This window comes from Oncorhynchus mykiss, chromosome 7, assembly GCF_013265735.2.
Source record: "Oncorhynchus mykiss isolate Arlee chromosome 7, USDA_OmykA_1.1, whole genome shotgun sequence".
Taxonomy (NCBI): Eukaryota; Metazoa; Chordata; class Actinopteri; order Salmoniformes; family Salmonidae; genus Oncorhynchus; species Oncorhynchus mykiss.
Genome location: NC_048571.1, coordinates 25198399 through 25342287, shown reverse-complemented (window position 1 = coordinate 25342287; position 143889 = coordinate 25198399). Strand labels below are relative to the sequence as shown.

Genomic DNA, 143889 nt, shown 5'->3' with positions numbered 1-143889 from the left:
ACTTTGCTTCCTATAGCCTCTTGTGTGCTTTGATGTTTGGGGGTTGGGAATGAAAGAAAAGATAGCCCACTGAGCCTCTGTCAGAGTACACATCCTATAACATATCCTTAATTGCTGACGCTATATATTGGCCATTGAGAGGCTTTGAAGCCAACGGTCAGCCATATTGGCACTCCCCAGTAGACACAGTCTTCCATAGAAATTAATTTTACAGTATTTAAATTAAATGTTAAGGACAAATTTACTTTTAACCGCCTAGTATTTTTAGTTGATGTGGTGGGGACAGTAACATTAGGGGGAAAATGCTGTCATTTTTTGTTATGTTTAAAAGTATGCATTAAGGTGCCTAATATAATAATTGTAAAAAACAAATTAAGTCATTTATAAATGCATTTATATAGCTTCCAAATATTTTTTTATATTGGAGGAGTAGCAAGATGGCTGCGCGGTGGCTTCAATACAGCACACAGTCAGTGATCCAGGTTTTATACACACCGTTGCTGTAACCCATGGACTATTGTCAGACAGACAGAGACTGCCGCAGAGGAAATGCACGCCATATGTTAGACCTGCAACTCACCACAGGCGTTTGCATATTTGATTCAAAAGCACTAGGAGGGTGTCAGTGTGAACAAATGGTGAGCTGGCCAGCCCAGTGCTGTGTTACAGTACTGACACGAACACTTGGCTGGTATGCATGAAGACAAGAGCATCTTGAAAACGAGACATACAACTCTGCAAACATTCCTCCCTAAAACCTTGGAGTTCCAGCCTTTGATTTTTGGATTCACACCCCACCAGTTACATAAGGCTTACAGACATGGAATCTGAGAATGGCGTGAACTATGTAAAAAATAACTTCATAGCTAAAACAATAAGTTGAAGGGGAAGGATGCAGTGGGGAAGAAGGATGCAGTGGGGAGAGGGGCAACCAGACGTCCAGTGATGATGATATTCATTGAGGTCATCACTATTTATTTAGTCATCAAATACATTCAACCTTTAATATGCAAATGAATGTATAAATACTATTTTTTATTTTTTTTGAACAAACAACTCTGACAGAAAGCGCTTCAGCAAGTCGTGTAAATTCATGCAGTGTCTTTTCTTGTCCTTGATGCAAGATCTTTCTCCTATGGATAGTGTAAACAAAATAGAAACACAAATGGAACATTACTTTGCAATAAAAGGTTCATGAAAAATCAATGAATCCAAAAGGAATGAGGGCAATGCAGTACAAATGTTTCCCCTACCATTAGTACAGATCAGGTCCCCCCCACAATTGTTTTCAATTCAAATCTTCGAGGTCCTGGAAAATAATCTAAAACACTGGCACAGAAGCATACTAAGCTATGAGACATGTGATTGCTGTGCCTGTGTCCTAGTTACGATACTCACCTCCCTGAGTTGGTCTGCAGCAATCTGCAGTTTGGCCCTCATCTCATCACCAATGATGACATCAGACAACACGGACCATCTACCATCCTGGAAGCTCACTGGCATTGAGAAGACTACACCAGCTGGGAGGTTGTACTGTCCTGCAGAGAGGCCAAGAGAAAACAGATATTAGGGCCTTTATTCATAAAGTGTCTTCGAGAAGGAGTGCTGATCTAGGATCAGTTTGACCTTTTTAGACACTCATACTAAGACACTTTATGAATATAGGCTTCATAGGCAGCACTTATTTAGTATGCTTACTTACTTTGTGTTCTTATTTTTATTTGTTTGTTTTTGTTATACCTTATCCTATTTTTACTATTACATTGTTATTGATTACTGCATTGTTGGGGTTAGAGCTTGCAAGAAAGGCATTTCACTCTACTTGTGCAGATGACATTGAAACTTTTATCCTGGAACACATTATATAAAATGCTGATACAATATATAAAAATGATTACATAGCCTGGTCCCAGATCTTTGGGTGCTTTAATAGCCAACTCCTATGGCTTTTGTCAATACTAATGTTACAGCACAGACAGATCTGGGATCAGGCTTAATGATACAGTCTTTCTATAGCCAAGTCATGTCAATGACTCTAGGAGTTGGCAAGTCTGCACAAACAGATCTGGGACCAGACTAGTATTATTCCCTCCTATCTGCAACTGTCACTATATTGACTTTTGACCCGACCTGTGCTGAGTATGCCTAAGGAGAAGACCTCCTCTGCAGAAGAGTTGCAGTTCCAGGCCTTTAGAACTGCAATGATCCCATTAGTGGCTGATATGGCTGTGGCCCTCTGGGACTTGGAGGCTACAGTGGCACGTTGGGAACTGACCAAATTCAGGAAGTCAGTCTGTAGCCATTTCCTTTGAGAAAAAAAAGTATTCAAAGTTTGGGTGTACTGTGTGTGTGTTAGAACTAGAGCACTGATGACAGGGAGGGGATATTATCAAAACATAGTGCAGTGGTATTTCATGGTTGTTGAATTTAGGTATGAAATAGCACAGGAACAGTAGCTTCGTCCCAGATCTGACTGTGCCGTCTTGCCAAATCCGAAGGACATTTTGGCATAACGATGACCATAGAAGTTGGTTACACAGCACAAACAGATCTATACTGCAGGAACAGTACAGATTCATTGATAAACATAATCTGGCCAAAATGTCTTGGCAAACAGTTAAGTTACCTGTCATATATCATCTTTAGGACTGGCTGAGAAAAATCTAATGGTCCCCAGATGGCCCCTTCGTATTGGAAAACCTTTGCCCTCTGCAGGTCAACATGGGAACTGCCGCTGATGTTACCCCAAACGATGACATCTGTCACATCTGACCGAGACGATAAAGAAGAATCACATGAAGGTTTGAGGTTTTTTTTTCAATTTAAGGTGAAAATGTTTATCCATTTTATAGATACATGTATAATGGTAATGAAAAAATTAAGGAAAAAATTATTGCGCTAAAAGTTGATTTGAGGAAAGTTTCACTTGGAATGACTGGGATATGTTGTTGTCATCTACTTTAGTTGAATGCACTGACTCAGTCGCTCTGTATAAGAGCAAAATTTATGTAAATGTAGAATTTTGATTTGTTACCTGCAGTCTTCACAGATAGCTTCTGTGCAATGTGGGCTCTGGCTTCGTACTCCAGTTGAGTTGCCATGCCGACAAAGTGTCCGCTGTCAACCGAGGGAGCGTTCTCTAGCAGAAGGGAGCACTTCAGGTTAACCAAGGTGTTCCCAGCCACAATCACCGCAACGTTCTTGTGCGCCCTTTCGTCGATAAGGCGCCCATACTGTTGGTAACGCTCCGACACCTTCCTCACCTTAAAAATAATAATATGGTCATTTAGCAGATGTTTTTATCCAAAGCAACTTACAGAACTGTCAACACTGACACATGTTCAGCGTATGTGGAGTGGATGATACAATAATCCAACCCACAACCCTGGTGTTGCTTGCACCGTGCTCTAACCCACCGAGCCATTCGAACTACACACCTTGCTTTCTTCCTCATCCTCCCCTCCACACTCAGGCCAACTGTCATCCAGGAGGATGATGAAGTGTGCTTGTTGGAAGGCCTGGTCCAGCTCTGTGTAGACAGTGACTTTATGGAGCTGTGGGAGGGCCAGGTCCTCTGTCTCCATCCTGACCCCCTGCAGGTCCTCCTCGATGGCCCCCACATCCAACAGGTGGAGGCTGATGGTTGGGGCGTCCCGGAATACCCCAGGGGCAAACAGCTGGGGGATCAGGATGTAGCAGGTCGGGTTAAGAGCACTGCAGGGTAGAAAAGGAGGGGAACAGTGGATTAAATCTGTTTGTGATGTAGGCCTAAAGCCATAGGAGTTGGCAAGACAGCACAAACTGGTCTGGTAGATTAGGATGCTTCGCTGCCTATAACTTCTGTAGAAGACAAACATATTTGAGCCAAACATTTTCAATATTTTTACTTCATATTTTGAATGGCAATAGAAATGTCTTTTTCCTTCCTGAATTGACTCATTTGAAATGGAATTGATCCCAGCCATGCCTCACATTGAGATGCAGCTAGCTACCCTACGTACCTGCTGATCCATATGTGCAGTGGCTTGATGAGGCTCTGATGGTACACCTCCTCCTTCATGCACAGCTCCCGTGTCAGCAGGTTCTCTGTTGCAATCTTCATCATCAGTTCCGTCGTCATATCTGAGGTGATGCCATAGTAAGCCTGGAAGTCAAGCAGCACTTTGACATGATTTGATCAGGATGTTTCTATTCTTGCTGAACCAGCTGATTGTGGAATTATCAACAAAGTAATAATTGATATAATGCCAGACTGATAGTTATCTTTGAATAAGGGTGATGTAGTAACATTACCTGTACATGTTCTAGGAAGTCGCTGAAGCCCCCTAGAAGCATTCCTTTACCCCCACGGTTGATCAGTTCCCTCCATATCATGGGAGAATGCTCATGCTGCCAGCCATTTTCCTTGCAAGTGGTTTCCAGCCATTGCTGGGAGGTGGAAAGAGAGGATGACACAGATTGTCTGGACAGAATATCTCTAGTTTAGGCTACACATTGACAAAGTAAAGAGACCATATGAAAATATAATTGACTGAATGTAATAAATGCATCTACCTGCCACTCATTGGGGTGCATGCAGAGCTTGTGGATGCTGAACTTTGGCAGAGATCTTTGCAGTAAATCTGCAAGAAGTTCAGCTTTGGCAAAGTACGGGCAATTTGCCTTACCTGAGAGAAAAACAAGTTGTCAAAAAAAACAAGTTGGAATGTCATTACCAGCAGGTCATAAGCGCTTCCCATTTATGTAAGTCAGACATTTATGTCTACATAGCTAATACAACCTAAACTTAAACAAGTCTTACCAGCAAGTACAAATTTTGCCATGTTTGTTGGCCGGATGTCAGTTGTTGCTAGGAAACCAGGGGTGTTATTTTAATTGTGTCCGATAGGAAACAGAGGTCGCTACGTTTAGCTGAATATTTTTAGAATTGTGTAATTAATTATGATATGAAAATTCAATACATACTCACTATCATATTCCAAACAAATTATGGCTATAAATATTTAAAATATCAAATAACTAAAACTTAACATGATGTAACGTCGTTTTGTAATGGATGACGAAGGACCCATTATGGTTGCACACACAGACAACTGGCATGTGAAAGGCATGTGAAATGGATTGGACAACATAGCTAAGGCCAGGGTAAATTCGTTTATATTCAAATATGATGACATATTGTTATGTATGTTTAATGTATGGAAATTCTAACTTGAGTGAGTGAGTTAGCTAGCTAGCGCAACCTGTCATTTAGCGAGCTGGCTGACGATACTATAGCTAGCTGGCTAATGTCTATCTAGCTAACGTTAGTGACTTAACCCCTAGCATCATGCGCTTGTTGGCCTTGTGACCGATTTACATCGCATTGCAATTTTCACAATGGGAAGTAATGATTGTCTTACAAACAACATTTTATTGTTTTCAGATAGTGGAGACACGTGTTTAGATGCAGAATTTACTAGAGTATCAGTCTATTTTGCTAAGGAAAGACTAACCACAGTGGTAAACTTATCTAAGGTTAATGACTTTGTAATGTCACATGTGCAATGCCACGCTGTGTTATTTGGCTTTCCCTTTTGTTCTAGTAACGTTAGCTGTTCAAGAGGATACGTTAATGACTCAAAGGTGTTGCTGTACGAAACACTCATTGACTGTATGTTTCGTGTTATATCATTTCAGATGATAGCTTCCATATTGCATTTTTAAACCACTACCCGGTGGACTGGTATCTGTGCAACTAAACAACACAATGACAGCCCGTACTGCAGAGGTGCTGCTCGGGTGGGCCCTGCGGATATGCAACCACCGACGTCCATGGCAACACCGTGGCCCTCAGATGTTGATGATAGAGAGCTTTGACAGAGGACTGTCTCATATCTGGAGCACAGGACCAAGTCATAGACCGTTGGCTGGACTAGCTATATATAAAGTGAGGTATTATTCTCAGGGTAAAACATATGGGCAGGACGTGGTGGAAAGAAAGCAAGGCAACTCCATACAGACTCAGAGCTCTGGAACCTGGTCTTCACCAAGTCGGACATCCCCGGACCAGCCAGCCAAAAGGGTGCCGTTTTACGACCAGCTGAGGGAGTGCGGTTCCCCCTCGGATGTGCTCGACCTGGCCGGCCAGTACACAGCCACACACCGGCGGGTGAGCAACTGCCTGACGCGCTGCTGGGAGTCCACCAAGAAGATGTCAGAGGAGCAGCGACGCTACGAACTGCGCATTATGTTCGAGCACGCTGGCTTCGAGGAGCTCCTCCAGAGGACCATGCAGGACGCGCGGCACATGCGCAGCGAGGACCTAGCCTACAGCCTGCTGGCCACAGTCAAGCTGGGCGTGTCGCAGAGCAGCCGCGTGGTCCAGACCCTCCTCCGAGTCTGCCAGGTAACCAATTGGAGACAGGTTGTTAGTGTGTTTACAGGCCAGGCCACCAATCAGATACTTAAGTCCTGTTAGCGCTGTTCAGCATGCAAGTGTTTATCTCATCTGTGTCTGGCGGAATTCATATTTTACATTTTATATTTATTTTGGACTCCTGACGTAGCCCGGTTGCCAGCCTGTCAGTGAACAGTAATCTCAGACTGGCACCCACCAAGAGTGGCGCTGTAACTCTCTCTCTCTCAATATTTTAAAATGCACGCTGGACAATATTCCTATATGATGGTGTAATGCCATGCTTTGCCCCCACAGGAGAACCTCAATGAGTTTGATGAGAAGTCCCTGTCAGTGCTGGCTTCCTGTCTGGAACACCTGGAGAGCAGCCCCAATGGGGACGCACTGAAGGAGGGAGTCAGGTGGGTTCCAGTGACATCTGTTTTAACAGCGGCAGTGATTCTTCAAAAATGACTAGAGTGCCATTTCCTATTTAACTCCAGAGTGTATTTCTCCAGTACAGTGTGTGTATTTTTTTCTAGGCTAATGATCGAGGCTCTACTGCCGAGCATCCAGAACGTCATGTCCCTTCAGACCTTGATGCGCCACATGGGCCGGGATACCCCGGTGGACATCAAGAAAAAACTGGAGGTGTGTTAGTGCTCATCCGTTGAGCCTTTGAGTTAAATCACAGTTTAGCGAGCCTTGTACCCTGTGGCAAACTATATACATCTGGGCCAGTATTCATAAAGCGTCTCAGAATAGGAGTGCTGATCTAGGATTAGGTCTTCTCTGTATCTTTTTCATTGTGATCTAAAAGGAAAAGTCCTTACAGCTGTCCCTGACACAAAAAAAGTATTTGTCGACCAAGAGTCGTCTGTTCATTTGACCAATCGACTGGTCTACATTTTTAAATTTCTATTTTTCCATACACACCCTGTGTGTTTTTAATAAAATCAGCTAGGCTTGCACATTATTTCCCTGTTGCACAGGCTACTGAACTTATCTGATGCTTTAAGCATGCTGTGATTAAATAATTAAGACACCCAAATTACTCATGAGGGAGCCAGAGATCAAGGTAGCCTAACCATCAGAAAAAAACCTGTTCCTCCCGCTGCTGCTGGCCTTCGCAGAAATCTAAAAGTAACTTCCATTGCCAACTATGTAAAAATATCCTACATAAAGCCAACAAATAAAACCATTGCAGCCTGCGGTTAGAAAATATCCTGAATCACATTGGATGCACATGGCCTGCCTGCAAGGAATTTGAAACATTGTATCAACTTGGTCCAGTGGAAGCTCTTGCAACATTGTATAAAATATTCTGGACCCTCAGTTTCCTGCGCCAGTGAACTCTGTCCAGATACAGCTGTAGGCTATTTGGGATAAGAAGTAATCAAGCAGGCCTATTTTATGTTTCCACCGAATTGGAGCATGACATTTTTTTTCCCCTTTCACCCAAATGGTTACAGAAAGGGAGAGAAATGGAAAGATTTTTCAAATAGGCTACATTGAGGCCGGTAGCCTAGGCCTCAGAGCATAAAATTAACATTGTGGTAACACCGGCCACTGTGGCTGATCTGATTCTTTTAACCAAAATATCACAAAATATCACAGCTGAGACAAACAATTTCACGATGTTACGTCGGTGGTGCGACTCCAGACGTGTTTGTGCCGGCTGTGAGATTGAGTATGAATAGTAGAAGCATTGTCTTCTCTTCCTTAGCAGTTGAAACTCAAACATGGAAAAACAACCGAGCATGTGAATAAAACAATGTATCTAGCCAAGAAACACAAGGACAAAGTCTCACTTCAGTAGACTTTTATGCCTGTGTGCAGCTCTTCTAAAAATTAATCTTTCGCTCAGTTCTTTGAGTGCGCACAGCCCAGCCAGGCAGTGTTGCAGTGAGAGGTGGAATAGGCTATATAGGATTCATAGTTCTTAGACTTGGTGCGATTAATTTACCAGCTATTAAACTAAATGGTGGAAATACTTTGAAAACAGCTACTGCAGTGTTTATTTTATAAATTATTGTGCAGCTGCCCGACAAAAAAAAAAATGTAGGTCGACGAAATGGGGTCAGCCCTAAAACTCCTAGATCAGCATTCTTACTCTGTGCGTATGGGCCCTGACCAGTAATAACAATGTTTCTCTTGCCATCCCTCCATCCAGAGAAAGGCCCTGTCATTGGCAGACCAGTTCACTCTTCCGAACTCCCAGTATATGATCACTACGCTGGCCTCTATGGGCTTCTGCTCCAAGCCACTGTTGGCCGTCTGCAGCAGGAAGATTGCAGGTGAGACACATCCTATATGCCAGACTTGACTGACCGGAAACCAGTGGACGTAAGCCGCTGTACTCTGCTCAATGTGTTTCACAGGATCAGTTATTTGATCAGTGTCAGCTCATCATTCTCAGCTACTGGTGCAACTATTTTATATGTGAAAGATGACTGTACTCTTTCCTTCTTCCCTCCTGCATCACAGAGCATGTCCACGGAGTCCCCTTCCACCGCCTGGTGAGTGTGCTGAGGGCCTATAAGGAGCTGCACTCCAGAGACGTGGCCCTGTTCACCGCCATCTCTGACTACGTGGCCTCCAGCATCACCATGTGGAACAACAAACAGGTGACCTGTACCATACTACTACTGTATACTATAATATACCATACTACTGTATACTATGCTATAACTTACCATTCTACTGTATACTATAATTTACCATACTACATTATATACACTAATACTATACTGCTTACCCCCTTAGCTACATTATTTAGAGTAATATTGCCTATATTCTTATTTGCTATAGCCTATTTCAATTCATGTTATATTTACAGAATGCACGAGGACGATGTAGACATTGCTAAGTTTCACCAAAGCAGCGCCAAATGTTCTTTCAGAAAATATGTTCTATTTTCTTTCTCGCGCCAATGAATTCTCCAGCCGCTCTATTTCATGATCAAACAATTAGCCTTCAACTCTGTTAGATTATCTCAAAGTTGTTAGTTGTTTTTGATCCCTCCTTGCCATTGTGAACCAAACTGTCAAAAGTCTAATCCTACTAATTTCAATATCATAAAAGCAATTCAAGTTATGAAAAGTATTTCCCAAATATTCTAATAAAGTGTTTGTCCTAAAGTTTCTCCTTTTAAAATGTGAACAATTATGTCGGAATCTGTGCTATTCTCAATCACAACTTTATTTTGAATGCCAAATTATATTTCAGGCAACAAGAATGAAGTTGTGCCAACAATACCAAGATTGAAAAATTGAGTTAGAAGTCTAAAGTAAGCTGAGGAAAGCTTGTGAAAGAGCAAGCTACCTTAAACTCATAGTAACCTAGGCCTAATATGAGAGGAGGATTTGGAAAAATGCGAATCAGTTTTATAATTGTGCAGGCGGTTTGCCAATAAGGGGTGATACCATCGCATAGCACAATGTTTTAGGAGTGCATAATCACGATGGGAAAAAGGTTGACATCGCCCGACCCTAATACAGTTACACAGATTTATGCAGCATGGGAGCACTGTTTCTGATAAACCGGCCTTTAAGAAGGTTCCCATAGCTTCTAGCACTTAGCATACTGTTCAGTGGTGATATTGATCGGTAAGAGCCTGTGTTTGAAATCGGAAGTTTACTCCTCTCCTCTAACGTGTTCTGTCGGTTCCAGTTGATTCTCTTCCTGTCTGCGTTTGAGGATCTAGCTTTCTGCCCCACGGCCATGTTGGACGCCTTCGCAGAGAGAGTGACTAAGAACCCGGACGCCCTGGGGCTCAAAGACGTCCTCAGCGTTCTGAAGACCTACTCGTCCCTAAACCACAACCTACAGGGCTACAGAGAGCCGTGAGTCTCCACCATAGAAATATAATGTACCATAGAAATAGAATGACATTGTTGACATTTTTATTTCTATGGTCTCTAACTCGCCATGCCCTCTCCATTTCCCTCCCCCCTCTTCTCTGCATTACCTTAATATGCAAAGCTAACTATAGGCCTAGACCCTGTTTGAATACCTTAAATGCAGGCTTCCATTCTCCCAAACCTTAAGTTACAGTATTTACTGATTTGACTAGGTTGGTGAAAGTTGAAGCAGTAGGGTCTCTCTCTTATTCAATTACTTACAGATCAGTAGTTACCGCATTACATTTTGAAGGAACCTACAGTCATCTCTGCTCCCTGCTATATAGCACTTTTGCAGTGTGCACAGCTACAGATGTATTTATAAATGGAGATGGGTTGTCAATCAATATTCAAAGCAGCCACATAACAGTCACATAATACAGATTACCACCATATCCCGCTGAATGCAAACTCTATATGTTTCTTCCTGGCCACAGGTTCCTGGAGGGCGTGACCCACGTGGTGGTGTCCTACCTTCCCAAGATGGCTGCCTCCGAGCTGCTGAAGGTGGTCTACTGCCTGTGTCTGCTGGGCCACTTTCCTGCCGCCCCACTGGAACAGCTGCTGCAGAAGGAGACACTGGAGGAGATCAGTGCCAGAGGTCAGACACTGTCAGCCTAAATAAAGATAATGATTAGATTTTCAAATCATTAGATTTTGGGAAAAAAGACACTTATACCTCATTATTAAACATTATTATAATACAGATATTCTGAATTCCAAATCGAACTGCTAGCCCCTACCCCTTAGATGCTCCTGTAGGAAGTGAAATGGGTGTAAGCAATATTACTACCCAACCAATAAGAAGGCAAGAGGAAGCGATTACCATCTTCCTTAAACCTATCCAACCAGCTGACCCCTTGTCCTCCATGTCCATACAGGTGGGCGGCTGCAGAAGGGGATGGAAAAAAAGCTGCAGATAGTGGACCTGTGTCTCAGGCTGGACCGACCTTCTCTCCCTAAGCCCCTGACTGTCCCTCCCGAGGCTCTGGGCTCTCCAGCCCCTAACGACCTTTCCATTAACCCAGGGCTGTCTATGACCCTGCAGAGCATCGCCCAGGAAGGGCTGCTACAGGAGGGTGTGATGGTTGAAGACCTATACTTCATAGGTAAGTAGGACCTCACTGTTAGCTTGGTCCCAATGTTCCCTGTAATTATTTTAGGCACTGAGAAAATGTCAGTTCTGCTGAGCGCGAACTTAAACGTTGTGAAAATTCTGTTCAACCTACGTTTACTGTGAACACGGATGCTGACCTGCTTTAAGTTAGTTTTTTAAAAGTGGCACAGTAGACTACTATGGCTATTTGATCATAATATAGGCCTATCAGTGGCCAAAAACAATCCCAAAATGTTTTAATATTGAAATAGCTGTTCTATCATTCAGCCTACAGTAGCAGCCAATGTGTGGTGTTCAATGTAGACCTACATTCCATGAGACTTTTGGGGGAAAAACATGCAGGGCTTGACATGAACCTGTTTATCCACTTGTCCTTCAGACAAGGTGACTGAATGTTGTTGTTTGATGCAAGAAACCACTTTTCAAAACAAAATGCATTATTATTCCCAAACCATTATTACAGAGAATCAGACAAATTATGCTACCCTTTGCCTATTGGCTATAACACTGCCCCTTTAAGACAAAAAAAACAACAACTCTTTACCTAATTCTCTTTTCGAGGATGGCTAGAAATGCACACATTTTGTGCTCTTTTAGGAAGCAACCACTCCCCCATTTGTTGACGAGAAATTAGCTATAACTGGGCTAATAACTCACTAACTAGCAAAGAATATGAACAAATGTATACAGGTGGCTGCATGCAACTCTCGCTTTGATCTCAAAACAAGCGCATCTACTCGCTGACGCTCATGTTGTAAACACAGTCCAGTTCCAAGTGAATGGCACAGATCCATCCATATATGACAATGGCTATTTGCGTCTACTGCAGCTCTGATTGATTATGGCGCACCGGTCTGTGTAGAGTACGGGCCTGAGTCATGACTGTCAATGAAATGAAATCCTACTCCATTGTGCTTTGCCTACAAGAAAATCTCTTGCACAGTTAGTTTTATCAAACTAAGTCTTGCATATTTGATTTTGTTCCGGTATGTTACATTGAAAGTGGCTAATTTTGCTTCTGTACACCTGGAACCACTCGGTACCCCCGTATATAGACTTGTTATTGTTATATTGTGTTACTTTTTATTTTATTTTTGACTTCATGTTATTTAGTAAATATTTTCTTAACTCTATTTCTTGAACTGCATTGTTGGTTAAGGGCTTGTAAGTAAGCATTTTACAGGAAGGTCTACATCTGTTGTATTTGGCGCATGTGACAAATAAAATTAGGTTTGATTTGAAAATATTGTGTTGATTCAAGCACAATTCCCACAGTACAGCGAAAAGTTGATAGTGTTCCTTAAGGGAAAACTCTAGAAATGTAGATCTCGTGCTTTTCTGCTTGGGCTGATATTTCTTCTGTGCGGCAGCCCGAGCTTAGAGGGAACATTGCCTGGTCCCAGATCTGTTTGTGTTGGCTAGCTCATGGTTTCCTAAACTTGGTCTTGGGACCCCCCCCCCCCCCGGGTGAATGTTTTGGTTTTTGCCCTAGCACTACACAGCTGATTCAAATAAACAACTCATCAAGCTTTGATTATCTGAATCAGCTGTGTGGTGCTAGGGCATAAACTAAAACGTGCAACCTGGGGGTGGGGGCCAGGACCGGGTTTAGGAAACCCTGGATAGTTAACTCGTATGGTTGTATGGCATTACAATGACCAAAGGAGTTGGCTATAGAGCACAAACAGATCTGGGACCTGGCTACCTCACTGCTTGGGATCATTATGTTGTGTATTTATTATGTGGGACAAGACATTCGCACAGCTTTTATGTATGTGTTGAGTTAGGTACTGTATTTGAACTTGTCAGCATAAGATGTGTCCCTTAGTTATTTCTTCACCAATGCTCAACAGTGATTGTGTTTTATTTTAGCGAGTTATTGTTTCTGTTGCTGAAAGGATGTCATATTGCGGGTTGTGTCTGGGTTGTATAACAGATGGTGTGATTACCCAACCCGGATCTCTACAAGAAGCCACAGGAGGGAGGGCACCATCTGAGAGCGAGTTTCCGCCACCTGAGCACAGTCAAAGGTTACTAACTAATGTTGTGGAAAAACAATTACTGTCTGTAAAATTTACAGGATTATATGATTCAGTTCATCTGAATTAGATCGGTGTAGTCTCTCCCATTCAAACTCATTCAATCACTGTTTCAGTCACATCAATGTTATCTAAATTAGGATCAAACTATTCTTGTATTCTCTCCCCTTGATGTAGAATTGCAGTATTCTGCGCTCCCCCGTCCTCTTTCTGTTATGGTACCTCCCGTCCCCGTGGAAACCTGGCTATCAAGTTGCGTCATCTGACGGTCCTAGGATACACCCCAGTCGTGGTGAGTTTTGCACCCTAATGTCGTAGCCTAGGCTCTTGTTTTAAGCTCTCGCTAATGTGATTGTGTCTTAACTGTCTCTTGTTTGACTTTTATTAACAAACAAATTTCCTTCTGAGATGATGATGAACTTGATATATGGTATTCTGATTAAAACTCTTTGAACCATCCTATTTTGATAAGGTGAAATGTGAGCCATGTTTATTTAGCATGGTTATTTATGAGTTTTAACTTTGTATATTTGAGAGACATTGTAATATACTAAAATAAGACAAATGTTGCAGAGCCCATCTTGAACTTGACTCAACTTCAAGGCCCCCCCACTTTTACCCATCCCTCATTTCTAAGTACATTATTTCCCGTCCCTCCTCTCCATTCCTAGGTGTTGGAGCACGAGCTGGACAATCTGTCCGAAGAGGAGAGAACAGAGCTCCTCAAAACACGGATCTTTCCAGAACAGGAGAGACCTGCTAACGTCGAACAGATGACAGACTGACGGACACAGAGAGAGCGGGGGACATGGCTCGTTCAGTCAAGAAAACCCCGACCTGGTTCTGTGGTCAGTCTGGTCACGATCCTGTTCCGGTCCTGTCATTCGTTGCACAGGAACTGCTGGTATACTGAATTGACTACATGAAGACTGTTGTCGAAAATATCTGTGTGCGAGTGTCTGGACTTAACAGTTCACTGCGTAATGTCTCACTGTTTAACTAGAAAGTAAATGGGAACAAACTCCCATCTGTCATTGCTCCTCATATTTTTGAGGGAATCTGTGTTGGAGCGTAAGTGTTCCAGTTTAAGTAAGTTCAATCCTGTTTAAGTAACTTAAAGTTAAGTAACACAACTTTAAGCATCTTAATACCTCTCATGGGTTATTCCTAAATAGTCTAAATTCATATCCTCGCCTCCTCTCCTTCATCTGCACTGAACTGAACGAACTGACCAGCCTGACCAGAGGAAGGAAAGGGGACGAGGAGAAGAAGCTACTGTAGACTATTGAGACAGAGAGCCATGTTTCTACTGGGTTTGTGTGTCTCATTTAGAATACATAATTTGAGGTGACTGGATTTGCCAAAAGTGAGGCCCAATCCTAAATGGGCCCCTAGACCCTGTGCACTTGTGGAGATCGGATATGATTTGATGGGTTTAAGCAATACGGTGAAACTTCAACCTAGCCTAACAGAGGGCCAGTTGGAATTAATTGCTTATACCCGTTAAATCCTCTTACATCTCCTGAAGTGCATAGGGTGAGTGTCTAGGGGTTGATTTGGGATTGGACCTGAAATTGTTCAGATTGATGCCATGTCATTGAAATGTGTTGAGTAGAGGTGGTTATGGGAACTGATGTTATAACAACGAAAGGGTTCATAATCACGACTGTCACTTATGCTGAAAATAAAATGACATAAACAGTCATCCGCTATATACAGTACCAGTCAAAAGTTTGTACTTTGTACACCGACTCATTTCAGCCTTCTTTTTTTTACAATTTTCTACATTGTAGAATAATAGTGAAGACATCAGAACTATGAAACAACACATGGAATCATGTAGTAACCAAAAAAATGCTGCTACAGCGCATACAGCTGTTCAAACCTACATGTCACCTCCATTACAATGTCAACTGACACGCATAATTGCTGGGCAGATATCACGCTGAGTGATAGTATCAAAAACAGATGCTAACACAGGGTGTAAGTTGTTTTCATGTCTGTGTGTATATCAGACACACACATCCCCCTGTGTTTTGAGTGGGACACATCTACTAATTCAAGGGTTTTTATTTTTACTGTTTTCTACATTGTAGACTAATAGTGAAGTCATCAAAACTATGAAATAACACATGGAATAATTTAGTAACAAAAAGTGTTAAACAAATCAAAATATATTTTATCTTCAAAGTAGTCACCCTTAGGCTTGATGACAGCTTTGAACACTCTTGGCATTCTCTCAACCAGCTTCATAAGAAATGTTTTTCCAACAGTCTTGAAGGAGTTCCCACATATGCTGAGTAATTGTTGGCTGCTTTTCCTTCACTCTGCGGCCCAACTCATCCCAAGCAATCTCAATTGGATTGTGGAGGCCAGGTCACTCTGTCACTTTCCTTCTTGGTCAAATAGCCCTTACACAGCCTGGAGGTGTGTTTTGGGTCATTGTCCTGTTGGAAAAACAAATGATAGTCCCACTAAGGGCAAACCAGATGGGATGGTGTATCGCTGCAGAATGCTGTGGTAGCCATGCAGGTTAAGTATGCCTTGAACTCTTAACTAAATCACAGACCTTGTCACCAGCAAAGCACCATCACACCCCCACCTCCATTCTTCACGGTGGGAACCATATATGTAGAGATCATCCGTTCACCTACTCTGAGTCACAAAGACACGGCGGTTGCAACCAAAAATCTAAAATTTGGACTCATCAGACCAAAGGACAGATTTCCACCAGTCCATTGCTTGAGTTTCTTGGTCCAAGTCTCTTCTTATTGGTGTCTTTTAGTAGTGGTTTCTTTGCAGCAATTCAACCACAAAGGCCTGATTAACTATTCCAAGGAGACAGCGTGAATGTTGAGATGTGTCTGTTACTTGAACTCTCTGAAGCATTTATTTGGGCTGCAATCTGATAATCTGATAATCTGTTAACTCTAATGAACATATCCTCTGCAGCATAGGTAACTCTGGGTCTTCCTTTCCTGTGGCGGTCCTCATGAGAGCCAGTTTCATCATGGCACTTGATGGTTTTTGCAACTATACTTGAAGGAACTTTCAATGTGCTTGACATGTTCTGGATTGACTGACCTTCATGTCTTCAAGTAATGATGGACTGTCATTTCTCTTTGCTTATTTGAGCTCTTCTTGCTGTAATATGGACTTGGTCTTCTACCAAATAGGGCTATCTTCTGTATACTACCCTTACCTTGTCACAACATATCTGATTGGCTCAAATGCATTAAGAAGGAAAGAAATTCCACAAATTAACTTTTAACAAGGCACACCTGTTAATTGAAATGCATTCCAGGTGACTCTCATACAGATTGTTGAAAGAATGCCAAGAGTGTGCACAGCTGTCATCAAGGCAAAGGGTGGCTACTTTGAAGAATCTAAAATGATTTGTTTAACACTTTGTTTGGTTAGTACATGATTCTACATGTGTTATTTCATAGTTTTGATGTATTCACTATTATTGCACAATGTCAAAAATATAGAAAAACCTTTGAATGAGAATATGTGCCCAAACCTTTGACTGGTGCTGTGCATATGTACATAGTGTGTATTCAGACCCCTTAACTTTTCCTCGTTTTGTTACTTTATTCCAAAATTCATTTTTGGTCTAATTTTCATTTCTGGAAAGGCTTAAAATAAAGGTTAAAATCAAAGTCATGTGACATGATTAACAGAAACAGGGCAGTAGTCATATCGCATGTTTGCACTTGAGAACAATACTGATGTGATGAATTGGTATCCTTATCTAGAAGAAAAAGAAACGCACACCTATTTAGGCGAGGTGCTGGCTAGCGGAGTAGAAAACATGAAAATAAAAGAGAGCCGCACACTCTAGGAGCTCAGATGCAAAAATGTCATTACCGACGTTTCGACAGCCAAGCTGTCTTCATCAGGGTATAATCACAAACACTGCAGGATGACTCGTTTATATAGTGTCAAAAGACACAGGTGTCTAATCATGGCCAAGAGTGGCCTAATATCATTGGTTAATTATCAAATATTAAAATGGCATACAAAGAACAGCATACAAACAACAAATGGATAGCATACGATCATAAATTCATTTGACTACACAAGCTTACAAACAATTACAAAGTCACAATAATCACAAGAATGGCTTCAGATCAAAGTCTACGTTGAGACCGAAGGGAGCAAGGGTCTTTAAGTTAAAGATCCAGGCAGCCTCTCGTTTAAAAAATAAATTATCAAGGTCACCCCCTCTCCTAGGGAGGGTGACATGTTCGATGCCAATATAACGCAGAGACGAAATCGAGTGGCTTGCCTCCAAGATGTGGGCCGCAACTGGGTAAGTAAAGTTTTTGCACCTAATAGTGCTACGATGCTCTGAGATACGTACTTTTAATTCGCGCTTTGTTTTACCCACAAGGACAAGTTATAAGATAAATAACTGCCTTAGTGGAGCACGTAATAACATCTTTGATTGGGATCGATTTCCCTGTTTATGGGTGTTTGAAGGATCTACATTTATAAGTGCCATTGCATTGAGCACAGCCATTACATTTGTAATTTCCATCCAGTAGGGGCGCAAATAGACGTTGTTCAGGAATATCTTGGAGTGGTAAATCAGAGTGTACCAATTGGTCTCTGAGATTTCTACCCGCTATTCAAAGCGTTCTGAACAAATTAAGGGAATTGTTCACAAACATTGGCACATTCTAAAATCCGATGATAGTCTCAGTAATGTGTTTTCGGACCTTCCCTTGGGCAGAAATCTCAACTGGGTCCTGGACTTCCTGATGGGCCGCGCCCAGGTGGTGAAGGCAGGACAAATCACCTCCACTTTGCTGATTCTCAACACTGGGGTCTCACAAGGATGTGTGCTCAGCCCCCTCCTGTACTCCCTGTTCACCCATGACTGCGTGGCCACGCACATCTACTTAATCATCCAGTTTGCAAACGACACAAACAGTAGTAGGCCTGATAACCAACAATAACGAGACAGCCTAACAGGGAGGAGGTGAGGCCTTGGGAGTGTGGTGCCAGGAAAATAATCTCTCATCCAACGTCAACAAAAGAAAGGAGCTGATTGTGGACTTCAGGAAACAGCAGAGGGAGAACCCCCCTATCCACATCAACAGGACTGCAGTGGAGAAGGTGGAAAGCTTCAAGTTCTCGTCATACACATCACTGACAAACTGAAATGGTACACCCACACAGACTGTGTGGTGAAGAAGGCGCAACAGCGCCTCTTCAACCTTAGAAGGCTGAAGAAATTTGACTTGGCACCTAAAACCCTCACAAACTTTTAAAAATCCACAATTGAGAGCATCTTGTCAAGCTGTATCACCGGCTGGTAGGGCAACTGCACCACCCACAACCGCAGGGCTCTCAAGAGGGTGGTGCGGTCTGCCCAAGCATCACCGGGCACCCCGCTATCATCCAGAAGGCGAAGTCAGTACAAGGTGGTACCGAGAGACTGAAAAACAGCTTCTCTCTCAAGGCCATCAGACAGTTAAATACTGTTAGAATACTGTTAGCCATCACTAGCACTTTAGAGGCTGCTGCCCTATATACATAGACATGGAATCACTGGCCACTTTAATAATGGAACACGAGTCACTTTAATAATGTTTAAATATTTTGCATTACTCATCTCACATGTATATATTGTATTCTATCCTATTCTATTGTATCTTAGTCTATGCCGCTCTGACATTGCTCACCCAAATATTTATATATTCTTAATTCCATTCCTTTACTTTAGATTTGTGTGTATTGTTGTGAAATTGTTAGATATTACTGCACTGTTAGCTAGAAACACAAGCATTTCGCTACACTCGCAATAACATCTGCAAAACACATGTATGTGACAAATACAAGTGGATTTGATTTGATTTTCAGTTTATTTTTTTATACATTTGCAAAAATGTCTCAACTCAGGTACAAGGTATTGTGTGTAGATTGATGAGGAGAAAAACAATTTAATACATTTTAGAAAAAAGCTGTAACGTAACAACATTTGGAAAAAGTCAAGGGGTCTGAATCCTTCACGAATGCAGGAATGCATACAAGTATGTGTAATACATAATGTAAAAGTAGTGCACTATAAAGAGAAAAGGGTACCATTTGGGATGTAGCTACTGTTTCATTGTGACATGAAACCTGTGCAGCCCTCATAGTCTGCTGGTTTAATGCGTTTGCCCTAACTACATAGAAACTGCAGGGTGAGCAACATCAAGGTGCCGTCCCTCTTATGCATACTCTAGTGCATAATGGCACAAAACATAAGCCTCCAAGGACACAGTAGACAGGAAATTATGCTAGGTATGTTTTTTTCGTTTTAGTCATTACAGCAGTTTTTTGTATTTCAACATTTCCTTGTGGCTGAGTTACTTAAGTTAACCTTCAAAGGACGAGTTGTAAGATGTTCTATAAAAATCTGTAAACAATGGTCCAAACTAAAATATTGCAATACACTGAAACAGTTGAGAGAGGCCTGTAGCTTGGGAATGCTCGATTTGAAGCACCAGCTTGATTTGATTTTTTTAAAAACTACTTAACTACAGTAACAAAATATTCCCATTACAAGGACAAGCAGGGATTTGTAATTCAGTGTGCCAGTTTCAATGGAACATACATGACAATCAGTGCCTCTCAGAGAGAGTGTGTGAAAATGTGGTTCAGTCCCCTCAAATTCGGAAACCACTGTTTCCTGTATGACCCATTCACCACAGAGCTAGGGTCTTCCTCTTCACTACATACCCACTACAAATCAGATATGATATCCCTGTGGCTGTACGCTTAACCCCATTGTGTGTGTGGGCGTGTGTGTTCGTTCTGTATGCAAGGGGATATTGTTTTATATAGTATACTGCCCACAACTTCAAGAGTCCATTCTCCATAGTTTCCCAGAACATCATATTACATCAGGCTATAATTATTTGATAAACATTTATAAGATAACTAAAATCTTTATTTACACGCAATCAGATGTACAATTAGATGTGCACCTCATCATTTGAAGAGCTAGCTTTCATGTTTACATCAAGAACTTGGTCTGTTTCTCCAGTCAGCTCTCAAGGGCCAATAAAGGCTCAACTCGTGTTACTTTTGTATGAGGATGTCTGATCTGAGGATGACAGTGATCAGTATCGTCCCATTCGGATTGGATGCTGGACCCCCTGCTTCTTCCTGTGCCCCCTGAGTGGAGCTTTGGGTTTGATGTTCATGTAGTCACTCTGGGAACACTCCACTCTCCTCAGTCTGAGCTGAGGATCAAATTCACAGAAAGAGGTGGAGAGTGAGTAGGGTGAGCTGTGTATATGTATGTAGTTGTGTACAACTGTCTCCATGCATCATTTATGTTTTCATTAAATAAAGTACCAGTCAAAAGTTTGGACACACCTACTCATTCAATTGTTTTTCTTTATCTTCTACATTGATGTCTTCACTATTATTGTACAAACTATGAAATAACACATGGAATCATGCACTAACCAAAGTAGCCACCCTTTGTCTTGATGACAGCTTTGCACATGCTTGGCATTCTCCCAACCAGATTCATGCAGTAGTCACCTGGAATGCATTTCAATTAACAGGTGTGCCTTGTTAAAAGTTATTTTGTGGAATTTCTTTCCTGCGTTTGAGCCACTCAGTTGTGTTGTGACAAGGTAGGGGTGGTATACAGAAAATAGCCCTATTTGTAAAAAGACCAAGTCCATAGAATGGCAAGAACAGCTCAAATAAGCAAAGCGAAATGACAGTCCATCATTACTTTAAGACAAGAAGGTCAGTCAATACGGAAAATGTCAAGTACTTTGAAAGTTTCTTCAAGTGCAGTCGCAAAAAACATCCAGCGCTATGATGAAACTGGCTCTCATGAGGACCGCTACAGGAAAGGAAGACCCGGAGTTACCTCTGCTGCAGAGAGTAAGTTCATTAGAGTTAACTGCACCTCAGATTGCAGCCCAAATAAATGCTTCATAGTTCAAGTAACAGACACATCTCAACATCTGTTCAGACTGTGTGAATCAGGCCTTCATGGTCGAATTGCTGCAAAGAAACCACTACTAAAGGACACCAATAATAAGAAGAGACTTGTTTGGGCCAAGAAACATGAGCAATGGACATTAGACCTTGGTCTGATTAGTCCAAATTTGACATTTTTAGTTCCAACCGCTGTGTATTTGTGAGATATAGAGTAGGTAAACGGATGATTTCCGCATGTGTGGTTCCAACTGTGAAGCACAGAGGGTGCTTTGCTGGTGACACTGTCAGTGATTTATTTAGAATTCAAGGCACACTTAACTAGCATGACTACCACAGCATTCTGCAGCGATACGCCATCCCATCTGGTTTGCACTTAGTCCCACTATCATTTGTTTTTCAACAGGACAATGACCCAAAACACACCTCCAGGCTGTGTAAGGGCTATTTGACCAAGGAGAGTAATGGAGTGCTGCATCAGATGACCTGGCCTCCACAATCACCCAACCTTATCCTAACATAGATGGTTTGGGATGAGTTGGACCGCAGAGTGAAGGAAAAGCAGCTAACAAGTGCTCAGCCTGTGTGGGGACTCCTTCAAGACTGGTGGAAAAGCATTCCAGGTGAAGCTGGTTGAGAGAATGCCAAGAGTGTGTAAAGCTGTCATCAAGGCAAAATATATTTTGATTTGTTTAAAACTTATTTTAGTTACTTTATGATTCTTATTATTTCACAATTTTGATGTTTTCACTATTATTCTACAATGTTGAAAATAGTTTTAAAAAACTTGAATTGGTAGATCTCAACTTTTGACTGGTACTGTACACTATATTGCATTGTTGGACCAAATAGTTAATTGTGCATTGAATTTATGCCAAGGCTTGAGAGATTACTTATGTGTTTTCATCACAGCACCTCATGGATGTCAGGCAAGTTACCCTCTCTTTGAGTAAAGGAAGCAAGATGTCACTCACCCAGATGACAAAGGCGAAGACCGTGACAAGCAGGCCATAGATGGTGGTGACCCAGAACCCCAGCATCCATGCCCAAACAGGGACACCATGCACTCTAGGGCCTACACATCCCCCTGCCTGGCACTGAAATGCTGACCAACCAATCAGAGAGAGAGAGAGATGTGAGTTTTAAACTTCAAGGAGTAGTTTTACAGATCCAGATTAAGCCTACTCCTGGGGTACTTTAGTTTTTCCACTGAAAGTGCATTTTAAGTAAAATAAATAGGCTTTTCTAGGTCCAGTAAACTGGCCAGTTTGGTCTTTAAGCATAAGTACATCATTAGAAAATACACTGAGTGCACAAAACATTAGGATCGCCTTCCTAATATTGAGTTGCAAACCCTTTCGCCCTCAGAACAGCCTTCCCACAGTTGTGTCAAGTTAATTGAATGACATTTGGGTGGTGGACCATTCTTCATACACGCAGGAAACTGTTGAGCATGAAAAACGCAGCAGTGTTGTAGTTCTTGACACACTCAAACCGGTGGCACCAGCTACCATACTCCATTCAAAGGCACTTAAATCTTTGTGTTGCCCATTCACCCTCTGAATGGCAAATATGCACAATCTATATCTCAATTCCTTCTTTAACCTGGCTCCTCCTCTTCATCTACACTGATTGAAGTGGATTTAACAGGTGACATCAATAAGGGATCATACCATTCACCTGGTCAGTCTATGTCATGGAAGAGCAGGTGTTCCTAATGTTTTGTAGACTCAGTGTATAGTCCTATAAATCAAGATATAGCATTTTGAACTACTGTGCATGCATGCATGCGTATTTGTGTGTGCTTGTATAGATCAGTTCCTTTTGAAGTAAACATACCTTCAACCAGGACCAAGGTCTGAGGCTCGTCTGGTACTTTCTCAATGGGAGGTGGGTACATGGGGTACCCCTCACAGGTATAGACTCCAGCGCGCTCCGTGGTCATTCCAGAGAGGACAAAACTGACCGTATGGTCCTGTTCGTTCACCCTCAGCCCCAGACCCTCCCCAACAGGACTCACTGTCTCTGTGGAGTTGTGGTTGTGAGCACTGTCGTGAGTGTGGTTGCCAACCTCGACCAAGCCCAGGTAAAGGTGGAATCTCATCTCCTCCTGGTCCTTGCCTGTCAGGTTGGGGCATCTGACCGATGCAATGCCGTTGACAGACACACGGACCACATAGAACGTTCTGAGCTTATCTGGTGAGGGAAGGTCAAAAGTCAAATAGAGGCAGTCAGTTGTGCGCGTCATATCAGAGGGAAGTAGACAAGGACCCTGTTTTAATATTTCCCTCCTTTCCTTGAAGGAATCACTGATCTGACACAGCAAGATTTGGTGAGTGCAATGAGGTGTAAACCTAGCCTTGGTGCCAGTCTATTTCAGCTCTCTTGCCAAGTCCTTATGGAATTGTCATGCCAAACAGATTACTGTGAGACCAGACTTTTCAGCTTGACAATGACAGCATCTGAGTCATTGTCAACAGATCTGGGACCAGGCTAGTAGAAACCTACTCTGGTTACAAGTCTTTTTAGCTAGCGTTCCACTCCTGTCCTTTGCCAAATTGCTTGTCTCTTTGATCTTGAACACACACACATAAACCGCTATGTACAGTGCCTTGCAAAAGTATTCATCCCCCTTGGTGTTTTTCCTATTTTATTGCATTACAATCTGTAATTTAAATAGATTTTTATTTGGATTTCATGCAATGGACATACACAAAATAGTCCAAATTGGTGAAGTGAAATTTAAAAAAGGACTTGTTTCAAAAAATTCAAAACGGAAAAGTGGTGTGTGCATATGTATTTACCCCTTTTGCTATGAAGCCCCTAAATAAGATCTGGTGCAACCAATTACCTTCAGAAGTCACATAATTAGTTAAATAAAGTACACCTGTTTGCAATCTAAGTGTCACATGATCTGAGTGTGTATATATACACCTCTTCTGAAAGGACCCAGTGTTTGCAACACCACTAAGCAAGGGGCACCACCAAGCAAGCGGCAGCAAGAAGACCAATGAGCTCTCCAAACAGGTCAGGGACAAAGTTGCGGAGAAGTACAGATCAGGGTTGGGTTATAAAAAAATATCCAAAACTTTGAACATCCCACAGAGCAACATTAAATCCATTATTAAAAAATGGAAAGAATATGGCACCACAGCAAACCTGCCAAGAGAGGGCCGCCCACCAAAACTCATGGACCAGGCAAGGAGGGCATTAATTAGAGAGGCAACAAAGAGACCAAAGATCACACTGAAGGAGCTGCAAAGCTCCACAGCGGAGACTGGAGTATCTGTCCATAGGATCACTTTAAGCCGTACACTCCACAGAGCTGGGCTTTACAGTAGAGTGGCCAAAAAAAAGCCATTGCTTATAGACAAAATAAGCAAACACGTATGGTGTTTGCCAAAAGGCATGTGGGAGACTCTCCAAACATATGGTAGAAGGTACTCTGGTCAGATGAGACTGATGACACTATCTTTTTGGCCATCAAGGAAAATGCTATGCCTGCCGCAAACCCAACACCTCTCATCACCCCGAGACACCATCCCCATAGTGAAGCATGGTGGTGGCAGCATCATGCTGTGGGGATGTTTTTCATCGGCGGGGACTGGGAAACTGGTCAGAATTGAAGGAATGATTGAGGGTGCAAAATACAGGGAAATTATTGAGGGAAACCTGTTTCAGTCTTCCAGCAGGACAATGAACCTAAGTATACTGCTAAAGCAACACTTAAGTGGTTTAAGGGGAAGCATTTAAATGTCTTGAAATGGCCTAGTCAAAGCCCAGACCTCAATCCAATTGAGAATCTGTGGTATGACTTAAAGATTGCTATACACCAGTAAAAGCCATCCAACTTGAAGGAGCTGGATGGAGTAGTTTCGCCTTGGAGAATGGGCAAAAATCCCAGTGGCTAGATGTGCAAAGCCTATAAAGACATACCCCACGAGACTTGCAGCTGTAATTGCTGCAAAATGTGGCTCTACAAAGTATTGCCTTTGGAGGGGTGAGTAGTTATGCACACTCAAGTTTTCAGGTTTTTTGTCTTATTTCTTGTTTGTTTCACAATAAAAAATATTTTGCATCTTCAAAGTGGTAGGCGTGTTGTGCAAATCAAATGAGGCAACAAAATAGGAAAAATGCCAAGGGGGTGACTGTATTGCTATACTTGTGAGGACTTTTGGGGGACTAACAATTGATTCCCATTCAAAATCCTATTTTCCATAACCTTAACCCCTAACTCCAAACCCTAACCCCAATTCTAAACCTAACCTTAATTCTAACCCAAACCCTGAACCTAACCTCTAAGCCTAAAATAGCTTTTTAACAAGTGAGGACTTGTAAAAAATTATCAGAATTTTTGAGGACTTTTGGTACTCACAAGTATAGTAAAACGCGTGCACACACACTAGGGTTGCAGAGGGTCGGAAGCTTTCCGGTAAATTTCTGGTATTTTTCTGGAAATTGTCCATGGGAAGTTAAGCCCTGGCATTTTGCTTAAATTCTTCTAAAAAGTTAGCTTATAACAATTAACCTTTTTTGTGGGATACACATAAGGCAATTCTAGGTCTTGTGGCATATTTTGGTTAAACTATCCCCAATTCAGTGGAATTGCAACCCTCTGCACGCACAGTGCATTCTTCCATCACATGTGCAGTGCACTCTTTCACTCACACACACACACAGGAAATGGCTTCTGAGGCTTACCTAGCCTTTTTACCCTCTCAAATTTGAACTATTCGTATGCATCATTTCACAGTATTTTAACCCACACATTGAACATGCTCCAAAACAAGTGTTGTGGCCTGAGATTCCAAAAAGAGAAGCAGTCCCGTAACTGTGTGGACTAGAACATGTGAGTCACTTAGTTGAATCCTTATCACCCCCACCCCTGCCATTTCCTTTCTGCAAGTCCTATCACAATGAGGAAACAACAACTTCAATGCATTATATAAACCTGCTTATTCTATTCATAATATAGCTGCAGTCTAGATGTTGAAGCATATCCACATTTGTAATTGGGGTTTAACTGCACTCCTTTGAGTAATGTGCTGGAGGAATTCAAACCACTGCAACTAGCATCCCCACCTGATAAAACCAAGCTTGGTGAGCATTGAAATCTTGAATGATCTGGCAACCCTTTGATTGGGCAACCTTTGGCTTTTGTTCTTGTTATCAGAATGTTCTGGTCGTGCTATGGATCATACCTGAGGTGACATTTGGTGATACTGAGAATATAGATGAACGTTAATGACAAAGTCCAATGGTGAAACATTCAGACAAATGTCTTAATTTTGAGCTGAAACGATTCCCTTTTCTACATACGTTACACCATCCTGGACTTACCCAGATCTTTTTTCAATTTTTGTCCCAAATCTCCCCCCAGCTTTTTGTTTTGTTGTTACATATACATTCTACACACATTTTAAATACATGGCACTTTTTTCACAATAGTTAAATAGGAATAATAAAGTAATTTGTTATACATTACATCTGGATAGATGGTACTTATACATTATACATTGTGTTTTCAGTCATGACTATTGTAGAGCGTGAGCTTTTAAACGGGCTCAGATCTTACCTTTACAGTTGTTTGAGCTTATCATGTTGGCAGCACTGGAGAGGGAGAGGAGGATCGTGGGTATCCAGTAAACGTTCATCTTGAAAGTTCTCAGTTTTGTCGTGAAACTGAAGCTCCCCTGGTATCTTTTTACAGTGCACAACAATCAGGGTAAATGCAATGATACGCTGTATGCCAAACAGAACGAGACAGTGACTGCTCTGCTCTACCTAAACATACCTAAACATACAACACATGCTCGTCACACGATGACAGCGTGCATCTCATAACATCCTTCCCTGTCACCTGTCACCTGTCACTGTGAACAACAATCTGTCCCTCGTCGACTGTAAGCAACTCTGTAAGCAACTCTCTCTGCTGCACATCTAACAGGGTGACTGACTGCACAGACTCTTCAGTAAAAAAACATCCGCACTCTGTGGCAGTGCACTCTGAACTTCAAAGTTTCTGCCCTCAACCGGTGTGTGACTTTTGATGCCCTTCGAATTTGATACTTCCCTGTGTGTTAGGGCTCGGAACCTCGTTTCGCATTAGTCATATGTTTGATTTCCCCCTCTTATCTGGGGACTGTCATATAGACTCGCTCCATATCATATTTCACTGCTTCTGGTAGAACTCGCAGAGACCCACCTGGGCCACGGCACCAATGTGAGTGACCGGGGTTCGAACCTGGGTCTTGCCCACAAGACTGTGTTAGCCTGCTGAGCTAGAGCATAATGCAAGTGTTCAAGTCTCAGGCAGAGTTACTCATCACGCGGTTGTTACATAGGCCTACCTAGCACCTGTCAGTGACAACCATCGCACAAACGGGGGTTTGGTCTGTGGTTGTGACTGTCTCCTGCAACAGTCAGTCAGGTAAACTAACAATGTTGCACTTATATTATCACAGACGTGTAATGCGCCAAATCGTATAACCATACACCACGTTGTGGCGAATGTGAAGGCCAACATTTCCTGTTTTTTATTAGATTTTTGAGTAAACTTTCCAGTGAGTGTCATTATCCAGAGTCACTTCACATCATACAGATATATACCTTAATTAGAAATTGAGAGGCCTATAGTTTGTTTGGGGAGAGCAGAGAGATTTACTGGTCTCCTTTTAAATCTCACTGCAGCGATAGGCAAACATACACAAGTCAAATTTGATTTGTCACATGCGCCGAATACAACAGGTGTAGACTTTACCCACACACACACCTACTGTAGCTCACCCCAGCCACTCTCTACATTTACATCTTTATAAAATAATAATCAAGTATGTGCCATTTAGCAGACACTTTTATCCAAAGAGAGCATCATGCTCTCCCGACTGGGCCCCACAGGACATGATTCATTTATTACATTTGTCTGCAAAATATAGTCAACTCGGACTAAAGAGAGGAGTTTTCTCAGTGTGACAACATGAACACCAAACCCAGAATTTCCCCCAGAATAAACACACACTCGCACGTGACTGTCGGTCATATCAAGGCTGAAGAGCTGCGGATGAGTCTTTCATGATCATTCTAACGGCTCTGCTACACTATAGCAATTGGGCGTCCGGCATTGAAAGCAATATTAATGGTGGGGGTTTTTTTAAAGTTTTTTTGTAGGCACAAAAAAACTTTCATGGTTCGTTGGACAAAGCCTATAGGAAAATGTATGGAGTTTTTGGGTAAATGCCGAAAAATAAGGTCTGTGGTAAACACGGGCTTCGGAGATCTTATACGTTTTGTTCTATGAGATAATCTGGGCCTTTTGAAGCATTTATGTGATACATTTTTAAAAAGCACATGCAGCACAAGGCTTTGTAATTCATGATAACTGACTGACATTATCTCGTAGAACAAAACATATAAAAAAATCTCCTAAGCTTGTGTTAACCTCAGACCTTTTATGCGGAATACGTTCCAATTGGCACCCTATCCCCTACAGTGCACACCCTGGGCGAAAGTAGTGCACTATAAAGAGAAAAGGTTTCCATTTGGAACATAGTCACTATTACGTTGTGACACGAAACCTGTACAGCCCTCGTAGTCTGCTGCAGTGTTTGCCCTAACTACATAGAAACTGCAAGGTGTGCAACATTAAGGAGCAGTGCCTCTTGTACATACAAAAGTGCACAATTGCACACAAAAAACAACCTCCAAGGGAAACTTAAACAGGAAATGATGCTAGGTGTTTTTTTGTGTTTTTTTTTGTCATTGCAGCAGTTTTTTTCCACTGTCGTTTCCTTATCCGCCGAGTTACACAAGTTAACACCGTGTGCTCCTTAGTTAAAAATAGAGATGTACCTTGCATCAAGGTCATGTCCTAAAGCACAAGCAGGGATTTGTAATTCAGTTTCAATGTAGGACAGTCACTTATTTTGACCCATACATGACAATCACAGTGGCTCTCAGCGAGAGAATGGGATGTAAGTCCCCTCGTATTTGGAAACCACTTTCACGTGAGACCCATTCACCAGGGTCTTCCTCTAGCTACGCCACACGCGCACTACATATCACTGAGGGTGTCCCTGTGTAACGGTTCTCTTCTTCCTCTGAAGAAGAGGTGTAAGCAGGGATCGGACCAAGACGCAGCATAGTTATAATTCATGGTTCTTTTAATAACAAAACTATACATGAAATCGACTACAAAACAAGAAACATGAAAACCCGAAACAGTCCCGTGTGGTGCAAACACTGACACAGGAGACAACCACCCACAAAACCCAACACAAAACAGGCTACCTAAATATGGTTCCCAATCAGAGAGAATGACTAACACCTGCCTCTGATTGAGAACCATATCAGGCCAAACATAGAAATAGACAAACCAGATACACAACATAGAATGCCCACCCAGCTCACGTCCTGACCAACACTAAAACAAGGAAAAGACACAAGAACGATGGTCAGAACGTGACACCCTGTGTCTATAAGCTTAACCTGTGTGTGTGTGCGCGTTGACTACAGTATGCATGAGGATATGAGAGATGAACATTCATTTCGTATTATTTGTTGTTGTTTGGGGGGTATGCTGCCCACAACTTCAAGAGTCCATTCTCAATAGATTCCCGGAAGATCATATTACATCAATTATTTGATTTACATTTATAAGATAACTCAAAACTTTATTTACACGCAATCAGTTGTACAATTAGATGTATACCATGTGACTTGACGAACTGGCTTACACAGAGAACTTGGTGTGTTTCAGAAGTCAGCTCTCAAAGGCAAATTGTGGCTCAACTCTGATCTGAGGATGACAGTGATCAGTATCGTCCCATTCGGATTGGATGCTGGACCCCCTGCTTCTTCCTGGGCCACCTGAGTGGAGCTTTGGGTTTGATGTTCATGTCGTCGCTCTGGGAACACTCCACTCTCCTCAGTCTGAGCTGAGGATCAAATTCACAGAAAGAGGTGGAGAGTGAGTAGGGTGAGCTGTGTATATGTATGTAGTTGTGTACAACTGTCTCCATGCATCATTTATGTTTTAAATACATATACTATATTGCATTATTAGACTTTTTTTTGTGTCATTTAAACTGGTATTTTTTGCTTATTTTGACTTTTCTCTTTGATCGTCATCCCAGCAACTTCTCTCCCACTTGTCTCCAGTTCCACATCCCAACCCTCAATTTCCCCCAGCTCATCCCGTCTGTCTCAGCTGGCCACCCTCTTCGTATTTCTTCGCAAGATGTCTTTCAACTATGCTGTGATGTTTAACATACGATTTTGAATCTATCAAATAGAATCCATAGATTGCGAGTTGAAGATAAATACTTTTACTAAGAGTGTTAGTAAATGACTGACCCGGTCTCTCCAGATCTCCCAACAGTACTATTTCTAGGGTCAATTTTAAACTGAGACCAGAAACCGTCCACTTGAGGGCAACACCAGCACAAATGGTCTATTGATTCTGTATCCTCACATCAAAATCTGCAGAGCTGCAATGGTTGTATGCCCCAAATATTCAACATTTTGTTGTTGGCAAGAATTCTGTACAATAATTTAACTGAAGCACACGAAATGTTGAATCTTGCGTCATTTTATTTATCAGCCCGTCGTTTTTTATACAGAACCAGTCAAAAGTTTGGACACTTACTCAAGGGTTTTTCTTCATTTTTACTATTTTCTACATTGTACAATAATAGTGAAGACATCAAAACTATGAAATAACACATAACCCCCAAAAATTCAACATATCAAAATATATTTTATATTCTCCAAAGTAGCCACCCTTTGACTTTATGACAGCTTTGCACACTCTTGGCATTCTCTCAACCAGCTTCATGAGGAATGCTTTTCCAACAGTCTTGAAGGAGTTCCCATATATGCTGAGTACTTGTTCGCTGCTTTTCCTTCACTCTGCGGTCCAACTCATCCCAAACCATCTCAATTGGCTTGAGGCCGGGTGATTGTGAAGGCCAGGTCATCTGATGCAGCACTCCATCACTTTCCTTCTTGGTCAAATAGCCCTTACACAGCCTGGAAGTGTGTTTTGGGTCATTGTCCTGTTGAAAAACAAATGATAGTCCCACTAAGCGCAAACCAGCTTGGATGGTGTATCGCTGCAGAATGCTGTGGTAGCCATGCTGGTTAAGTTATGCCTTGAATTCTAAATAAATCAGACAGTGTCACCAGCAAAGAACCATCACACCTCCTCCATGCTTCAAGGTGAGAACCATACATGCGGAGATCATCCATTCACCTACTCTGTGTCTCACAAAGACACGGAGGTTGAAACCAAAAATGTCAAATTTGGACTCATCAGACCAAAGGACAGATTTCCACCAGTCTAATGTCCATTAATTGATTGTTTATTGGCCCAAGCAAGTCTTTGCCCAAGCAAGTCTTCTTATTGGTGTCTTTTAGTAGTTTTTTCTTAACAGCAATTCGACCATGAAGGCCTGATTCACACAGTCTGAACAGTTGATGTTGAGATGTGTCTGTTACTTGAACTATGAAGCATTTATTTGGGCTGCGTAAGGCGATGTATGTGTGTGTGTGTGTCCTGTGCCATGGAATCGGTACATCAAAAATCTCTTCCCAGCTAAATATTTTTTGCTCATACGGTATGATTTGAAATACAAGCCATCAGGAGTAGGCAGCTATGACTAAGGAGTTAATCAAGGTGATTTTTTCTTAAATAGACAGGTATTTATTTACCTCTCAGTGGACTAAATAGTTAATTGTGCATTGAATTTATGCCAAGGCGTGCTTATATTTTTTCATCACAGGAGGCACCACCTCACAAGACGTAAGACAAGTTACCCTCTCTCTGAGTAAAGGAAACGAGATGTCACTCACCCGGATGGCAAAGGCGATGACAGTGACAGCCAGGCCATAGATGATGGTGACCCAGAACCCCAGTACCCATGTCCAAGCAGAGCCTGCACATACCCCAATCTTCATTTCCTGGCACTGGAGAGCTGACCAACCAATCAAAGAGAGAGATAGATATGAGTTTTAAGCTTTAAGGGGCAGTTTTCCGGATCCAGATTAAGCCTACTCCTAGAGTAACTTCGTTTTTCCATTGAAAATACATTTCAAGTCCAGAAGTAGGCTTGTATAGGTTCAGGAAACTGGCCAGTTTAGCCTTTTAAGTGTAAATAGATCATTAGAATATACTGTGTGTGTACAAAACATTAGGAACACCTTCCTAATATAGAGTTACACCGCTTTTTCCCGCAGAACAGCCTCAATTCGTCACCGCATGTACTCTACAAGGTGTCAAACGTGCTACAGGGATGCTGGCCCATGTTGACTCCAATGCTTCCCACAGTTGTATCAAGTTGGCTGTATGTCCTTTGGGTGGTGGACCATTCTTGATACACATAGGAAACTGTTGAACGTGGAAAACCCCAGAAGCATTGAAGTTCTTGACACACTCAAACCGGTGCACCTGGAACCTACTACCATACTTAAATATTTTTGCCTTGCCCATTTACCCTCTGAATGGCACACATACAACAATCCATGTTTCAAATTTCTCAAACCTCAGATATCCTTTAACCTGTCTCCTCCCACTCATCTACACTGATTGAATTGGTTTTAACAGGTGACATCAATAAGGGATCATACCTTTCACCTGGTTAGTCTATGTCATGGAAGAGCAGGTGTTCCTAATGTTTTGTACACTCAAGTGTATATATTTCTGTAAATCAATATATAGCATTTTGTGCATGCCTGTGTGTATTTGTGTGTGCTTGTGCTTGCATAGATCAGTTCCTTTTGAAGTAAACATACCTTCAACCAGGACCAAGGTCTGAGTCTCGTCTGGTAATTTCTCAATGGGAGGTGGGCACATGGGTTGCCCCTCACATGTATAGACTCCAGCGCGCTCCGTGGTCATTCCAGAGAGGACAAAACTGACCGTATGGTCCTGTTCGTTCACCCTCAGCCCCAGACCCTCCCCAACAGGACTCACTGTCTCTGTGGAGTTGTGGTTGTGACCATTGTCGTGAGTGTGGTTGCCAACCTCGACCAAGCCCAGGTAAAGGTGGAATCTCATCTCCTCCTGGTCCTTGCCTGTCAGGTTGGGGCAGCTGACAGATGCAGTGCCGTTGACAGACACACGGACCACATTGAACATTCTGAGCTTGTCTGGTGAGGGAAGGTCAAAAGTCAAATAGAGGCAGTCAGTTGTGCGCGTTATATCAGAGGGAAGTAGACAAGGACCCTGTTTTAATATTTCTCTCCTTCTTTCCTTGAAGAAATCACTGATCTGACACAGCAAGATGAGTAAACCTAGCCTGGGTGCCAGTCTGTTTCTGCTCACTTGCCATTATAGCCATTCAGAGCACCGTCTGGCACTTACAGAGCTTGCTTAAAGACGCATCCCCACTGGGCAGAAATTGGTTGAATCATTGTTTCCACTATCAAGTAAAAATAACTTCTAACAAGCCAAAACCTGCAGAAGAAACACAGCGGAACCTGGAAATACCATCTAACACAAAACTGAGTGAGTAATGTTAAGTCTGAACTTATTTTCTGAAGTCAAAAAGTAATAGACAAACTCTAGGTAATTTTGTTATGTAAGGCCACCAAACTGCTAGGAAAGACTGAAATTAGCAATGTAGTGTGACGTGAAAGGTATGAAAACTCTTGAGCCTAACAACGGCAGGTGAGTTTCACAGCCCCTTCCCACCCAAATGCAGAGGCCTTTGAAGCCCCCTTCATCTGTGCAGAGAAAATATCCTCGTCAGAATCCCCAAAATACAACAGCCACAGGACAACTTTGTTTGGACGTTGTGACCACTCGCCGATACTGAAAAGATACACTGTAGCTAGCTAACGACCTCCTTTTCCACATGGAAAAGACAGAGACTTTCTAGCTACATTAGCTGGGATTTTCTACAAGGAATCTGCCTCCCGAAAAAAGTTTCTCACAAGTGGGTGTGACACCTACTCCCGTTGCCTGCTGCACTGCTTCTTGGATTCCACCTGGCAATCTGTTCACCGTCTGCCCTAGCCTGTCTCCCCCTGTCTGCTATAGGTACCCCGGGCCACACTCCCTCCTCTCTTCCAAGCTTCCGTCACCTCCAGCACACATGCACTGTTGAGGCGAGTGACTGAACTTACAATGGCAAGCCACAAGTTGTTATATTTTTCACTTGCACTTTATGCTATTTACCTCATGACTCCTGCGTGCTTTGTTGACTACGAACTTGCTTGTTTACCCAACTGTGACACAGTCTGTTTGTTCCCACACTCGGGACTCTGACTCTCTATTGGTTACATGGACTCTTGGCCTCCCATCCTATTCTAATCACCTCTCGCCGGCTTTGTATTCATGTTACCTAAGGAAATTGCTGTACAATATGATCGTGTTGCCACCTAATGCACATTCAAATGTTATAAAAACTGCAGAGCTCTCCCTGTCCTCTGCCGTGACCTGATTGTATTACTGCTGATTATATGTGCATGTACACCTTGGCCCATCTTCTGTTGCTAGCCTCAATTCTGATTTGTGCTCGATCTGCTTCACTGATTTCTGCTCTCGTCAAAGCCTGGGCTTTCTGCACGTTAACACTAGAAGCGTATTACCTAAAATGGATAAATTGAAAGTATGGGTTCACAGCTCCAATCCAGATGTATAGGTCATTACTGAGACGTGGTTAAGAAAGAGTGTTTGGAACACTGTTAACCTTTATAGAAGACAAATCTTCTATAAGACAGATCATCCAAAGGTGGTGGAGTGGCAATCTTTACCAAGGATCAACAACGGTGCTTGATTGTCTCCACCAAGTCTGTCCCCAAACAATTTGATTTCCTGGTTTTACACATTACACTTTAATAACTCTTTGTTGACTTGTTGCTGGGTGTTATCGGCCACCATCAGCACCGGCCTGTACCCTAAATGCCCTAAAGCTCTCTCCTGGCACCTTACACTAAGTCTGAATTTGTCTTGCTGGGTGATCTAAACTGGGACATGCTTAAACCACCTGACCAAGTCCTAAAGCAAGGGGACTCCCTAAATCTTTCTCAGATTATCACCAATCCCACAAGGTATGACTCCAAACATCCAGAAAAGGCTACTCTCCTTGATGTTATCCTTACAAATAATCCTGATAGGTATCAATCTGGTGTTTTCTGTAATGACCTTAGTGATCACTGTTTTACAGTCTGTGTTTGTAATGGCTGTTCAGTGAAACGACTTGTCCTGACTTGTCATAGACACTTACTAAAAAACTTTAATGAGCAAGCCTTCCATCATGATCTTGCCTCTGTAAAATGGTATAGAATCAGCTTGATCCCCTCTGTCGAAGAAACTTTGACCTTTTTGTTGTTGATATTTTCAGTGGTATTGTTAACATACACACCCATAAATAAAATGAGAATTAAAAACCGGTTCCGCCCCTGGTTGGACTGTGATATGGCAGAGTTACTCCACCTCAAGAATTCCATTTGGCAAATCGCTTGGCACACGCATATTCAGGCTGACTGGCTCTCGTTCAGGCAAATGAAAAATAAGTGTACTCAGTCCATCCGGAAGGCCAAAATGAGTTACTTTAAGGAGTAGTTCTCTCTCTGTGGGTCTATCCCCAAGAAGTTTGGGAAACGATTAAATGATGTCCCATAATGTTGATGATGTGGTTGTTACTGAAAAGGAGCACATGGATGAGCTCTTTGATCACCACTTCATTAAGTCAGGATTCCTATTTGACTCTGCCATGCCTCCTTGCTCATCCAACATTTCCTCATCTCCCACCCCTTCTAATGTGATTATCCCCGAAGCTCCTCCCTCTTTCCCCCCTGCCCCGCTACAAAGTTTCTCCCTGCAGGCGGTCACTGAGTCTGAGATGCTAAAGCGGCTCCTTAAACTTGACCCTAAAAATCTGGTTCAGATGGTTTAGACCCTTTATTCTTTAAGGTTGCTGCCCCTATCATCGCCAAGCCTATCTTTTACCTTTTTAACCTCTCTCTCGGCTAAGGAGTATTGGTGTCTCTGAGGGGTCTTTGGCCTGGTTTGCTAACTACCTCTCTCAAAGAGTGCAGTGTATAAAGTCAGAACATCTGCTGTCTCAGCCACTGCCTGTCACCAAGGGAGTACCCGGAGGCTCGATCCTAAGCGCCACGCTCTTCTCAATTTACATCAACAACATAGCTCAAGTAGTAGGAAGTTCTCTCATCCATTTATATGCAGATGATACAGTCTTATACTCAGCTGGCCCCTCTCTGGATTTTGTGTTAAACGCTCTTCAACAAAGCTTTCTTAGTGTCCAACAAGCTTTCTCCGCCCTAAACCTTGTTCTGAACAAAACACAGGTCATGTGGTTTGGTAAGAAGAATGCCCCTCTCCCCACAGGTGTGATTACTACCTCTGAGGGTTTAGAGCTTGAGGTAGTCAACTCATCCCTGTACTTGGGAGTTTGGCGAGACGGTACACTGTCCTTCTCTCAGCAGATATCAAAGCTGCAAGCTAAGGTTAAATCTAGACTTGGTTTCCTCTATCGTAATCCCTCCTCTTTCACCACAGCTGTCAAACTAACCCTGATTCAGATGACTATCCTACCCATGCTAGATTACGGAGACGTAATTTATAGATCGATCGGCAGTTGAGGGTGCTCTCGAGCAGCTAGATGTTCTTTACCATTCGGTCATCAGATTAGCCACCAATGCTCCTTATAGGACACATCACTGCACTCTATACTCCTCTGTAAATGGGTTATCTCTGTAAACCTGTCGCAAGACACACGGGTTGATGCTTATTTATAAAACCCTCTTAGGCCTCACTCCCGCCTATCTGAGATATCTACTGCAGCTCTCATCCTCCACATACAACACCCGTTCTGCCAGTCACATTCTGTTAAAGGTCCCGAAAGCACACACATCCCTGGGTCGGTCCTCTTTTCAGTTCGCTGCAGCTAGCGACTGGAACGAGCTGCAAAAAACACTCAAACTGGACCTTGTTATCTCCATCTCTTCATTCAAAGACTCTTACTGACAGTTGTGGCTACTTCGCGTGACATATTGTTGTCTTTACCTTCTTGCCCTTTGTGCTGTTGTCTTTGCCCAATAATGTTTGTACTGTGCCATGTTTTGTGCTGCTGCCATGTTGTTCTGCTGCTATGTTGGGTTGCTGCCATGCTGTGTTGTTTTCTTATAGGTCTCTCTTTATGTGTAGGTGTCTCTTGTCGTGATGTGTCTTTTGTCCTATACTTTAATTTCATTTTGTATTTTTAATCCCAGCTCCTGTCCCCCCCGGAGGCCTTTTGCCTTCTGAAAGGCTGTCATTGTAAATAAGAACTTGTTCTTAACTGACTTGCCTAGTTAAATGAAAGGTAAAATAAATAAAAAACTGTGACTTTGAATGTGTTGCTGAATATTTAGTATTTATCTCAACCAAACTTTTTTGGGGGTGGGGACATCTCTAGCAAACAATGAAGCGACAGGCAGCAATTTCAAGGGGATTCAAACGATTCAGATTGCTTTTCACTTTGATCTTGTGCACACACACAGCTTTTTTTAATGTGACATTTCTGGACTTTTTGGGGAGGAAAAATGTATTCCCATTCAAAATCCTATTTACCCTAACCCCTAACCATAACCTAAGCCTAAAATAGAATTTTAACAAATTTAGGACATTATCAGGTTTTCCTATCTTGTCAGGACATTCTGGTGACTTGTGTGGGAAATATAAAACACACACACAGAGGAAATAGCTTCTGAGGCTGAATCCTGTAGTACACTATATTTTACCTAGCCCCAAATCTGGATTATTCATATTTCATTATTTGTTTATTTCATTGTATTTTTAACCCACACATTGAACATGTTCCATGCAGGAGAGATTTCATAAAGTGGTGGAGAGAGGCAGTTACAGAACTGTGTGGAATAGAAAACGTTAGTCACTTAGTTTCATCCTTGTCACCCCTGCCTATTCATTTCTGCAAAATCCTATCAACATTAGGAAACAGCCAATTCAATGCATCACATACAGTTGAAGTCGGAAGTTTACATACACCTTAGCCGAAAACATTTAAACTCAGTTTTTCACAATTCCTGACATTTAATCCTAGTAAAAATTCCCTGTCTTAGGTCAGTTAGGATCACCCCTTTATTTTAAGAAAGTGAAATGTCAGAATAATAGTAGCAAGCCTCCCCCTTTTTCCTCCAAACATAACGATGGTCATTATGGCCAAACAGTTCTATTTTTGTTTCATCAGACCAGAGGACATCTCTCCAAAAAGTACAATCGTTGTCCCCATGTGCAGTTGCAAACTGTAGTCTGGCTTTTTTTATGGAGGTTTTGGAGCAATGGCTTCTTCCTTGCTCAGCGGCCTTTCAGGTTTTGTTGATCTAGGACTCGTTTTTAATGTGGATATAGATACTTTTATACCTGTTTCCTCCAGCATCTTCACAAGGTCCTTTGCTGTTTTGGGATTGATTAGCACTTTTCGCACCACCTTACGTCCATCTCTAGGAGACAGAACGCATCTCCTTCCTATGTGGTATGACGGCTGTGTGGTCCCATGGTGTTTATACTTGTGTACTATTATTTGTATAGATGAACGTGGTACCTTCAGGTGTTTGGAAATTGCTCCCAAGGATGAACCAGACTTGTGGAGGTCTACAACTGTTTTCTGAGGTCTTGGGGCTGATTTCTTTTGATTATCCCATGATGTCAAGCAACGAGGCACTGAGTTTGAAGGTAGGCCTTGAAATACATCCACAAGTACACCTCCAATTGACTCAAATGATGTCAATTAACCCATCAGAAGCTTCTAAATCCATGACACAATTTTCTGGATTTTTCCAAGCTGTTTGAAGGCACAGTCAATTTAGGGATATGTAAACTTCTGACCACTGGAAAAGTGATACAGTGAAATAATCTGTCCTGTAAACAATTGTTGAAAAAATTACTTGTGTCATGCACAAAGTAGATGCCCTAACCGACTTGCCAAAACTATAGTTTGGTAACAATAAATTTGTGGAGTGGTTGATAAACGAGTTTTAATGAATCCAACATAAGTGTATGTAAACTTCCGACTTGAACTGTACATAGACCTGCTTATTCTATTCATAATATAGCTGCAGTCTAGATGTTGAAGCATATCCACATTTGTAATTGGGGTTTAACTGCACTCATTTGAGTAATGTGCTGGAGGAATTCAAACCACTGCAACTAGCATCCCCACCTGATAAAACCAAGCTTGGTGAGCATTGCAATCTTGAATGATCTGCAAACCTTTGATTGGGCAATCTTTGGCTTTTGTTCTTGTTATCAGAATGTTCTGGTCGTGCTATGGATCATACCTGAGGTGACATTTGTTGATACTGAGAATATAGATGAACGTTAATGACAAAGTCCAATGGTGAAACATTCAGACAAATGTAATAATTTAGAGCTGAAACGATTTCTTATTCTACCTGACTGACATTTATATCTATTCTACACAATACTCTATGAACATTCTATAACATTGCACCCTATTAAACAGGCTCAGATCTTACCTTTACAGTTGTTTGAGCTTATCATGTTGGCAGCACTGGAGAGGGAGAGGAGGATCGTGGGTATCCAGTAAACGTTCATCTTGAAAGTTCTCAGTTTTGTTGTGAAACTGAAGCTCCCCTGATCTCCCTTTACAGTGCACAACAATCAGGGTAAATGTGACAAGACACTGTATGTCAAACAGAACGAGACAGTGACTGCTCTGCTCTACCTAAACATACAACACATGCTCGTCACACGATGACAGCGTGCATCTCATAACATCCTTCCCTGTCACCTGTCACTGTGAACAACAATCTGGCCCTCGTCGACTGTAAGCAACTCTCTCTGCTGCACATCTAACAGGGTGACTGACTGCACGGACTCTTCAGTAAAAAAAACATCCGCACTCTGAACTTCATAAGTTTCCACCCTCTACCGGTGTGTGACCTTTGATGGGCTTGGAACCTCGTATCGTATTACTCATCTTTTGATTTTCTCCTCCATATCATATTTCACTGCTTCTGGTAAAACTCGCAGAGACTCACCCAGGTTTCTCTGTTGCTATGTGACTGTCTCCTGCGACAGACTGTCAGGAAAACTCTGATATTATCACAGAGACAGGGGAGTATTACATCGAATCGTATCACCATACATCTCGTTGTGGTCACAGTGTAGGCCAACATTTCCTGTTTGTCATGATTTTTCTGTGCAAGAATTTTCCAGAGACACTTCATATCATACAGGTATCTTCATAGGAAATGTTGTGTGCTATAGTTTGTTTGGGGGGGGAGTTGAGAGATTTACTGATCTCCTGCACACTACAGCTATACACACACACACAGTCATGTCATGCATACATACATTTTTGGTGTTGGTGGCCCCTTCGAGGATAGAACCCACAGTCCTGGGGTTGCAAGCATCATGCTCTACCAACTGAGACCTAAAGAGAGTGGAGTCTTCCTAGAGTGCCTACATGAACACCAAACGCAGAGCTTCTCCCAGCACGAACACACACACGGGAGCGGACTGGGACAAGAATTCGGCCTAGCATTTTATCCACACCAGCCAACTCACAACCCCCCCCCCCCACCTCCAGGTGGGCCGCAAGCCATACACACACACACCCCATCCACACACACCTTACACAGTCACAGGCAGAGGTGTTGACAAATAACATTGGCAGTACAGTTCAGCATTTATCAACCATTTCGATTCTAGTGACCGGCACGACATGTCCCTCCTATTTTAACCGGCTCATGTTTAAAACAAATACAGTATGTAAGAACACCACTGGGGATACAACTAACTCATCACTATAACTGTGCTTCTGCTCTAGTCATTTCATTTGCTTCCCTCTTGTGCTGTCTATCTGTCTCGGTATCTTCTCTGCGGTCACACTGTGCTTCTTCTTGTTCTCCATCATTCTGTCTGACTGCTTCAACCTTATGTTATAAAAGTGACGCTAACGACACAGGCTATATTGCAAATTAGTGCCTGTCATATACTGAGTATACAAAAGATCACAAACATCTGCTCTTTCCATGACACAGACTGACAAGGTGAACGTTATGATCCCTTACTTATGTCACTTGTTAAATCCACTTTAATCAGTGTAGATGAAGGGGAGGAGACGGGTTATATAAGGACTTTTAAACCTTTACACAATTGAGACATGGATTGTGTATGTGTGCCATTCAGAGGCTGAATGAGCAAGACGAAAGATGTATGTGCCTTTGAACAGGGTATGGTAGTAGGTCCCAGGCGCCTCGGTTGGTGTCAAGAACTGCAACGCTGCTGTTTTTTTTAACGCTCAACAGTTTCCCATGTGTATCAAAAATGGTCCACCACCCAAAGGACATCCAGCCACTTGACAACTGTGGGAATCATTAGAGTGAACATGCTCCAGCATCCCTGTGGAACGCATTCGACACCTTCACATTGTCTGTGAATGTCCATGCCCAAATGAATTGAGGCTGTTCTGAGGGCAAAAGGGGGTGCAACTCAATATTAAGAAGGTGTTCCTAATGTTTGGTATACTCAGTGTATGTGTTACCTGAATATACACATACCTTTAAGACATGCTCCAGAAGTTTGGTGAATAATAAGTTGTTTTTCAAACCTCCCACTTTGGGCTGGATGTGTCAATGTGTAGTTTATTCATGCACAATCAATGAGCAGAATTACTGTCTCACCTCAATTAGCCATGAAATCTTTAGTTTGAGAGTGACTGTTTTCTGGAAGCTGTGCCACTTTCCCCAACGTGGATGTAGTAGCTCTAAAAATGCTTAGTCATGACTGGTTCCACCCCTCCCATGCAGATCGGGACATCTTTAGCCACCTTAGGTCCATCTTGTGGTTATGTGCACCAGGTGTTGGTTTACCCCCAACCTGGCTTAGTTTCCCAGATGCAAGGATGATTAGAAACAACGAGGGGTTTGTTCTACTCCTCCGGGCTATCTTGGGTCACACACACCAACTCAGTCTATAGAATGGAGTGGGCCACAGTGTCTCCTGACCCCTCCTGTCTCAGCCTCCAGTATTTATGCTGCAGTAGTTTGTGCCGGGGGGCTAGGGTCAGTTTGTTATATCTGGAGTACTTCTCCTGTCCTATTCGGTGTCCTGTGTGAATCTAAGTGTGCGTTCTCAAATTCTCTCCTCTCTTTCTCTCTCTTGGAGGACCTGAGCCCTAGGACCATGCCCCAGGACTACCTGACATGATGACTCCTTGCTGTCCCCAGTCCACCTGGCTGTGCTGCTGCTCCAGTTTCAACTGTTCTGCCTTATTATTATTCGACCATGCTGGTCATTTATGAACATTTGAACATCTTGGCCATGTTCTGTTATAATCTCCACCCGGCACAGCCAGAAGAGGACTGGCCATCCCACATATGCTCTCTCTAATTCTCTCTTTCTTTCTCTCTCTCGGAGGACCTGAGCCCTAGGACCATGCCCCAGGAATACCTGACATGATGACTCCTTGCTGTCCCCAGTCCACCTGACTGTGCTGCTGCTCCAGTTTCAACTATTCTGCCTTATTATTATTCGACCATGCTGGTCATTTATGAACATTTGAACATCTTGACCATGTTTTGTTATAATCTCCACCCGGCACAGCCAGAAGAGGACTGGCCACCCCACATAGCCTGGTTCCTCTCTAGGTTTCTTCCTAGGTTTTGGCCTTTCTAGGGAGTTTTTCCTAGCCACCGTGCTTCTACACCTGCATTGCTTGCTGTTTGGGGTTTTAGGCTGGGTTTCTGTACAACACTTTGAGATATCAGCTGATGTACGAAGGGCTATATAAATAGATTTGATTTGATTTGATTTTGATTTGAATGCAGGCTGTAGGTTTTTATCACCAAGTCATCATAAAGCTCAAGCCCCAGAGGCCCAAATCAGATGTTTCTACAACGTGATTGGAGTCCACCTGTGGTAAATTCAATTGATTGGACATGATTTGACAAGGCACACACCTGTCTATATAAGGTCCCACAGTTGACAGTGCATGTCAGAGCAAAATCCAAGCCACGAGGTTGAAAGATTTGTCCGTGAGCCCCGAGACAGGATTGTGTCGAGGCACAGATCTGGGGAAGGGTACCAAAACATTTCTGCAGCAATGAAGGTCCCCCAAAACACAGTGACCTCCATCATTCTTAAATGGAAGAAGTTTGGAACCACCAAGATTCTTCTTAGAGCCAGTCGCCCAGCCAAACTGAGATATCGGGGGAGAAGGGCCATGTTCAGGGAGGTGACCAAGAACCTGATGGTCACTCAGACAGAGTTCCCCTGTGGAGATGGGAGAACCTTACAGAAGGACAACCATCTCTGCAGCACTCCACCAATCAGGCCTTCATGGTAGAGTGACCCGTTGGAAGCCACTCCTCAGTAAAAGGCACATGACAGACCGCTTGGAGTTTGCCAAAAGCCATGAGAAACAAGATTATTTAGTCTGATGAAACCAAGATTGAACTCCTTGGCCTGAATGCCAAGCGTCAAGTCTGTAGGAAACCAGGCACCATCCCTTCAGTGAAGGGAGCATCAAGCATCGTGCTGTGGGAATTTTCTCAGTGGCCGGAGACTTGTCAGGATCGAGGGAAAGATGAACGGAGCAAAGTACAGAGAGATCCTTGATAAAAAAACCTGCTCCAGAGCGATCAAGACCTCAGACTGGAGCAAAGGTTCACCTTCCAACAGGACAATGACAGTAAGCACAGCCAAGACAGCACAGAACTGGCTTTGTCTGTGAATGTCCTTGAGTGGCCAAGCCAGAGCCCAGACTTGAACCCATCTTTGGAGAGGTACTTTTTGATACTCACTCCCATTTAATAGAAGTATAACCTTTATTGTGATTATACTAATACTAATACTAATTGGATTATACAACCCAGCATGAAGGGTTTGAAATTATGAAGGGTCTGGGGGTTTTTTCTGGGTTGATTCCCCTTACTTTAACCTTTTTTCACACGTACCAACAAACGGGTGTGATCTTCTACAGTAGTCCCTGCAGCGTACGCTCAAACCGGTGTGATTAGAACGCTTTTAGAACGTCCAATTTCGATTGACGTAAACAATCAGCATTCGAGCTAGCCACACTGTTTTTTTTTTCACAGAAACATTTTGCACAAACACAGTCCTTACAAAGTTATGTCCAGAATGTGACCAGTTTATTTTTGTACGTAATGTTCAGACATTCACAGAAGTAGCTACAGCATAACACAATCATCCAAACCGGAAAAATGTAGGCTACATTTGTTCTAGCGCTAACTGAGGAAAGATTGACATGACACAAGTGGTCATATTTTTTACAACTCTCGGCTGACAGAAACTACAATATGAATTAGCTAATTAGCAATTACTATTTATAATTAATCACATCATGGGTGAGCTCACCATTGATCTAAATAATTGAGTGAAACACTTTCTAGAAATCGAAAGTAATCCAACGACAGGTAGTTTGTGCCACCTCCATGTTTTTTTTCGTTGCATCAACCAAAGATAAGAGGAGACGATGAGTTTGGTCTGTTTATAGTATGCATGTTGAAGGGGGTGTGTCCTCTACGATCATTCACTTCCCTTCATTCCCTTCTGAAAGTTTACCCGAAAGATGAGTGAACCATTCCTTCACCACATAACATCTTTGGTCTGACAGACGTTTACGTGACACCCAGAATGCATTGTATAATGTCAACAAACACAGCCTAGCAAATAGCTTAGCATTAGCTCATTATAATCAGTACAACCTTCAAAAAAGTATTTTACACACATCATGGGTGTCCATTACAATCTATTCAATAATCAGAATGCATTATTTGTCACCAGTACACATTGTGTGCAAAAGGTATGAGGAGGTAGGCAATAAATGGGCCACAGGAGTGAATAATTACAATTTAGCAGATTAACACTGGAGTGATAAATGATCAGATGAACATGTGCAGGTAGAGATACTGGTGTGCAAAAGAGCAGAAAAGTAAATAAAATAAAAACAGTATGGGGATGAGGTAGGTAAATTGGGTGGGCTATATACCGATGGACTATGTACAGCTGCAGCGATTGGTTAGCTGCTCAGATAGCAGATGTTTAAAGTTGGTGAGGGAGATAAAAGTCCCCACACCACTAGAATTAAATGAATACACCTAAATTGAAACTGTTTTTAGAAAATACAACTTGTTAGAAAATAATTAGAAATTGACAAGTTGAAACACAGCCTATAGATAATTAGCAGGCAGTGCGTGTTAACTGTCCTGTTGCATAGTAATCACATTTTGGAACAGTGAGTGCATGCAGACATCACGTGCATAAAACAACTCACGCTGGGGCGACAGTTAGAGATATTAGGAACTCACTTATGAAAAGGTTAATAGAAGTATAGAATATTATGATATAGAAGCTAAAATCAAAATGGTTGCATTAAAATGTAATGATTACTATCACACAAGTGATGAAAGTATGGAACGTGATGGAAATGTTATACTTGTGCTTTTCTATTTACCAATTTCGATGTTCTATGATTGTGCTTAATGATGAATTAATTATGCAAAATCCTGCAAGTATAACTTGTCTGTGTATAGCTGTATATAAGACAACTGCTGGGACTGCCCCAGCAGAGCTTCTGACAGACGTTCACTATGGTGCATTAAGTTTGATGGAACCTCTCCAGCACGCTGACAATCGACAATGATTCATTTAAGATTGACCTTGACTGTCCCTGCGTAAGAATCTCCACAACAACATCAATAAGGAATCATAGTTTTCACCTGAATTCACCTGCAGTCTATGTCATGGAAAGAGCAGGTGTTCCTAATGTTTTGTACACTGTGTACATTCAACCAAATGCCAGATGGCCAATCCGTCCCCACACACACACACACGACTGTCAAAGCTATCAAAGCTGAAGCGCTGCAGGCATAGAGTTAGAAGAGAGGAGCAATTTTTGCCCATCTCTAACACACCTGATTCAAATAATCATGGTCTTCTCTATAGACCAAATCAAATGTATTTATACAGCCCTTCTTACATCAGCTGCTATCTCAAAGTGCTGTACAGAAACCCAGCCTAAAACCCCAAACAGCAAGCAATGCAGGTGTAGAAGCACGGTGGCTAGGAAAAACTCCCTAGAAAGGCCAAAACCTAAGGAGAAACCTTGAGAGGAACCAGGCTATGAGGAGTGGCCAGTCCTCTTCTGGCTGTGCCGGGTGGAGATTATAACAGAACATGGCCAATATGTTCAAATGTTCATAAATGACCAGCATGGTCAAATAATAATAATCACAGTGGTTGTCGAGGGTGCAGCAAGTCAGCACCTCAGGAGTAAATGTCAGTTGGTTTTTCATAGTCGATCATTAAGAGTATCTCTACCGCTCCTGCTGTCTCTACAGAGTTGAAAACAGCAGGTCTGGGACAGGTAGCACGTCCGGTGAACAGTTCAGGGTTCCATAGCCGCAGGCAGAACAGTTGAAACTGGAGCAGCAGCACGGCCAGGTGTACTGGGTACAGCAAGGAGTCATCCTGCCAGGTAGTCCTGAGGCATGGTCCTAGGGCTCAGGTCCTCCGAGAGAGAGAAAGAAAAAGAGAAAGAGAGAGCATACTTAAATTCACACAGGACACCGGGAGAAGTACTCCAGATATAACAAACTGACCCTAGCCCCCCAACATATAAACTACTGCAGCATAAATACTGGAAGCTGAGACAGGAGGGGTCAGGAGACACTGTGGCCCCATCCGACGATACCCCCGGACAGGGCCAAACAGGCAGGATATAACCCCACCCACTTTGCCAAAGCACAGCCCCCACACCACTAGAGGGATATCTTCAACCACCAACTTACCATCCTGAGACAAGGCTGAGTACAGCCCACAAAGATCTCCGCCACGGCACAACCCAAGGGGGGCGCCAACCCAGACAGGAAGATCACATCAGTGACTCAACCCACTCAAGTGACGCACCCCTCCTAGGGACGGCATGAAAGAGCACCAGTAAGCCAGTGACTCGGCCCCTGTAATAGGGTTAGAGGCAGAGAATCCCAGTGGAAAGAGGGGAACCGGCCAGGCAGAAACAGCAAGGACAGTTCGTTGCTCCAGAGCCTTTCCGTTCACCTTCACACTCCTGGGCCAGACTACACTCAATCATATGACCCACATTCAGTAAAGACTTAAAGGTTGAAACCGAGTCTGCGTCTCTCACATGGGTAGGCAGACCATTCCATAAAAATGGAGCTCTATAGGAGAAAGCCCTGCCTCCAGCTGTTTGCTTAGAAATTCTAGGGACAATTGGGAGGCCTGCGTCTTGTGACCGTAGCGTACGTGTAGGTATGTACGGCAGGACCAAATCAGAGAGATAGTTAGGAGCAAGCCCATGTAATGCTTTGTAGGATAGCAGTGAAACCTTAAAACCAGTCCCTGGTGAGCTACAGTTCTGTAGGTTTTCACTCCAACCCTAATCTAGCACACCTGATTCTAATAATTAGACGGTTATTAAGCTGAATCAGGACAAAAACCTACAGCGGGGTAGCACTCAAGGAACAGACTTGGAGAGCCCTGCTCTTGACCCCTCAAACGCAACTATGGACCATGAAGCCAGTTTTCATAACTCCCCTCTAATCAGGGACTGATTTAGACCAGAGACACCAAGTGGGTGCAATTAATTATCAGGGCAAACCGATAACCAGCAGGCTCCGGACCTTGTAGGGAAAGAGTTGAATACCCCTGGTCTAGACCATAGCTGTGTTAGAATACTCATACTAACTGCACTATTTGTGATGTAAATTGAGTATGTAGTATGCTTATTGGTCATAGTATGGATATAGTTAATATGCCAAACGTTCCCAGATGTCGTACTACATTTGGCAAAATACGAAGTATACAATAAGTGGACACTATTTCTGTTCTTTTGGGGCCCATTATGCGATTCTTCAGAAATGGGCGTGACTTCACATCATTTTCAGATTTGAATAAAATTGTGGAAAATATGCAGCCGAAGTCCATTGACAGCAGATACAAATTCATTGCTTTAACTACTTATGACATGTTAAGAAAATGTTGTGCAATATGATAAAGTAATGGCTTTTCAAATAAGTTATGCTATGTTGTCTGACAATTTGTTAGCTTCGCTAGCCTTACGAACAGCATATCATATCATTACTGCAGTTGCTTGTATGTACCAGTATGTTAGCTAGCTACAGTCCAGTTGTACAACTGACTAGGTTTCCCCCTTTCCACTAACGTTAGTTGGCTACTAATACATTGAATTTGCCAGTATATTAACTATATACTAACTAACTACCCAACGTTTATTGACTTGATAATTCATATCATTCTTAGCTTAGCTAAGTGGTTTTGCCATTTTGAGTTCTCAATGGACATTGTTAATTAATGAAGTCGTAGGATGTCAAGCTAGTATTTTTTTGGCTATGCTAACTAGCTAGCAAGAAGTTGCATAGCAACAGCATCAACTTCCGGTACACAGCTGAAGAGAGAGTACACTTATCTGAAAGGATACTGTTTGTTTACAGTATACTAACATTAACTTATAGTATGTAGTATATACTCATTAAGTATGTAGTATACAGTACGATAGTACAGCACACGTCCTAACTTCTGCTTTTCATAGCCTTCTTTGACAGCATGGATGGTTCCAATCAGAACAGCTAGTAGAATGTTCCGTTTTGTGAAAAAATACATTTAACAAACCCCTAGCCATAGATCTGCTTTTGCCCAGGTATCTTATGCCTCGATGTTTCAATACTGGGGACCCCATGATGTTGATCCTAATATCCACTCATCACTTTCTCTGAAGCACTGGGGGCCTTACATGTCAGAGAGGAGAGAGCAGTGGTAAAGGTCACCGATGGGTCAAAACAGCACAGATCGAAAATGCTGATCGAGTCAAAACCAGAGCCAACTGGTGCTTGCCCATCACTGTCAGGCTGTGTTTAGAGAGGCAGCCCAATTCTGACATTTTTTCCAATAATTGATCTTTTGACCAATTGTGTTTTCACATCAGATATTTTTCAGATCTGATTTGTCAAAAGACCAATAAGTAAAAACAATCTGAAATGGGCTGCCAATCTAAATGCTGCCTGACACCCAGATTCAAGTATTCAGCTAATCAAATGTTTCTCTCTGGCCTAGAGCCAGGGAGAAGGAATAAAAAATGTAATGATGTCATGGCAATTTTGTCCACTAGATGTCATAATTCGTTTAGATGTTGATAATTATATTTGTAATATACATTTAAACACACTTTCACAAACGATTTATCAAGCACTTATATTTTATATTTATTATCACATTATAAGTCCTTTGTACACCATTGCCATTGGTTCCTCACTTTATTAGGCTACCACTTTCAGATATAGCCTAATGAGGTAAAGGTCAAAGGTTATACTAAACTTGCAGTATCCTACAACAGGGGATGGCACCGAAAGATATGGTAGCTCTGCTTCTAGCTCCTAAGCAACTTTGCATCATTTTTTTCTTACATTATTATCCCAGACATTTATTTGGGTTATTACATATAGCTGGAAATAACTTTTTGTGACCAATAAAATGTGATTTGAACTGTGCAACGGTCTGGGGTTGGTAGAATAGGAACACCAACAAATGGTAAATAATTTGTGTGGAATTAATGTAAGAGATTAGAAAGAATTTGCAAAAAAGTTTATTTTAATTCTAACTTGACAGGATAATGTATGAGGTTTGACAAACATGAATCAGTCCATATGAATTTGCATAACAATCCCATGAATTTGTACATGGAATTGGCTCCTTCAAGTCTGGTTAAGATGGGTCGAGAACTGCACCCCGCAATTCAGGGCGTTCCTGCCCCTCTTTATACAGTACTTTTACATTTTTAAGCTATGATTCAAGTACATAGGCAGGAGGCGAATGGGAACTCCAATACAGTAGATGGCGGTAATGCACCATAACGTCGAATGCCAAACGCTGATACCCCCAACAGAAGAAGAGGTGAGGCAGATAACCGTAGCTGTTAGTTTAGGGATCGAAACTTTGATGGGGGCACAAAAATGTTTGCCATAAAGTGGAGACAAATGCAGTTTAATGATACCTGAGTGAGTCTGACTAACAAAATCAATGGGAGTATTTCGACCATTATAACACGTTTTGATAGCTGGCTGCAAAACTAACTTAGCAATAATAATTTAAATGTTAGCTGACATAAGAACTGCTGATGCACAACCAAATTATACCTTGTATTCTACTATTCTAACTCGCAAAAGTAAGTTGAGACCCCGACTGAGTTCCAAAAAAAATGTTTCGGAGGGCCTTCAAAATGGGGGCCGCGGATGGAGTGTCCTTCGCCCTCGCTTGTCGGGCACTGTTTTCCAGAAGTTCTGTTAATGACGGAGAGGACAGGTGTTCGGCAGGCGAGAGCGAAGGACAAGTGTGTGCTTGCTTAGTCTTAATAAGGAGTCCGGTACACGGGAACACACGGTGTTGCCTCCCAGAGTAGCTAGCGGTAGCGACACCGGTAGACGTATCCTTCGCCCTCGGTTTTCTCGTGTACACAGCAGGTGGGTGTGACGTCGTGTGTTAGCTAACTAGTAAGCAAGCAACTTAGCTAACACACGGTGTCGCCCCAGCCTCCTCCTGTGCTATTAACAGTGTCCTTGGCCCCCGCCTGTCAGTTTTCTCCGGTACACAGCAGGCGTTTGGCACAATCACCCCCTTTACAAGCCACGGAGTCGCTCACGCCTGCAGGGGTGACGTGTAGACAGTATCCTTGCCCCCGCCTGTCAGGCATGATTTTGTTGGGTACACAGCAGGCGGGAGAAAGCTAACACACGGTGTCGCACCTAACTAGCCAGTTAGCTGTACGGTTTCCTGCAGTTCTGTTAACGACTGGGAGGGAAGGACACTGTCCAGCTGGAAAAGAGGACTCCGGTACACAGGAGGCGTGGTTGAAAATATTTCCCTTTTGACCCACATTCGAAAGTGCCGCAAGACATACCCAAGCATGGACGGGGGCCTTCATTCAGGAACCAATGGGTACTCGAGGGGGGTGGGGAGGGCGTTAATGCAGAAACCAATGGGATGCTCGAGGGAGGGTGTTCATGAAGGAACCAATGGGATGCTCGAGAGGGGGGAGTGTTCGTGAAGTAACCAATGGGATACTCGAGGGGGGGTGTTCATGAAGGAACCAATGGGATGCTCGAGAGGTGTGTTCCTGCAAACGCAGGAATGCCCACAAGCAGGAACGCCCCGATTTGCGTGCTGCAATTGCATACTAGTACACTAGGTTGGAGAGGCGCTTGTTCACTCCCAGGATAGATGATTCGAGCCTAATTCTGGGCTGGACAGGAAACAGGAGACGCATAGCGTGCCTCACGCAACAATCCTGAGAAAGAGAACGAGGATGGGAGTATGTATGTGTTTGCATGCCGAGCTGTTAGTTTAAAAAAATGAGGACAACGGGCACTACAATTCTCTCAATTGATTCACAGAAGCGTGTTATTTCGACCATTACTGCCTTTGGTTTTCATCATCCATTGGGGTGAACACAAGAGGAGCCGCTGTTAAATCCCAATTTGACTGTAAGTGGATTTTGAAATCAGCTTTTCTCACCTCCAGATGTGATTAGGATGTATTTATTTATTGATAAAACCCAACAATCTACTTAATAACAAAAAATACCTTAAACGAGTTACGGTGTACCAGCCTAGGTGATCCTTATTGTAGCGTCCCCACGAAGAAAGGGCCGGGAGACAGGGAATGATAGCCTGCTGGGTGTGAATTGTTTGTTGAGGAAGGGTAGTTGGTTGTATAGGACCTAACATTTAAAATATGTCTGTGTTTTTAGATCAACATCTACCTTTTTATAAACCCTATGATGTCAAAGCTAGTGGTCTGTTTGAAAGAGTTCTATGCTTTTGCGGTGTTCTTATGCGGCCATTGAATACTCCTTGGATAAAGGGTGTGTGTGGCTGGCCAGACTAGGGAACACCACAGACTGACCATGACCTATTGAAAAAGATAACTGGACAACTGCTGTTAGGTCATTATACTACTGACTGTTTAAAAAAAACAGGCCGGGATAGCACTGTAGCACTGTTTGTGTGAATTGCTTATATGAATGTCAGTTGATGATGGTCAAGGATGGGTAAAACGCTTTCATGCAAATTTTATGACTTCATCGTCTCTCATCCAAATCGATTTGTGTAACGGAGAATAGCCTACTGCGCAATGTCATTTTCAGCGACACGATAGGCCTATTGCCTCGTTGAACAACGATATTGATGCCAGTGTCCCCACCCAGTTCAGACGGGTCTCGGACTAGACATAATAGTAAACGTAAATCTGGGACACCAAATGTGTATGTATAGCGTGGATACGCGAGGTTGAATTGCATTGAATTCTGTGTCTGGCATAAATTTGCGTTTGAATCAGGAAAGTTTGCTCTCACGATTTCTACACGCCATAATGTTGAATACAATTATATATTAACATACTTTTACCGGTTCTTGTGTCTGGTCCTTCCGGTGGTAGGAATGTGAGATGATACATCCACAGGAAAGTATAATTGCTTGAACTGTTCAAAGCATTGCTAGTGCATTCGTATTTATATCACCTGAAGCATGCTCAGTAGATACAAATGAATGCACACTTGCTGAGTTCGTGCACGTGCTTACATGGTTCTTCTGCACATGCTTCAGCTGATAGAAATCTGAATGCACTACCATCACTTTGAAAAATTGATGTAATTATATGTTCCCTGTGGATATATTGTCTCCCAATCCTGGACATATAACGCAAACGTCTAGCAACCCACATGTTGTCTGTACAGCTCTCATCATGGACAATTAGCAACTACTTACTTTTGAGCTACTTTGCCACTACTTAGCATGTTAGCTAACCCTAAACCTTTTAGCTAAACCTTTTTAGCTAATACTAAACCTTTTAGCTAACTCCTAAACGTAACCCCTTGAGCTAACATTATCCAGCTACCTAGCAAAAATCTATTTAGTCAATTTTAGCATAAGGCTGTAACATAACAAAATGTAGAAAAAGTCAAGGGGTCTGAATACTTTCCTAAGGCCTGAATGCCAAGCGTCACGTCTGGAGGAAACCTGGCACCATCCCTACTGTGAAGCATGGTGGTGTCAGCACTCAGGACCTCAGACTGGGGTGAAGGTTCACCTTCCAACAGGACAAAGACCCTAAGCACACAGCCAAGTGTGTCCTTCAATCAGACTTGAACCCGATCGAACATCTCTGGAGAGACTTGAAAATAGCTGTGCAGCAACGCTCCCCATCCAACCTGACAGAGCCTGAGAGGATCTACAGAGAAGACTGGGAGAAACTCTCCAAATACAGGTGTGCCAAGCTTGTAGCATCAAACCCCAGAACACTCAAGGTTGTAATCGCTGCCAAAAGTGCTTCAACAAAGTACTGAGTAAAGGGTCTGAATACTTATGTAAATGTGATATTTCAGTTTTTTAAACCTGTTTTTGCTTTGTCATTATGGGGTGTTCTGTGTAGATTGATGAGGGAAAAAATCCATTTTTAGCCTAAGGCTGTAACAAAATATGGGAGAAGTCAAGGGGTCTGAATACATTACAAATGCACTATATTTACAGTACTAACATTTTTTTTTACTGGTACCGAGCTACCTTCAGGCAGGTCTTGTGAGGATTGTGGCCATCAGAACCGACGTGTTTGTGAGTCTCACCTTTTCCAATGAGGGGTCATAAGTGTGTAACCCAAACTGATTGAGGGGGAAAAAAGCTATTTAATCAATTTTAGAATAAGGCTGTAAGATAACAAAATGTGGGAAAAAATCAAGTGGTCTGAATACTTTCCTAAAGCGATGTGTGTACAATACCAGTCAAAAGTTTGGACATACCTACTCATTCAAGGGTTGTTCTTTATTTTACTACTCTACATTTTTAGAATATTTGTGAAGACATCAAAACTATGAAATAACACAGGGAATCATTATTCTACAAAGTAGAAAATAGTACAAATAAATAACCTTGGAGTGAGTAGGTGTGTCAACTTTTGACTGTTAATGCATGTATATGAGTGTTTCTTGGCTAAATAGAGCCTGTGGTTCAAAGACAAACACAGAATTGAGAGTATGACTGGGTTTCTCCGCTCTTAGCTTCAGACAGACATTCACACTGTTAAGTTAATGACCCTTCAATGAACGTAGAGTTCATTGCTCCTCTTTGTAAAGAGGAGCAGAGTGCAAGGCCTCTCACGGGATGCCATATGTACCCAGGTTGCCAATGCCTGCTAAAATATCAGAACAAACATTTGTTGGGTGGGCATTTTTTACTCTGTTTTCCCAGCCCCACTAGAGGTTTCTTATTGATGAGCTCTTTCTTCTTGCGAGGAGGCACAGGCTCTGCTGGAACGCGGTAAGATTGCTAGCGAAATGAGGCCTCTGTGTTGTTGGGAGACAGAGCAGTAACCTTTCTATAGGCAGTGCCAGCAGCATACCACCCTGCATCCCACTGCTGGCTTGCTTCTAAAGCTAAGCAGGGTTTGTCCTGGTCAGTCCCTAGATGGGAGACCAGATGCTGCTGGCAGTGGTGTTGGAGGGCCCGTAGCAGGCACGCTTTCCTCAGGTCTAAAAAAAAAAAAATATCCCAATGCCCCTGGGTAGTGATTGGGGACATTGCCCTGTGTAGGTTGCCGTCTTTTGGATGGGATGTTAAACGGGTGTCCTGACTCTCTGTAGTCACTAAAGATCCCATGGCACTTATAGATCCCATGGCACTTATGTAGGGGTGTTAACCCCGGTGTCCTGGCTAAATTCTCAAGCTGTCCCTCATACCATCACGGTCACCTAATCATCCCCAGCTTACAATTGGCTCATTCGTCCCCCTCCTCTCCCCTGTAACTATTCCCCAGGTCGTTGCTGTAAATGAGAATGCGTTCTCAGTTAACTTACCTGGTAAAATAAAGACCTATCACCAAAGTAAATTTACCAACAGAACATGGGTGTATTCATTAGTGCAGAATGTTTTGCAATGAAAAACAAAAACAATAATTTATTGGACACATTCTGGTAGGTCCCTCTCCATTTGGGCCTGTATGCTTTAGTTTGGTCCTTGGTGAATACACCCCAGTTGTGGGCCAGATGATGATGACAACCAACTATCCAGTAGGTGGTTTCATAGTTTCCTAGTGAACACTGTTTACATTTACAAAGGACAGCAAGTAGCAGGAGTTGTGGTTTCACTTTTGGCATGACAGCGATTTCACTGTCATGCCAAAAGAAAAGAGGGAAAATAATGGAAGGAATTGCATAAGTGAGGTGTTGTGCATATCACAGCAAAGACGTATCCATTCGAAAGTTGAGCCCTACTTCCCGTTCACGTTTGGAGTTCTGAAAGTAGCTCCACCTTGCCTTTCAATAGGCTAGATTGAATTTGTGTAATTATTGCTTATGCCTATCCAGTCCTCACATATCTCAAGTGTCTAGGGCAGTGTTACTCACTGTTCTTTGTAAGGGGGCAACTTTGTCAGAGGGCTGCACATATCTTTAATTTTTTGTACTTTTTCTTCAAATATTACCGATTGAGAGCAATGGAACACACGCAATTGTTTTGATGTACATCACAAATATATATATACACACACACACACACACACATATAAGACCTATATCTTATTTATTCGTTTTTTTATTTAACCTTTAACTAGGCAAGTCAGTTTGGAACAAATTCTTATTTACAATGGCAGCCTAGGAACAGTGGGTTAACTGCCTTGTTCAGTGGCAGAATGACAGAGTTTTACCTTGTCAGCTCGGGGATTTGATATAGCAACCTTTCGGGTTACTGGCCCAACTCTCTAACCACTAGGCTACCTGCCGCCCCATTACCTTCATTTACTAAGGTTTAGTTCAGTAGCTGGATGAGTGAAAATATGCCTTCTGCTCCTTGACCGAATTAATTCAAAAGGTATAGTCTTTTGCTATCCTTGTGAGGCAATCCAGGTGTGCATTGGTCAGTCTGTTTCTCTGTTTTTTGTTTCACAATGTTCATTGTTGAGTCCCTTCTCCTTCCCTCGCATGTTTGGGGCGCCGTCAGTGAGCCAAGGTGCCAGATTTGATCAGTCAATATTATCAGCAAAAAAATTTTAACAAGGGCTTTCAGAATATCCTCTCGTGTTTGTCCCTGAAGGGGCAGTAAACAAAGAAGTTCCTCTCTGATCGACCTGTTTTGAGGGAAAAGGACCCAAACACATAATTGGGGCAATGTCAGTCACATCAGCGCTTTCGTCAAGCGCAATACCTAAAACACGGCGACGGATATGTCAGTAATCAGTTGCTTGCTGATGTCTTCTATGTGTCTTGTTATGGTTGAGTCTGAGAGTTGCAGTCCCTTAATTTTCTTTAAAATAGCTTCCTTGTTTGTGAAATCGGCATACAATATTTTGGCTATCTCCGTGTCTGTGAAGGCCTTCTTGTTTCTCGCCTTCTTGTTGCCTCTGTCGTTTTCTCTGCAACAGTGCTAGATCTGTCCATTTGTTGTTCTTTGAGCAGTCCTTTGATTTGCACTATTTTGTTGTTCCTGAGGTTGCTTTGTGGCGGATATGTTTTGTCAAAGTGGGCACGGTGTGACTGGAAATTTGCTCGTTTAAAATGATTGACTGCCTTCTGGAAAATAAGACCGTGAGCTAGTCCCATTATGCAGTACAAAAATACTTGTCTGTCCATTTTCTCTTGGAACTTTCTGTGTTCTTCTTGAATCGACCGTATCCTTCTCTTAGCCACCGGAGCTACGTTAGCTAGCTGCGTTTCCCCGCCGCCATCCTCCTGATTTTTATTTTTTCCTGGTTCCCCGGGGGTTGTTCGTTCACAGCTGTCACGTTGTTCTCCAGCTCTTTCCCCCTCATTTTCATTGTCAATAGATTTCCGTTTCTTTTTTTTGGTACACAATAAATCGATCCATGTCTACCAGACTGCAAAATTAACTATGGGTCAGTCGCTGTAAGAACGCAACTGCACAAGCATTTGAGCAAACGTTCTATTTCGGCCTTTCTGTTCAACAGCTGCGCTGTACTGCCACCTATCTGCCGTCCAGGGAACAATAGATGTATTCAATGAAATGATTCAGGCCTGCATTAAACACATTGAATTGAAATTGTATCATTGTTATGTGTTATGAATGGAAAATAGGATAGTCACTGTGCGCTGCAAATGAAGGGTACCACTGGTCTAGGGGTAGTGGCTGATTGACTTGAGATGGTGGCTTGATTGTCAGGATCTTCAGCCAGTCTCACCAATAGATGTTGTGTGGTTTTGTTTCTGAAGAATTGAATGAAGGATCGCATTGCAACTTGCAGCGGTGTGGCCACATTTATTTTGAATGGCCAAAGCACTGTGTGTTAGCTGTGTTCTTTGGGGCTGATGTAGCCTGGGTTGTGTTCATTAGTTCAAAACGTTGTGCAACAAATGTAAATGCACTTATTTGAAAAATCCAGGTAGTCCATTCCCGTTTTACTCCATTCCCATTAAATTTAGTACCTACTGAACACAACACAGGCTTTGTGCACGTAAACAGCACAGTCATGGTTTGTTTTCCATTGATTCGAGGGGGGGGGGACCATCTGCCAGGAGGAGCTAGTTAGTGTCCCAAATGGCACCCTATTCCCCATGTAGTGCACTACCTTTGACCAGGACCAATAGTGCTTTGATCAAAAGTAATTAAATATATGGGGAATAGGGTACCATTTGGGATGCCAGCCAGGTGTTATTTTAGTTCCCTTTTCTTTTTCTTTTTTTATTTTTAAGGGCAGACGTAAGGGAGTTCAGTGTTCCACTGTTTCCTGAGGCCAGGGAGGGAGAAGAGTGGGAGGTAAAATGAGACTGCATGTCTGAGAGAACTGCAGACCACAACAAAATCCACACAGTTTACAGCATGGTTTTCCAATTCGCTACTTTTGTTTAAAAAAAACATGTTATTTTCCTTGTCTGCTCCCATATTTATCTCACCCTCTTCCATTTCATGTCCCAGTGAAAGTAGTTTTTAGTGGTATAAAGGTACCACCTGTTTAATTTTTATTTTTAATTTTTAATCCCACCTACCCCTTTTCAAATATACAAAAATAATGGAAAGGCCTCTGTGTACAAGGTGCTATACAGTAGGGACAAGGAAGCCACATATAACTAACTCCCTCTTGCCTTTTCATATCCCCAGTGTTCCAGTGAAAGTAGTGAAGCTGCTGATCAGATGACAAAAGCAGTCCCAGCATGGTTAATGATCCCTAGGGACAGGGACGGAGGAGGGGAGGGGGTAAAGGCTGTTTCCTTAGGGGTGGAGTGGGGTGTTGCACGTGTAGAAGGCCCAATGCCCTGCCACCCACCACAGGTCCTTGGGCACAAAAGGTAGCCGACGAGCTAAACCACAAAGAGCAGCAATGGCATTGAGATGACGGGTGTAGGTTTAACCAGGATCTGTTACACCCAGAGGGGGTGTAGGGTGGCGGGGGCACTTCAAAGATACTCATAACTTACTGATAAAGAGCTAGAGGGGGGGGGGCAGGGAAACCTCTGATGGTGCCTGCTGATAAAGGAGGTATCCCTGCTGCAAGTGCCTTGGGCAGGGTTCTGGGTTTGGGAGAGGGCGTGGTAGGAGCCTGAGAAGGGCAGCTGGCGCCATGGTGCCCGACCGAGTGCCACCCTCATATACCAACCAGGGCCCACCCTGCCATTTCTAGGCGTGAGTTTCCCCTATTATAGTCTGTCCTGGTCCTGTCCTCTGTCTCCATAGGTCCCTTAGTGTTCATAGAGCATTTTCTTGACCTTTGACGACAGCTGCAACTGCCATTTTGGAACAAAGGCAGCCAGCCAGCCAGCCACCTGCCTGCCTGCCCCGGGTCGTCTCCTATGGACCAAGATGGAGAAGGAGATTTTCACTGACCGATTGTTCACAGAAATGTACAAAATCCAAATCTAGATGACTCCGTGAAATGAACAAGAAAGTCAATGTATTTTTTTCATTTGCATCATGTTATTTGATTGATACAGTAAAGTCACATGTGCGTCGTTTGATTTCCTTGCAATAAGAAATGAACAGGGGTTCTTATCTGAGTGTTTTAAATGGATCACGAGCACACATCTGTGGGTCCATGTCTAGATCATGTTTTCAGACTGTTAGATGGCTGGCGTTCAGACTCTGTTCTGTTTGATTGGAACGGGCAGAAAGAGGGCACCCTTGCCTGTGTTGAGGGGAATACATCTGGGTCCTCATTTAACAGGAGATTTCAGGTGATGCTATGCAGGCCTCATAGGAGCGATGAACAAAGTGATGCAAAGTCTAGAAGCAGTTAGAAGCATGAGCACCATGGTGGCAGGTTAAGGCTTCTGCATGCTTCGGTTCAGCTGGTCCAATGTTTTATGAGCTGAAATAAAGGATCCCAGATATTTTCCATATGCACAAAAAGCTTATTTCTCAACTTTTGTGCACAAATTTGTTTACATCCCTGTTAGTGAGCATTTCTCCTTTGCCAAGATAATCCTGACAGGTGTGGCATATCACGAAACTGATTGTGCTGGGGACAATAAAAGGCCACAAAAATGTGATGTTTTGTCACACAACACAATGTCACAGATGTCTCATGGTTTGAGGGAGCGTGCAATTGGCATTCTGACTGCAGGAATGTCCACCAGAGTGTTTGCCAGATAATTAAATGTTAATTTCTCTACCATAAAGCCCCCTTCAACCTCGTTTTAGAGAATTTGTCCAACCGGCCTCACAACTGCAGACCACGTGTAACCAGCCCAGGACCTCAGCATCCGGCTTCTGATGAAATTGTGGGTTTGCACAAACTATGAATTTCTGCAGAAACCGTCTCGGGAAACTCATCTGTGTGCTCGCCGTCCTCACCAGGGTCTTGACCTGACTGCAGTTCGGCGTCGTAACGGACATCAGTGTGCAAAGGCTCACCTTCAATGGCCACTGGCATGCTGGAGAAGTGTGCTTTCCACAGATTTCAACTGTACTGTGCCGATGGCAGACTGTGTGGGCGAGCAGTTCGCTGATGTCAACGTTGTGAACTGAGTGCTCCGTGGTGGGGTTATGGTATGGGCAGGTATAAGCTATGGACGATGAACACTATTGCATTTTATCGTTGGCAATTGTAATGCACAGAGATACTGTGAAGAGATCCTGAGGCCCGTTGTCGTGCCATTCATCCGCAGCCATCGCCTCGTGTTTCAGCATGATAATGCACTGCCTCGTGTCGCAAGGATCTGTACACAATTCCTGGAAGCTGAAAATGTACCAGTTCTTCCATGGCCTGCATTCTCAGCAGACATGTCACCCATCGAGCATGTTTGGGATGCTCTGGACCGACGTGTACGACAGCGGGTTTCATTTCCCGCCAACATCCAGCAACTTTGCACAGACATTGAAGAGGAGTGGGACAATGTTCCACAGGCCACAATCAGCCTGATCAACTATGAAGGAGACTTTGAGCTGCATGAGGCAAAATGTGGTCACACCAGATACTGACTGGTTTTCTGATCCACACCCCTACTTTCTGTATTTTATTTGTAAGTTATCTGTGATCAACCGATTCATATCTGTATTCCCAGTCATGTGAAATCCATAGATTAGGGCCTAATTTATTTCAAATAACTGATTATGAACTGTAACTCTGTAAAATCTTTGAAATGATTGCATTTATATTTTTGTTCAGTGTAAGAACACAAACCGGTCATTAATTTAGACGTTTTTGCGGGAGAGATCTTAGTCGCTCAATTTTACGTCTAACTAAGATGTTTGGTGCAGTATTTCTCAACAGAAGAAAATGTGCTTGAAAACGAGTCGTCTCATTGAATGACAACAGAACACTTAGTTGAAGAATCCCTACTGTTGACCAACGACCAACGAGGGGGAGTAGACTTCGTCTCTGAACTTCAGCTTGCCTCAAGCAAAAAATGTGTGTACAACCACCCGAAAAAACCCTTACCCAAGACCAAAATGTCGTCATCATATATGAACAAACTGCTTCGGATAGGAAGCATGCAGACGCCTTTAGCCTGTGTCCTCAAAGCCTCTGTTAGCTACAGGCAGATGCACTCTGCCCGCTCCTGCTGTGGTCCAGTCAGTGTTGGCATTAGTGTCATGTGACAGGATGTTGTGGAAATTTGACCGGAACCATTTAATTATTGGACGAGTTCAGGTTTTCTTTGCAAAACGTTTTGCTACGGTTTGCACTAACGAGTACGATCCAGGTCTGAAGTACAGAATGGCTGCATTCCAAAACTGTAAAGGTCTCTCCTATGGCCCATCTCTTTTACCTCACTGATTCTTCAAGGCACGGTAGCTCAAGAAGCAATGAAGCTGAGTAATGAAGTCCGAGTAAGCATTATGGCTGCTTTCCCACCATAGCATAGGCCTAATAACCTAAAGGTTGCGCTCTTCCGTATTGCTTTCACCTAACCAGTACGGGGAACGAATGACAAAGTTCTATTTTTAGCCTAGCCAGTGTTCTATTGATTTCCATTGGCAGTTATGTGAAATGGCGTGGATGTAGTTTTTGATGGCCTTAGATTGTGCTCTGCCTGGAACCACTGATTTGGTCCATTGGGTCTAGTTGAAGTGTTCGAGCCCAGCCTGTGCTGGATTCTCCGATCTGGTTGTGTCCCAAATGAGCTCTATGGGGCCGGTGAAAAAGTAATGCACTATGTAGGGAATAGGGTGCCATTTGGGATGCAGAATGTCCTGTTTCCCTCCAGTGAAAAGTTCTGTTCTGAGTGACCTCACATGACCTCTGTGATGTTTTCTTCGTTGCCACGGAAACGGGCTGTCTCCCATCAACCAGGTGGGATTGACATCATTATCCTTCCCATCCTGTGTGCTCGTTGCTCTCCCCTCCCAAAGTTCAGCTGGTTCTCATGGAACACTGACAGCAGCACTGACGTGCGTCTTTATGTGTGGGGTGGTAGAGAGAAGCCAAGATTTGACGTGAGAAGGAGAGGGAGACGAGGAGAAAGAACATGCACAGGGTGTGTGTGACTGTGTTGTGTTGATATGGAGTGGTAGAGAGAAGCCAGGTTTTGACGTGAGAGGGAGACGAGGAGAAAGAACATGCACAGGGTGTGTGTGTTGTGTTGATATGGAGTGGTAGAGAGAAGCCAGGATTTGACATGAGAAGGAGAGGGAGACGAGGAGAAACAACATGCACAGGGTGTGTGTGTTGTGTTGATATGGAGTGGTAGAGAGAAGCCAGGATTTGACATGAGAAGGAGAGGGAGACGAGGAGAAACAACATGCACAGGGTGTGTGTGTTGTGTTGATATGGAGTGGTAGAGAGAAGCCAGGTTTTGCGTTTGACTGTGTGCGCGGACTCTGTGAACTCTCGTATCAGGTCATTGGTGGTGCAGATTAAGCTAGCTCTTCCACTCACCCCTCTGCGGAAGTCCTCCGCTATTTTTCCTACCCATAGCTGTGTTTGCTCTGTTCCCCCTGAGTGTTCTCTCGGTCACATTCCTTTTAAATCCTCAGGGAACTGTTTTTGTACTGTGGACACATGCATTTTTGTCGACGTGTGTTTGTGTTTCAAGGAAAAATGAGAGCGCAATTGTCTTTCTTTGGGACCCTTTGCTCTATTCTATTGGTGTTTCGCGTGTGTGATTATGCGGAGTATGTATGGGCGACTCTCTCTCTTACCATAGCACCTAGACATTAGCAATATGGGTGATCTCCAGTGAAGGTACACTTTAACAAAACGTTTTGCAACGGAAATTGAACAGAATGGAAATTTCCGTTAAAAAAAATTTTTTCACCAGATTCACAGCAGCAGCTCCACACTACTTGCCTTAGAACCAGAACTCATACTGGTTGTAAGGGTGTGGATGGTATGTGGGTGGTTAGTGATCATTTTATTGGATTCCTCATTACTCAGTCTTACTCATTGTTGGGAAGAATGATGGTCCAAATCGGATGTTAGGTACTCGTATTTATTTTTGGATTAAATTAATCCTATACGTTTTTAAAATGGCCACTTTTTTGGGGTGCAATCAATCAGCTTAATTTCTCCGATCAAATTATATTTAAACAAAATAATGTTTCAGGAATGATCTCATCCGTTTCCAACTACAGAAACGAGTTCAGAATCTTAGATGGTGGGTGACAAAATCCTCTCGTCTGTTCAAAGATTTAGTTTTGTCCACTGATTCTCTTATAGTATAGCCTGTATATTATGAGCTGAGACTGGGCTCGGACAGTATAGAATAGAAAACCTGCATTATCCATTAAAGATATACAACTTGCCTTCACGTTCTTTGCTTTCCAGGCCCAGGTAAATATGACCTATTTTAAAAGATGCATTACACACATTACTCTCTTCACATCTGTTGTAGAAAAGCTTTCACTTCCCAGATATTGCAAAGGTGCATACGGATGGGAGTGGTTTTTATTTTATTAGGATCCCCGTTTATTAGGATCCCCGTTTATTAGGATCCCCATTTCTTAGGATCCCCGACAGCTAGTCCAGCTGGGGTCCGACACGAAAACGACATAACAGACAAAAGACTTCACAATTGACATGCATTTCAAATCATGAACATGTGTTGTGCGTTTGCATCTGTCAGTTACACATACATGTCAGTAAATACACACCACAAGTGGATCACGTGGGGTAGAGGCCTTGTGCCGTGAGGTGTTGCTTTATTCGTAAAAAAACAAAAAAAAAACAGGTTTGCTGTGCTACTTGCGCTAAATGAGAAGGATGGGAGTTCCATGGAATCATGGCTCTGTATAATACTGTAAGTTTCCTTGGATTTTTTCTGGACCTGTGAGACGAGTAAAAAAGGGAGAAAATGCGGCTTTGTCCCAATATTCCACCCCTTCAGCCATAGTGTGCACTTGCACACTCCCCGTCATTGGGTTGGTGTACGCATTGGCCGGAGGGAGTTTCCACCGTTTGTTAAATCCATGACGGGAAGTGTACTAGTGCACAGTTTAGGAAAAGGGTTGTCGAATCGGGATGTAGCCAGCATCTCCCTGTCACACTGCCCATTTTACAGCGAGCCAAGGGCGGCGGGTCGACGCACATCATCGAGCCCCTAGTGAGGTTATTGGCTAACCTTTCCTCAACCTTCAGCTGCCAAGCTGCCAACACAATCGTTACAAGACTGAAGGCAGTGGTTGGGGAAACTGGGTCATTTCCAGTAGGGCGCACCGTCGCAAAACGTTTTAAAGCATTTTGAAAAGGAGAAGGAAAATGAGCGTTTCCTAGTGGACATGTCCAAATGGTCCCTCCCTGTTTCAATCTGTTTTCTTCAGTTTGGTGCCTAATGAAAATTACCCTAGTGATCGGATGGAGAGCAGAGCGAAATAAATGAATGAAAGAGACGACTGTGCTGCTCTTAGTGTCAATGATGTCATCCGGAAATGCGTGCTTGGAAACACTGAGCTCATTCTCGTCATTTTTCCTCTTCGTTTGACCAGTTTCCCACAGTCAACATCTGGAGCACTTGGCTGTGTAGCAGTTTCACTTTGTAATGCTTTGCTGCTTTAACACCTGTGTTCATTAGGGGAACTCTGTGCAAATAGCTTTTCAACCTGAAAACGAGGGTTTCTTATTGAACAAGTCTTGTTTTCTCACATTTATGGCCGTGGAATACTACTGTAGTCCTAACTTCAGACGGAGTTGTACTGGCCAACGTCTGTTGTGTTAAATGTTATGCAGCCGTGTGCTGTTCCCTTGCAGAAAACATGTCCCCGGGGCTTTGAATATAGGTGGACCAGGCCAATAATATAATTGGAGAAGTTTGCAACTGCTTTGGCTAGCCTACTGTAGATATCTCACTTCAACTTATGCACCTGTCTACCCCCCCACCCCATAAAATAGATGGTGACTCGTATCAAACTGACACCTGCAGCTTTGGTCACTCATACTGGAGGCACGTGTGAGTGTTTTACCACTCTCACGCAGTCCGCCCGCGTTAGTTTCTATGACCTATTGGCACGTTTGCGTATGAACACCAGCTCATGTTAAGTGTGTGTATGTGAGTTTCTCTCCGACTCCTAACTCCCTGACTGACCCACTGGGCTAATCTTCTTGGCTGGGGCCCGGTTTGTTGTGTCGTGAACCTGATTACACACTGCCGTGCCAAATGTAGTAGAGCGGCCTGGTTCCAGATCAGCTGCCGAGCTTGGCATCCCTATTGGTTATATGAGCCATCAGAGGGCTACTCGCATGTCCAGGGTCAGCCAACATGAACCTGTTGCAACAAAAGTGAAGTTTACAGCGAGGGAGAGGGTCAAGGCCCATATTCATGAATCTTCTAAGTAGGGGTGCTGACCTTGGATCAGTTTAGCCTTTTCTGTCATAATGAATGGTGGACGGGGAGGGCTTGACGCTTGCACTCCTAGTCTGACGGGTCTTTCACACCAAATTGTTTTGGTGCAGGTTTTCTGAACTCTGAGTTTACCCAGAGTTGAAGAGGAGTGGGACAACATTCCACTGGCCGCAATCAACAGCCTGATCAACTCTATGTGAATGAGATGTCGCGCTGCATGAGGCAAATAGTGGTCACATTTTTGAAACTGGTGCATGATAATGGTCCGTTCGAAATCAAAACAATTTCACACATATATTATTTAGTATATGTAAAGACAAGATTATATCAAAAATATTCACAAGCGATGGGCAAATATTTTCACCCATCAGACTGATGCCCAGCATAAGAAACATACTTTTATTTTTTTGTGTGACTTTTTCTAATCATAGTAGCACACCTCATGTAACCAGGCCATAGGCCTGTATATTGTAATAAGGTTAGTATCACAACTAAAGTGGACAAAAAAAACCCATATATTTTAAAACGAAGCACATCAATCCGCTTTACAAGGGGTATGGAGCCTAACGGGCATATATATATATATATATATATACATCTCTCGAAGCAGTGCGTGAGTTTCAGGCGTGGGGAAGATAATTTTCATCATACAAATTGGTATATTTGGTAGATTTGCAGTGGTCTGATACTCCTTCCATTTCAATATTATCGCTTGCACAGTGCTCCTTGGGATGTTTAAAGCTTGGGAAATCTTTTTGTATCCAAATCCGGCTTTAAACTTCTTCACAACAGTATCTCGGACCTGCCTGGTGTGTTCCTTGTTCTTCATGATGCTCTCTGCGCTTTTAACGGACCTCTGAGACTATCACAGTGCAGGTGCATTTATACGGAGACTTGATTACACACAGGTGGATTGTATTTATTATCATTAGTCATTTAGGTCAACATTGGATCATTCAGAGATCCTCACTGAACTTCTGGAGAGAGTTTGCTGCACTGAAAGTAAAGGGGCTGAATAATTTTGCACGCCCAATTTTTCAGTTTTTGATTTGTTAAAAAAGTTTGAAATATCCAATAAATGTCGTTCCACTTCATGATTGTGTCCCACTTGTTGGTGATTCTTCACAAAAAAATACAGTTTTATATCTTTATGTTTGAAGTCTGAAATGTGGCAAAAGGTCGCAAAGTTCAAGGGGGCCGAATACTTTCGCAAGGCACTGTAAATAGCTCTAAATTAAGCCCATAGGAGTACTTGTTTCTTTAACTGCTCAACACAGAATAGCCACATGTGCGTACTCACTCAAATCGTTTGGAGAAAATATCCTTTCTATTTTATTCAGCTATGTTCAATTGTATTCTTCATAGTATAAAATAATGCCATGGAATTCTAACCAAATCTTGTCTGCTAAAGGAACTAGTGTAGCCCACAGCCATTTGGCATAGCCACATTAAGACCTAACATAAGGACCACTTATGCTACTCTGTTCTTCTGAAATAGAATACATTTTCTTCATATCATGTTTCTTTAGACCTGTCTAAAATAAATAATGGATATATTCTGAAGGTGTAAGCCAAATTACATGGAGTTAATAGCCTTTTTAAAATGTAGATGTTCCAAAGGCCTGCATCAGTGTGGGCTGTGTGTGGAAGCCAGACGCTAAATGTGTTTATGTTAATTAGGGTCAATTACAAAGAGACCGACAGTTATTTGCCGGACGGCGAAACTTCATGACTGCCAGCGTCTGGACTGTAACTCAGTAAAATCTTTGCAATTGTCGCATGTTGCGTTTTTATTGTGCCGGGCGTATTTATCCTGTCTTGATTGAAAAGGTCACATTTTGCAATCTTCCAAGATAAATGTGATCTCTGACGAGAGACGGGCTCTCCTCCAGCTTGCGTTAAGCGGTACAGTTGTCCGTTCACAATCCGGGGCAAGACTCTGTAATGAAATACGGCACGATGTAGACGGAGCATTAGTTATAGAATGCATGAGGCAGTGTGACGGATGTCCTAACTACTGTGTATGCAATGTGATCTGTGTGGCTGAGGTCACCGGTTTGGATGTGTCGCACTCATGCTCACATGCACACGCGCTCCCAAATGTTTTTGCCTCAAATCAAAGTTTATTTGTCATGTTTGCCGAACACAACAGGTGTAGGTAGACCTTACAGTGAAATGCTTACTTACAGGCTCTAACCAATAGTGCGAAAAAGGTGTTAGGTGAACAATAGGTAAGTAAAGAAGTAAAAACAACAGTAAAAAGACAGGCTATATACAGTAGCGACGCTATAAAAGTAGCGAGGCTACCGGTTAGTCAGGCTGATTGAGGTAGTATGTACACGTAGCAATGATTAAAGTGACTATGCATATATGATGAACAGAGAGTAGCAGCAGCGTAAAAAGAGGGGTTGGGGAGGGGGCACACAATGCAAATAGTCCAGGTAGGCCATTTGATGGCCCATTCAGGAGGCTTATGGCTTGGGGGTGCGTTAGTTGTGGATAATGTCCATTACTGTACACAGTCTGTTTTTATCTCTGTTTCCTCACTGTAGCAATACTCGTTTTTATTATCCTCTGACATCACCTCTGCCAAGTGCCCTCTTTCCCACTTCCTGCTCAGACAGGAAATGTGGGATTAGGCCAGAGCAGGAAGTATGGGTGGGAGAAGGACACCTGTATCCTAGGGAGATTTGAATATACAGTACAGGAAGCAGTGTTTCCTCTACATTTTGTTGTTTTTTTCTGCAGAGCGCGGAAGCCTACACCAACACTCGTCTCAATAGAAACCAACAGAGACAAAAGGTGCAGCCTTATTGGCTGTAGGGGATCATTACTGGTAGTGTGATATCTTTTTCATTCGTTTTTAAACCCTCTCCCAAATTAGAGGACTTGATTCTCTAACCTTGGCTTTGGCCCTTGAAACGCAACTCCTGCACTTAGAATCCACCCAGTGTAAGAGATTGACAGTGAAGGTCCTGCTGTTGTGGATCCTGGGAGAAATGTCCACCCCCCCCCCCCCCCCCCCCCCCCCCTCCTATGCACACATCCTCCCTCTCTCGCACCTGGGGTAATGATGTCACACTTGTTTACTTCCTGTGTGCTGAGAGAGAAGTGGCGCCCACTTTGGGCATCACTGCTGCTACAGCAGCACATACAGCTGTTCAAACCCACATGTCACCTCCATTACAATGTCTGTGTTGACTGACAGGCATAATTGCTGGGCAGATATCATGCAGGGAAGGCTTGATCACTCACTGTAAGTCAAGCTGAGTGGTAATATTAGAAACAGATGGTGTGTGTGTCAGTCAGACACACACACACACACACACACACACCATGAAAGAACTCCCCGTGTTTTGAGTAGAGCCACATACTTTGTGTGGACAGTCTGTCTGCATAGTTCTACAAAGGGACAGCTGTGGCCAACTGGGATAACGAAGGCTGGAGTGTGTGTGTGTACTCGGAGGCAAACAAACACCAACTGTGTGGCCATGTTCACCACACAACGAGTCAGCATTTTTCACACCAGAGATATAGAGATATATAGTACCAGTGAAAAGTTTGGACAAACCTACAAATTCAAGGGTGTTTCTTTATTACTATTTCCTACATTGTAGAATAATAGTGAAGACATCAAACTTATGAAATAACACATATGGAATCATGTAGTAACCAAAAAAAGTGTTAAACAAATCAAAATATATTTGAGATTCTTCAAAGTAGCCACCCTTTGCCTTGACAGCTTTGCACACTCTTGGCATTCTCTCAACCAGCTTCACCTGGAATGCTTTTCCAACAGTCTTGAATGAGTTCCCACATAGGCTGAGTACTTGTTGTCTGTTTTTCCTTCACTCTGCGGTCCAACTCATCCCAAACCATTTCAATTGGGTTGAGGTCGGGATATTGTGGAAGCCAGGTCATCTGATGCAGCACTTCATCATTCTCCTTCTTGGTAAAATAGCCCTTACACAGCCGGGAGGTGTGTTGGGTCATTGTCCTGTTGAAATACAAATGGCAGTCCCACTAAGCGCGAACCAGATGGGATGGCGTATCTCTGCAGAATGCTGTGGTAGCTATGTTGGTTAAGTGTGCCTTGATTTCTAAATATATCAGACTGTGTCACCAGCAAAGCACCATCACGCCTCCACGCTTCACGGTGGGAACCACACATGCAGAGATCATCCGTTCACCTACTCTGCGTTTCACAAAGACACAGCGGTTGGAACCAAAAATCTCAAATTTGGACTCCTCAGCATTTATTTAGGCTGCAATCTGAGGTGCAGTTACCTCTAATGAACTTATCTTCTGCAGCAGAGGTAACTCTGGGTCTTCCTTTCCTGTGGCGGTCCTCATGAGAGCCACTTTCATCATAGCGCTTGATGGGTATTGCGACTGCACTTGAAGAAACTTTAGAAGTTCTTGACATTTTCCACATCGACTGACCTTCATGTCTTGAAGTAATGGACTGTCATTTCTGTTTTGGTTATTTGCCATAATATGGACTTGGTCTTCTACCAAATAGGGCTATCTTCTGTATACCACCCCTACCTTGTCACAACACAACTGATTGGCTAAAACGCATTAGGAAGGAAATTCCACAAATTAACTTTCAACAAGGCACACCTGTTAATAGAAATGCATTCCATGTGACTACCTCATTAAAGCTGGTTGAGAGAATGCCAAGCGTGTGCAAAAATTGTCATGAAGGCAAAGAGTGGCTACAAATATATTTTGATTCACTATTATACTGGAATGTAGAGAATAGTAAAAAGAAACGTTGAATGAGTAGGTGTGTCCCAACTTTTCACTGGTACGGTTTATATTTTTTGGGGCACTTTACTGAACAGATAGAGGAAGACTGTGGGGAAAGATTGTGTCAAAGGGCAGAAGGCTAAATTCAAACCTATCCCAACACTGTAGACGTGTGCCAGAGGTTGACCAGCCGGGCCACGAGTCAGCTTTTTTTTTTTTTACGTGAGCCTAATCTTCCATCCTATATGGTTGATTTGAATCATGTTTAACATGAGAGTCAGCGTTCTTTCTGGACATGAGACATACTCGGTTGTGATTTGTCTGAATCGGCATATGGGACTAGCCTGGTGATTTGGTGAATCGTAACGCGAGTCGGGATTTTGATTTAGCTTTGGTCTGTGACTCGACCTGTGGAAGTGCGTTGCTCCTCATTTTACGTGCGTACGTTTGTCACAAGCTACTTGCGTTAGCTTCTTAGCTTGATTCAATTTGCTCAGCCCAGTGTGTCTAAGAGTTCTCCACACCCAGGCTCTGAAACCACTCCCTGTGACGGTGAGATTGATCTCGCTCTGTCTGTGTACAGCGACGCAGTCCATGTGATTTCCCTACAGCGCTATGAGAACAAGCATCATCAATCCATAGGTCCCATTTGGCCCTTGCTGAGCTGAATTTCAGCCATCTTCTTTTTGTCTCCACTTTAAAACAAAAAAATAGATGGCGAATCAAATCTGATTATTATTTTCTTCTTCTCCTATTCTCTCCTCTCCAGGACATAAAAGCTCGGTCCTGACTGTTGCGTTGGCTTCATTTGACCTCCTTTGACCTGAGTGGGACGAAGGGAGAGACACACCAGAGGTAAGAGACACTTTTAACCCCTTCCTTCCTTCAGTCTGCTGTTTTAGTCAGTTACCTGCCACCACTACATAGCTAGGTGGTCGTAGATGTTAGTTGATGGCGATAGGATTTGGCAAGACGGCACAAACCAATCTGGAACGACCAGGCTAGCCAGTACATGGGAGCCAACCTGACCCCTGTAGACCCCTGTAGTTGTATAACAATATGGACATTTTTAGAAGATGGAACCCACTACCCTGGTGTTGCCAGCACCATGCTCTAACTCAGTGAGCTGTTGAACCGGTCATGGATGTACCATGACTCTTCTGACAGAATCTCCACAGTGAAAGAGAGGCTCTTGCTCATTGAAATAGAATGACTAGAATGGCCATTCCTATTCAAAATGTTGTGCTATTAGGCCTCCCGGGTGGCTCAGTGATCTAAGGCTGTGCCACCAGAGACTCTGGGTTCGAGCCCAGGCTCTGTCGCAGCCAGGCCGCGACCGGGAGGTCCGTGGGGCGACGCACCAATTGGCCTAGCGTCGTCCGGGTGAGGGAGGGTTTGGCGGGTAGGGATATCCTTGTCTCATCGCGCACTAGCGACTCCTGTGGCGGGCCGGGCGCAGTGCCCGCTAACCAAGGTTGCCAGGTGCACGGTGTTTCCTCCGACACATTGGTGCGGCTGGCTTCCGGGTTGGATGCGCGCTGTGTTAAGAAGCAGTGCGGCTTGGTTGGGTTGTTTTTCAGGGGGACGCATGGCTCTTGACCTTCGTCTCTCCCGAGCGATGAGACAAGATAGTAACTACTAACAATTGGATACCATGAAAAATGGGGGAAAATTAAAACAAATACAATGATGTTATTCTATTTCAATGCTCTTGCTCTGTGCCTGTTTTTTCTTCTTCTTCTGTAAGTTGAAGAGGAGACGCAGGAAAGACAGAGGACAGACAGGGGAGGGAGTTCGGGGGAGAGAAAGGGGCTGCGTGTCCCTGATGTCACCCCATTCCCGACATAGCCCTGGTCAAAATGTAGTGCACTGTGTTGGGAATCGGGTGACATTTGGGACATAGTCTATGTGTGGCTGCCTGAGGGGTGTAGGGAACAAGTCCCCCCCCCTCCGCACCGGCCTGTTCCCGGGAAGTGGAGGAGTAGCGTTGAAGTGATTTTTGTCACGCGTCCTCTGAGAGTCTGTGTCCTGCGCCGAATCAGGTGTCTTCGCGCTGGACTAGACCAAAACCGTGCACCCCTCTGGGTCCCCAAGAACCGAGACATATCAGAGGAGGTAGGAAAGCGGTGTGGCTCAGCGGTAGTGCTGCAGTCTACCAAGCACATGTTGTCCAGGAGCAACGTGGAATCCTACCCCAAACACTTTCTTCCTTCTACAACCTTTAGCCTACATCTACATTCCTAACTAAATAAAGAGACGAATACAGCAGTGAGGAGGGGGGGGGGGGGGAATAGTAGGTTGGAAACCGTGACAAATCGGGGTTGAGGGGGGCAGGCTAGTCATGTGCCATGTCAGTGTATTTCGAGACTTCTACTCATTTCTTGAGGATGAGATGCTTTCACTGTGGGAATGAGGGTCGACTCGCAGAGCGTCTCACACACACACACACACGCGCAAGCAGCCATCTGAAGTGGACCTTTTTATAGTAAACCAAACCTACATTACCAGCCCCACTCTGCCCTGTCACTGTGTGTGTGTGTGTGTGTGTGTGCTTCAGTGCATGTGACCGCACACACTCAATCTACACAGCAGCTGTTTTGTTTGGGAAGAAGCACTTGTGATCGTTGTGTGTTTTGGTCTAGGCCGGTTAATTAGTTGGCGTGTGTCTTGGTGTTTATAAGTGGGACGGTGGCCTGTAATTTACACCAACCAACCCATACTCCAGCTTCCTCTAAGGGTATATAGGAGGCAGGGTGAAGTTGCATCTAGATGCTTATCTTGGGTCAGTTTTGCATTTCCCCCACTAATGGATAAGGTTAGGATTGGGGAGGGGAAGGTGATCCTAGATCTGTACCTACGGGGAAAAAAACTCTTAACTAGGGGAGGTTTGGGGTGAAGTGTGTCACTATAGACCATGTACTACTGACTGGCAGGATGCTATTGTTGCTACGGTCTCCATGGAGATGTGTGTGTGTGTGTGTGTGTGACTGACTGTGTGTGTGTCTGCGTCTGTCCTTTAAAAGCTAACCATCCCCTTTGGTGGTGAGGGAATCTGACTCTTGAAGATAGAGAGTCAGCCCTCGGGAGATGAAAATGAACTAGCGGGGAACAGTATAGTTGTTTGCGTGTGTATACGGGTACGTCCCAAATTCCCTGTGAATGTTGTGTGGGGGGGGGGGGGGGGGGAGATGTTGCACACCCTTCAGGGGCAGGCTGGCATTCCTGAATATTATGCCAGAGAATGGTCGGAAGGCCGGAGGTGACACGGCGGACGTGAAGGTGGCACGGCTGACAGACAGACATACTACCGATAGTTGCTAGAGTCAGGAGGCCTAACAAAACAAGACTGTGTGTTTGGTGTGTGGACGTGCCCGTGGATGTGTGCGCAATGTGCCAGTTACCAGTAACCAATTCCCAGCCAGCTGTCAGAGGTCAAGAGGTCAGAGGCTGGCTGGAGCAGCTGGCAGGAGCTGGGGCTGCTGGGATGAATGGTGACATTCCCAGCTGTTCTGGGGTCTGTGCTGTGGTGCCAGTCTGTGCTGTCTGTCGGCCTATAGGGAGACGGTGAGGTGTGGATTGGACAGCACTATACCCACTGTGCTCTATGTTCCCTAACAGGTGTGTGTGTGTTACGCACTACGGACACACCACGGTTAGACGCTGACCCTGAAATACTAGGATAGCTAGTTAAAGAGAGACCGACCTAGTACGAATATAAACGTACAGCATCGTTCTTATTGAGCCGATATGCTAGCTGCCAAGCCAGTGTTACTCTGCAAGGAGATTTGAGGACTTTTAACACATTAGTGGGTTATTTCTGTGCTGGGTGACTGCACTTCCATTGTGTGTGTGTGTGTGTGTGTGTGTGTGTGATTGTGTTTTTTTTTTTTTTACCCTCGTGAATAGTCTCTTTCTCTGTCTAATTGGCTTGACGATGATTGCCCCGATATGAAAATCAAACCCAGCAGTGATATTTGCCAGCGATGAACTGATGGTTGTTGCGAGCCTGGAAACGATATGTTACTCATTACCCGAGGATATTAGTGATAAACATTCTGATATCAGAACGTTTATGGTTGCAGAGCTACTGGTTATCACCATACGTAAATGCCTATTTGTTCCTGCGTCATACTTTTCCGTTGAAGTTAGCTTTTTCCAAGGACCATGCCCAACAGAAATGAATGCTATCATATGCCATTTAGCAGAGCTATGTAATGGCTGTGGCACAGCGTTTACTGTAAACCATCAAATCAAAGGGTGCGGCTGCGTAGCCTAGTGGTTAGAGCGTTGGACTAGTAACTGAAGGTTGCAAGTTCGAATCCCCGAGCTGACAAGGTTCAAATCTGTCGTTCTGCCCCTGAACAAGGTAGTTAACCCACTGTTCCTAGGCCGTCATTGTAAATAATATTTTTTTTCTTAGCTGACTTGCCTAGTTAAATAAAGGTAACATTTAAAAAAAAATCGATCAAGATCACAAGATGGATCAAATCAAATGTTATTGGTCGCATGCACATGGTTAGCAGATGTTAATGCGAGTGTATCAAAATGCTTGTGCTTCTAGATCCCACCCTGCAGTAATATCTAACAAGTAATCTAACAATTTCACAACAACTACCTGGTACACACAAGTGTAAAGGAATGATTAAGAATATGTACATATAAATATATGGATGAGCGATGGCCGAACGGCATAAGCAAGTTGCAGTAGATGGTATAGAGTACAGTATATACTGTATATGAGATGAGTAATGTAGGGTATGTAAACATTATATAAAGTGACATTGTTTAAAGTGACTAGTGATACATTTATTACATCCAATTTTTAATTATTAAAGTGGCTAGAGAGATGAGTCAGTATGTTGGCAGAAGCCACCCAGTGTTAGTGATGTCTGTTTAACAGTCTGATGGCCTTGAGATAGAAGCTATTTTTCAGTCTCTCGGTCCCAGCTTTGATGCACCTGTACTGACCTCACCTTCTGGATGATAGCGGGGTGAACCGGCAGTGGCTCAGGTGGTTGTTGTCCTTGATGATTTTTTGGGGCCTTCCTGTGACATCGGGTGGTGTAGGTGTCCTGGAGGGCAGGTAGTTTGCCCCCGGTGATGCGTTGTGCAGACCTCTCTACCCTCTGGAGAGCCTTACGGTTGTGGGCGGAGCAGTTGCCGTACCAGGCGGTGATACAGCCCGACAGGATGCTCTCGATTATGCATCTGTGTTGTATGTGTCGAACTGCTTTGCTTTATCTTGGCCAGGTCGCAGTTGCAAAATGAGAACTTATTCTCAACTGGCCTACCTGGTTAAATAAATAAATTGACTCTATAAATGTTTATTATTCATGTGTAAACATGTCTAAAAACATAATTACACGTTGACATTATTGGGTGTTTTGTAAAGATTAGTGACACACTCTTTCATTGAATCCATTTTTAAATTCGGGCTGTAACGCAGCAAAATGTGGGAAAGGTCCAGGGGTGTGAATACTTTCTGAAGGCACTGTATTTGCATAGTTACGTGGCTGCTATGGGGGTAGGGCTGTTGGTAGGGCTGTTGCTGTTGCTATGGAGCAACCTGCTGACTGCTGCCAACACCAGCTGACTTCTAGCTGCTGCTGCCTCTGGGTGTGGGAACGTATCATCTGGTCAGCTCCTTTCTCCTTTTCTCTGTCGTTCGTTCTTTTCCCGTCGCCCCCTGTCTTTGTCTTGCTCTCTCTCTCTCTCTCTCTCTCTTTCTCTCCTCTTTTTCTCTGTTTTCTCTCTCTCTCCCCCCTCCTGTTTTTAATTGTCCATGTATGCCAGAGTCACTCTGTGTGATCTTCTACTCGCTCTGCTCTCCTCTTTTCCTTCGCTGCCTGCTGGCTGTCAGTCGTGCTTGACCGGTGCCGTTTTGTCAGTCTGGCCCTCCCCCCTACTCATATCCTAATGGTCTATTCCCTCCCCCAATCATCTCTCCGTCTCTGTCCTCCTCTCTCTCCCACTTCCCCCGTCCTTCCCATTATCTGCCTATTGTAGGAAGTGTTTTTGTTCTAACTTTCTTTTTAAAGGAACAAAAAGTGGCAAAATGTCTCTGGATTGGATCTCTGTTTCGTTGTATGCATTGTGTTGATTTTAAATTTAGGCTGTATGTCATTTGTGCGTTTTTTTTCCCCATTGAGGATGTCACCAAGTGATGTTGATGTATTGTTTGGTGTTAAATCAGGGCATGGTCATGTTCGTTAGGCACTAAACCTTTGGGTACCATCAGAACATGTTTACAGTGTGCCCTAATGAACACAACCTTGGCCTGGAGTAAGTTCCTCTCGATTTACTCTCCCGAACACAAAGGGTCCAGGGCCTGTATATTTATAAAGCGTCTCAGACTAGGAGTTCTGATCTAGGATCAGGTCCTCCCTGTCCATGTAATCTTAGTCATTATCATCTAAAAAGGGAACAACTGATCCTAGATCAGCACTCCTACTCCAAGAGGCTTTTTGAATACGGGGCCTCCTCACCCGAATGTACTTTAGACTGTTGCAGTGGCCTTGTCGGTGGATCTCCTTCAGAGCCCGTGTGGAGACGATGTTCTCCTTTTTGCACGCTGTGCGGGGTTGTAGCCTGCTAGGCCATATACAGTAGTCTTACAGTGTTGAACTGATGACGTTCTCAGCCCACGTTTTAATGATCTCTTTGCCCCACCCTCACTGTGCCAATGGCCCCTTCCATTGACTGACTGAGCATGGTGGATGAGGCCTGTTTGCCTAGAGGGGATAGCGAGGGGTGAAATGAAATGAGCGCTGCCATGTGCTCTGAAATAGCCACCATTCATCCATCCACACTCACCTGCCTGCTTTGTCGCACAGGCAGTCAAAGCACTTGAGAGCAGTAATACCAACTGTGTTTGGCCCACTCGTATAACCCCACCCCCGTCCTACCATTTGGAAGAGTCCGGCCACACCCTTATCCATGTTCCAGAACTGGACCCAAGGCCAGGGTTGACTCCTCCACAGGAACAGTGGGGGTATTGTGACATGGGGGGGGGGTGGGGTCGATAGCTGTTGAAGCAGACTTTCTAAATTTAGTCAGTGTTAAATGTTATAGACTAGATTAATGTATTCATGGTAAGGAAAAACAAACCACTGTCATCTATAGCAGCCTTTAGTTTGAGACGCACACTTCCCAGGGGACAATTAAGCGGTGCTGGGAATATGGGACCCACTCTGTAATGTGCCATTAACACACACACACACACACACACACACACACACACTGGAGTGCTATTCTTAACCCAGCAGGCCTCCCTAAATGTTTTATTTGTTCTTGGTGTTCATTTTTGGTCCACCCCCCTCGAGAGACTACAGTTGAGAGCCCTACCAAACGCACAGGAACGCCCCTCTCCTTTTCACCTACTTCTACAGGATGGCATAGTGGGGTTAAAGGTGAAAATGCAGCATTTGACCTCTTAATGTAAGACAACTTAATTCTAGACGGTTACTCATCCTGTATGGCTTCGTTGGCGGAGCACAACACTTTCAACGCCAGGATTGTGGGTTTGATTCCGGGGGAATGTTTACACGCAGGACTAAGTCTTTTTGGATAAAAGCGTCTTCGAATTGGCATTTATTGCTATTAACTTCCCCCTGTTGCTGATTTTCATGAAATGTTACCATTGTAATAAGAGTAGTTTTCTCCTTTTGGAGAATTCATCGTGATGTTGAGGCGTTTTTGGACTTGAAAAGGGCTCTCGTCGACATTTGGGGTGCGGATGGAGTTTTAAGTTTGAGAGACGGGGGAAATGAGTTGCGGAGTGAGACGCGGGTATTATGGGTTGTTGTGTGTCTGGCTGGCTGTCATGTTTTTCTACGGAGGAAGCCGTTGAGACGACAAGTCACTGCTGCCTCTGTTTTATTAGCCCCTCAGTCCTCCACACACACACACACACACACACACACGCACAAGGGTGGTGTGTGTGAGAGCATTGTGTGGGTGGGTGGGGTACGACGCCAAAATTAGACTGCACCCACACCCATTTTTAGAAGTTTGGTTTATGGAAACATCTATTCAGACATTACTCATGATGGCACAATGGTGTTTTCATACAGCTTACGTCATAGTCGCTGACTCTACTGCTTCCTCTTTTTGAACCACAAAAGGGTTATCAATTCTCTGTGTTGGAGAGGGTGAAGGTACTATAGAAACACACTTGCATTCCCGCTTACCATGGTCTTTGTCCAGTGGGCACGAAACGTCAGAGAACGTTCCAAAACTAAGCGATGCAGTATCTGAACTTGTTCAGTAAGAAACGAGCGCTCCTCTTCCGTTGCAAAAACGTTCTGCTCCGGTAAGCTCTGATGAACAGGACCCAGGACAAGGCTAAGAACAAACCAAATAAACAATGTTCTGGTTCCCGACTCGTACGCAAAGTGAGTTCACGAGGAGACTGCAGAGTACCGCCTAGTCTCCTCTATGATGTAATGGGCAATTCCACAGTAACAAAATGATGACGCAAACGGCACAAAACGTCATTCTGTTACCAAACTTTGCGTCTGTTCTGTTCTTCAAGTAAATGTGGTTTTTTTTGTGACGTTCTCTGTGGAAATTGGAACTCTGCCGTCTCTCCACTTTAATTCACGTTCAGTGCATACATTTTTAAAGTGGGAAAATCTGAGTTTCATTATCGTTCTGTTAAGCGTGGAATTGTCCTAATGCCTCCCTCCCTCCCTCCCTCCCTCCCTCCCAGTCTCTTCCTAATTTTCTCTCTCGTTTCCCTCCCTATTTATCTCTCCCTCATGCTCACTCCCTCCCTCCCTCCCTCCCTCCCTCCCTCCCTCCCTCCCTCCCTCCCTCCCTCCCTCCCTCCCTCCCTCCCAGTCTCTTCCTAATTTTCTCTCTCGTTTCCCTCCCTATTTATCTCTCCCTCATGCTCACTCCTTCCCTCCTCTCTCTGCCGAACTCTCCTTACATTCTTTCGCCCTCCCTACGCTCTGCTCTATCAATCCTCACCTCTCCTTGCACCCTGTCTCTCGCCATCCGTTTGGGAAGGGGGATAACTAGTCAGTTGCACAACTGAACGCATTCAACAGAAATGTCTTCTGCATTGAACCCTCTGAATCAGATTGTTGCGGGGAGGACTGCCTTAATCAACGTCCACGGCACCCGGGGAGCAGTTGTTGTTGTTGTTGGGGGTTAACTGCCTTGCTCAAGGGCAGAACGACAGATTTGAACCACCTCAGACATTCAAACCAGCGACTTTTGGGTTACTGGCCCAGCGCTCTTAACCGCTCGGCTACCTGCCACTTATCTCTCTCCGTGCCTCCCCCAACCAAACAGCCTGTTTAAACACTGTTCAACTTGTTCTACTAGGCTACGTAACTTTGGCCTGCATTTATCTCTGTCATTACGAAATATGTAGTTTTTCTAATTCACATTTTATACGGCTTGTGGGGGGGTGTGTGGTTCTATACAGATGCATTGGCTACAGGTTAGGGTTCTACACCTGACTTGACTGTCAGTGAGCATCCCGTGTATGACGTTTGACGCTGACTCTTGACCCCCCCCCCCCCCCCGTAGGCAAATATCATATCCCGTTCCCTTCTCTATATGAAACGCTCTTCGCCTTTGCCCACCTTGAGCACTCGAGAGTACATTGACAGCTTGTTCTGTTCTCTATTCCCAGTCTCATGGTTAAGCATTGGGAGTCAGCCATTGCCTTTAATTTAGAGTGCTTTTCCAGAACAGTCCCCCTTTCTCTTTCCTCTCTCTGCCCCCCTTTCTCTTTCCTCTCTCTGCCCCCCTTTCTCTTTCCTCCACTCTGTCCCTCTTTTCTCTCCCTCGGAGGCACAGGCCGACCCAAACTGGTGGCCTAGTGTGGGGCAGACGTACGTGTGTGTTTCCTGTGTACCCCTCCCACTGTGGCAGAGGCTTAACACCACAACAGCCCCAGTGGGGCGACCTCTGAACCCTGAGGTGGCCCCAGTGGTGATGGGAGACTGTCATGCTCAGGCTTCTCATAGACACACTGGCCTGGAGAGAGAGTGATGGAGAGAAAGAGGGAGAAGGAGAGACAGAGGGAGAAGGAGAGACGGGATGGAGAAGGAGAGAGAGAGAGGGAGGGAGGGAGAAGAGGGAGGGAGGGAGAAGGCGGGAGGGAGAGGGAGGGAGAAGGAGAGGGAGGGAGAAGGAGAGGGAGGGAGAAGGAGAGGGAGGGAGAAGGAGGGAGGAGGGAGAGGGAGGGAGAGGGAGGGAGAAGGAGAGGGAGGGAGGGGGGGAGAAGGAGAAAGGGAGAGACGGAGAGAAGGAGGGAGATAGGGAGAGACGGAGAGAGAGGGAGAGACGGGGAGAGAGAGGGAGGGAGAGAGAGGGAGATTCGGGGAGCAAAAGAGGGAGATTTGGGGAGCGAAGGAGAGAAAGGGAGGAGAAAGAGGGAGGAGAGAGAGGGGTGGAGGGAGAGAAAGAGGGAGATTCGGGGAGCGAAAGAGGGAGACTGGGGGAGAGACGGGGGGGAGAAGGAGAGAAAGAGGGAGAAGGAGAGACGGAGAGAAAGAGGGAGAAGGAGAGACAGGGAGAGAGGGGGGAGAAGGAGAGAGAGGGAGGGAGAAGGAGAGGGAGGGAGAGAGAGGGAGATTCGGGGAGCAAAAGAGGGAGATTCGGGGAGCGAAGGAGAGAAAGGGAGGAGAAAGAGAGAGAGGTAGAGAGGGAGAAGGAGAGAGAGGGAGGGAGAGAAAGAGGGAGATTCGGGGAGCGAAAGAGGGAGATTCGGGGAGCGAAAGAGGGAGACTGAGGGAGAAGGAGAGACAGAGAAGGAGAGACTGAGAGAAAGAGGGAGAAGGAGAGACAGGGAGAGAGGGGGGAGAAGGAGAGAGAGGGAGAAGGAGAGGGAGGGAGAGAGAGGGAGCTTCGAGGAGCAAAAGAGGGAGATTCGGGGAGCGAAAGAGGAAGGAGAGACGGAGAGAAAGGGGGAGGAGAGAGGGGGGGAGAGAGGGAGAAGGAGAGACGGGGAGAGAGGGAGGGAGGGAGATTCGGGGAGCGAAAGAGGGAGATTCGGGGAGCGAAATAGGGAGATTCGGGGAGAGACTGGGGGGGAGAGGGAGAGGGAGGGAGAGACAGGGAGAGAGGGAGAAGGAGAGACGGGGAGAAGGAGAGGGAGGGAGAAGGAGATTCGGGGAGTGAAAGAGGGAGATGCGGGGAGAGGGAGACGCGGGAGAGAGAGACGCAGGGAGAGGGAGAGTGGAGAGAAAGGGAGAAGCGGGGAGAGAGAGAGGGACACGCGGGGGGGGGGGGGGCGCGGGGTGAGAGGGACACGGGGTGGAGAGAGGGAGAGAAAGGGACATGAGAGAGAGTGAGAGAGAGACACGGGGAGAGAGAGACTGGGGAGAGAGAGACGGGGGGAGAGAAAGAGGGAGAGAGAGGGAGACGCAGGGAGAGAAAGAGGGAGACGCAGGGAGAGAAAGAGGGAGACGCAGGGAGAGAAAGAGGGAGACGCAGGGAGAGAAAGAGGGAGACGCAGGGAGAGAAAGAGGGAGACGCATGGAGAGGAAGAGGGAGACGCATGGAGAGGAAGAGGGAGACGCATGGAGAGGAAGAGGGAGACGCAGGGAGAGGAAGAGGGAGACGCAGGGAGAGGAAGAGGGAGACGCAGGGAGAGAAAGAGGGAGACGCAGGGAGAGAAAGAGGGAGACGCAGGGAGAGAAAGAGGGAGACGCAGGGAGAGAAAGAGGGAGACGCAGGGAGAGAAAGAGAGAAAGGGAGACACGGGGGGAGAGGGAGACACGGGGGGAGAGGGAGACACGGGGGAGAGAAAGAGGGACACACAGGGAGAGAAAGAGGGAGACACAGGGAGAGAAAGAGGGAGACGCAGGGAGAGAGAGGGAGACGCGGGGAGGGGAAAAAGTGTTGGAGATTGAGGGAAGGCAAGAGCGAGGGAGGGAGGGAGGGAGGGAAGGAAGGAAAGGAAAGGGGTCGAGGGAGGGAAGGAAAGGGGGTGATGGGGAGAGAGAGGGAAGGAGAAAAGAGTCCTCCTCTGATACCATTGAAAAGCAAAAGGCCATGGGTGATGGTTTTGTGATGACTCACATAGAACACAGTCTGTTTCAGGTAGTGGTGATGCCCCCGGTTGTAAATCAATCATGCCCTTAGTAGCAGGTGTTCTAACAGCTTTAAGTGAATTGATTAGCACCTGGGACCCTGATTTAAAAGCGTAGGGCGTGAGACATGCATTTGACTTATTGAAAAAAAGTACTGCTTTTATTTTCTAATTAATCCAATTCGGTGTGTTAATGAACTATCATGGTCCAAACTAGAGGTCGACCGATTATGATTTTTCAACGCCGATACCGATTAATCGGACGATTTTTATTTATTTATTTGTAATAATGACAATTACAACAATACTGAATGAACACTTATTATAACTTAATATAATACATCAATTAAATCAATTTAGCCTCAAATAATGAATTTGGTTTAAATAATGCAAATAATGTTGGAGAAGAAAGTAAAAGTGCAATATGTGCTATGTAAGAAAGCTAACGTTTAAGTTCCTTGCTCAGAACATGAGAACATGTGAAAGCTGGTGGTTCCTTTTAACATGAGTCTTCAATATTCCCAGGTAAGAAGTTTTAGGTTGTAGTTATTATAGGAATTATAGGACTATTTCCCTCTATACCATTTGTTTTTCATTAACCTTTGACTATTGGATGTTCTTATAGGCACTTTAGTTTTGCCAGTGTGACAGTATAGCTTCCCTCTTGTTAGTGCGCGCTAACTAGCCAGCCATTTCACTTCGGTTACACCAGCCTCATCTCGGGAGTTGATAGGCTTGAAGTCATAAACAGCTCAATACTTGATGCACAACGAAGAGCTGCTGGCAAAACACATGAAAGTGCTGTTTGAATGAATGTTTACAAGTCTGCTTCTGCCTACCACCGCTCAGTCAGATACTTAGATACTTGTCTGCTTGTATGCTCAGTCAGATTATATGCAACGCAGGACACGCTAGATAATATCTAGTAATATCATCAACCATGTGTAGTTAACTAGTGATTATGATTGATTGTTTTTTATAAGATAAGTTTAATGCTAGCTAGCAACTTACCTTGGCTTACTGCATTTGCGTAACAGGCAGTCTCCTTGTGGAGTGCAACGAGAGCGAGGCAGGTCGTTATTGCATTGCACTAGTTACCTGTAAGGTTGCAAGAAGGTGAAAATCTGTCATTCTGCCCCTGAACAAGGCAAGTTAACCCACCATTCCTAGGCCATCATCAAAAATAAGAATGTGTTCTTAACTGACTTGCCTAGTTAAATAAAGGTATAAAAAATAAATAATAATAATAAAAAATATATTAAAAAAATCGGCGCCCAAAAAACCCGATTTCCGATTGTTATGAAAACTTGAAATCGGCCCTAATTAATCGGCCATTCCGATTAATCGGTCGACCTCTAGTCCAAACACACCAAGACGGTGGTGAAGAGGGCACAACAACACCTTTTCCCCCACAGGAGACTGAAAAGATTTGGCATGGGTCCCCAGATCCTCAAAAAGTTCTACAGCTGCACCACCGAGAGCATCCTGACTGGTTGCATCACCGCCTGGTATGGCAACTGCTCGGCATCTGACTGTAAGGCGCTACAGAGGGTAGTGGGTACGGCCCAGTACATCACTGGGGCCAAGATTCCTGACATCCAAGGACCTATATAATAGGAGGTGTCAGAGGAAAGGTTAAAAAAAAAAGTGTCAGACTCCAGTCTCCCAAGCCATAGACTGTTTTCTCTGCCAGCGCACGGCTAGTGGTGCCCGGAGCGCCAAGTCTAGGACCGAAAGGCTCCTTGACAGCTTCTACCCCCAAGTCTTAAGACTGCTGAACAATTAATCAAATGGCCACCGGACTTTTTACAAGTTTGATTTGTAACCGTGGCAGCTTCACCTGGGAGATCCATCATTTTCCTGCCACCGCGACAGATTGAAGCTTGTAATTGGTTTAGTAAGGGTCTGGGGCCAAGGCGATTGGATGTGCATTTTTATAAAGAAACGCCCCTCGATGCTGTGGCTGGAATGTGATACAGGCAGTTAAATGAACTCAATTGCCAAAAGAGCAGCACAGCAACTTGTACCACTGTTTTGCACACCATTTTCAACAAACTCATTTGCTGTCATTACTTTCCCTGTCGCAGAATGCGTCCCTATTACAGCACGTGATATTATAGCCTAATTAGTTGTTGCAGTGGTTATTTAATCCACCACTTGCGTTAACCACGGTTACGATGCTCGTGATGTCGAAAGGCAAACGCGTATGATCTGATTTTTCAAAATGATTTTCAGGTACAGTTGATAAGATTTAGGTTACGTCTTTCAGGATATTTTTTATTACCCTGTTTTAATATATTTGGTATTTCTCAATAGCCGATGTTGTCGTTACAACAATTCCCATCCCCTACAATGGGCTACGATAAAGACGAAATAGTGTGCTTATCCCAGTGTTTATCCCAGCCGGAACACTACCGTTATTCCACATACTTTTTATTATTTTCACTTACCAATTCTGCTGGTGTAATTAGGCTATTTGAAATCGAATATGCCAGCTTGAGTCTTTTGCCCTCAGAACAGCCTCAATTCGTCTGGGGCATATGGATTCGACAAGGTGTCAAGCGTTCCACAGGGATGCTGGCCCATGTTTACTCCAATGCTTCCCGCAGTTGTTAAGTTGGCTGGATGTCCTTTGGGGGGTTGGACCATTCTGAAAACCCAGCAGTGTTGCAGTTCTTGACACACACCTCCTCTCCTTCATCTACAGTCCACATATGTCAGAGTCAAGGCCCGCGGGCCACATCCGGCCCGCAAGAAGGTTTTTTACGGCCCCTGGGATGATCTTGATTTATTATTAGAACCGGCCCGCAGCAAGCCGGCAGCCCGCAGATCTTTTACACGCACCAATACTACATTTCCCACAATGCAAAGGTGACGCACCGAGCAGTAGGCTGCTTCATTTCAATATTTATTGGCACAGCAGTCGTCAGCATCACAGTAAAATTAACTTTCAGATACCCATCAAAAATGGCAAAACGGAAGGTGGATACTGAGAACCGGGGGTTTCAAACAAGGTGGGAGTCGGAGTATATGTTCACGAAGGTAGCTGGAAAACCTGTGTGTCTTCTGTGTGGAGAAAGTGTGGCGGTACTGAAAGAGTATAATCTGAGACGACATTATGAAACGAAACACGCGGACAAAAACAAGAATATGGACATGGAACAAAGGCTACAAAAGGCAGAGGAATTAAAACGAGGCCTCAAATCTTGACAGGCTCTGTTCAAAAAAGCCAAATCACAAGGCCAGGCTGCTGTCAAGGCCAGTTTTATTTTGGCAGAAGAGATCGCTAAATCAGCCCGGCCATTTACGGAGGGGGATTTCATCAAAAACTGCATGATTAAAGTTTGTGACGAAGTTTGCCCAGAAAAAAGGCAACTCTTTTTAAATGTGAGTCTGAGCAGAAACACCATTGCCGAGAGAGTAGACCAGTTGTCCATCAATCTAAAAGAGCAGCTTGTGAAAAAGGGAAAAGATTTTATTGCATATTCCTTGGCTGTGGATGAGAGCACCGACATTTCTGACATTGCCCAGTTGTCAATTTTCATCCGCGGAGTGGACTCCAACCTAAGCGTGACAGAGGAGTTTTTGGCTTTACGTCCTATGCATGGCACAACTACGGGGCATGGTTTGTATGAAGAGGTGTCAAGATGTGTAAATGAGATGGAGCTGCCTTGGGAAAAACTTGTGGGTTTGACAACCGACGGAGCACCTGCGATGTGTGGACACAGGAGCGGACTGGTGGCGAAGATACGGGAAAAGATGCAAGAGGAAAACGCGACAGGTGAGCTGACAGCTTATCATTGTATCATACACCAGGAAGCGTTGTGCGGTAAAGCCTTGAAAATGGAGCATGTAATGAGCATCATCACGCGCACAGTTAACTTTATCAGAGCCAAAGGTTTGAATCACCGCCAGTTCAAGGCATTTCTGACGGAGTTAGAAACGGAGCATGGTGATTTGCCTTATCACACAGAGGTGCGATGGCTAAGCCAGGGAAAGGTGCTTCAAAGATGTTTCGAGCTTCGTGAGGAGATTTGTCTGTTCTTGGACAGCAAAGGGAAAGACACAACACAACTCCGAGACGAAATGTTTCTGTGTGAAATGGCTTTTCTGTGTGACATTACGAGTCATCTGAATGCAATAAACTTGCAGCTGCAGGGTCGGGATCGTGTCATCTCTGATATGTACAGTACAGTGAAGGCATTTAAAACCAAACTGACTCTGTGGGAGACGCAGATGCGGAAAGAAAATTTGAGCCACTTTCCCAGCTGCCAGACCATGAAAGAGAAGCTCTCTACCAGTGCGTTCCCGAGCACACAGTTGGCTGATAAAATAGGTATGCTTGCCGCTGACTTTCGACGCCGATTTGCTGACTTTGAAGCACAAAAAAGCAGGTTGGAACTGCTCGGTAACCCATTTGCTGTTGACGTGGAAAGCTCACCACCAAACCTCCAAATGGAGTTGATTGACCTCCAATGCAATGATGCACTGAGGGCAAAATATGCGGCAGTGGGTGCTGCGGAGTTCGCCCGTTTCCTCCCCGGCACAATGCCCCAGCTGCGCATCCAGGCTGCTCAAACGTTGTCTATGTTTGGCAGCACATACCTGTGTGAACAACTGTTTTCTTTGATGAACCTGAACAAAACATCACACAGAAGTCGACTTACTGCTGAACACCTCCACTCAATTCTGAGGATTTCTTCAGCTCAGAGCCTTACCCCGAACATTGATGAACTTGTGGAAAAGATGGGACACCACCAAGTATCACCCTCAACCTCAAACAAGTGAACATTACTGTGCAATCACATATTTAGAGTTTTTACTCAGTTCAAGTTTAAAAGTTAAAATGTAATATTTGTTTTCACTGCATGTTACTTCTCCTTAAACAAAGTGTTGTTTTTGATTAATAGATTTTTGCACTTTATTTTTTTGTATTTCAATCCAATTATATTTTAAAAATATTTCAGTTGAGTGGATGATAGAAAATTGCTATTATTGTTTTTTCTTTGAAGTAAATTTAGCCCACTTTTGCTAAAATAGAAAATATAGTCTACTGATGGTGCCTTGAATACCGGTTTCTTTCATTTAATGTTCATGTTATGGGGATATTTATATAAAGGAAATTTGTCTTTTGTGTCTGTTGAAAATTAAAGATTACTGACAGAGCCATAAGAAAATATTGCTTTATTTATCTGATCATATTGTAATATATTTGTTAGGTTTTCAGTAGGTTCAATTAGGTTCACTAGACTATATGCGTCATTTAAAAAATTTTCAATGAACATTCGAACAGTCCGGCCCTCGTCTTGTAGCTGATTTTTTTATTTGGCCCTCCGTCCATTTGACTTTGACACCCCTGATCTACACTGATTTTGAAGTGGATTTAACAAGTGACGTCAGTAAGGGATCATAGCGTTCACCTGGTCAGTCTGTCACGGAAAGAGGTCTTCATCATGTTTTTTTGTACACTCAGTACAAAACATAGCTTTAACCCGGATCATAGTTTATTAGGTACACCCATCTAGTACCGGGCCGGACCCTTTTTGCCTCCTAGAACAGCCTGATTTCTTGCTGCAGATTGGACGGCAATACACCACCAGCTTGTACCTTTGACACCAGGCAGGACGGGTTCATGGACTCATACCGCTTACGCCAAATCCGGACTCTGCCATTAGCATGACACACCAGGAAGCGTGATTCGTCGAACCCGGGTGACGTTTTCCCTCCGTCGTCCAGTGTTGGTGATTGCGCGCCCTACTGGAGCCGCTTCTTCTTGTTTTTAAGCTCATAGCCGTGGGACTAGGCGCGGTCATCTGCTGCAATAGCCAATCCGTGACAAGGATCGAAGAGTTGTGATGCGTTCCGAGATGCCGCAGGACTGCCGCTGACTGGATGTTTTTTTGTTTGTTTGTCGCACCGTTCTCGTGAAAGCCTAGACACACTGTCATACGCGGAAAAGGCCCAGGATGACGGCTGTTTCTGAGATTCTGGATCCGGCGCGCCTGGCACCGACGATCATACCATGCTCATTAGTCGCTTAGGTCGCTCGTTTTGCTCATTCTGTTCATTCGAACAGTAACTGAATGCCTCAATGCCTGTCTGCCTGCTTTATGTAGCAAGCCACGGCCACGTGACTCACTGCCTGTAGGAGCGATCCATTTTTGTGAACGGGGTGGTGTACCTAATAAACTGGCCAGGCAGTGTAGGCGAAGTCATGAGAATGGGCCATATTGAAGTGCCCCTTGCCTCAAATATCCTCTGTCATTCTAGCATTGTGCACAAGCTGCTAGGCAGAAACAGTATGCATAAATGCAACAAAAAAAATATCTTGCCTATGTAGAGTAAAAATGGTGGCGAGGTTTTGTGAATCATCCTCAACCACCTGAAGATTGATATTACTTTGGTTTTTCTTGAATGTGGGGTAATTTTGTAGGAATCAAATGTCACATGAACATGTTCGAACCCCCCAAAGTCGTTGGGAAACGCAGATCAACCAGCCCTCTTGGAGAGCTGCCTCTAGCCAGTATTGAAGGTCCTATTGCAAAGGGATCGTACGCCCAGTGACTTACATATTTACAAGGAAAGACTGAAATCCATCCCATGGCTTGCATCCCAAATGGCACCCTATTACCTATATAGTGTGCTACTTTTAACCAGGGCCATTTCAGACACTGTGCGCTATATGATGGCACCGGCCAGCGTGGTTGCAAACAGAAAGGAGGCTTGTTTCATTCTGTCCCTTTCCTCTTCCTGTCCTCCTCGGTTCGCCATGATGTCATGCTGTAAAGAAGCCCTGTCCCTGGCACTGTAACCATGGCGATGCTGGTTTTTGATAGACAGCTGGGCTTGGACGTTGTTATGGAACAGCCCGTGGGGGGAAATTAGGCCATTTCCTGTTCTGACCCATCGTCCCCATCCCCGTCCCCCCACTCCGCACGCACAGCTGCTACATCCACGCGCACGGGTGTGTGCCCTGTTCACTGTGTATCACATAAATGGCGGCCATGCCAACTAAAGGGTTAACTGGGATTGCCAGGGGGTCTTAGGGGGGCGATGGTTGGGCAGCTGTAGAGACCGTGTGGAAAGACTGTGCGTGTAACTGTGCATACCTGTAAATCTGCACAGTCACACACACAACAGTGGTTCTGTGTAAGCTAGCTGTCTTGAATGTGTCTGCGCATGATACGAACCAGACTCCTTTCCAGATGGTGTGTGTGCGTGCGTGCGTGCGTATTTTGCACGCATTAACTTTTGAGTGTTTATGGCCTGTGCCAGTGCCCACTCACACACACACACACACACACTTAGCCAAACTAGGCCCAAGTCACAGGCTGGTTAACCACAAGATGCTAACTGCAACTCAGCGTTTTTTCTTTCTCCTTATCCCTTTTCTCCCTCCCTGTTCTCTCTTCTTTCCCTCACTCTCCTCCCTCCCTGCTCGCTCCCTATTTCCTTCCTCCCTGCTCCCTTTTTCTCTCTCTCTTCTTCCTATCACTTTTTCTTTGAGCTGTTAACACCGAAGAAAATAACTATTTGGAGGTAGAGATGCAGGGAAGCATGTCATCTCTTCTCTCTCTCCTCTCTCATCTCTCCTCTCTCCTCTCTCTCTCTCTCTCTCTCTCTCTCTCTCTCTCTCTCTCGGGAATAAGAGAGTGGCTTTTCAAAGCAAGCCCTTCCTCTCCACTGCTCTCTCCACACTTTAACACAGTGCTCCTCTCTTTCAGACATATTACATTACACTACCACACACACACACACTCTCCAACATGATGCTGCAGATAACGATACTGTACAGATACAATCTCAATTGAGCTCGAAATGCTGATATTGGATCAGTTTGCGGGTCACACACACACACACACAGCTTTTATTTTCGTGACATGTCAGGAATTTTTGGTGACTAAAAATGTTTGACTATTAAAAATCATATTTTCTTCAACACTAACCCCAAAACCATAAACCTAACCCTTAAGCTTAAAATAGCATTTGAACAAATTCAGGACATGAAAAAAGTCCGGCCTTTTAAACAAAAAAAAAGAACATGTTTTCCTACCCTGTCAAGACATTTGGGTGAATTGTTAGGGCGTTGGGGTCCTGATAAGGCAGGAAAACAAGTACGCACACCGTATCAAAAGCAGGGGTCATCTATGTACCCATGGAGGGTCCTGCTGTCTGGTACAGTCCCCCATCAAGGGGCTCACAGCACGTTTAGGGGGAAACACTATACCCCCTGGAACACCAATGAGATGACGTTAGGCCTGAGCTTCTAACTCTTCCATCTGACTGGGCTGCTATCAGACCTGGCTTCAAATACTATTTGAAAATCATTTCAAATACTTGATCTGTGCTTGATTGAGCTCTCCTGGTGCAATGGAACCCATAGAATAGGCCCCAGACTGCCAACCCTGCCTGCCTGGCACTCTAGGCAGGCTAGAGCAAACGCTCAAAGTATTTGAACAATTTCAAATATTATTTGAACCCAGGTCTGGCTGTTGTAGGGGTTAATGTACTGTAGGAACACAGGGTAATATTGTGGGTATAAGACTGGGCCTTTTTGTGTCTTTAGGTGACTTTGTCACACACTGCTGCCATGCCACTGAGCCTGGGATCCTGTGTCGCCGTGTGTGTGCTTGTTTCTGTCTCACCCCTCACTAGTTGTGCTCTCAGAGAATTGTGTGTGTGCGCGCGCAGAAAGATGACGGCGGGGGGCGTAGACATTGAAATTTGTGGTTACGGTTTAGTGGTGGAGGGTGTGCGTCCGTGCTCGTGGATGTGACCATGTGTGAGGGAGTGTTTCCTTGTGTCCCACTGTGCGCGGCCCTTCCTCCCCATGTCCTCGTGTAGCCTGTCAGTAGATTAAGATAAGACTGGATTCCTCTGACGAGATCCTATGCCGCTTCCCCCCCCCCCCCCACTAAGCTGTCTCCCTATCCAACCAGGAAGTGATGCAATAGGAACAGGATGTGATGGGGTCACTGGTCATACTTTTAATGGTATCAGAAGAGGATGTGAAGGGGTCAGCTGTTAGTCAGATATGCTTCTGTCTGTCCGAGGTTGGAGTGGATCAGAAAGGAGTGGGGTTCGAGATTGGTTTAGCCACAGATTGCGGGTGGTGGTTAGGGAAGGGGCTTCAAGTTCGGGCTTCTGTGACGCATGTACGTGCGCACGCACACCCCTAGGGGCTTTAAAGGCTTGTAGTGTCACTGGCTCAAGTTCTACCGGTGTGGCTTTGAGTCACGACACTGCACATGATTTAAACACTTAAGTCATTATCCCAGCAGTGGAAAAGGTGGGAAATCTATACAAACGTCACCTGTTTTCTGATCTGTCCACAAGAGGGCGCTCTGTCATTATCATTAGACGGCACGATGAGGCTCTGTGAAACAGAATACCATGGCTGCGTCCCACGTGGCACACCATTCCCTTCATAGTGCATTACTTTTGACCAAAGCCCAAGTACACTATAAAGGGAATAGGGTCATTTCAGTGCTCATTACCGTACGAAACAGCCAAAGCAGTATAGGTAGCCACTCGTGGGGAATAGGCCTTGGCTCAACTCAGTAGGCCTTCCAACGGCAACCAGCCAACAGGGAATAGCCTACTGCCGCTGCGCGGCCGTATCCCTCCACGTTGTAGAGCTCTTTTGGCGGTTGCCACGGTAACATATTTTAGAAGGTTGCCGTGGTGAAGGTGTGGCTTCATCGCTGCCACTGTGCGATTTTAGAATTCTCTCTCGGTAAATGTGTGCACGTATGCATGCGTGCTCTTGAATTGAACTATTTCATTGGTTTTGATTGTAGTGTGATTTTTCTATAGTCAAATGATGTTGTGTTTGTGTGTGTGTGTGTGTGTGTGTGTCCAGATGGCAGATATGTCTGACGACGAGCTGGACCACGGGGGAGTGGAGGAGGACAGTGATAAGGAAGACCAGGACCTGGACAAAATGTTTGGAGCCTGGTTGGGAGAACTGGACAAACTCACACAGGTATTGCAGTAGGGGAGGATGGGCATATCCTGGCAACCATATCCTGGCAGCCATGTCATGGATACCATATCTTGGCAATGGTGTCCTAGCAAACCCTATCCAAGTAATCATATTCTAGCAACAATATCATAGTAACAGTACCCATGCAACCATGTCCTAGTAACTGTAACCGTATCCTGGTAACCGTATCCCGGCAACCATATTATCCTAGTCACCACCCCTCCCACCCTTTCGCTAAGTCATGTTAGCTTTCTTCCACTTCCTTCAAGCCTGTTAAAGTCTGGTTTTGTATTGTTATGGATCAAAGACAATGTGCTGGTACTTTGGCAACTAGTAAGCATTTTTTTAAACCTCCTGCTTTGGGCTGGATTGTTTCATGTGTAGTTCATACATGCGCAATCTATGAGCAGCCATTAAATCCTTAGTTTGAAAACGACTGTTTCCTGGAATCTGTTGTGGCCTTTTTCCCTACATTTACCCCCACGTGCGGCCAGTCCCCCAGCAATTTGAGTTTCAGCCAACGAGCTTCAGCCCCTCGCCATTTGAGTGACAGCTAGCAAGACACACAGACAGTAGAGCGAGAGGGCAATGATTTTGTGACGTAGTACGCAATTTTTTTTTGGACCACTTTTGGCTAGTGTGCACTACATTCAGCACTAGTGGCCGGAAAAAGTATACAAAAGTATCAGACAAATATCTTTTAAGATGGTGGTGATTTTGATGGCGTGATTTATCCTCTACAGAGCCTGGATGACGGGAAGCCACAGAAGCCAGTCCAGAAGGCTCCCCTCAGACAAGAAACCAACATGGCTAACTTTTCTTACCGCTTCTCAATGTACAACATCAATGGTAAGACGCACACGCTCAGACCTATATGCCCTACCTACTTCCTGCAGAGCAATGGTGTCTGTGACATGCCTGTGTGACCCACAACACCACGGCTATACTGCTGTGCAGAAGTACCTTTTCAACGGGCACGCTTTCATGAAATCAATCTTCTTAGCGTGTGTATACAACAGAAGGTGGATTCACACTCCCCTTTCCCCCCCTCCTTACAGAGGCTCTGAACCAGACGACAGAGACCGTAGACCTGGATGCCCTGATGGCTGACCTGTGCTCCATCGAACAGGAGCTCAGCACCATCGGCAAGCCCAACACCGGCACCGCCCGCCAGGCTAAATGTCAGCAGCGAGGCCTGGGGGGTCGTGGCGCCAGTGCCAAGCAGACTGCCAGCGGTGGAGGGGGTAGCAGCGGGGGCAGCACCAGCAGTAGTACCCGGGCGTCACCGGCCTCCACCGTCCGAGGGGGCAGCTCCAACTCCCACGGGCGCCCGTCGGCATCGAACTTCTCGCTGGACGACATCACGGCCCAGCTGGAGCAGGCGTCGCTCAGCATGGACGAGGCGGCGCACCAGACTTCGTCCTCCTACTCCTCTGCCACCCTCCGGCGCCCCTCGGCGGGTTCCTCGCCCTCGCAGCACCGGAGGACGGGCTCGGTGGGTGCGGTCAGTGAACACGAGGCGGGGGGCCACTCCTCGAGGTCCAGCGTTAATTCTGCGTCCGCGTCCAGCATGGACTCTCTGGACATCGACAAGGTGCTGTCTCGGACAGCAGGAGGGGCCGAGCATGACGGGGAGTCCCAAGGGAGTCCCCAGCCACCACAGGTCCCAGCCAGCACCGAGGTAAGTCACACCGCACTCATACCGACACTCCAATCTTCACAACCCTGTCTTCCCAATTATTTCATGAACAGAAGGATCTCTTAGTGAAACATTACCGCTGACAGGTTGTTCATTTCTATCCTCTCTGTCGTCGTCTGTATGAGAGTCAAGCCTGCAAACAAGGCCCAGTTATCTCAGCCTATCAGAGGCCCTTTTTCATGTACAGGCTTTTAGTTTGGGCAGGGTAATGATGGCCGTTAATGGGGCATTGTGGGACTTCCTTTATGCAGACTAAATGGGTGGGTAGCCTATTTGGATTATGACAGGTTAGGGGGGACGTTTGGTTAGGGGGGACGATACACTGCTGCAGTGGTTTGTTTGTTCCAACATGATGAATGGTATGATGTGTGTGTGTGTGTGTGCGCCCTCTGGAAACCACCCTCTCTAGTTCCCTGCATGGTGAACTTACACTGCATGCTGTTTTCAAGTCCTGCTGCATGCCAAATGTGCACCGTACAACTCCTTGTATTACATTAGTTTGCTATCCGCGTAACACACGTTGTTGTGCGCGTGTGTGTGTGTGTATACACCACCCATTGGAAAGTGTGGTATTTCTAGTACAGTGAGGGAATGCATTGTAAATCCCTGAAGTCTGCATGTGTGATGTGGATTACAATGTATCTACTGAACCTGTCTGGCTGTCAACTCAACCTGCTTGACTTAGGTACGGGAACTTAGTTTAGGTTTACAAGATGGATAGGAGAAAATATATATATATATATAGATATATATATGCCACTTAGCAGAGGCTTTTATCCAAAGTGACTAACCGTACAGTGCGTGCTTACATCCAGTATGGAGTACGTTGTCACTAATTGAACCCACAGCCGGGCATTGCTAGTGCCACTCATATAGACTCGGTATGCGATGGGGAGACTGAAGAAGTGGAAAGTAAAGCCCCCCGTCCCCATGCATGTTAACTGTGTGTGTTTGCATCCTCTCTGCACCCATAATGCACCTCCCCGTTTCCCAGCATGCCTCACTACTGCGACGGGCCAATGGTAAGCCGGCCAGACGGCAGCTTGACTTCACCTCACGGGAGGGTGAACTGGATCTGGACACTGTAAGTGTGTGTGTGTGTGTGTGTGTGTGTGTGTACAGGTGAGGGTCAGCGAGCACCTTCAGTGATCACAGCAGTATCCTCTTTAGAAAGTGTGCCTTTGATAAATTCTCTCTCTTCCCCCGTCCACAGCTATCTAGTATGACCACCACGATCAGTGCTCCAACTATTGGACCTCACCTGCTTCCACCCTTTAACCCCCCCCCCCACACCACCCTTCAAAAGCATTCTTTTAATGAGCCATTGAGAATCATTGCCCTGACTGTCTTACCTGTTTCTCTCCTCACCTCTGCGCCACCAAGCACTCCTATCTGGACAGAGAAACGTCCCTCATTCTGAAAAGCATTGCAGGGAAGCCTTCTCACCTGCTGACCAAGGTGACGCCTCATTCGCTTGCCTGTGCTTGAACCACGCCTCTTTTTACCATCTCCCTAAGCTCCTCCCACGGTGCCAACACCCACCCACAATGCTCGATTGACCTGATTGGCTTGTTTCACTTGTATCTCATCCTCCCGGAGCTTTCTTCTCTCGCCTTTCTCCTGCATGCAGCCCCCTGTTTATATCTCTTCCGTTATCCATGTTTTTGTCTTGTTCCTCCCTGTGCTGTGTCCATTTGATTCCCTGCACTCCTTTTGTCTAGTAGGGGGAAGAAATGCAGGACAGGTAACTGGCGCTGCGGCTCAGTACAGTTTTGCACTCTATCTAACTTCACGGTCATGACAGTCTTGCGGACAGACCTGGGTCATGTACACTTATGTGAAATACTTTCAAAATGTTCTTGACTTGATTTGCCCGGGACAGTAGTACCGGCATGATCCCGAAAGTGCTAAATCAAGCACGGCTTTTCTTGAGTTAGAATTTGAATGTACTTGGCATGTGTTTAACCCGAATCTGGAGTGTTGGTTATAATAACCCCTTTACATCTGGGCTGCGTTCAGTTGCCATGTGCCCGAGCTTAGAGAAATGGAGCTGGATGTGTGTGTAACTGTGAACGCTCCCTTTTCTATTATGTTTTTGATGTGCGAGCCGCTAATAATGCTATGGTATAAACCGGTGTTCCTCAACCTGCGGTCCACGGGCCGGGTCTGGTCCTTGGGTTGTTGGTTAGTTGTCTGACACTGATTCTGTCAACTTTCCAGTGCTCGTTTCAATGGAAGTGGTCAACCAGGGAAGAATGGTCGTTTTACGTATTAAAGTAGCTTGCAGCCGCCCGGTCCAAAAAAGGTTGAGAAACACTGGTTTCGAGGTTGGTGTCGATTCCACTTCAATTAGATCATAACAGGAAGTTAACAGAGATTCCGATGTTCTTCATTGTTTCTTACAGAATTGCAATAATGTTAGTGGAATTGACCCCAACCCTGTCTGGTATGGTAAGCATTGTTCTGAAACTAACAGGAGCCAAGGCGTTTACGTGTTTTCCTCCTCATGGTTGACAAAAGGCTACTAAGCTGAAAACGTCAATGATTTTGACCTGACCCGACCCTCCCCTCCAAAGCTAAAGAGAAATAACAAGCCGAGTCATAGGTTTACTGACTGGTCTGGTGCAGTGAAGTGACACTGAGGGAGATTTCCATGAAGAAAATAAAGAGCAGTATGTTGTTGAAGATATTTGTCCCCCAAAAAATTGCTGGCCTGTTTTATTTGAATCGCCTAATCCTCTTTTAGGGTTGGAAAAGGTTGCTCTCTCCCCCTCTCTGTGCTCCACGATTCTCTTCTCTCTCTGTCTCTCTCTCTGTCTCTCTGTCTCTCTCTCTCTCTGTCTCTCTCTCTCTCTCTCTCTCTCTCTCTCTCTCGTTTTATTTATCTGTCATCTTTAGTCTAGAACCCTCCCTCCCACAGCTTTTCACAGTAAAGTACATTCTTGGCATTTGTTTGCTGGTTGATTTCGTCCTAGGATACACGGAGAGCAGTTGGCGATAGATACTGTCTTTGAGGGTGAAGTATGGCGATGTACTGTATATCTGTCAATGCTGCAAATTACCACAGTTTTTGACCAAAATCTATCTCCGTTGTGATGCTTCGACGTTGTTTTAGATGCACAGACCCAGGAGCGTTTGTTTTCGGCGTTCCTTCATTTAGCGCGAACGCTAGCCAAGGCTCTACTCAAATGAAGACCCAAAACAAATTCGTCAAGCACTTTTTAATTTATGCGGAAGGCCTAAATTATCCTAATGTGTATGGGAACGGAATTATGCAGTCATTCTCAGGGGGAGTTTCCTGTATCGCTGCTCATTTGAATATTATGGATGCCAACACTGGAGGATTGCGGGTAGGAGGAGGCGCGCACCTCTGTATGTCTTCTGACATAGTATCTCAAATTCTTAAACACACGTACAAACACAAAATTCGTCTGCCCCCGAATTTCATGGCCAGGACCTTGGGGCCATATGATTTAATTGACTAATTATGAAGTTGTACTAGTCCAATGTAGCACGCGGCTATTTGTTTCTGAGCAGTTTTTAAGCCAACCGTCTGTGTCTGCGTTCAGAATGCCATCCAAATGGGTTTAGAGGGAGAGCGAGAGAGTGCCTGAGGTGTGGCAATGGGAGGTTTTGTATGTCAGTGTTACACAGCTCTTTTACTCTCTCACACACACACACACACACACACACACACACACACACACAGAGACGGATAGATGTTTCACCACACTATCCCTTCTCCCCTGCTTCATGAGCCAGAATAGAACTACCAAGAACAGAGAACTGTAGATGGGAAGAGGGATGGGGAACAAGGGAGAGGGATGGGGAACAAGGGAGAGGGATGGGGAACAAGGGAGAGGGATGGGGAACAAGGGAGAGGGATGGGGAACAAGGGAGAGGGATGGGGAACAAGGGAGAGGGATGGGGAACAAGGGAGAGGGATGGGGAACAAGGGAGAGGGATGGGGAACAAGGGAGAGGGATGGGGAACAAGGGAGAGGGATGGGGAACAAGAGACGGGGAGAGGGAGGGGAACAAGAGACGGGGAGAGGGATGGGAACAAGAGACGGGGAGAGGGATGGGAACAAGGGAGAGGGATGGGGAACAAGAGACGGGGAGAGGGAGGGGAACAAGAGACGGGGAGAGGGATGGGGAACAAGGGAGAGGGATGGGGAACAAGGGAGAGGGATGGGGAACAAGAGAGAGGGAGGGGAACAAGGGAGAGGGATGGGGAACAAGAGACGGGGAGAAGGAGGGGAACAAGGGAGAGAGATGGGGAACAAGAGACGGGGAGAGGGAGGGGAACAAGGGAGAGGGATGGGGAACAAGAGACTGGGAGAGGGAGGGGAACAAGGGAGAGGGATGGGGAACAAGAGACGGGGAGAGGGAGGGGAACAAGGGAGAGGGATGGGGAACAAGAGACGGGGAGGGGAACAAGGGAGAGGCAGGGGAACAAGAGACGGGGAGAGGGAGGAGAACAAGAGACGGGGAGAGGAAGGGGAACAAGGGAGAGGGATGGGGAACAATAGACGGGGAGAGGGAGGGGAACAAGAGACGGGGAGAGGGAGGAGAACAAGAGACGGGGAGAGGGAGGGGAACAAGAGACGGGCAGAGGCAGGGGAACATGTGAGAGGGATGGGGAACAAGAGACGGGGAGAGGGAGGGGAACATGTGAGAGGGATGGGGAACAAGAGACGGGGAGAGGGAGGGGGAACAAGGGAGAGGGATGGGGAACAAGAGACGGGGAGAGGCAGGGGAACAAGAGACGGGGAGAGGCAGGGGAACAAGAGACGGGCAGAGGCAGGGGAACAAGAGACGGGCAGAGGCAGGGGAACAAGAGACGGGCAGAGGCAGGGGAACAAGAGACGGGCAGAGGCAGGGGAACAAGAGACGGCCAGAGGCAGGGGAACAAGAGACGGGCAGAGGCAGGGGAACAAGAGACGGGGAGAGGCAGGGGAACAAGAGACGGGGAGAGGCAGGGGAACAAGAGACGGGGAGAGGCAGGGGAACAAGAGACGGGCAGAGGCAGGGGAACATGTGAGAGGGATGGGGAACAAGAGACGGGGAGAGGGAGGGGAACATGTGAGAGGGATGGGGAACAAGAGACGGGGAGAGGGAGGGGGAACAAGGGAGAGGGATGGGGAACAAGAGACGGGGAGAGGCAGGGGAACAAGAGACGGGGAGAGGCAGGGGAACAAGAGACGGGCAGAGGCAGGGGAACAAGAGACGGGCAGAGGCAGGGGAACAAGAGACGGGCAGAGGCAGGGGAACAAGAGACGGGCAGAGGCAGGGGAACAAGAGACGGGCAGAGGCAGGGGAACAAGAGACGGGCAGAGGCAGGGGAACAAGAGACGGGCAGAGGCAGGGGAACAAGAGACGGGCAGAGGCAGGGGAACAAGAGACGGGCAGAGGCAGGGGAACAAGAGACGGGCAGAGGCAGGGGAACAAGAGACGGGCAGAGGCAGGGGAACAAGAGACGGGCAGAGGCAGGGGAACAAGAGACGGGCAGAGGCAGGGGAACAAGAGACGGGCAGAGGCAGGGGAACAAGAGACGGGCAGAGGCAGGGGAACAAGAGACGGGCAGAGGCAGGGGAACAAGAGACGGGCAGAGGCAGGGGAACAAGAGACGGGCAGAGGCAGGGGAACAAGAGACGGGCAGAGGCAGGGGAACAAGAGACGGGGAGAGGCAGGGGAACAAGAGACGGGGAGAGGCAGGGGAACAAGAGACGGGGAGAGGGCAAGACCGGCTTTTTATAGGTGCAGCAGAAATTCCTTTTTCAGCCTCCATGGAATCCTGTTAAAATGCAGTTGGAGAGTGCCAGCAGTAGAGAAGGTGAGATATCTATTTACTGAGGAGGATGCAGGAAGCAAAGTGCTGTGGAGGAGGACACGGAGAAGGGGGTTCGCAGTCCAAAAGCTAAATTAAGCGTGACTGGGATTGACTCCATATTTTAATCCTCCATTGGTCCTTTGAACCCTTACACACACACACACACAGATACATACACACGCCACACTGAAAGCCTGTCTCTGCGTGTTGCCTTTCTTGCATTACACCGCCACTCATGCAGAAAGGTAGTCTGGGTCATGGAGGGGGTGCCCAGATAAGAGGCTTGGATCTTAATACCCCAACCCCTCACTACCCTAATACCGCTCCCTGTTTACTGTTGTCGGGGGGGGGGGCAAAGCTGCTCACAGCTACCCCTGCACTGATTGGATAAGGCGGAAGAGGGTCTGGTGAACGGGTCCCCCTGGTTGGCGAGAGGAGAGCGGGTACACATTGTGATTGGGTGACGGGACAGAGGGGTCCTCTCTGTCGCCAGCCGGTGAAGGGGTTCTCCTGTTTGTGTGGGGATTATGGCTTCGGCGATTGGGCACGCTCCCAGGACTCTGCAGCTGTTCGCGAGAGCGAGGATGGAAGGGGGAGGGGCGTCTCGTCTCTGAGTTAGAGGGGGTTAGTCGTGCTCATCTTGTGCGTGCATGCCGGTGTGTGCGTGTGTCAAGGAGCCTGTACTCTCTCACACACTCCACTCCGGTCTTGCTTTCCTGGCTGTAGCATGTCAGAGGAGGGGTGAGTGGAAGCAGGTTGAAGTCTCTGCGTTGGTCTCATTCATTGGTCTCATGGTCCCATTCATCTAGACTCAATTAGGGTCTTGGAAGGAGAAGATCGGGATTTTTGGAATGGTGACGTTCCGACATCGGGGGAAACTATCTATTTTTTTGTGTGGTATCTAGGCTTTCTCTATGTACTATGTTAAGCGTCTTTGTTGTTGTGGTTGTTGTTTTGTAGTGGAGGGAACTGACTCTTTTAGGACCGGCTTCATATCTTCCGCAGATTCTTGCCATTTGGGGGATCCTCCACTATTGTGTCCCATCCCCCGTGTGGCGAGACCAAGGGGATTTCCCGCATCTCGGCTTCTGCTCTAGTCGAGAGAAAGAGCGAGAGGGCGATTTAATGGGGAGAGAAGGATGAAAGAGCGGCCATCTTTGAGAGCTTTTTTTTTTTTTTTTTTACCAATGGAGCATTGGAGCACTGGTGATTTAGGGCTACCTACTGTTGGGTTGGAGTCGGACGTGTTGGGCTGATCTGTGTGTGGGAGGACACGCGCGTTCTGTGTTGTGGTGGCTATACCAGAGATGGAGGTGATGTCGTCTTGCTGGAGAGGCCAGGTAAACGATTACAGAGCCATTGATGGAATGCACAGTATGTATACGCTTAAGCATCATTTGTCAATGACTGAGTGGTACTGACTGGTGAGGTGTGAGCGATATTGGTCTCAATCTGGCAAAGGGAGTTCAGAGGGCATCAACTGTCTGCCCTGCGATGAGGAGAGAGGTATGGAAAGAGTAGGAGAAGGTGCTTGAGGAGGAGGTTGGCTCAGTATTGAAGGCTCCTGTTGGTTTTTGTGCGTGTATCTGTTTGGCCATTTTGTGTGTGTGTGTGTGTGTGTGTGTGTGTGTGTGTGTGTGTGTGTGTATTAACTGTTGCTCTGTGTCTAGGAGGAGCAGGGGGCCAAAGTGAAGGCAGAGAAGATCCGAGTGGCCCTGGAGAAGATCAAGGAGGCGCAAGTCAAAAAGGTAAGGTTCTGACCTACACCCACGTGCAACCGGATACCGTGTTGTTCTACAGTACGTCCTGTCCGTTCCCACTGTGATGCATAGTTCCGGAAGATCCTCTCCATATCTGCTTCAGATTCACTGTGTGAACTAACTTCATTAAGAGAGATGCTAAGAAAAATAGGTCATTGCAGTGTTTGAGTGCATGTGCCTGTTTGTTTGTGCGTGGTGTGCATTCATGCCCGTGTCTGAGAGGGCGAGCGAGAGACAATCAGACATTTTGCACTGGCATCTGTAAGACTCCTTGTCCTTTTGGGTTGATATAAACAAGTCTTGTTTTCGTGAACAACTGGAGTCCTTTTGCACTCTGTTCCAGTCAGTGAATTGGTTCTGTGAGCCACACCAGGCACCGGTTTCAGGCCATCGGGCCATTTCACCAGTGTGGGTGAGCTTGAATGAAGTGCAACTGCTCTGAATGAAACGGCTCTGTTGAACACAGTGATGTGCTCTTATTCTCCCAGTACATTATGGAGAGAGTAGACCCACCATTTCGGTCCACACTGACTGATGTACGCCAGCTTCTAGATTAAATTGATCCATTTCAGGAGAAAATTACACAAGATATTAGCATGCAAAGATTGTGCCCTCTTCAAATATGTTGGTGTGTAACGTCACTGTAGAAACACGCTGAATCAAAGATGGCCGCTCTTTCATCCGTTTCTCCCCTTTTATCGTCCTCTCGCTCTCTCTCTCACTGTGTGTTAAATGTGTAGGACACAGAAAAATATGACATTTTTGTGAATGTTGTTTCGGAATGGTGTGTGTTGTTGAATTTGCTTTATATTACCGTGTTGCAATATAAAATGCAGCAAAGATTGACCGTTGCATTGAAACTGATTTCACCTCCACTTTGCTGGAGGCTAGGATTGTTTTTAGGAGGGCAGGATTTGGACTCGTATGATTTTAGAATGGGAGGATTTGTTTTTTTTGGGGGGGGGGGGGGGGGTCTATTGAAGCGGCCCTAATCGAACCCTATTGACTATATAGTGCACTACGTTTGACCAAAAGTAGTACACACTGTATAGGGAATAGGGTGCCGTTTGGGACTCAACCCACGACTGTGGATGTAGGTCAAACTCAATGGATGCCCAAGTCTCGGACACAGCCGCTTCCTGGCTACAGTTTGGTTTAGAGATCTATTTGATTGGCTCTGCTAACTTAGTGATTTGATGTTGCAGTCCCTGTGGGAGAGAATTACTGAGCACTCCCATGGGCGCTGGCTGTGTGTTTCTCCCGACCATGTCACACACGCTCACAAGCACGTACACACACAACAAATGTTTTATTGTCCCGTACACCGGATAGGGTTGTTTTACAGCGTCAGCCAAAGAATTACGGCGCCCCTGGAGCAAATTAGGATTAACTGCCTTGCTCAAAGGCACATTGTCGGCTCTGGTATTTGAACCAGCAACCTTTTGGTTACTGGCCCACCACTCCAACCGCCTACACTCACACTGCTGGGGCTAGGGGAGCCCGGTTGTGACACAAGGGGGATTTTGTCGCAGTGGTATTAAGTCTCTCTGGGGTGCATTCAAACCAGCGCTGGAGACCAGGACTGCAGCAGAACAGGGGCCTGAATTTGTTGAACATTGTATACGTTAGACATGTTTTCTAGATGGCAGCATGGAGACAGGACTAAGTTCAACTGAAGACCGTTTCAATCTTTGGAGCCGTGCCATTTTTAGATCCACTTGGTAAATACACTGGTGGCTGTGTCCAAAACGGCACCCTATTCTCTATACACAGTAGTTGCACTACCTCTGAAAGGCGCTGGTCAAAAGTAGTGCACTATATAGGGAATAGGGTGCCATTTCAGATGCAGCCTGTATTTAACCAGCATGTTGTGACACTATACTACACACTGTGGCATAAGGTGCATATCACAGGTTCATATCACATCCTCAATAGTTGTCCTTGGGGCACTGAAACATCCCTCTGAAATTGGTTTCATATCAACAATTATGTTATGAAGTAGCCTGGTCCCAGATCTGTTTATGCTCTCGTCCCCAGGCTCCAGTATCTGGTGCATAGAGCCTGGTAACACTGTGCCACAAAGTGGGACTTGACAGCGAGCCTGTTACGGCTGTATTAGATGGCACTTGAAAGGGGTGTGATTTAAAGTCGAGGTAGCCTGATACGGCTGTATTAGATGGGACTTGAAAGGGGTGTGATTTAAAGTCGAGGTAGCCTGATACGGCTGTATTAGATGGGACTTGAAAGGGGTGTGATTTAAAGTCGAGGTAGCCTGATACGGCTGTATTAGATGGGACTTGAAAGGGGTGTGATTTAAAGTCGAGGTAGCCTGATACGGCTGTATTAGATGGGACTTGAAAGGGGTGTGATTTAAAGTCGAGGTAGCCTGCTACGGCTGTATTAGATGGGACTTGAAAGGGGTGTGATTTAAAGTCGAGGTAGCCTGCTACGGCTGTATTAGATGGGACTTGAAAGGGGTGTGATTTAAAGTCGAGGTAGCCTGATACGGCTGTATTAGATGGGACTTGAAAGGGGTGTGATTTAAAGTCGAGGTAGCCTGATACGGCTGTATTAGATGGGACTTGAAAGGGGTGTGATTTAAAGTCGAGGTAGCCTGCTACGGCTGTATTAGATGGGACTTGAAAGGGGTGTGATTTAAAGTCGAGGTAGCCTGCTACGGCTGTATTAGATGGGACTTGAAAGGGGTGTGATTTAAAGTCGAGGTAGCCTGATACGGCTGTATTAGATGGGACTTGAAAGGGGTGTGATTTAAAGTCGAGGTAGCCTGATACGGCTGTATTAGATGGGACTTGAAAGGGGTGTGATTTAAAGTCGAGGTAGCCTGCTACGGCTGTATTAGATGGGACTTGAAAGGGGTGTGATTTAAAGTCGAGGTAGCCTGCTACGGCTGTATTAGATGGGACTTGAAAGGGGTGTGATTTAAAGTCGAGGTAGCCTGATACGGCTGTATTAGATGGGACTTGAAAGGGGTGTGATTTAAAGTCGAGGTAGCCTGATACGGCTGTATTAGATGGGACTTGAAAGGGGTGTGATTTAAAGTCGAGGTAGCCTGCTACGGCTGTATTAGATGGGACTTGAAAGGGGTGTGATTTAAAGTCGAGGTAGCCTGATACGGCTGTATTAGATGGGACTTGAAAGGGGTGTGATTTAAAGTCGAGGTAGCCTGCTACGGCTGTATTAGATGGGACTTGAAAGGGGTGTGATTTAAAGTCGAGGTAGCCTGATACGGCTGTATTAGATGGGACTTGAAAGGGGTGTGATTTAAAGTCGAGGTAGCCTGATACGGCTGTATTAGATGGGACTTGAAAGGGGTGTGATTTAAAGTCGAGGTAGCCTGCTACGGCTGTATTAGATGGGACTTGAAAGGGGTGTGATTTAAAGTCGAGGTAGCCTGCTACGGCTGTATTAGATGGGACTTGAAAGGGGTGTGATTTAAAGTCGAGGTAGCCTGATACGGCTGTATTAGATGGGACTTGAAAGGGGTGTGATTTAAAGTCGAGGTAGCCTGATACGGCTGTATTAGATGGGACTTGAAAGGGGTGTGATTTAAAGTCGAGGTAGCCTGCTACGGCTGTATTAGATGGGACTTGAAAGGGGTGTGATTTAAAGTCGAGGTAGCCTGATACGGCTGTATTAGATGGGACTTGAAAGGGGTGTGATTTAAAGTCGAGGTAGCCTGCTACGGCTGTATTAGATGGGACTTGAAAGGGGTGTGATTTAAAGTCGAGGTAGCCTGATACGGCTGTATTAGATGGGACTTGAAAGGGGTGTGATTTAAAGTCGAGGTAGCCTGATACGGCTGTATTAGATGGGACTTGAAAGGGGTGTGATTTAAAGTCGAGGTAGCCTGCTACGGCTGTATTAGATGGGACTTGAAAGGGGTGTGATTTAAAGTCGAGGTAGCCTGCTACGGCTGTATTAGATGGGACTTGAAAGGGGTGTGATTTAAAGTCGAGGTAGCCTGATACGGCTGTATTAGATGGGACTTGAAAGGGGTGTGATTTAAAGTCGAGGTAGCCTGATACGGCTGTATTAGATGGGACTTGAAAGGGGTGTGATTTAAAGTCGAGGTAGCCTGATACGGCTGTATTAGATGGGACTTGAAAGGGGTGTGATTTAACCTGTCTGCGCACCGAACCCGTTAGTTAGCGGGCTGAAATTCGACAACATACGGTGATCGCTACATAAATAGTCATATTAAACATTCATGAAAATACAAGTGTCTCACATGTATCGAAAGCCTAGAATCTTGCTAATCCAACTGCGTTGTCAGATTTAAAAAAGGATTTACTGCGAAAGAATACGATGCGATTATCTGAGGATAGAGCCCGATAAAAAAACAACTATTTCAACCAGCACAGGCGTAACAAAATCACAAACTGCAATAAAATAAATAGTTTACCTTTGACGATCTTCCTCTATTTGCAATCCCAATGCTCATTGTTACACAATGTATTGTCTTTTGTTTGATAAAATCCATTTTTGTAGCCTAACACAAAACATTTTGTGAACCGCTTGTGTCGTGAATTCCGTCTCATTCCATTTTCGACGACACATTCAAGGTAAATACACACACAGAACGTGATTTTTCCAGTCGTGTTTGGTTTCATTGCAATCAACTGGTTTGTTTGTAACACAATCAGTTGATTGCAATGAAACCAAACACGACTGGAAAAATCACGTTCTGTGTGTGTATTTACCTTGAATGTGTTGTCGAAAATGTAATGATGGGTCATTTCGCGGGACGTATTGACTGAAAGAAACCGATTTGAAGACCACAAGTAATGACATCATTGTGCACCAATGATATGACCGCTGTTTTGTTGATTGTGACTGTATTTTAAAGTCGAGGGAGCCTGCTACGGCTGTATTAGATGGGACTTGAAAGAGGTGTGATTTGAAGTCGAGGCAGGAGAGGGAGCGAGCCTGTTACGGTTGTATTAGATGGGACTTTGATAAATGGCAAATCACCAATTAAAATAAACATATCACATTGACCATATTATTTTGGGGAAGCCCAATTTGAGTTGGTGCATATAACGTTTTTGTGTGAACTATTTGTAAGATATGTACTTTCAGATTTTCCAAACTCACGTCCTTGTTTAAATCACTTCTGCTCCGTGCGCTCTGAAGTCCACAATGTAGGGGGGAGGTTTTAAGGGTTATGCTAGATGGTGATAGACAAATAGATCAGCCAATTAAAACCAGCGGTTGTTTAGTCCGCTCCTGCCATAGACTTCCAGTCAAGTCCCGTTTTGAGGCGCTGTAAAAACCTGACAGTTCAACCGAGAGGGAGGCAGCTGGTAGACGAGGTTAAGTTCTTGCTCACTTCATTGCCGTCATTCTCAAAGCCAAACGTTCGTTATGACAAAGATTTGGCATGATGGCACAAGCAGACTGGCACTCAGGCTAGTGAGAGAACTGTTCTATACGAAGTGCCTGACCGTTCTGCACCTCTTCTTCCTCCTCATCCCTCTTCGTCGTCGTCCTCCAGCTGGTGATCCGGGTGCACATGTCGGACGAGAGCTCCAAGACCATGATGGTGGATGAGAGACAGACTGTCAGACAGGTGCTGGACAGCCTGCTGGACAAGTCTCACTGTGGCTACAGCCCCGACTGGTCACTGGTGGAGACCATCAACGAGCTGCAAATGGGTATGTATATACTGGCAACGATGCTGGGAATATACTGGGGGAGAGTGAGATATTGAGGAGGGAGAGAGAGATATTGAGGAGGGAGAGGGAGATACAGGGTTATACTGGGGGAGAGGGAGATATTGAGGAGATACAGGGTTATACTGGGGTAGAGAGAGATATTGAGGAGGGAGAGAGAGATATTGAGGAGGGAGAGAGAGATATTGAGGAGGGAGAGGGAGATACAGGGTTATACTGGGGGAGAGGGAGATATTGAGGAGATACAGGGTTATACTGGGGGAGAGAGATATTGAGGAGGGAGAGAGAGATATTGAGGAGGGAGAGAGAGATATTGAGGAGGGAGAGAGAGATATTGAGGAGGGAGAGAGAGATATTGAGGAGGGAGAGAGAGATATTGAGGAGGGAGAGGGAGATACAGGATTATACTGGGGGAGAGTGAGATATTGGGGATGATACTGGGGAGTGAGATATTGAGGAGATACTGGGGGAGAGTGATATTGGGGAGTGAGATATTGAGGAGATACAGGGTTATACTGTGGGTGAGTGAGATACAGGGTTATACTGGGGGAGAGTGAGATATTGAGGATGATACTGGGGTTGAGGGAGATGTTGAGGAGATACAGGGTTATACTGGGGGAGATGGAGATATTGAGGAGATACAGGGTTATACTGGGGGAGAGTGAGATATTGAGGATGATACTGGGAATATACTGGGGTTGAGGGAGATATTGAGGATGATACTGGGAATATATACTGGGGTTGAGGGAGATATTGAGGAGATGCAGGGTTATACTGGGGTTGAGGGAGATATTGAGGAGATACAGGGTTATACTGGGGGAGAGTGAGATATTGATGATACTGGGAATATACTGGGGTTGAGGGAGATATTGAGGAGACACAGGGTTATACTGGGGGAGAGGGAGATATTGAGGATGATACTGGGAATATACTGGGGGAGAGGGAGATATTGAGGATGATACTGGGGGGGAGGGAGATATTGAGGATGATACTGGGGGAGAGGGAGATATTGAGGATTATACTGGGAATATACTGGGCGTGAGCGAGATATTGAGGATGACACTGGGAATATACTGGGGGAGAGTGAAATAATGAGGATGATACTGGGAATATACTGGGGGAGAGTGAAATACTGGTGGATATACTGGTGGAAACTTGGGGGGAGATATTGGGAGAGAGTGCGGCGTACTGAGCCAATGTGGACACTCGGACAGTGTCAACTTGTAGTGTTGTCTAGGTAGTAGCTGGTATTGTAACCGTTTGTGTTTTCAAGACTGTCCGTGAATGTCTCTGCAGCTGTTCATCTGTCTGTGATTGAGTGAGTCAGGGACGGGCGCCCAGCCTTTCTAATGATAGAGGAAGCACTCGTGGTAGGTGCAGGCTACATGGTTATTTAGGCTGCTAGAGGAAGCACTCGTGGTAGGTGCAGGCTACATGGTTATTTAGGCTGCTAGAGGAAGCACTCATGGTAGGTGCAGGCTACATGGCTATTTAGGCTGCTTAGAGGAAGCACTCGTGGTAGGTGCAGGCTACATGGTTATTTAGGCTGCTAGAGGAAACACTCGTGGTAGGTGCAGGCAGCATGGTTATTTAGGCTGCTAGAGGAGGCATTCGTGGTAGGTGCAGGCAGCATGGTTATTTAGGCTGCTTAGAGGAAACACTTGTGGTAGGTGCAGGCTACATGGTTATTTAGGCTGCTAGAGGAGGCACTCGTGGTAGGTGCAGGCAGCATGGTTATTTAGGCTGCTAGAGGAAGCACTCGTGGTAGGTGCAGGCTACATGGTTATTTAGGCTGCTTAGAGGAAGCACTCGTGGTAGGTGCAGGCTACATGGCTATTTAGGCTGCTTGAGGAAACACTCGTGGTAGGTGCAGGCTACATGGTTATTTAGGCTGCTTGAGGAAACACTCGTGGTAGGTGCAGGCTACATGGTTATTTAGGCTGCTAGAAGAAACACTCGTGGTAGGTGCAGGCTACATGGTTATTTAGGCTGCTAGAGGAAACACTCGTGGTAGGTGCAGGCAGCATGGTTATTTAAGCTGCTAGAGGAGGCACTCGTGGTAGGTGCAGGCTACATGGTTATTTAGGCTGCTAGAGGAAGCACTCGTGGTAGGTGCAGGCTACATGGTTATTTAGGCTGCTAGAGGAAGCACTCGTGGTAGGTGCAGGTTACATGGTTATTTAGGCTGCTAGAGGAAGCACTCGTGGTAGGTGCAGGCTACATGGTTATTTAGGCTGCTAGAGGAAGCACTCGTGGTAGGTGCAGGCTACATGGTTATTTAGGCTGCTAGAGGAAGCACTCGTGGTAGGTGCAGGCAGCATGGTTATTTAGGCTGCTAGAGGAAACACTTGTGGTAGGTGCAGGCTACATGGTTATTTAGGCTGCTAGAGGAAGCACTCGTGGTAGGTGCAGGCTACATGGTTATTTAGGCTGCTAGAGGAGGCACTTGTGGTAGGTGCAGGCAGCATGGTTATTTAGGCTGCTTAGAGGAAGCACTCGTGGTAGGTGCAGGTTACATGGTTATTTAGGCTGCTAGAGGAAACACTTGTGGTAGGTGCAGGCTACATGGTTATTTAGGCTGCTAGAGGAGGCACTTGTGGTAGGTGCAGGCAGCATGGTTATTTAGGCTGCTAGAGGAAGCACTCGTGGTAGGTGCAGGCTACATGGTTATTTAGGCTGCTAGAGGAAACACTCGTGGTAGGTGCAGGCAGCATGGTTATTTAGGCTGCTTAGAGGAAGCACTCGTGGTAGGTGCAGGTTACATGGTTATTTAGGCTGCTAGAGGAAACACTCGTGGTAGGTGCAGGCTACAGGCTACATGGTTATTTAGGCTGCTTGAGGAAACACTCGTGGTAGGTGCAGGCTACATGGTTATTTAGGCTGCTTAGAGGAAACACTCGTGGTAGGTGCAGGCTACATGGTTATTTAGGCTGCTTAGAGGAAACACTCGTGGTAGGTGCAGGCTACATGGTTATTTAGGCTGCTAGAGGAAGCACTCGTGGTAGGTGCAGGCTACATGGTTATTTAGGCTGCTAGAGGAAACTCTCATGGTAGGTGCAGGCTACATGGTTATTTAGGCTGCTAGAGGAAACACTCGTGGTAGGTGCAGGCAGCATGGTTATTTAGGCTGCTAGAGGAAAAACTCGTGGTAGGTGCAGGCTACATGGTTATTTAGGCTGCTTAGAGGAAACACTTGTGGTAGGTGCAGGCAGCATGGTTATTTAGGCTGCGTCACACATGGCACCCTTTCCCTTCTATAGTGCACTACCTTTGACCAGGGATTGAACCATGTTTCACACACACTCCCTCTCTCTCTCTCTGTCCTCAGAGCGGATCTTTGAGGACCATGAGAACTTGGTGGAGAACCTACTGAATTGGACCAGAGACAGCCATAACAAACTGATGTTCATCGAGCGCATCGAGAAATATGCCCTCTTCAAGAACCCCCAGGTAAGACCTTGGAACTAGGAAATCCCCTTCCAATGTGTTGTGTGTACACTACTCACACAGCTTTAGTGTAGAGTACACACACACACATTTCTTATGCATGCTAAGAGCCCTTGAGAGTGCGTATGTTTAAGAAGTAGGTTGTGACTGAATAATGCATTGGACATGAGAAGGCTAGGCGAGAAGGCTAGGCGAGCCAGCTCGCCTGGAGGAGTGTGTGATCTGCTGTTTTCAACTGGTGTCTATTTCTCCTTTGCTTTCCTCTGTTTCTCTTTCTCCTTCTCTCTATTTTCCCCGCTTACTTACAGAACTACTTGTTGGGGAGGAAGGAGACCTCTGAAATGGCCGATAGGAATAAAGAGGCCCTACTAGAGGTGAGACGCACGCATACATGCGCGCACACACACGGTCTCTCCCACACTACCACACACATCTCTCTCGCGCTCTTTAGATTACACTAATAACGACGATGTGTTTGTGCAGGAGTGTTTCTGTGGCAGCTCAGTGTCAGTACCAGAAATCGAGGGAATCCTCTGGCTAAAGGATGATGGGAAGAAGTCGTGGAAGAAGCGATACTTCCTGCTGCGCGCATCAGGAATCTACTACGTGCCGAAAGGCAAAGCTAAGGTTAGCCACCCACTGAATACGCCAATCGACTGCTGATGTAAAAAGGGCTTTATAAAATACATTTGATTGATTGGATTGTGTGTGTCTGTGTGTGTGTGTGTGTGTCCCTGATTGTGTGTATTGGGTTCACATGTTCATGAGAAACAGATCCACCCCATCGCTCTGGTATTTCCTGTTTCTGGATATGATGACACAGGACTCCACAGGGATCGACCGAGCATGTGCCTCTTCTCCTATTGCATCATGGGTCATTGGTTACTCCCAGAGACCAATATTTCTCAACCGCAAATCAAATCACAGTTTTTATTTGTCACGTGCGCCGAATACAACAGGTGTAGGTAGACCTTACAGTCAAATGCTTACTTACAGGCTCTAACCAATGGTGCGAGGGAAAAAAAAGGTGTGTAAGTAAAGAAATAAAACAACAGTAAAAAAACATTTAGAAAAAAGAGTAGCAAGGCTATATACAGACACCGGTTAGTCAGGCTTATTGAGGTAGTATGTACATGTGGGTATGGTTAAAGTGACTGCATATATGATGAGCAGAGAGTAGCAGTAGCGTAAAAGAGGGGTTGGGGGGTGGTGGGACACAATGCAGATAGCCCGGTTAGCCAATGTGCGGGAGCACTGGTTGGTTGGGCCAATTAAGGTACTATGTACATGAATGTATAGTTAAAGTGACTATGCAAATAAGATAAACAGAGAGTAGCAACAGTGTAAAATAGGGGTGGGGGAAGAACACAATGCAAATAGTCCGTGTAACCATTTGGTTACCTGTTCAGGAGTCTTATGGCTTGGAGGTAAAATCTGTTGAGAAGCCTTTTTGTCCTAGACTTGGCACTCCGGTACCGCTTGCCATGCGGTAGTAGAGAGAACAGTCTATGACTGGGGTGGCTGGGGTCTTTAACAATTTTTAGGGCCTTCCTCTGACACCGCCTGGTGTAGAGGTCCTGGATGGCAGGCAGCTTTGCCTCAGTGATGTACTGGGCCTTAGGAACTACCCTCTGAAGTGCCTTGCGGTTGGAGGCCGAGCAATTGCCGTACCAGTCAGGATGCTCTTGATGTTGCAGCTGTAGAACCTTTTGAGGATCTCAGGACCCATGCCAAATCTTTTTAGTTTCCTGAGGAGGAATAGGCTTTGTCGTACCCTCTTTACGAGTGTGTTTGGACCATTCTAGTTTGTTGTTGATGTGGACACCAAGGAATTTGAAGCTATCAACCTGCTCCACTACAGCCCAGTCGACGAGAATGGGGACGTGCTCTGTGCTCCTTTTCCTGTAGTCCACAATCATCTCCTTAGTTTTGGTTACGTTGAGGGATAGGTTGTTATTCTGGCACCACCCGGCCAGGTCTCTGGCCTCCTCCCTATAGGCTGTCTCATCGTTGTCGGTGATCAGGCCTACTGTTGTGTCGTCAGCAAACTTAATGATGATGTTGGAGTCGTGCCTGGCCATGCAGTCGTGGGTGAACAGGGAGTACAGGAGGGGACTGAGCACGCACCCCTGGGGAGCTCCAGTGTTGAGGATCAGCGTGGCAGATGTTACTACCTACCCTCACCACCTGGGGGCAGCCCGTCAGGAAGTCCAGGATTCAGTTGCAGAGGGGGGTGTTTAGTCCCAGGTTCCTTAGCTTAGTGATGAGCTTTGAGGGTGCTATGGTGTTGAACGCTGAGCTGTAGTCAATGAACAGCATTCTCACTTAGGTTTTCCTTTTTGTCCAGGTGGGAATGGGCAGTGTGGAGTGCAATAGAGATTGCATCATCTGTGGATCTGTTTGGTCGGAATGCAAATTGGAGTGGGTCTAGGGTTTCTGGGATAATGGTGTTGATGTGAGCCATTACCAGCCTTTTAAAGCACTTCATGGCTACAGATGTGAGTGCTATGGGTCTGTAGTCATTTAGGCAGGTTGCCTTTGTGTTCTTGGGCACAGGGACTAGGGTGGTCTGCTTGAAGCATGTTGGTATTACAAACTCAATCAGGGACATGTTGAAAATGTCAGTGAAGACACCTGCCAGTTGGTCAGGATATGCCCGGAGCACACGTCCTGGTAATCAGTCTGGCTTGTGTATGTTGACCTGTTTAAAGGTCTTACTCACGTCGGCTATGGAGAGCTTGATCACACAGTCGTCCGGAACAGCTGATGCTCTCATGCATGCCTCAGTGTTGCTTGCCTCAAAGCGAGCATAGAAGTGATTTAGCTCGTCTGGTAGGCTCGTGTCACTGGGCAGCTCGCGGCTGTGCTTCCCTTTTGTAATCTGTAATGGTTTGCAAGCCCTGCCATATCCGACGAACGTCGGAGCCGATGCAGTATGATTCAATCTTAGCCCTGTATTGACACTTTGCCTGTTTGATGGTTCGTCGCAGGGCATATCGGGATTTCTTGTAAGCTTCCAGGTTAGAGTCCCGCACCTTGAAAGTGGCAGCTCAACCCTTTAGCTCAGTGCGAATGTTGCCTGTAATCCATGGCTTCTGGTTGGGGTATGTACGTACAGTCACTGTGGGGACGACGTCCTCCATGTACTTATTGATAATGCCAGTGACTGATGTGGTGTATTCCTCAATGTCATCGGAAGAATCCCGGAACATGTTCCAGTCTGTGATAGCAAAGCAGTCCTGTAGTTTAGCATCTGCTTCATCTGACCATTTTTTTATAGACTGAGTCACTTCCTGCTTGAATTTTTGCTTGTAAGCAGGAATCAGGAGGATAGAGTTGTGGTCGGATTTAACAAATGGAGGGCGAGGGAGAGCTTTGTACGCGTTTTTGTGTGTGGAGTACAGGTGATCTAGAATTTGTTTCCCTCTCGTTGCACATTTAACATGTTGATAGAGATTTGGTAGAACTGATTTAGCCCCATGTGGAGTGTGTATATGCTTTAGCTTTTAGCCCAGGGTCGTGTTCAGAAGGCATGAAACGGAAGTAAACCTTGGACTTGTTTTTTTTCAAAATGTTTCCCCATTTTGAGGTTAGGTTAGAACCCCCTGTGATGTTAATTCTGCAATGAGTGAACCAGTAATCTGATAAGATTTGTCACGTTGTTGGCCAAACAGTGAGTATTTCAACCTCTGCTTGAATGAATACCTTATCAAACCAGTTTGGCCTCTAGGCATGGGCCTCGGCCAGTCTGTAACCAGTATCATATTATCAATTATATGTCAATATGTCTCTACTCACTCTCCTCTCTCTCCCTATAGACTTCTCTAGTCTAAAGCCTCAGACAATTTATTTAACGTTTTGCAAAAATTGGCCGAGCTTTTATCTTACTGCTGTTGAGTTGCAATAGTAGAAGGCACAAGGAGTATTTAGATATTTGGTAGTGCATGGGCAGTTTTCCTCCTGTCATTCACTGACAGACCTACAGAGCTGTTTAACCTGTCAAGAAATGTCCAGTTATTCAACTGTCCCGTTAATCAACTGTCCCATGTTCGCTAGGTAGGTAAGTTAGGCTAACCAGCTGTCTGGAACAGCTGTCTAAATCTTGTAGTTTTCATGACCAGATTACATGCCCAGGGGCCTCGACCCCAAGAGGGCCCCCATTTTTTATTTTGTTTAGACACTCCGGTATCATATCAACACACAAGACATGGCTAAATGTGTTGAATTGCAAGAAATTAGCTTTGAAACTATGAAATGTTCTCTGCCCAATGGCAAAATGTGTAGAATTTCAGAAAATGACCTTTAAAACTGCAAAAGATTGGTGACAGTTTGGGGTTGTAAGGTTGACGTTTGTTACAATGCAGATAAACAACAATATCCATCCGGACCTTCTGTCACCTAGGAAATTATGTGACCGGACCTTCTCAGAGTATTTGATTACCTGTGCAATATATGATATAATCAATCATATATGAATCCTGTCTCTCCCTCCATTTAGGCCTCCAGGGACCTGGTATGCTTTCTACAGCTGGACCACGTTAATGTGTACTACGGCCAGGACTACCGCAGCAAGTACAAGGCCCCCACAGACTACTGCCTGGCCCTTAAGGTAAGATAACAACCCCCCCCCCCCCCGTTCGTGGAGAATCGATTAGGAACATGGGCTAACTCATTTTTAGACAAGGGGTGGCACATTTTTAGAGTAGAGATGTTGCGGTGAGCCTGGACAAGCCCATTAAGATGGATCTGTTGTGTGAGTGGATGTGGTCCCGGGGGGGTCTGGGTAATGATATCCTTTGAGGCCACTCCTTTCTAAAAGCACAGACCCTGAAAAACACCAAAAATAAAAATAAGTGTTAATGCGCCACTCTCCTATATTATTAATGTTGACCCACCTATCTTTAGCTGTAGTCAAACTAACAGGCACAAAGGCAATTATCAAGGGTGGTTTTGGAATCGATGTCTTTACTGGAACGGAACGATCAGGGCCGGTCCTGGCCGCTCTGCCGCCCAAGGCGAGACAGAAAATGTGCTGCTCTCAGTAAGACTCATAGTACTAGTAAGGAAATGACTTTGAAAAGACGTCTAAAATAAGTGTTTTCCAGACGTTGAAGTGCTGAATGAACGTTGAAAATATATGTATTTTCCGGACGTTGAAATCCGTTCTGAATGAAAGTTGAAAAGACGGAATTTATAGCTGCCTATGTTTAGGACAAATCAAGGCTGGTCTAGACCGGACAAAGTCTGAACATGGACATCTATGATTGGTTTGATTCGGTCCGGACCGAACCAAAAACCTGCGTAGGTGGAAATCCAGGCCGGTCCAGACTGCACAAAAAAGGCGCCTGGACAGGGCCAAAAAAACGAATCCAAAAGGCGTCGGTGTTGGTCCGTGCTTATTGAGGTATCGCCCGAAAGTGTCACCTGGAATGGAACTTTAGGAATGTCCATCTGTGGTGGGCCTACCGTTTGTAAATAAGACGGCCGGTCCGGACAGATCTGAAAAATACATTGGTGTCGGTCAAGGCTTACAGGGGTGCAGCCGACCATGTGGCCCGCAATGGAATTTTAGGAATGCCCGTTCGTGTGGAAGGCCCAATGTTTGTTAAAAATAAAACGCCCGTTGCATTGGCTTTATTAGTCCCGATTCCTGTGAGTAATCAATTTGGCTGTTTAAGCTCTGAATATCAGCTACCCGACTTTATCCGGAGGCGTTATCCTGAACCCATTTGCAATGTGTTTACACAGCGGGAAATGCAGAATTATTTCCTTTTTTGCTATGATCAGCCCATAAAAAAGGTTCGGATATAAACTTGAAACCATTGATTGGCCATTCCTCCTCCTAGGAACAAAGTGAAACTACATGTGTTGTGTTGTCATGGTAACACGTCATGTGCATGTCTCTGTGTGTTCAGCACCCCCAGATCCAGAAGAAGTCCCAGTACATCAAGTATCTGTGCTGTGACGACGTCAGGACCCTCCACCAATGGTTCAACGGCATTCGCATCGCCAAGGTAAACCTTAACATCCACGTCACTCTTAAACATGACTATTAGAGGCTATATAACTTTTTCTCTCAAGCCAAAAGGGGTCTCCTAAACTAAAAGCTGACTTAAAAATAAAAAATACAAAAAGTTTGTTTCCCTTAACTTAAGATTGTGTTTTACAAGATACGACATTGGTCAATATTAAATTATATATGAACCATGCGACCAAAATACAACATTCAATGTGAACAATTATCAACTGCGCTTCTCTTTTAATAAACAACCGTGACCTCTCTCTTTCCCCCACGGTGGCGGTGATGTAGTACGGGAAACAGCTGTATGTGAACTACCAGGAGGCCATGAAGCGCACGGAGGCGGCCCACGACTGGTCCTCCCTCTCCACCTCCAGCATCCGCTCTGGCTCCAGCTCCGGCTCCGGCTCAGCCAGTCTGCCCGGTGAGTCAGCCTTCCAGGGCTTACAACTGGTCTGGGATCAGCTGCTCAAGTCCACGGTGGTCCACTGAGGCTTAATGGTAATGGCTGGGGGACTGTGATCCGGGATCAGCTTGGTAACCAAATCGAATTGACCTCGATTTGAGGTGATGTTGATTCAGTAGAGATTGATATGCTATTAATTAATTGATTGGCCATTATTTTCAATGACGACTTCGATTCAATTTATCAGATGGAGTTGACCACAACCCCTGTCTAGCAGTAGGTAAATGTATTCTAGTTCTGATCTTGAATCAGTTGTTGTGGCTTTGAGGGTACACGATAAAGCTCTAGTCTATCTACAGAGATGTGGATTCACCCTTTTTTACACATCCACTCCCATTAATCAAATTTGCAAAAGAGGGAACTATGGCAGTTCGGTGGCTTCAGAGACTCTTGTTAGCCAATGTGTAGGTCAGAAATCTAGTGTTTATATGCTCCGGGGTGAAGTTTCCCCCAAGGTACCAATCTAGGATCAGCTTCCCTTTGCCCAATCCTAACCTTAACCATTAGTGGGGAAATGCAACACTGACCCAAGATCAGCATCTAGCGGCTCTCTTCCGTGTGTGTGTGTGTGTGTGTGGTGTGTGCCCCCCAGAGTCCCAGTCGAACCACTCGGGCCAGTCAGACAGTGGAGTGGACACGGCCTCCTGCCACGGGCGCTCCCAGAGCGTGGTCAGCTCCATTTTCTCTGAGGCCTGGAAGAGAGGAACGCAGATGGAGGAGAACACCAGGGTTAGTCCTTCTCCCCTTTGACCTCTCCTCTTCACGCCAATATATCCCTCCTTTGTATTTCCTCTCATCTCTCTATATGTCTCTCCATTATCTCTCCTTTCTCCTCTTCTCTTTGTCTCCCATCAGATTGTTTTACTGTGATGATTGATTTTGTCTCAGTGGCACTGTAGATGCTCTACAGACTATCAGTAACAATTCAACCAGGGCCGGCGCCAGAACAAATCAGTTGGACTCTTTTTGATTTCCATATGGGGCGTTTTTTTTTTTGTTGTTGGTTGCAGGACCTCCTTCCGTGGCAAAACTAGAACCGCCATTCAAGCTAATGAGCAGTCATTCGGACTGCAACATTCTAACAGTTTAATTAATACATTTCATATATGCTTTTGCAAAAAAAAAAAAAATTTGGTTGTGTTTATGAAGGTCACATTAGACTATGAAAAATATAAATTTCAAATCACACAAACACTTTTTCATTAGTGTTACTTTTCATTAGTTTATGGTGCTGTTTATGTAAAAACACAATTTTATTTGTTGCGTTGCCTTTGTTACAACTACGAAACAGAAAGCATATGTTGGGACTTGGTAACAGCTTTCTACGATGGCAAAAAAAGATGATACCAAGACGCACAGTCAAATGATGAAACATTTGTTGCCTTAACATTATTTTAAGCTCCAAGTGTGCTTGATAAATAGTGAAAATCGCCACAGAAGCATATAAATGGCATCCTAATGAATATATGGCCGCAGTCAAAAATGGTCAATTACTGTCTGCTCGTGCTTACCATGGTGTGTGTCTTCACGCAATGGCATAAGTTGGAGCATGTCACATAAACAACGAAAAGCTAGTGTGGTGCGTTGCTGATGTTGTTTTTTTGCTTGAGATGTAGGGGCCTGCTCTCTGTGATGACGTTTTGTGCTGATAATCAGACAGTTGAATTGTCTCCGTCTTTTTCTATCCAAACGGGTTGTGTGAAATTAGTTTTGGTGTATGTTCAGTATCGAGGCAACTTCAAAAAGTAGGTTACCTTTTGCACGTTCGTCCAAAAATAATTCCAGCATCAAAACAGTGCACTGTGCACCCGCCAACCTTCCTTCAATGTGCAAGTGGCTGAAACCACTATCTCACCAGAGAAAGCATCAGAGTGATGCTTGGCCCCGGTCTTACAAAGTCAACAAAACGAAATGTGGCTTGGCCCCTAAGACCACCACAAATGCACCATTTGAGATCATCCTGTCGGGCTGTATCACCGCCTGGCGCCTACATCACCTGATGTCACAAGAAGGCCTAAAGGATCATCAAGTATGTCAACCCACCTGAGCCACGGCCTGTTCGGCCCGCTATCATCCAGAAGGCGAGGTCAGTACAGGCGCATCAAAGCTGGGACCGAGAGACTGAAAAACAGCTTCTATCTCAAGGCCATCAGACTGTTATATAGCCATCACTAGGCGGCTACCACCTTGTTACTCAACCCTGCACCTTCGAGGCTGCTGCCCTATGCACATAGACATGGCTTCACTAGTCACTTTCACTGGAACACTGGTCACTTCAATAATGTTTACATACTGTATTCTAGTCAATATGCCATCCTATTCAACTATTGCTGTATATATATACAATATTCTATCCTACGTACTCTACAAATATACTAAATATTCTATCCACATACTGTCCATAATGTCTATACATCTCATCACATATATATTTATACTCCGGACTCTGACATTGCTCGTCCTAATATTTATATATTTCTTAATTCCATTTTTTTACTTTTAGACTTGTGTGTATTGTTGTGAATTGTTCGATATTACTGCGCTGTTGGAGCTAAGAACACAAGCATTTTGCTACACCCACAATAACATCTGGCTAAAATATGTGTATGTGACCAATACAATTTGATATATTTTGCCCATGTACAGTATGTGATGCTGTCTGGCCAAAAAGAGTATGACATGCTGTTAGAGGAATTAAATTCCTATATGTTTAATACCCAATTAAATTAATACACTCAGTCCATTTCTAAGGATTTGTAAGAAACGTATTTACATAAAATAGGCGGAGACCAGTCTCAAAATCAGGCACTAGCGTTTGTTCTCGAGAGTACTGAACATGATACAATTTACCACAGGTTATAAACTGAAAATGACGTCATTAGGTTTCAAACTGTCCCGTCCCTCCTCCACTCCGGTACAATAGCAGTATAGTTCTCAAGCCTTCCTACATCGTCTCCCACCAATTTAGATCATTTAGGACCAAGCCAAGGTCTTCCTGTGTAGATAAGCATTCTAGCCTGTCTGACGATAAGTTCATTCATTTCTACCAAGGAACAGACAGTCTGTTCTAATTCTTGATTATATTTACACACATTATATTCAGTACTAGGATTAAAATAAAATTCATACATCTATACTGTAGCATAATAGTATTCTGATTAGTCCGTCCTGATTGAAATGTATACATAATTAGTCATTATTGATAAAAAAATCCCTTAACACATGCCACACTATTTTTGTCCAGACAACATCACATACATGGGCTACACATACTCAGACAGGGGAGCGCTGTTTCGCTCGCTCTGATGATTTATCTGAGATTGGTGAGTCTTTCTGTCTCCGCTCATCTCGGTCAAATAAATTATCAATAATTAAATACTTTATTTGGACGGGAGGAGGTACTGTAGGGCGGTCCAGGCCACCTAATGCCCACTCATAACACTTAACCCTAGCCTTAACCTTATGCTAACCCTTACCCAAATCCTTATTCTAACCGTACCCAAATTGTTAGCAATTTATGTTATTCTTCAATAACACAAACTCCAAAGCAAATCAGGGGGAGAAAAATAGGTTTATTTAAAGAGGACAAATCATAATGTTATGCTGGGAGGTTGATCTTCATTCTCCCCTGTCCTCAGCTTTTCTCCACAGAACAAAGGAAAAGGATGCCATTTATAACCCCCACCCTAGCCTGGGGTTGACCAATCAGAAGTCCTTGCAGTACAACTGGGCCAATGGCCAAATAACAAGTATCCTGCTCCAGACTCAATGTACAGAACATAGCACACTGAGTTCAGGAGTGACATACCACAGATTCTAAACAGCTGTTGAACTGAAACCCAACTCCTATTTACATTGACAATTCCCTATTGATCGTTAATTCTAGTACTCTTGTCCTCTTATCCTCTGCGTTGTGTATTTATCTTCAAAATACTCTTATACTCAAGCTGTCGCTTATCAACAGATTGTCCATGGTGATCCTGTACTCATTGTGTGTATTTCTCGGTCCCCGCACAGATGAGGGAGTCCACCCGAGGCGCCACCCTCCCCCACCCTGCCCACACGCACCGCCAGACCCCACAACTGGAGCCCCCTGCGTTGGCTGCGCCACAACAGCAGCTGCCTCCCCAGACTCACAGCAGCTACACCCACGCTCTACCCCCCAAGCCACAGGGGGGTACCTCCCCCCCACTTCAACAGCAACTGCCCCCCCAGATCCGCAGCAGTTACACCCAGGTCTTGCCTACCCTGCCCCAACAGCCCTCCCCTCCACCGCCCCAACAGCCCTCCCCTCCACCGCCCCAACAGCCCTCCCCTCCACCGCCCCAACAGCCCTCCCCTCCACCGCCACAACAGCCCTCCCCTCCACAACAGCCCTCCCCTCCACAACAGCCCTCCCCTCCACAACAGCCCTCCCCTCCACAACAGCCCTCCCCTCCACCGCTCCAACAGCTACCCCCCCACATCCGCAGCAGTTACACCCAGGTCTTGCCTACCCTGCACCAACAGCCCTTCCCTCCACCGCCCCAACAGCCCTTCCCTCCACCGCCCCAACAGCCCTTCCCTCCACCGCCCCAACAGCCCTTTCCTCCACCGCCCCAACAGCTGCCCCCCCAGATCTGCAGCAGTTACACCCAGGTCTTGCCTTCCTTGCACCCCCAGCCCTCCCCTCCACCACCCCAACAGCTGCCCCCCCAGATCCGCAGCAGTTACACCCCTGCCTTGCCCTCCCTGCCCTTCCCTCCACCGCCCCAACAGCCCTTCCCTCCACCGCCCCAACAGCCCTTCCCTCCACCGCCCCAACAGCCCTTCCCTCCACCGCCCCAACAGCCCTTCCCTCCACCGCCCCAACAGCCCTTCCCTCCACCGCCCCAACAGCCCTTCCCTCCACCGCCCCAACAGCCCTTCCCTCCACCGCCCCAACAGCCCTTCCCTCCACCGCCCCAACAGCCCTTCCCTCCACCGCCCCAACAGCCCTTCCCTCCACCGCCCCAACAGCCCTTCCCTCCACCGCCCCAACAGCCCTTCCCTCCACCGCCCCAACAGCCCTTCCCTCCACCGCCCCAACAGCCCTTCCCTCCACCGCCCCAACAGCCCTTCCCTCCACCGCCCCAACAGCCCTTCCCTCCACCGCCCCAACAGCCCTCTCCTCCACCACCCCAGCTCTCTCCTCCACCGCCCCAACAGCCCTTCCCTCCACCGCCCCAGCTCTCTCCTCCACCGCCCCAACAGCTGCCTCCCCAGATCTGCAGTAGTTACACCCAGGTCTTGCCCTCCCTGCCGCCCCAGCTCTCTCCACCACCCCCCCAGCTCTCTCCTCCACCACCTCAACAGCTGTCCCCACAGCCCTACAGCAGCTACAACCAAGCTGTGCCCCCGCCACCCCCTCCCCCGCCACCACCCCCTCCCCCGCCTCCCCTGCCTGCCAGCAGCACCCCTCACCACTCGGGCCCCACAGTGTTCGCCAAGTACAGCACCATCACCCGGCTGCAGAACCAGAACGCTGCCCACCAGGCCGCCAATCACCACAGGGCGCAAAACAACCACCAGAGCCCACCCAGGGCGTCAGCTCAAGCCCCGTCTCCTCCCCATCAGACGGCTGTCAAACCGCTGGTCAACAACATCAACGTCCCACCTCCCCCGCCGCCCCCTCCCCCGCCCTCCATGCCTGCTCTGGGGTCGGCCATGGCCGCACTCCGGCTCGGTTCCCACAGCCCGGCCGCCCTGCCCCAGTTCATCCCACCACCGCCGGAGAGCAACGACATCCCCCCTCCCCCTCCTCCTCCACCGCCCCCAGACCTGATGCCAGGTCTGTGCCCATTGCCCTACGGCGCCAACGCACTCCAGCAGGCACTGGCCCAGAAGTTCCCCAACGGTCCCCCCCAGGGCCTCTTTCCCCCCGCTGCCAGACTGGTAGAGTCGCCCCCGGCACCGCCTCCTCCCCCCCCACCTCCCCCTCCTACCCCACCGCCTCCCCAGAATCTCTATGTGCCTCCCCCACCACCTCCTCCCCCACCTCCTCCTCCCCCAACTTCTCAGCAGCAGTACTCGCCCGCAGCTGCTCCCCCCCCTGCCCTACCCAAAACCTTCTCCCCAGGCTTTCTGCTCCACCACGGTGCCCGGAAGCCTCTCTACCCTGTTTCCCCTCTCCCCCCCGCCCCACCTGCTGCCCCTACTCCTCCCCCACCCCCGCCCCCGCCCCCTCCTCCTCCGGTGTCAATGAAGAAGCAGCACAGCCTCCAGGTAGTCCACACTCCCAACCAGCCCCCTCCCACATTTCCCAAGCAGCACAGCCTCTCCAAGCCGCCACCCATGTCATTCACGGCTCCGCCCACCACTACCTCCCTGGTCAAACAGATGGCAAGCCAGTTCCCAGGGTCCACACTGTCAACCAATCAACTTGAGAGCCCCAAAGCCCCCCTTTCCCCTCCTGCGGTGAAGGCCAAACCAAGATGGCAGCCAGGCTGTGGACAGGCCCAGCAACAGGCCTCTGAGTTCCCTCCACCCGCTTCTGAGAGCAGCCTGTCTTTCCCTCCTCCTCCCCCTCCTCCTCCGCCCCCACCTGCTCCAGTCACCGGCCTTGCCCCTCTTGCTCCACCTCCCCCTCCCATCACTGGCCCCACCCCTCCGCCTCCCCCTCTCCCCCCCGGCAACCTATGCTCGCCCCTGAAGAGATCTCCATCGGGCTCCTCCACACCCTTCACAGGCTCCTCTGGCTGGGGGGGCAGGAAGCCCCCGCCCGCCACCCCCCAGAAGGCCTCCAGCATCAAGTCTAACTCCTCGGCTGAATACCAGGAGTCCCGCAGGAACCTTCTCAGCAAGTTCGCCCCCCAGTCCTCCTCTTCCCCCTCCACCTTCCCATCCTTCCCTGCCGTGTCCTTGGGTAGTTCTCCCTCTAAGGACCCCTCCTCCTCCCCGGCCGGCCCCCCGGCGCCCCCCAAGCCAGGCAAGTTGAACCTGGCCAACCTGGCCCTTCAGGCCAAAGTGGGTCAAGTGGGCCAGCAGCGCCAGTCCACCGCCGACTTCCCCTCCCTTCCAGCGGAGTGCGCCGTGGCCTACTTCCCCCCTCCTCCACTGCCCAGTGACGGCCACGTCGGGGCACCTAAGGTAGCAGTGGTCAACCCTCAGCCAAAAGTACCGCCTGCCCCTCCCGGTCCCCCTCCCCCCGCCACCATCAACTCCTCCTGGGGCAAGGGCTCCCTGAAGAAGGCCCCTCCCCCCATGCTGCAGAGGAACCAGCCGTCCCCGCCTCCCAAGCTGCCCCTGCCTACCTCGCCCCCCAAGGGGAACGGTAACAACGGCGCCCCCCAGCCGGGCAACTTCATGGACGACCTGAACCGGACTCTGAAGCGCAAGTCGGTGAGCCGGCAGGGCTCGCTCTCCTCGTCCCGCCTGTCCGGCCCCAAGCTGGAGCCCGCCGCGGGCACCATGGACGACATGGAGTTGGCACTGCCCCCTCCACCGCCCGAGTTGCTGTCGGGGGGGAACATCTCAGGCTATGCAACGCTACGGCGGGGGCCCCCACCGGCCCCACCCAAGAGGGGGGGCAACACAAAACTGACACACTGACCAGGGGAGTGGTAGAAAAGGAGACTGTTGGATGATGTCTACTTTACCTCTCTTGGGGAGGAGTTTCTATCTATCATATCTATCACACAGGACCGTCAGTGGACATTGACAAACTGTACTCCTCGTGTTCCATGATTTATGATGGTGAATACTTAACCATGTAAATAAGGAAACGCCAAACCACGTATCAGCTTTTTCGCCGTATGTTTGTGCCACGTAGTCAGAAAAACCAATAATAACGACGTTAGGATTCATTCTGCATCGGTACTGCATGGACATGCTGTAAACCATGGCGCTGTGTGTGTGTGTGTGTGTGTGTGTGTGTGTGTGTGTGTGTGTATACCCGTTTTGTGTGCGTACCCGTGTGTTTTCACATGCATCCATGTGTGTGAGAGCGAGAGATAAAGGGGAAATGGGGGACAGCCCATAAAGGAAGGCCTCTGTAATAGGGATTGTTATTTTGCCTCTGGTTTTATATGAAGTTATTTAATACGTGAAAGGATTTTCTTTATAGTTACGTTTTTAAAAGCTGCAAGTATGTTGGAGAGAGGCGGATAAGATCGAAAAACTTGAATCAGTGAGATAAGAATTCTCAGAGAGTTTTGACATTTCCTAAGTATTCCCTGAATGTTTTGCAAGTGTCTCACTCGGTGGCACGCAAATCGGAAGGACGCCTTTTTTCACAGACGATTGCACTCTCTCGAAGGAATCTCCAAATGGGGGGGAAAAAAAGGAGATTCTCTCCTCCCAAAGGCACGAAATAATGACTGTGCAACTGGAAACATTTGTGACTGGGAATAATTTTTTTGTTAATTTTTTATTTAATGCATACAATTGTTTTTGCTTAACTGAAGACTGGAACGGCACGTCGTGTGTGTGTGTATGTCTTTCGAATGCCCTGTGGGTTGTGTGCTGTGTTTGTTTGACCTTTGACCTGACCGGCATCTGAGTCGGGTTCATTAGGCACCAAGCAGAAGAAACGGTCTGTGAAACAGGGAGGGACTCACTGGATTTGTCCAATTAGAAACACACATTTTAGATTTTCATTGGGTACATGCTTTAAAACGTTTGGTGCCTAATGAACATCTGCTTCTGTTTATCTGTACAGTAACAGCTTCTGCTCCCCTCCCATCGGCCCCTGCCACCTTTAGATTGTCACATGACATGGCCTAAAATCAAAGAAATAGAATGTACAGAGTGGGGGCAGCTTTGCTCCAGGTGCTGTTTACCATATACTCAGTTATTCTCAACATGGTGGCTAAAATTGAAGCGACACGTTGTTGCTTTAAGGTACTGATCATTGACTTATGTTGTCAGTAGCATTAGACTAGACCTGACTGGCTAAATTAATTCACAAATTCCCATCTGGCTCGCATTAAAATTGAATGTTGCTTTCTATATCCTGTTTTTATGGCCTAAACATCCCAGTGTGGTGCAGTTTCCTGCTTCTCCTGCCGAAGTGCAGTGCAGAGGGAGGGGGGGGGGGGGGGGGGGGGGGGTTCTCGCAGCAATGCCTTCATTTCAAGGGTGCCAGTACTTATTGTCCTAATAAGCCTTGATATCAAGGTGCTGACATCTTAAAAGTTGAATCTAGGGTTTGTCCCCAATCCTCCACTCTTCTCCCAAAGTGTGACCATCCTGGATTGGATTGATAGAAGCATTAGCTTCAGTTTCCACCATTTTCAGCAATCGATACAGTATAGCGACCATAACCAAATAAAGCTGAATATCCGTACTGAACTCAAGTGGACCATGAATGTTGAGGGACCACTGCTAGACGCATAAAACAGGCTGTCATATTAATCTTGCTTATATCTACATTGCTTCTGCTCCGTATTGGTGAAGTTGGCTCGAGACGCTGATCTTGGGTCAGTTGCACATTTTTGCAGGTTGGGGAAGCTGATCCTAGATCTGTACCTAAGGGGAAACTTCACCCCAGAGTCTGTGCATTTTCATGATTGAATATCATCCTTTTCAGGTTGTTGGTTAACAGTATGTCAAACTGAAGTAGGCATTAAATTATTGAAGTGTTGTGTATCTGATTTTGGGGGCCATATGAAACTAAATGAATAAAACGGGGGGGAGATTGCAGACTAAATGTCTCTACTTGCCCGAAGATCACAATATAAATGTTGGTAATCCTACCTCGACCATGTATCGCTGTCTTGTTTATCACCAACTCTATGGTTAATTTATTGGTCAACTTAAAGGGGCAATCTGGGACTTAAACACACTAAGTGTAAGCTCAAGAATCAACTTGCTATCATTATTTTAAAAGTAAAATTGGATGTACCAATCCCAGATTGCTCCTTTAACCTTTATCTCTACTGTTGTGAAAGAATGAAACGTAAAGATTGAGACTAGAGCTTCTAATGCATCCTTAATCACTGATCTGACATACACCACACGACCAAAAGTATGTGGATGCCTGCTCGTCAAACATCTCATTCCAAAATCATGGGCAATAATATGGAGTTGGTCCCCCCCATGTTGGGGACTGGCTTCCATTTAGTGAGGTTGGGCATTATTGGGCGATCAGGCCTGGCTTGCAGTCAGCGTTCCAATTCATCCCAAAGGTGTTTGATGGTCTTGAGGTCAGGGCTCTGTACAGGCCAGTCAAGTTCGTCCGCACTGATCTCAAAAACCCATTTCTGTATGGACCTCGCTTTGTGCAAGGGTGCATTGTCATGCTGAAACAGGAAAGGGCCTTCCCCAAATTGTCTAGAATGTCATTGTATGCTGAAGATTTCCCTTCACTGGAACTAAGGGGCCTAGCCCGAACCATGTCAATATACATAGTGAAATCAATGCAATTGAAAGGTTGCTCATACCAGTCCAGTGATGTCAGATCATCGGTCACTTCAAGGAAAGAAGGTCCCATTTTTTTTAGGCTTAGTGTCCTGTTGTATTCTAGAAGAGCTCATTTGTAACCTGTCACTGGTATGATAAGCATAGATATACTGTGCAAAACATTTAGGAACACTTGCTCTTTCTGAGACTGACCAGGTGAAAGCTATAATCCTTTATTGATGTCAATTGTTAAATCCACGTAGATGAAGGGGAGATGGGTTAAAGAAGGATGTTTAAGCCGAGAGACAATTGAGACATGGATTGTGTGCCATTCTGAGGGTGAAAGGGCAAGACAAAAGATTTGTGCCTTCAAACAGGCTACGGTAGTAGGTGCTCGGCACACCGGTTGGAGTGTCAAGAACTACAACTCTGCTGGGTTTTTCACACTTAAGTTTCCTGTGTGTATCAAGAATGGTCCACTACCCAAAGGACATCCAGCCAACTTGACACAACGGTGGGAAGCATTGGTGTCAACATGGACCAGCATCCCTGTGGAACGCTTTCCACACCTTGTAGAGTCCATGCCCTGACAAATTGAGGCTGTTCTGAGGGCAAAAGGAGGTTCAACTCAATATTAGGAAGGTGTTCCTAATGTCTTGTACAAAGTCTCTTTATACACAGGTCACCCAATAGTTATTTTTTTTCCACTAGTTGGTCTTTTGACTATCAAATCAGCTCTCTGGCCAATAATTGGGCTGCCTGTATAAACGTAATCTGATAAAATGGAATGTTGCTCTGGGTTCAGTGTTGATGGGCTTTGAATGCCCTCTTGTGGTCTCCACATGTCTTGCATACACAGGATCACCCTGTATGCGTCTTTCAATCACGATGGATAGTGGATCATTAATAGACATTATCACTTGTATGTCCCACTTACAAAACATGAAAATGAATGATGACACATTCAGACAAGAGTAATCAATTTAATTGGAAATTATCTCTTAGGTTCCAGCGCCACTATCAGAACCTCCCTGTTTTCCAACGAGTACTGTCAGGGCCTGATAAGGAGAATGTCACATTCAGATAGAAATGTATGGTGTATAACAGATATGGTTGTCATTCAGAATTGTACTGTATAGAGCTGACAATTCCCTATTTTATCTGCAACACTCGTAACTTTTCACATCATTGAAGTCACTCCAGGTGGTTGCCGATGCTGTCGCCCCTTGGGATCGGTTGAGGCTCCACTTGTCTGGAGAAAGAGTGGCTGGGAAAGAGAGTGGCCTCAGAGAAGCCAGGCAGGACAGGGCCTGCAGCAATACATTATTTTGGTTAGCACAGTGATTATTTTGTGTGTTCTATACATTGGTGTCAACTGAAGCAGTTTTGCTTGAGCCTGGTCCCTAGAGCTGTTTGTGCCATCTTGCCAACGGACCAAAGGAGATAAAAAAGACAGATCTGGGAATAGGCTAGGTTTGCTTACCCCTGTTCCCAGATGGTTGCACGTTCAACTGCTGCCTCTTCCTCGTGAAGTTCTGTTGATAGAGAATCTGTTCAGCTGGACACTTTAGCTCTGTGTATACTTGGTGCTAACATGGATCCTTTGTCCTGATTTTGCCCACATTTCAAGAAATGTCTACACATAGCCCACGTTAACATATGTAGCTTAAAAAACCTCTTTGGGCTGCAATCCCGTTAACGGGATGATATGACAACAGCCAGTGAAAGTGCAGGGCGCAAAATTCAAAACAACAGAAATCTCATATTTACAATTCCTCAAACATACGTGTGTATCTTATACCGTTTTAAAAGGTAGTCTTGTTGTTAATCCCACCAGTGTCCGATTTCAAATAGGATTTATGGCGAAAGCACCACAAACGATTGTTAGGTCAGCACCAAGCCCCAGAAAAACACAGCCATTTTCCCAGCCAAAGAGAGGAGTCACAAAAAGCACAAAGAGAGAGAAAATGAATCACTAACCTTTGATGATCTTCATCAGATGACACTCATAGGACTTCATGTTATACAATACATGTATGTTTTGTTTGATAAAGTTCATATTTATACAAAAACAAATCTGAGTTTACATTCACTAGTTCCAAAACATCCGGTGATTTTGCATAGCCACATCGATTCAACAGAAATAATCATAAATGTAGATGATAATACAAGTTATATCTGTCCTTAATGCAACCGCTGTGTCCGATTTAAAAAAAAAAAAAAAAAAAAAAAAAAAAAAAAAATGTAACTTTACGGAAAAAGCAAACCATGTAATAATCTGAGACGGCGCTCAGAACAATTAAGTCAAATTAGCCGCCATGTTGTAGTCAAAATAAACCATAAATTACATGCTAAATATTCCCTTACCTTTGATGATCTTCATCAGAATGCACTCCAAGGAATCCCAGGTCCACAATAAATGCTTGATTTGTTCGATAATGTCCATTTATTATGTCCAATTAGCTACTTTTGTTAGCGCGTTTGGTATACATATCCAAACGCTCTTTCTGGTCAGCGTTACGTCGGACAAAAATTTCAAAAAGTTATATTACAGGTCGAAGAAACATTTCAAACTAGGTACAGAATCAATCATTAGGATGTTTTTATCATTGATCTTCAATAAAGTTCCAACCGGATTATTCCTTTGTGTCTTCAGGAGACATGGAACGCAGGTCGCTATCATGTGAAATGCTCGTGACCAGAAAATGGCTGACTACCTGATTCATTCTGCTGTCATTCAGTCCCACAAGACAGTAGAAGCCTCATTCAAATTTCTATGGACGGTTGACATCTAGTGGAAGCCCTTAGGAAGTGAATCTTCATTAATATCTCAAGGGGATTTCAATGGGAACTGTGTTGAATACATACCAACCTCAGATTTATCACTACCTGTTTTGATTTCTCCTCAGGTTTTTGCCTGCCATATGAGTTCTGTTATACTCACAAACATCATAAAAACAGTTTTGGAAACTTAAGTGTTTTCTATCCGATACTAATAATAATATGCATATATTAGCGACTGAGGAGCAGGCCATTTACTTTGGGCACCTTATTCATCCAAGCTACTCAATACTGCCCCCCAGCCATAAGAAGTTATTAAGAAGCAAGGTACATGAAATTAACAACTTGCTAGCAACAGATGATTCATGTTCTGACTCTCAGACAATATATTTGTCTGGGGGGTAGCAATACAAGGTTATAAAAAAGGTTATAAAAAAAAAGACATGCCAGTGGTGTTGCTGCTGTTTATATTCAGAACCACATTCCTGTACAGATTTGAGAGGATCTCATGTTAAATACTGTTGAAGTAATATGGCTACAGGTTCATCTGCCTCACCTAAAGCCCATTCTGGTGGGAAGCTGATTTCGACCAAGTGCTAACTGTCAGTATCTGGATAGCGTGTGAAATGCTTGATAATCTATGTGATAAACAGAGGTATATTTTCTGGGTGAATATTGACTGGCTTTCATCAAGCTGCCCACTCAAGAAAAAGCTGCCACCTGGTTATCAGTCCACCTACAAGTTTAGTTAAACAGCACAGGAATGAATGTATGGATCACATATTTACTAATGCTGAAGAAGTGTGCTTGAAAGCAGTATCCAGATCATCGGATGTAGTGATCACAATATAGTAGCCATATCTAAAGTTCCAAAGGTTAAGCCTAATATAGTGTATAAGAGGTCATAGAATAAGTTTTGTAGTGATTCCTGTTAATGTAAAGGATATTTATCGGTCTGTGGTGTGTAATGAGGAGCAAACCGGTCGTTGCACTTGACACATTTATGAAATTACTTCTCCCAGTTACTAATAAGCATGCAGCCATTAAGAAAACAACTAAAAACAGTTCAATCTCTAGGATTGTATGGGATGAGGCAAAATGAATGGCTGCACAACCGATTGGCAGACATACTGCAAATTGAGAAATGTGACCAAAATGAATAAAAAAAAAAAAAACAACACTATGAAACAAAGATAACATGACAAAGAATGATAGTAAAACGCTTTGGAGCACCTTCAATGAAATTGTGAAAAAAGGCAAACTCAGCTCCATTTATTCATTCATTCATTCATTCATTCATTCATTCAGATGGCTCATTCATCACAAAACCGATTGATATTGCCAACAACTTTAGTTTTTCATTGGCAAGATGACACTACATACACATCCAAGTATATCTGACCAAATTATTAAAGACAAGAATTGTCATTTTTTATTCTGTAAAGTGAGTGTGGAAGAGGTGAAAAAAATTGTTGCCCATCAATGACAAGACACCGTGGTCTGACAACTTGGATGGAAAATTACTGAGGATAATAGCGGATGATATTGCCACTCTTATTTGCCATATCTTCAATTTAAGCCTACTAGAAAGTGTGTGCCCTCAGGCCTGGAGGGAAGTCATTCCGCTACCTAAGAATAGTAAAGCCCCCTTTACTGGCTCAAATAGCCGACCAATCACCAAAAATATTGTGTTTGACCAGATACAATGCTATTTTAGAGTAAACACACAAATTACTGATAAAAATATTGTGGGGGCTGTTATACTTCAGTGTAGCTTTTGACATTATCGATCATAATCTGCTCCTGGAAAAACGTGTGCGTTATGGCTTTACACCCCCTGCTATATTGTGGATAAAGAGTTACCTGTAACAGAACCGAGAGGGTGTTCTTTAATGGACACCTCTCCAACATAATCCAGGTAGAATCAGGAATTCCCCAGGGCAGCTGTCTTACTTAGGCCCCTTACTTTTTTCAATCTTTACTAACCACATGCCAAAAGCCAGTGTGTATGTGGATGACTCAACACTATACACATCAGCTACTACAGCGACTGAAATGACTGCAACACTTAACATAAAGCTGCAGTTTCAGAATGAGTGTCAAGGAATAAGTTAGTCCTAAATATTTCAAACTATTTTGGGCAAATCATTCACTAAACCTCAACTAAATCTTGTAATAAATTTGGAAATTGAGCAAGCTGAGGTGACTAAACTGCTTGGAGTACCCTGGTCAAAACATATTGATACAACAGTAGCTAAGATGGGGAGGAGTCTGTCCATAATAAAGCACTAATCTACCTTCTTAACAACACTAGCAACAAGGCAGGTCCTACAGCCTCTAGTTTTGTCGCACCTGGACTACTGTTCAGTCGTGTGGTCAGGTGCCACAAAGAGGTACTTAGGAAAATTTGAAATTGGCTCAGAACAGGGCAGCGTAGCTGGCCTTTGGATGTACACAGAGCGCAAACATGAATAATATGCATGTCAATCTCTCCTGGCTCAAAGTGGAGGAGAGATTGACTTCATCTCTACTTCTATTTGTGAGAGGTATTGACATGTTGAAAGCATTGGTTTTAAATGACTAGCACACAGCTCGGACACCCACGCATACCCCCACAAGACACGCCACCAAAGGTCTCTTCAGAACAGACTATGGGAGGTGCACAGTACTACTTGGAACTCTTTCACATCAGGTAACTGACGGAAGCAGTAGAATCAGATTTAAATAACAAAAATACACCTTGTGGAACAGTGGGGACTGTGAAGCAACACAAACATTGACACATGCATACGCACACATGATAACATACGCACTATACACACACATACACGTGGATTTTGTGTTTGTAGATGTATGGTAGTGGAGTAAGGGCCTGAGGGTTACACGCTTGTTGTAAAATCTGTTGAATGTATTGTAATGTTTAAATTGTATAACTGCCTTAATTTTGCCAGAGCCCAGGAAGAGTAGCTGATGCCTTTGCAGCAGCTAATGGGGATCCATAAATACAAATATATGCTATTAAAATGTTTTTTTTAACCTTTATTTAACTAGGCAAGTCAGTTAAGAACAAATACTTATTTTCAATGATGGCCGAACAGTGGGTTCAGGGGCAGAACGACAGATTTGTACATTGTCAGCTCAAGGATTTGAACTTGCAACCTTTCGGTTACTAGTCCAACACTCTAACCACTAGGCTACCCTACCACCCCATAAATTGTTATCCGTCCACTGTGTCTGCATTGTGACCAGATTTCCTGGTCCCTTTATGCAAACTATTTCACAGCTATTCTTAAAAAATAATATAATTGTAAGACATGTCAGTAGTGGCACCTGTCAATGACTTTAGAGGGTGGAATAATGACTTAAAATGGCTTCTCTGTCAAGTTCTGACTACCTCTGGAGGTAGGCAGGATGATCTAATCACAATCAGATCACAATGTGTCTTGATTGTCTACACCTGTCAAATGTGGACAAGATCAGGGCAAATAACTTAAGTTAGAACCAGGTATAAACTGTTGATGATCAATCCCAAACGGAACCTTAGCCTCTACCTCTAGGCCATCCGTCAATGTCCATCTGAAAGGATTGGATAGATATCAGATGAATGGTATTAACTAAACCTTGCCCTCTGATAGGCTAGGTGGAATTGTTGTCATATCACGTGTACCTATCAAATCCTTAAAGATCTACCCGAGTGCCTTTAGGCCCTAAAAGAGGTTGATTTTGGGATTGGGCATCTCTTAGGGCGTTTTTACACTTGGTCCCTTTCAGCAAATCGGTTCTCTTAAATTTTTGTGCAGTGTCAATGCTTCAAAGGAACTCAGACCCCGCAAAACAAACCGAACTGAGACCATCTCAAGAGGTGGTTCACTTTTTTTGTGAACAGAAAGCTCTCCAGGTTAACGTATCATTATTTCCACACCAAGCACTATAAGCTTCTGCAAAACAGTTTCCCCTGCCGTAGCCCCTCACATTAGTGCCACAAACTAAAAAATATATATTATGTGCAGGTTTGGTGGTACAATTAAGTATAACATTTTCGATTAAAGCATTAAGAATTTGTTCTTAACTGACTTGCCTAGTTAAATAAAGGTTAAATAAAAAATGTTAAAATATATTTTTATATCTGCAGTTATTGTTCTGCCATTTATCCCGTTACCAGTCATTTTTACATTTGGATTATAATAATTAGTATGTCTTATTTTGTAACTAAATGCAAACTACATTTATTAGCTCCCAAAATGTATGTAGGGACACCCCTGGCTGTCCAATAACAGGTTCAGATGGTATGGCTTGTGTATTTACCCACAGTGCATTGAGTAAATGTGTGTGGTGGGGGGATCTTGGTTATTTTCTAAGCATTGCAATTTGAATGCAAAGAGGACTCAGACCAGAAAAAATGTTGAAGTGAACGGGTAAGAGAGCCGAGACCTCATTCAAATCCAAGGGCAGTGTGAATACAAAGAACTGAGTCATTTCTTTTCACCCCAGAGTTCACTTTAGAGAAGAGTGAGATTAGTACTTTTTAAAGAGGGAAATAATGTGAAAACACCCTTATATTCTCTTCATCTATTGGGCATCCCCCTCTCTCTCTCGGTCCCTCCCTCTCTCACCTCTTCACTACTGGACTCGGAGCTGGAGCTGTCCTGGCCACAGTTCAGGGACACAACCTGAGTGAGCTCTGCAGTGACACGAACACGTGCGGTGCAGGAGGCGGCCGGCTGGGAGAGAGGGAACAAGGGAGGAAAGGAGGATTAGTGGCAGTTAAGAGAGAAGAAAATGGGCATACAATTACGCACGTTGATCAGTATGCTAGTACAGTATGAATGCAGTATGAATCTAAGAATCTATATCTTTAGCGGTTTATAACAGGCACCAGTCCTGTTGGAATGATCAGGGCAGAGAGAGAGAAGCTCATTTGGTGACATTCTGTTCTCCCCTGTCTGTCACAGCAAACACAGCATCCCATGCCAAAATCAACAGTGTGTGGAGTCTGTCAACAGAGAATGTCCTGAAAAAAAACAGCAGTTTTATAGATGAACCCCACAAACCCTTTAGTGGACTATCACAGTAATCTATGCCCAGGACCAAACACAAACCATTTGCTCATATTGTCACCCGGTATTGATGTAAAATACAGCTACTGCAGTTTATGTAGGTAGAGATGTGGTCATTATATTTATCAGTCCCAATCCTTCGTCAGCTGCGAATTGGGGAGGAATTATTTATTGTACTGCGTCAGTGTATTTCAGTCTCAAAGGAGTGTATAGAGTAGAGTACTGATCTAGGATCAGGGCCTCCCTGTCCATAGTGTATTTTTATTAATTATGATCTAAAAGGGAAAACCGATCCTAGATCATCACCCTTACTCAGAGGTGCTTGATACATACAGCCCCTGATCTATTTCTTGCACTGATTTCATAGGCTGCAATGACACAAGGCAGCCCAATTCGGATATTTCTTTCACTAATTGGTCTTTTGACAAATCAGATCTTTTCTTTGGCCAATAATCGAGGATCGGGTCTCACCACAAAGAAGCCCACTCTGAAAGCACATCTCTGTGGGTCTTCTCCAGAGCTCTTCAGACAGTCCGTCTCCTTGATCCCAAAGTTCATCATCAGGTCATAAGTGTTCAATCCCAAAGGAACAACCTGGAAGAGAAGACACATTAAGATCTGTGTGATGACGTGTATGAAAACAACAACAAAAAAAGTCATGTAATGACCCCTACCTCGGTATGCTTGCTACTATCTTCCCCAAGTGAGCAGAGGTTAGCAAGTTTGATTTGCAACATTGTCAGAATTGAGATGGTGCCTGTGAGGCCATTCAGGGAGAAGTCTACACGTGAGGGAACTGGTAGGCTAGATAGACTTGTTAATGTATGCGGAACAAAAATATAAAACGCAAAATGCAACATTTTCTAATATTTTACTGAGTTACAGTAGGGGCACCAGGTAGCCTAGTGGTTAGAGCGTTGGGCCAGTAACCGAAAGGTTGCTCGATTGAATCCTCAAGTTGACAAGATAAAAATCTCTCGTTCTGCCCCTGAACAAGGCAGTTAACCCACTGTTCCTAGGCCGTCACTGTAAATAAGAATTTGCCTAGTTAAATAAAGGTTAAAAAATAAAAGGCAATTTAAATACATTAGGCCCTAATCTATGGATTTCAATTGACTGGGAATACAGATATGCATATGTTGGTCTCAAATACCTTTAAAAAAAAAGTAGGGGTGTGGATCAGAAAAGCAGTCAGTATCTGGTGTGACCATATTTTGCCTCATGCAGCGTGACATCTCCTTCGCATAGAGTTGATCAGGCTGTTGATTGTGGTCTATGGAACATTGTCCCACTCCTCTTCAATGGCTGTGTGAAGTTGCTGGATATTGGCAGGAACAGGAAGTCGTACACGTCGATCCAGAGCATCCCAAACATGCTCAATGGGTTACATATCTGCTGAATATGCAGGGCATGGAAGAACTGGGACATTTTCAGCTTCCAGGAATTGTGTACGGATCCTTGCGACATGGGGCTGTGCATTATCATGCTGAAACATGAGGTGATGACGGCAGATGAATGGCACAATAATGGGCCTCAGGATCTCGTCATGGTATCTCTGTGCATTCTTCGATTAAAATGCAAGTGTGTTCATTGTCCATAGCTTATGCATGCCCACACCATAACCCCACCGCCATTATGGGGCACTGTTCACAACGTTGACATCAGCAAACCACTCGCACACACGACGCCATACACGTGGTCCGCGGTTGTGAGGCCTCTGGGTCGTACTGCCAAATTCTGTCAAATTATATTGGAGGCGGCTTATGAACATTCAATTACCTGGCAACCGCTCTGGTGGACATTCCTGCAGTCAGCATGCAGATTGTACTCTCCCTCAAAACTTGACATCTGTGACATTGTGTTGTGTGACAAAACTGCACATTTTAGAGTGGCCTTTTATTGTCCCCAGCACAAGGTGAACCTGTGTATTGCTCATGCTGTTTAATCAGCTTCTTGGTATGTCACACCTGTCAGGTAGATGGATTATCTTGTCAAAGGAGAAATACTCACTAACAGGGATGTAAACAAATTTGTGCACAACATTTTAGAGAAATAAGCTTTTTGCGTATGGAAGATTGAAAAACAGATGTTGCGTTTATATATTTTTGTTCCGTGTAGTACTTTCCTATAGTAGGGGCTATATTCCATCTGTAAAGCTGAAACATTGCAGATTCTGCGATAGAAATGTCAAGGTAATTTACGATTGAGCCGACGTATGCACTAAAGCGGGAACATTGCCTTTAAATTTCAATCACGCTGTAAAGCTGAACTTCCGCAATGTGGTTTGAATAGTGCCCTAAGAGCATACAGTGTCTTCAGAAAGCATTCACACCCCTTAATCTTTACCACATTTTGTTGAGTTACAGCCTGAATTTAAAATGGATTTACATTGAGATTTTGTGTCACTGGCCTACACACAACACCCCATAATGTCAAAGTGGAATAATGTTTTAATATTTTTTGCAAATGAAAATCAAATGTTTTTCGAATGACTATCATCTCTGCACCCCACACATTATCTGTAAGGTCCCTCAGTCGAGCAGTGAATTTCAAACACAGACTCAACCATGAAGACCAGGGAGATTTTCCAACGCCTCGCAAAGAAGAGCAACCGATTGGTAGATGGGTAAAAGAAAATAAGAAACAGACATGGAATATCCCTTTGAGCATGGTGAAGTTATTCATTACACTGTGGATGGCCTATCAATACACCCAGTCACTAAAGATACAGGAGTCCTTCTTAACTCAGTTGCTGTACTTAATCATTTTGCAAACATTTCTAAAAACATGTTTTCACTTTTTCACCATGTGGTATTGTGTAGATGGTTGAGAAAATAAGAATATTTAATCCATTTTGAATTCAAGCTGGAACACAACAAAAATGTTACAGCTTGAATTCAAAATGGATTAAATAGATTTTATCACATTTAATGTGGAATAAATCGAGGGGTGTAAATACTTTCTGAAGGAACTGTAAATGTAGCCATTCCACTAGGAGGTCAGGGGTGAGAAGACACTTACCCTTTTGATAGAGCCACGGGTGACTCGGTATAGACGAAGGCCAGCGTACAGATTGTTGACTTGGGTCATGGTCACGACGAGAGCCTTGTCTGCCGTGGACGCCAACTCTGACTGGTACAAGGGCAAGCCTGCAGAGGTCAAACGGTAAAAGAGGAGACTGAGCACTCATACAGTACATTTCACATCCGTGGTATTTGGGAGGTAATATTGTCCTGGGTCCCTCGTCTGCATTGTGAATTCATGATTTGTTTTTTAAAAATGTGTATTATTAAAGATTAACATAATACCTTTGAACTGGGTCATGTTCATTAGGGCTCACAGTAACAAAACGTGTTGCAACAGAAAACAAAAATAAACATGTCTTATTCCTCCCCATTTTACTTGTTTTCTTCAGTTTGGTGCCCAATAAACACGACCCTGGCTTCACTTCCTGACTGGACGCAAATGACAAAATCAAATGGACTGAGACGTGTAGAAGCACTATCAGAACCAGCTGCAAAATTGAGTTCTACACCTGAAAGGATTGTATATCACTTACCTGAGCAGCACAAAGACTGCAGCAAGGCCAGCATGAGAACACACCACTTCATCTTCTGTCTAGTATAAAACAAAGCACCTCGATCATCAACTCCCCCATTCCTTAAATACAGTGCGATCAGACTCTACCCTGCCCTCTCCCTCCTGTCCCCCCCCCCCCCCCCCCCCCCCTTGCCACAGCACTGACTGACCTTAGTGCTTTGGGTTTATTTCAATGCCAACAGTATTGACCTACAGGCTGAAATCTCATTACTTTGAAGTGGTCTTCTTCCTGGAACTAAACTTGCCACATGTTCATTTAACTTTTCAGTCATTTAGCAGACGCACGTACAATCTTACAAATCAGTGCAAACAACTACATATCACAATAATTGCAAGTAAAACCTTCAAAAAAGCCGCCGTAAGCGAAGGCAGTGCTAGCAAAAACAGACAAGTCTGCTTGCAAGAAGACCGGTACAACAGTTGTTTTCTGATTGTCCCATTCATGTTTTTACATGGTGAAAATAGGACAAAATGTCAGTTTCCCAGGGAATCATTCAAGCTGAAACACTGACTGTCATCCACATGTTTATTGTGCTCAAATGCTTGTTGATCATTTATCATTGCACTAAAGATCACAACAATGTATTTTATAAATGTTATAATCTAAAAAAAATAGGATACAAAACGGGTATTTCTAGAAGAGATCAGATCTCACAATGCCTAGAGAAGTGTTTTTCACATCAACACTGTATGTAGCCTAGCGGTAAGGAGCGTTGGGCCGGTAGCAGAGGTCGCTGGTTTAAATCCCTAGCCAACGAGGTGAAAAATATGTTGATGTGCCCGTGAGCAAGGCAATTGCTCCTGTGTTTCACATGGGTGAATTGGAAAAGGTTTATTTTTCATATCCCAATCAGTCAGGCAGGGATCAGAAATTGCGGATCCCTGACTGAGCGGGTATGAAAAATAAACCATTTCCAATTCACCCGTGTGAAATAAGACTAAATGTAAGCACCCCATCTTATTATAACAATCTTCTGAGATTTGTAGTTTGACTGCAAAAAGCCAACCTGGAATACCATCAAAAACACAGTTGTGTCCAGTCCTTGCTAGACCAGCACTAATCTAGTCTACCAGCCGGCTCTCTGTATGCGTTCAAAATTGAGACTGGGAACATGAAGGAGGTTAGACGGAACACTAAAAATGTTGTGCCTCAAGTACAAATACATTGGAAAAAATGGAACGGGGTCTAGAAAACATAAATACTAAACATATAACAAGACCCTCTAGAAAGAGAGTGGACACCTGGACTGACATGTCAATAAATGCAGCTCTAATTTAAGTCAACGTATTTTCTTGTGCACTTTAACACAAACGGTCTCCTATGTCAACTAAAGGAGTGGCTAGTATGCCAAAATGTGCCATGGCAGTACAAGCATGAGTTTTAGTCCCTCAACCACCAACACACACACCCATGAGCCTGTGACACACACACACGCACACTCCCCCACCCATACCCCTCATCGCGCCAGTGTCCATATGAGAGGCTCCATGGTAGCCAGGAAGCAGGCCTCAAACTCCTGGTCGGAGAAGCGAGTGACTGAGAGGCAAGCGTGGCGTCGGATCTCCAGACGGGCCGAGGGTGACGGGCCAGGATCCGCTCAATGGCGTCTGCGTAGCCATCCTCATCCTCGGCCAGGAAGCCCGTCTGGTCTCCATCATAGGGCACCACAATGTCCAGCCTGGGGCCTCCAGACCTGTGAGCCAGGATGACGGTCCCAGCCGCCATGCACTCCACCAGCCCTGAGAGCAGAGGAGAACAGAGGGTACAGGGTAAGTGCTGGCTGTAAAGTTAGGTAGACACATTACTGGACGTATAATTGCATTACCTAAGACTGCATTTATATTGAACAGTGAAAGATGAAGGTAGACAAGCATTTTAGTATCCACAGCCACCTGGCTAGCAACCTAGCCATTTTGAGAAACTTGCTATGGTGCAGTAAAAATACCTGTTTGCGTTCATCTTTCATTTATAAAGCGGAGGATGTTAAGCAATCAAACAAGGTATTTGCATTGGTGATTAACAAAAGCATATTGTAACAGAACAATGTACTACAATTTCAGAATGGGCTGTTGAATGGTGTATGAGGACTCCATTCAGTACAGGATTATACAGTACTAAATGTTGGGCATGTAGAGAGAAAACGAGTGCTTTGCATTGGAATAATAGCCACTCCAGGTGTTTTTAATAATATAAATATAGTGACAGCAGTATAGAATCATAGTAATTCTATTTCTGTTTTTACCTATCCCGAAGTGTTCGTTCCACATGGTGTGAAGTCCCACCGTAGCTTCCCCCAACTCCCTCTTCAGCTCCTCAAACGGCACGTTGAGTTTAAATCAACACCCTATCCTCATCCTCTTGGTTCCGGCATCCACCAATCAGCACCAACCTCAGCGACTCCCTTCCTTTTCAGCCAACTTCTCTGCCTAACATGGTCATGCCATTGTTAATCATGCCATTGTTAACATTGACAATAATAGTCAGAGAGGCATTGGCTAAAGCACATTCAGATATAGACCTGGCTATATTCCCCTAGTTAAGACTGTGTCTCAGGCGGCCGGGGGTCTGTAGTGGGAAACAGGGTTCTGAGACGATTACCTACCTGCGGTTCCTCTCACGCACCACCGACAGCATGTCTGTGCTGATGGTGGGGTAGTGCACGTAGCCAGCCACGTGACAAACCCCTAGGTATTTAAGCACAGGCAGAGTGAAGGCGTAACCCATGGAGTCGATGTAGACACCTGGGACAAACTCCGTAAGGGCTTCCAAGCCAAGGAAGATTGAGCCTACACTCTGACCAATCAGAGTGAATTGGGGGGAAGAGGCTGGCCTCGACCAATAGGTGGTGTTTGAGGAAGACAAACTGGACGGGTCGAGGTAGAAGGATGTTGAAGCGCCATCAAAAATCTGCTGATCTGTCACACCCTGGTCGCCTGTGTACACCATATAGTTGACATCTTGGTACCTGGGACATGGAGAAGACCATATTTATTATTGCATACAGTAGCAAACCCTTTTGCAATGGATAACGTTTTGCAACTAAAACAATCGTTTATTGGACAAGTTCCGGTAGTCCCTCCCAGTTGGTAGTACTTCCCTCCCCTGTGGGTCTGTTTGCATCCATTTGGTTCCTACTGAATATGACCCAAGTGGGTGAATTAATGTGGAAGACTGGGAGATGTTCATTAGGGCCCATAACAGAAAATGTTACACAAAGGGGAAACTAAAATGGCCGTTCCAATCCGTTTTCTTCTCTTTGGTGCCTAATCAACACGGCAACAAATTACTGTTGGATATGGGTTTTTTCATACCATGTCAACATTCTAATCAACATAATGCTTGACAGATGGGTAGCAAGCTGAGATTCGGTAGATAAGCCCCCAAAGTAACTTCTTCATGCTGAATGCACTGAGCAATCTGTAGTACGATCCTATAGCTAGGAATATTATCATTAAGCAATAAGGCCCGAAGGGGTGTGGTATATGGCCAGAGCCATATATGAGCTATAGCAGCTCTATTCATGACATTTCTACCTGCAACGTTACTACTGAACAAGGCCCAGGAACCCTGTCAAAACAGATGATCAATACTACAAGCTAGCTTTCGAAAAAACCTTCTCTGTACGTGGGGGTTTTCAGCGGTTATATTCGCCCACCATTGGCCCCATGTGAACTACAATACCGACGCTGTGTTTTAACGTTAAAAACGTAAATAATCATGGCTTTTCGAAACATATGCGGACATACCCAATTGAGGATAGGCATATAGGCAAAATTCAGCAATGAATCATATAACAGTTACAAAGTTTAAAACACCTTCATGTCCTCCATTCGATCCCACTATGTACTAGATTGGCTACCAGCCACCTAGAAACTTAAAACCCTCATGTCAAAAGAGAACAACAGCTCATTTAAAAACAGAATAAAAGAAAATGGTGTGAAATTTAAGTCCCCCTTTTACTCATTATCCTTTATTTCAGCGGTCCCAACATAGTAATATGTTAATAGCATTTATTATTAATAAAACATTATTATTATTATTATTTTATTTTTTTACAGAAAAGAAAAGTCATCCAAGAAAAAAATAAAAATCAACAAGTGATATATGCTTTTGTCTCCCCCTTTTGACAAAAACAGGATAAGACTTTATTGTTTATTGACATGTAAGGAGGATACAACTTTGGTCATGGAAAACAGAGTAAAGCAGAGCAAAGCATTATTATAAACCATCTGGTCCTCTCAGCTACTCCTATCCTGTACCAGGTGGGCACCATGCCACCCAGGGACTCCAAACCTTCACAACAGGGAGAACAAACATACTGGAAAGAAAACCTATCATAAAACAAAAATGTAAAACAAGGAACTGTGGTGGTGTAATATTTATTCTACTACCTCACCCACAGCATACCAGGGGTCATCCTCAGTCAGTCCCATCCTCCCCTGAAAGCATGATTCAGTATCAGCATCTCCAACTGGAGCATCAAGCAAAGGTATCATGCCTGAAGCCTTCACCACATCTGTAACAGACTTCTTAAAACATGGTATGATGCAAGCAGCACAACACATCATCATGCCTGAAGCCTTCACCACATCTGTAACAGACTTCTTAAAACACGGTATGATGCAAGCAGCACAACACATCATCATGCCTGAAGCCTTCACCACATCTGTAACAGACTTCTTAGAACACAGTATGATGCAAGCAGCACAACACATCATCATGCCTGAAGCCTTCACCACAT

The 143889-nt window shown here is 45.0% G+C and overlaps 6 protein-coding genes and 1 pseudogene across 14 annotated transcripts; 2 read left to right on the top strand and 5 right to left on the bottom strand.

Moving 5' to 3' along the window:
• Nucleotides 1-977: 977 nt before the first annotated feature.
• On the bottom strand, nucleotides 978-4877 carry mdh1b (malate dehydrogenase 1B, NAD (soluble)). Of its 2 annotated transcripts, XM_021608937.2 has the most exons (10): nucleotides 4802-4877; nucleotides 4555-4667; nucleotides 4294-4428; nucleotides 4002-4144; nucleotides 3438-3714; nucleotides 3035-3263; nucleotides 2627-2768; nucleotides 2131-2306; nucleotides 1399-1538; nucleotides 978-1133 (listed from the first exon to the last, which is right to left on the bottom strand). In XM_021608937.2, the coding sequence occupies exons 1-10, from the start codon at nucleotides 4821-4823 to the stop codon at nucleotides 1092-1094; spliced, it is 1419 nt and encodes a 472-aa protein (XP_021464612.2). In that variant the 5' UTR covers nucleotides 4824-4877; the 3' UTR covers nucleotides 978-1091. The 2 variants fall into 2 exon arrangements, with proteins under 2 accessions (XP_021464612.2, XP_021464613.2); XM_021608938.2 differs by lacking the exons at nucleotides 4555-4667; nucleotides 4802-4877 and having other exon boundaries at nucleotides 4002-4122.
• A 50-nt stretch (nucleotides 4878-4927) lies between these two features.
• fastkd2 (FAST kinase domains 2) lies at nucleotides 4928-15153 on the top strand. Its single transcript, XM_021608935.2, has 12 exons — nucleotides 4928-5145; nucleotides 5680-6388; nucleotides 6695-6798; nucleotides 6919-7027; nucleotides 8550-8673; nucleotides 8864-9003; nucleotides 10049-10221; nucleotides 10716-10879; nucleotides 11160-11387; nucleotides 13332-13425; nucleotides 13612-13726; nucleotides 14106-15153. The coding sequence occupies exons 2-12, from the start codon at nucleotides 5750-5752 to the stop codon at nucleotides 14217-14219; spliced, it is 2004 nt and encodes a 667-aa protein (XP_021464610.2). The 5' UTR covers nucleotides 4928-5145; nucleotides 5680-5749; the 3' UTR covers nucleotides 14220-15153.
• A 5209-nt stretch (nucleotides 15154-20362) lies between these two features.
• Nucleotides 20363-27088, bottom strand: LOC100136274 (CD28-like protein). Its single transcript, NM_001124532.1, is given in 4 exon segments — nucleotides 20363-20672; nucleotides 22365-22495; nucleotides 23230-23586; nucleotides 26966-27088. Coding segments are annotated over 4 exon segments (690 nt in total). The 5' UTR covers nucleotides 27045-27088; the 3' UTR covers nucleotides 20363-20549.
• Nucleotides 27089-29773: 2685 nt separating this feature from the next.
• LOC110527567 (T-cell-specific surface glycoprotein CD28) lies at nucleotides 29774-40488 on the bottom strand. Its single transcript, XM_021608933.2, has 4 exons — nucleotides 39889-40488; nucleotides 33178-33534; nucleotides 32239-32360; nucleotides 29774-30323 (listed from the first exon to the last, which is right to left on the bottom strand). The coding sequence occupies exons 1-4, from the start codon at nucleotides 39965-39967 to the stop codon at nucleotides 30201-30203; spliced, it is 681 nt and encodes a 226-aa protein (XP_021464608.2). The 5' UTR covers nucleotides 39968-40488; the 3' UTR covers nucleotides 29774-30200.
• A 10955-nt stretch (nucleotides 40489-51443) lies between these two features.
• On the top strand, nucleotides 51444-127069 carry LOC110527565 (ras-associated and pleckstrin homology domains-containing protein 1). 8 transcript variants are annotated; one of them, XM_036983049.1, is made up of 17 exons: nucleotides 51444-51915; nucleotides 71167-71252; nucleotides 92312-92434; nucleotides 93178-93283; nucleotides 93493-94115; nucleotides 95128-95217; nucleotides 95517-95591; nucleotides 101636-101713; nucleotides 107241-107400; nucleotides 110747-110868; nucleotides 111174-111239; nucleotides 111349-111492; nucleotides 115364-115474; nucleotides 116781-116879; nucleotides 117176-117308; nucleotides 117943-118079; nucleotides 121368-127069. In XM_036983049.1, the coding sequence occupies exons 3-17, from the start codon at nucleotides 92312-92314 to the stop codon at nucleotides 124917-124919; spliced, it is 5619 nt and encodes a 1872-aa protein (XP_036838944.1). In that variant the 5' UTR covers nucleotides 51444-51915; nucleotides 71167-71252; the 3' UTR covers nucleotides 124920-127069. The 8 variants fall into 8 exon arrangements, with proteins under 8 accessions (XP_036838944.1, XP_036838946.1, XP_036838949.1 ...); XM_036983050.1 differs by lacking the exon at nucleotides 51444-51915 and adding an exon at nucleotides 53656-53695; XM_036983051.1 differs by lacking the exon at nucleotides 71167-71252.
• A 1607-nt stretch (nucleotides 127070-128676) lies between these two features.
• On the bottom strand, nucleotides 128677-139168 carry spp2 (secreted phosphoprotein 2). The gene is made up of 6 exons (NM_001124398.1): nucleotides 139107-139168; nucleotides 138569-138696; nucleotides 136019-136141; nucleotides 135104-135211; nucleotides 129193-129244; nucleotides 128677-129019 (listed from the first exon to the last, which is right to left on the bottom strand). Exons 1-6 carry the CDS (start codon nucleotides 139156-139158, stop codon nucleotides 128904-128906), a joined length of 579 nt encoding a protein of 192 aa, NP_001117870.1. The 5' UTR covers nucleotides 139159-139168; the 3' UTR covers nucleotides 128677-128903.
• A 116-nt stretch (nucleotides 139169-139284) lies between these two features.
• On the bottom strand, nucleotides 139285-143122 carry LOC110527563 (annotated as a pseudogene).
• Nucleotides 143123-143889: the final 767 nt, after the last annotated feature.

Bases quoted from the DNA above. Each gene is read 5' to 3' on its own strand.
- mdh1b (XM_021608937.2), bottom strand. From the start codon at position 4,823: ATGGCAAAATTTGTACTTGCTG. The intron at 4,668-4,801 runs GTAAGACTTGTT...TTTTTCTCTCAG, and splicing joins GGCAAAATTTGTACTTGCTG to GTAAGGCAAATTGCCCGTAC. The intron at 4,429-4,554 runs GTAGATGCATTT...TCCACCTCCCAG, and splicing joins TGCACCCCAATGAGTGGCAG to CAATGGCTGGAAACCACTTG.
- fastkd2 (XM_021608935.2), top strand. From the start codon at position 5,750: ATGACAGCCCGTACTGCAGAGGTGCTGCTCGGGTGGGCCCTGCGGATA. The intron at 10,880-11,159 runs GTCAGACACTGT...ATGTCCATACAG, and splicing joins GGAGGAGATCAGTGCCAGAG to GTGGGCGGCTGCAGAAGGGG. The intron at 11,388-13,331 runs GTAAGTAGGACC...GTTGTATAACAG, and splicing joins TGAAGACCTATACTTCATAG to ATGGTGTGATTACCCAACCC.
- LOC110527567 (XM_021608933.2), bottom strand. From the start codon at position 39,967: ATGAACGTTTACTGGATACCCACGATCCTCCTCTCCCTCTCCAGTGCT. The intron at 33,535-39,888 runs GTAAGATCTGAG...TTCCCTCACCAG, and splicing joins AAGCTCAAACAACTGTAAAG to ACAAGCTCAGAATGTTCAAT. The intron at 32,361-33,177 runs GTATGTTTACTT...TTGGTTGGTCAG, and splicing joins GACCTTGGTCCTGGTTGAAG to CTCTCCAGTGCCAGGAAATG.
- LOC110527565 (XM_036983051.1), top strand. From the start codon at position 92,312: ATGGCAGATATGTCTGACGACGAGCTGGACCACGGGGGAGTGGAGGAG. The intron at 95,592-101,635 runs GTGACGCCTCAT...CTCTGTGTCTAG, and splicing joins CTTCTCACCTGCTGACCAAG to GAGGAGCAGGGGGCCAAAGT. The intron at 116,880-117,175 runs GTAAACCTTAAC...GCGGTGATGTAG, and splicing joins ACGGCATTCGCATCGCCAAG to TACGGGAAACAGCTGTATGT.
- spp2 (NM_001124398.1), bottom strand. From the start codon at position 139,158: ATGAAGTGGTGTGTTCTCATGCTGGCCTTGCTGCAGTCTTTGTGCTGC. The intron at 138,697-139,106 runs GTAAGTGATATA...TGACCTCTGCAG, and splicing joins GCAGTCTTTGTGCTGCTCAG to GCTTGCCCTTGTACCAGTCA. The intron at 136,142-138,568 runs GTAAGTGTCTTC...CTTCTCTTCCAG, and splicing joins CCCGTGGCTCTATCAAAAGG to GTTGTTCCTTTGGGATTGAA.